The sequence below is a fragment of the Tamandua tetradactyla genome, chromosome 5, assembly GCF_023851605.1.
Source record: "Tamandua tetradactyla isolate mTamTet1 chromosome 5, mTamTet1.pri, whole genome shotgun sequence".
NCBI classification, from domain to species: domain Eukaryota; kingdom Metazoa; phylum Chordata; class Mammalia; order Pilosa; family Myrmecophagidae; genus Tamandua; species Tamandua tetradactyla.
Window position 1 is genome coordinate 84,195,379 of NC_135331.1, and position 144,179 is coordinate 84,339,557.

A 144,179-nucleotide genomic window follows, 5' to 3' on the forward strand; every position below is an offset into this window, starting at 1 on the left:
TGTTCTTTTGTTTTTTATTTTTCTTGGTTTCAATAAACACTGTTCTATGAATATGACACTCTCCTTCCTCTTAGCACGGCTCTTGGTTCAATCAGCTTGACTGTTCCTCAGACTGTCCCTCTCACACTCTCTAATAAAACTTGCCATGATCCGTTGAAAAAAATTGTTATTTTGCTTTATTTTCAAGAAATTTAACTTCTCTCCTTACTGAGGGTAAATTCCCCATGTGCAGGACATTTTATTGTGTTCTTTGTAACTCCACCAACATACTTAACAGAAAGTAGTAGCTAAGTAAAATAATAGGAAACACTATTTGTGGAACACAAGCATATCACATTCATTCATCATTCCACAAATGCATTCAGGGCCTGCTATGTACCAGGGAATGTACTAAGCACTGCAGATACAGTAGTGAACAAAGCAAGGGACAAACTCTTATCCTCAATTAGCTTAAATTTTTGTGGGGGAGACAAAGCGAACAAGTAAACAAGTGAAATATTTGGTCTGTTAGATAACGGTGAGCACTAAGAAGAAAGTAATGAGCAAGGAAGGGGATAAGAATGCTAGGGGAAGAGATTTAAGTTTTAGATGGGGGGGGCTGACATTTAAATAAATTTTCTGAAGGAAATGAGAGCAGTAGCCAAGCAGTTATGTGAGAGAAGTTCATTCCACGCAGAATGCACAGCAAGAACAAAGGCCCTGAGGTAGGCATGGAACTGACATGGTCATAGAAACTGCAAGAAGGACACGTGTGGCTGGTGTGGAGTGATTGAGCAGGAGGGGGAGAAAAGGACGCCAGAAGGGAACAAGGAACCAGATCAGGTAGGACAGTGGTTTCAACAGCATTGGCTTTGCACTCAAGGAAGAATTTAGAAATGTCCTGAGATGTTTTTGATTGTCACAACTGGGGAGGGGTTCTACCGGCATCTAACAAATAGAAGCCATGGGGGCTGCTACACCTTATGATATATTAGTCAACTATGACAAAGAATTTTATCTGGCAAAATTTGTCAAAAGAGTTGAAACTCAGAAACCCTGATATAGAGCTCTTTAGGTCTGAGATAGGGATTGATTTTTATTCTGAGGTGGGAAAGTTTTGAAAAATTTTCAGCAGAGAAGTGGCATGATCTGAATCTTGTTGGGTTTTAAATGGGTTACTCTGGTTTCTGTGTTGAGAATACACTATGAATAAGAACAGAATCAGGAGACTATTTCAATAATTCAGCTGAGAGATGATGATGATTTGGACCAACTAGTTTGGGAGCTGGGAAGACGATGAGAGTTTTTCAGGACATGTTTGTGAAGCTAAAGTCAACAAAATTTGCTGATAGGTTATTTTTGAGTGAGACAAAGAAGATTCAGTACTTCAATATTTTAATCTGAGCAACTGGGAAAATAAATTACCTCAAACAGAGAGGAAAAAGGCTACAGAAAGAGCACATTTGGAGGAAATGTCAGGAGCTTATTTTGTGCCATTTGAAGCTTGAGATGTCTATTAGATACCAAAATGGTAATGTTGCATCTACAATTGGACAGCAGGGGAACGCACCAAGCTACAAATATAAACATGGACTCACTGGCATCTAAATGGTGTTTAACCCCATGAGTTGAGTGGGATCTGCTAAGAAGTACCTGTAGAAAAGAGAAGAGACCCAAGGAATGAACCTTTGCTACTGGCAAGAAGATGAGGAAACCAACAGAGGAGACTAAGAAGGAGCAGCCAGGAGGTTGCGGTGCTCTGGAAGCCAAGTACAATGATGATTCCAAAAAGAGAGAAAAAATCTACTGTATCACATGCTCTTATTTGGTTGAGAAGTAGGAGGACTGAAAATTAACCTCTGGACATGGTAATATAGCAACGTGGAAGTCACTTGTGACCTCTGATAAAAGTTTCAGTTGCAAAGCCTTACTGAAGCCAATTCAAGGTAGCAGGATGGAAGAATAAAGACAATGAGTACAGGCAATAATTTAAAAGAGTTGTGCTATAAAAGGTAGGTTATACATGGGATGATAGTTGGGGGGAAGAGGTCAAGAGAAGATTATTTTGCATGAGAAATAAACATTTGTTTATGTGTAATGGGGATGATCTGGAAGAGGGAGTAAATAATGATACAGGAGGAGGGGGGAGGACTGATTATATACTTGGATAGATGCATAGGGATGGAAACCACTGGACAAATGGAGTAACTAGCATTAGACAGAAACACAAATAATTTACTCCTAGAAATATCAGAAAAAGCCCAGATGCACGTTGGAGAGCAGATGTGCTGCTGAGAGCTCGTGGGAGTTCTTGTTTGATTTCCTTAATTTCAGTGAAATATGAAGTGACTTTATTGTCTGAGAGGTTATTACCTGAGAGAGAAGGAGTATTGGGGATTTGAAGAGAAATGAGGAAGCATGTGTGCTGGTATGAATCTCTTGTGGACACCAGAAAAGCCATGTCCTTTAATCCTCATTCAATATTGCTGGGTAGGAGCTTTTTGAATATCCGTGGAGATATGACCCACCCAATTGTGGGTGGTAAATTTGATGGTTTCCATTGAAATGTGTCTCCACTCATTCAAGGTGGAGTTTCTTACTGGAGCCTTTTAAGAGGGAACCATTTTAGAAACAGCTTTAGATCCACGAGAGCTCATATAGCCAGAAACTTTTGGAGATGATGAATGAAAAGCACGGCAATGTGCTTTTCACCAGCCACAGTCAGCTGAAAAAATAGAGGGAGAGAGTAAGATTAGCATTGGATTTAAGTGGGATATTGATTTATCCAAGAGGGTATACCAAGAGAAAAAAGTCAGGGGCATTTGAAAGCATGGGTGCAGGGGAGTAATTATAACTATAGACCAGGGAATCCAAGCTGGAGAGAGAGAAGCAAAGATATGAGGGAGGGGAGGGACAGTGATAAATTCCCAGACCTATAACTGAGGAAGAAACTGACAGGAGAGCGTGTGGGTAATATAATCTATATGGATACTGTAGAAAGTGAGCGTGAACCAAGAGCAAAAGTCACCAAGGAATAAAGGGTGCTCAAGGGCTGAGGAGGGGGTGATGGCCACAAATAGGGGTAGCGGGCAGAGGTCAATGATGTGAGCATCAAAGATGCATCCCAAATGGAGGATTGCCTCATAATATCTAAACTCTAACAACTAAGGATTTGTTTTGTTTTGTTTCGTATTTTACTGAGAATCATGGAGGCTAAGCAGCTTGCTCAAGGTCACTCAACCAGAGATTGAAATTCTAAACCAGCTAAAACTTAGGATATAGAAGTGCCAGTGAAAAGGAATTATGCTGCCTCTGGCCTCCACACACTGGCAGAGATGCACAATTCTAAAATGACTTTCTCTCTTCCCCCAGGGGGACTCCTCTCTGGACATCTCCATGCAAAACTTTAATTATGGGAGTGGGAGATAGATTCCCCAGAGCTCTGTCCTCTCTAATTAATAGCAGGGGAACTGATTCTTCTGTTTACACTCATTACTTACCAACCCCTTTGCTCCTTGTCTCCAACAAGGAGACAGAATATTTTTGCTACCACCACTGGCTAATGCTGAGTCTATGTATTCTGTAGTTCTGACCTTCTTGGTACCCTACTATGGGCATTCCAGGAACAGATATCAGCACTTCTGTTGAATCTTGATCCTTCAAAGCCCTTTGAAGGTGCCTGCTTCTGCTCTAAGGTACCCCTTCCAGCAATCAACATAGTCATGTAACTGGATCTTTCATTAATCCTTTCCACCACCATTTTGAACTCAGAAAAACCTGAACAGGATCAGGAGACCAACTTACCATCTGGAAGCTGAAGATCTAAATATCAGTGCCAGAGAGTAAGACATGAAGGTTAGTTTGTCATTACATTGCCACAGGGAAAAATGGTCTTGTGGTGAGGAGGACATTCTAGAATCCCAAATGACATTCTGAGACACATTGTAGAAAATTTTGTATGGCTGATTTACCTTCTGTACCAGGGTGAATGATGGGGTATATATATATATGTGTGTATGCATGTATCTCAGCTATGTATTTGATGATTTGTTCATACAAGTAATAGGAGCAATTTCTGGGCAGTTTTATTAATGTGTGCCTGTTTTCGTCTTAGAAAGCGTCTGATGTGTTTGGAGGGAAATGGTTTAGGGATTACAGGTCTGGTCTGGTATGTGATAGGCGATCACAGCATTAGAGAATTTTACTTTTCTGAATTCAACACTCCAGCCACCATTGGATAATAGGACTGATTGATACCTCTTGTACTTTATCTTTCTCAAATATGACCACAGACTGTCAAATTTTCTAGAAATAAAGGTCAAGCTTTGCAGGTTCTATTATCCTCCATGGTCCCAAACATAACAGACACGGATGTGTTAAAAAAAAAAAATGCAAGGAACTCAGAGTCAAACAGATTTGGGTTCAAATCCTGTAAGTATATACAAGCCAGATGACCTTGGGCAACTTTGTTAACCTGGGTAAAAATCAGGGTTAATAAATACAAGGAATATACATTTTCATACCAGCTCTGTCATTAATAGCGCAGGATCCTTCTAAAATCCTGTTTCCTCATTTGTAAAATAGGGATGGTAATAGTTAGCATTTTAATAGAGTACCTACTATGTGTTCTCAAGCACTGTTCTAGGAACTTTTTACCTGTTTAACCCACTTAGTTCACTTCATTTGACAAATGAGAAAATTGAGGCACAGAGAGGTTAAGTAACATGTCTATGGTTGCCTCAGCTAGGACATGGCATCTATGTGACTCTAACTCAGATAGTCCAGCTCCAGAAACTTGTTCTTAATCATATTAATACATGTGCACATGAAAAAAATGGAGTCAGAGGACAATGAAGTAACTTTGCCATATCAAATAAGTGCCAAATAGCAGTTATGCTACCTAGAACTCAGGTCTCATGACTTCCTCTAACAGCTGACTATGGATTTAAGGCTGAAATGCATGTGCTGATCTGTGCTCATCAAAATCACCACTCAAGACTTAGGGCAGGAGGGACATGGTCATGGAAGCAGTCTCTATACATTACAGATTAAGCATCAGTAGGCAGAAGTGTGATGGGTTGCATTAATAAAGGCAGAGCATCGGAAATATGGAAGGTGATAGTTCTCATCTACCCAGTGTTGGTTTGACCAACCCTGTGGTATTATACTTATTTTTAGGCACCACACATTTTCAAAGAAGGGATAGAGGGTCTCAGTTGCCAGGATTTCCCTAGGGAACAGGGGAGAAGAAGGGGCGCTACAAAGGATTAAGAAAGGACAGACACAAGAAGTTAGTTAAGTGGGGTCAGGGGACTCAAGCTCATCAGGAGTAACATTACCAAATAAACTGACATTCATCTATTTATTGTGCTCTTCCATGGGAACTGCTTTAGGGAGTATAACAGAGCAAGATTATTTTTAATATCTGTCATGCCTGCAAAGTTACAAAGTTTGGTTCACAATTCCTGTCCCAGGAACCATTTATTACTCATAGGAATGTTTTCTATACACCTCTCTTTGGGCTCCAGAGTCATTGTCCTTGAGAGCAGAGTGAGCATTGACTAACCTGCCTGAAACTGCAGAGGCAGAACTTTCTCACAGTAAGGCTGGATTAGTTAAGGTGCATACAGGCTGGACCTCATTTCACAGGGCACCAAGCCGTGTCTCCAAGGTTATTCTGATATGGCTTTGCCAACAGTCAGAGGGCTACTTCTGGGCCCCAACACAGAGTGACATCTGCTTTCAACAACATGAAGAGTTGTCATGCGGGAGGGATTTCTTCCTTGGCCCCTGGGAATACAACCAGATTTGGAAAGCAGGCAGGCCTGAGTATGTCCCACGGATCCACAGGCTAGTTACTGTCTTAAGACAACTTCCCGTTATGGGCCTCAGTTTACCCCTCTGTAAAACAGAGGTTCTGTCTTCCACATAGGATCTTGTAAATACATAAAGGAACGTATACCAAATACTTGGCTTCCTTCCAAAACTAAGAATTCAGGTCTGTAAATGAGATTACAAAAACATGGTATATGAATCAGTCCCTTTCCCTGCCCCACACCTACATCACGGGTTCTCATTTGCCTGGAGAGATAGTATCACCCTTTTAGATCTGGTCCTTTCAAACATTCTGGGAGTTTTCCTCCTTTAGGCCAACCTGAGCACAGAGCAGCGCTTCCTCCTGCTGGGTTTCTCCGACTGGCCCTCCCTGCAGCCAGGCCTCTTCGCCCTTGTCCTCTGCTACCTGATGACCCTGGCGGGGAACTCGGCGGTGCGCGACCCGCGGCTGCACACGCCCATGTACTACTTCCTGTGCCACCTGGCCCTGGTGGACGCCGGCTTCACCGCAAGCGTGGTGCCGCCGTTGTTGGCTAACTTGCAGGGCTGGGCGCGCCGGCTGACTCCCGCAAGCTGCATGACCCAGCTGTGTGCGTCGCTGGCGCTGGGCTCATCTGAGAGCGTCCTCCTGGCTGTAATGGCGCTGGACCGCGCGGCCGCTGTGTGCCGCCCGCTGGGCTACGCCGGGCTCGCCTCGCCCGGCCTCTGCCACGCGCTAGCCGGCATCTCCTGGCTGGGTGGCATAGCCAACTCCGCAGCCCAAACAGCGTCCCTGGCTACGCGGCCGCTGTGCGGGCCCCTCCAGCTGGACCACTTCTGTGAGCTGCCCGCGCTGCCCAAGCTGGCCTGCGGCGGCGACGAAAAATCCACTGAGCGCCAGATCTTCGTCGCCCGCGTGGTCATTCTACTGCTGCCGTCCGCGGTCATCCTGGCCTCCTACGGCGCCGTGGCCCGCGCTGTGTGGGGCATGAGGAGCCGCGGAGGCCGGAGGAAAGCAATGGGCACGTGTGGGGCCCACCTGACCGCCGTCTGCCTGTTCTGTGGCTCGGCCATCTACACCTACCTGCAACCCACGCACAGCTACAATCAAGGGCAAGGCAAGTTCGTCTCGCTCTTCTACACCATGGTCACGCCCGCCCTCAACCCGCTCATCTACACTCTAAGGAATAAGGAGGTGAAGGGGGCAGCAAGGAGGTTCCTGGGGAGCCTGGAGAAAAGGCAGGCTGGACAGTGAATGGGGAAGGGAAGGAGGAAACTGTCAGCCCAGGACCCAGGAATAGAAATGCTGTTGGAGAGTCAGTCAGTTTCGCTTCAAGCTGTTCATTTCTGATAGAAAATCTGCAAGATTTGTCCTCAGGGAACCCAACGTTAATGGGGGAGATTAACCCTTCCCATTTTCAGGTAGTGTTCAGATTCATGAGGGAAAATCTAAATATCTTCTCTACATAGAAGTTTGGGGAGGAGGAAATGGCCTTCGAACTTTTCTCCCAAGCTGATAAGGGAGGAGATATGATTTCGGGAGATCTCCTTATCCTCAGGAGACAAGTAACAATCCCTGCAGACTCCATGTGTGCATGAGATGATGTGTGACTTGAAGCTTACCGTTATTAGCTTTCTCCCAGTTTCTGCTATCAGGGGTTCTCAGTTTGATAAGGAACTCATAAACCTTACCCTGCATGAAACTCCATCCAGAAAAAAGGAGCCATGGTGCCTCTTCTTGGGGAAACCATCCAAACGGGGACATAATACCCACCTGGCCAGGTGACCAGTGCCCACGACAGGGCACCTGACCCAGAAGAGTAATGAGGAACACTCCTAAGTGTGATGAGTTCTCCTGGGTGTGGTTAAGTTGGGAAACCCACCTATAGGAAGTGGTTCTGAGCAATTTTTAAAGAACAGAAGGGACTAGAACTCATGAAGAATAAGGTAGGCATGTCTCAGGTTGTGAGAAAAGATGAAAGTGACAATCAGCAAGACCTGAGAGTCAGGCTGTGAGGCAGAAGAGTAAATGGAGGGAGTAAGATGGAGGACGTAACTCAAGTTTCCAAGAGAGGAGCAGGACCTGGTGGTGAAGGAAGTAGAAAGGAAAAGGCCCCTTCAGCAGAACTTGGCAGAGTTCTGGGGCCAGGCCAGAGGTCAACCCTTTACCCCCTCATCCAGACTGATACCTGACCTAAAGAAGACCTGCCACACCGTAAGACAAACAGGACAGAGACTGTCCACATTCCTCCACCTTTCAGAAAGTCCATTCCCTCCTGAAACACATCTGACCCCAAGAAGTCCCCACAAGAGGCACAGACTCTCTAGCTCCCCATGGAAATGAGCTGCCATGCCCACTGTCATCTACAGAAATAAGAACAATTCTAACTGTTATGGGACATGCAGGGTAGGCAAGGCATTTCTGTGCCAGGTTTCACTTTATATCAAACAGCCTTAAATAGAGAGAAAGAAAGTTTAATTTAACTTCTAATTTATCTATGAATTAGATTGTGATCTAGTCAGAGTTCAGTTAATAATTCATTTCACTGTTCTCCATGGAAATTCAGTTTAGTTCAGCAACTATTGAGTGATATTTTACATGAAGCACTGAGTCAAACATAAATGGAAAACATAGAAATTAGAAAAGCAGGGATCCCAATTTAAAACTTAATGTCTTGTCAGATAAGAAAGGAAATAGGAGTTTCTCTATGAATCAAAGGGAACCATGAAATAACTAAATTACAAACTGGATTTGAATGTTGTCTCTCATGAGCCTCGGCAGTTCATTTCTATCTTCATTAACACCTTATACACTATCCTGCCTTATAATTATGTTAAAATCAAAGAATAATAAAGGTGAAAAGGTATTCTGCAGTCTTCCTTCCCACCCCACCCAAATCTTAAATTCTATATTTATCTATTTATTCCTCTTGGCAAACTAATAAAGGACATGATTGGTGAGTAAAAGCTAAAAGGAAATAGTCACTTTTTTTCCTGAGATCACTCCAATACAAGGGCAATCATCCCTTAATTGAAGGAAATGCCAGGAAGAGTAAATTCCCCTTTCTAACGTCATAATCTGCCATGGTCTTCCTATCTTCTGGTCTCTTTCCATTGCAAGTCACAGTCTGGGTCTCGGGCCTGACATGGTCTATGTCAATCATCTCTTTCACCTGAGCCACTGAACTGGACCTCCACACCTGGAGAAGTTGCCTCTGCCCCTCATCACCTGACTCCACCAGAAATATGGGAACTTCCTCATCACTGGACTTCACTACCTTCAGGGAGAGGTGGATGGTCTTCTCCTTGTCGATTCCATAAGATGAAAGCCTTCTTGGGGGCTTTAGGGTCTTCGGACCCAAAAACAGGACGTGGTCCTGCACAGGAACCTTGGTCCTAGAACTGATATGTTCACTGATTATCTTCACTGAGTCATTTATGTTGGCAGTGAAGGTCATTAATTCCCATTCCATGGAATGAATGTTCACCTTGGCAATGAGAACCTAGAGGTGGCTTCCTAGATTATCTGCCACACGTTCAACCCTACCTTCATTGCACCTCCCCTTCTACTGCCTGCTAAGCACTCCTGCTCTTTCCCACCAATCAGTGACCCTTCTTTTCTTGGCACTTCTCTTTTGGTACTGCCTCCAGACCCAGGTATAAGCCAAACAAGAGAAGGCTCATTTCTTCATAACCACACCCTATATTTATCCCAAAATATCATTAATGATTTCCCACTTTATTTTCCTGACTCCTATTGAGGTAAAATGTGGCAAATGTCAAAAAATAAATCCAACTAGAAAGCTTAAAAAAAAATGCACACCAGACTCTAAAAACAACTCCCAAAAAGTTTTCAAGATTTGACAGCCTCCTTGGATACTCATGGAGATGTTCTGCAACTACTTTGGAAGGAAACTGGTTAGGACACAATCGCTTTGCTGTTACTATCTGATTTAACATTTAATTACTTTATAATGATGTCACATATTTCTGTGACATTATATTCAATGTTACATGCCAGTTTTTTTTTTCTTGTTTTTGTATCTACCTATCATAGAACGTGATCTATATAATCAGACCAGAGCCTCACGGAAGATGGAGACTATATCCGAGTATTACTTCAATAACTGGAAAATTCTGAAAGATGGGCAGCTCATTCCTGTTTTATCGCCCAAAAGCCTGGGAGGAGCTCCTTCATAGCCCATTCAAAAAAATTTCCCCAGCTTACACGACACAGACTGTGTTAGTATTCCTCCACTGGAGTGTCTCTACTCTGTGTTGAGTGATGCCCACATTCCAGGTTGTCTTCATAATGCATATGTTCTTATTGAAGGTAATATATTGGGTCATTAAAAACATGAGAAAAATGAAGATTTCCTTTGGGAGGAGAGGGAAGCTTAAACTTAAGAACCCTGAATACTTAATCAGGATAGGAGAAAAGGACATAAGAAAAAAATTCCATAATTTGCCAGCCCTGTTGAACACAAAGTCTAGTCCACTTCCTACCATTTATCCCTAACAGTTCAAGATCTGACACAAAACAGAAATCAGGAGCCAAATGTATGACTTCTCTCCACAACAACCTTCTGCCCACTCTGAAAATAATTCCTTTCTGCTCACCTTCAAGCTGCCTTCTGGGCTATCCTACTCCCTGAGCACCATCCCTATTCAGTTCCTTAAATCTGTGCCCCCCTGAGCAATTAAAGGTGCTTTTCCTTTCCCCACCCTTCTCAGGTCCCAACTTACACAGACGCAGGGAGCATTGGGAGCCATCTCTGCAGTCAAGGCAGTAGAAATACGAAGATGAGAAAAAGACAGCTATATACAGGTAATCGAGGTGGAAATCCCCTGCCTGGACTGTTGTGTTTATCTTTAGGCAGCTTTACTGTACCCTTTGTTTTTGATACAGTCTCAGAAATTTTCTCTCACTTTTGCTGGGGTGGGGTCAATAAAACAGAATACTTTCTTGATCAGACATTTTTCCCCTCACCAATCCATTTACACACTTCATTCGAAGCACAGTATGGTCCTCCTTTGTTCAGAGTTTCCTTCTGTTAACACCCCACCTCCACCCTCCTAGTCCTGATTTATGATTGTGTAACTCTCAGCTCTGAGCTTCACTGGCATGAAGACCTAATCTGCTAGGTGACCCTCCTCTGCTGCTTTTATGAATCCTCCATCAGTCAGGGGCTGTCCTGAGAGCTAGGGCACCTAAAAGAGGACAGTCAGGGATGGTGTTTTGAGTGGCCTGTTCACAGCGGCAGAATGTGTGGAACTTGTCTTGAGAGGACATATAATAAATAACCCTAGACTGAGAAGAGACATGAGTTTGAGTCCCAGATGTGTCACTTGCTATATTACCTTGAGCAGGTCTGTTTACCTCCTTGGATGTTGGTTTCCTTGTCTAAAAAGGAAATGAGAGAATTAGAGAGGATTCCTAAGTGTCTTCCAGGCTTAGGAAAATATTTATAAAATGTCTTCACAGAGAATTTTACATTTCTGAGTTTTGAACTCACAAGCACACTACCTACCCTGTTCCAGAGCCTGCAACCCAAATCTATTACTTCATAACAACCCAAGACCAACAATGGAATGCTGACTCCCATCTCCCGCACACCAACACATTCACACAGCCACTCTCATACCATGGTGCATCCAATGCTCTCCCTTTCCCTAGGACTCTCCCTACTACCGTGATCTCAGAAAACACCTAAAGATGCTGTTCACTCCCTTGCTCTTGAGAATTAAACTGAGACAAAAAGGGAGTGCTTGAGCTGTGTACCCACAAGGGATTTGTTGGATCACTCTAACCCTCTTAACATTTCAAATTAACCACTGGCGTCTTCCAAACCATCCCTCCATTGCAGTTTTTTTTAAATAAATATATAATTTATTAAAAGTGCTTTGATATTTTTTTCTCAGGGTAAAATGCCTATAAGAATGTCAAGTTGGGGGGCCAAGATGGCAGCTTAGCAATGTGCACATTTTAGTTCATTCTCCAGAACAACTACTAAATAACCAGAAACAGTACATAACAGCTCCCGGAGCCACGATAGTAGCTGGACACACAGCGTACCCCAGTCTAGACCAGCTGGACCGGCTGCGAGTCTCTGGAACCGTGAGTTCCCCAAGCCGTGGCAGCCGGCGTGTGGCACCCCTCCCCCACAGGTGGCTTCCCAGAGGGAAAGGAAAGACATTTTAACAGTAGCAGGGACTGAGTCCAACCAAACACCAATTGTGGCATTAATAAACAAATTCTGACTACGTAAAATAGGCCCCTAGCTCAGGCGAAACTGGTCAAGGCAGAGGTTGCTTATTGGGCTAACCAAAAAAGAGGAAAGGGGGTGAAATGGAGGCTTTTGTGGCTGTTTCTATGGAGGCTTGGCTGCCTCTGGATTCAGCGGCAGGACTACACAGGTTACAACTGCCCCAGGCATATGCAGAAATGGATGGCTTCAGGGCTATCTCCAGGCTGAGCCTTCCCCAGGGGAGGGGTGAAGCCCAACTCAGGTGGAATCCCTCTCTCAAGGAATTCAGAACCCAGGGCTTGGCAATTTGAAGCCATTAAAACCAGCCTAAAACCTCTTCTCTGTCTCCACCACGCCCCCAGCAGGGAGAGCCTTCCAAAGTTAAAGGAGCCACAATATCTTTTGTGGTGGGACCTGCAGATAGACAACCACCACATACTGGGCAGGATAAGAAAAACAGAGCCCAGAGACTTCACAGGAAAGTCTTTCAACCTGCTGGGACTCACCCTCAGGGTAAGCTTATGCAGGTGACTCCCTCCCCCTGATAGGAGGCCAGTTTAGTCGGGGAAAACCTGGCTGGAGTTTGTAATACCTATGTAGACCCTCCTAAGGGTGGGGAGGGAAAAGGCACCTTACAAGCAGGACAAGAAACAAGAAAACAAGAACTGAAAAATTACCCTCTGTTAAACAAAACTTAAGCTACAGGCCCAGAAAAAGCTGAACTGAAGGTCAAATAACAGGTAGACAACAAACTCATCTAGCAAGAAAACCCTAGGTAAGATAAGTGAAAGCAATCACCAGAATAAACTAATTAAGGTAATTAAATGTCTAGACACCAGCAAAAAATAACAAATCACACAAGGAAAATTGAAGATAAGGCCCAGTCAAAGGAACAAACCATTAGTTCAAATGAGATACAGGAGCTGAAACAGCTAATTCAGAATATACGAACACAAATGGAAAACCTCATCAAAAACCAAATCAGGGCGGGCCGCGGTGGCTCAGCGGGCAAGAGTGCTTGCCTGCCGTGCCGGAGGACCCCGGTTCGATTCCCGGCCCCAGCCCATGTAAAAAACAAACAAACAAACAAAATATAATAAAACAAGAAAATGTTTAAAATGTTTCCCTTTCTTCCTCCCTTCCTTCCTTCTCTGTCTTTCCTTCCTTTCCTCCCTCTCTCTAAAAAAAAAAAAAAAAAAAAAAAAAAAAAAAAAAAAAAAAACCAAATCAATGAATTGAGGAAGGACATGAAGAAGGCAAGGAAGGAACAAAAAGAAGAATGGAAAGCCTGAAAAAACAAATCACAGAACTTATGGGAATGAAGGATACAGTAGAAGAGATGAAAAAAACAATGGAAACCTACAATGGTAGATTTCAAGAGACAGAGGTTAGGATTAGTGACCTGGAGGACAGAACATCTGAAATCCAAAAAGAAACAGTAACTACAGGGAAAAGAATGGAAAAACATGAGCAGGTACTTAAGGAATTGAATGATAATATGAAGCGCACAAATATACGTGTTGTGAGTGTCCCAGAAGGAGAAGAGAATGGAAAAGGAGTAGAAAAACTAATGGAAGAAATTATCACTGAAAATTTCCCAATTCTTATGAAAGACCTAAAATTACAGATCCAAGAAGTGCAACACACCCCAAAGAGAATAGATCCAAATAGATGTTCTCCAAGACACTTACTAGTCAGAATGTCAGAGGTCAAAGAGAAAGAGAGGATCTTGAAAGTAGCAAGAGAAAAGCCATCCATCACATACAAGGGAAACCCAATAAGACTGTGTAGATTTCTCAGCAGAAACCATGGAGGCGAGAAGACAGTGGGATGATATATTTAAACTACTAAAAGAGAAAAACTGCCAACCAAGAATTCTATACCCAGCAAAATTGTCCTTCAAAAATGAGGGAGAAATTAAAACATTTTCAGACAAAAAGTCACTGAGAGAATTTGTGACCAAGAGACCAACTCTGCAAGAAATACTGAAGGGAGCACTAGAGACAGATAAGAAAAGACAGAAGAGAGAGGTGTGCAGAAGAGTGTAGAAAGAAGGGAAATTTAGATATGACATGTAAAATACAAAAGGGAAAAAGGTAGAGGAAAGTACCACCCAAACACTAATAGCACTAGATGTTAATGGACTGAACTCCCCAATCAAAAGAAATAGACTGGCAGAATGGATTAAAAAACAGGATCCTCCTATATGCTGTCTACAGGAAACGCATCTTAGACCCAAAGATAAACATAGGTTGAAAGTGAAAGGTTGGGAAAAGATATTTCATGCAAATATCAACCAGAAAAGAGCAAGAGTAGCTATACTAATATCCAACAAATTAGACTTCAAATGTAAAACACTTAGAAGAGACAAAGAAGGATACTATCTACTAATAAAAGGAACAATTCAACAAGAAGACATAACAATCATAAATATCTATGCACCAAAGCAGAATGCCCCAAAATACATGAGGCAAACACTGCAAATACTGAAAAGGAAAATAGACACATCTACCATAATAGTTGGAGACTTCAATTCCCCACTCTCATCAATGGACAGAACATCTAGAGAGAGGATCAATAAAGAAACAGAGAATTTGAATATTACAATAAATGAGCTAGACCTAACAGACATTTATAGGACATTACACCCCACAACAGCAGGATACACCTGTTTCTCAAGTGCTCATGGATCATTCTCAAAGATAGACCATATGTTGGGTCACAAAGCAAGTCTCAACAAATTTAAAAAGATTGAAATCATACACAACACTTTCTCAGATCATAAAGGAATGAAGTTGGAAATCAATAATAGGCAGAGTGCCAGAAAATTCACAAATACATGGAGGCTCAAAAACACACTCTTAAACAACTGGTGGGTCAAGGAAGAAATTACAAGAGAAATTAGTAAATATCTCGAGGCGAAGGAAAATGAAAACACAACATATGAAAACCTATGGGACGCAGCAAAGGCAGTGCTGAGACGGAAATTTATTGCCCTAAATGCCTATATCAGAAAAGAAGAAAAGGCAAAAATTCGGGAATTAACTGTCCACTTGGAAGAACTGGAGAAAGAACAACAAACTAACCCCAAAGCAAGCAAAAGGAAAGAAATAACAAAGATTAGAGCAGAAATAAATGAAATTGAAAACATGAAAACAATAGAGAAAATCAATAAGACCAGAAGTTGGTTCTATGAGAAAATCAAAAAGATTGATGGGCCTTTAGCAAGATTGACAAAAAGAAGAAGAGTGAGGACACAAATAAATAAGATCAGAAATGGAAGAGGAGACATAACCACTGAACTCACAGAAATAAAGGAGGTAATAACAGGATACTATGAACAACTTTATGCTAATAAATACAACAATGTAGATGAAATGGACAACTTCCTAGAAAGGCATGAACAACCAACTTTGACTCAAGAAGAAATAGATGACCTCAACAAAACAATCACAAGTAAAGAAATTGAATCAGTCATTAAAAAGCTTCCCAAAAAGAAATGTCCAGGACTAGATGGCTTTACATGTGAATTCTACCAAACATTCCAGAAAGAATTAGTACCAGTCCTGCTCAAACGCTTCAAAGAAATTGAAGTGGAGGGAAAGCTACCTAATTAATTCTATGAAGCCAACATCACCCTCATACCAAAACCAGGCAAAGATATTACAAAAAAAGAAAACTAGAGACCAATCTCTCTAATGAATATAGATGCAAAAATCCTCAATAAAATTCTAGCAAATCGAATCCAACAACACATTAAAAGAATTATACATCATGACCAAGTAGGATTCATCCCAGGTATGCAAGGATGGTTCAACATAAGAAAATTAATTAATGTAATACACCATATCAACAGATCAAAGCAGAAAAATCACATGATCATCTCAATTGATGCAGAGAAGGCATTTGACAAGATTCAACATCCTTTCCTGTTGAAAACATTTCAAAGGATAGGAATACAAGGGAACTTCCTTAAAATCATAAAGGGAGTATATGAAAAACCCACAGCTAATATCATCCTCAATGGGGGAAAATTGAAAACTTTCCCCCTAAGATCAGGAACAAGACAAGGATGTTCACTATCACCACTGCTATTCAACATCGTGTTGGAAGTTCTAGCCAGAGCAATTAGTCAAGAAAAAGAAATACAAGGCATCAAAATTGGAAAGGAAGAAGTAAAACTATCACTGTTTGCAGACGATATGATACTACACGTCGAAAACCCGGAAAAATCCACAGCAAAACTACTAGAGCTAATAAACGAGTACAGCAAAGTAGCAGGTTACAAGATCAACATTCAAAAATCTGTAGTGTTTCTATACACTAGTAATGAACAAGCGGAGGGGGAAATCAAGAAACGAATTTCATTTACAATTGCAACTAAAAGAATAAAATACTTAGGAATAAATTTAACTAAAGAGACAAAAGACCTATACAAAGAAAACTACAAGAAACTGTCAAAAGAAATCACAGAAGACCTAAATAGATGGAAGGGCATACCATGTTCATGGATTGGAAGACTAAATATAGTTAAGATGTCAATCCTACCTAAATTGATTTACAGATTCAATGCAATACCAATCAAAATCCCAATAACTTATTTTTCAGAAGTAGAAAAACCAATAAGCAAATTTATCTGGAAGGGCAAGGTGCTCCGAATTGCTAAAAGTATCTTGAGGAAAAAAAACAAAGCTGGAGGTCTCATGCTGCCTGACTGTAAGGCATATTATGAAGCCACAGTGGTCAAAGCAGCATGGTACTGGCATAAAGATAGATATATTGACCAATGGAATCTAATAGAGTGCTCAGATATAGACCCTCTCATCAATGGACATTTGATCTTTGATAAGGCAGTCAAGCCAACTCACCTGGGACAGAACAGTCTCTTCAATAAATGGTGCTTAGAGAACTGGATATCTATATGCAAAAGAATGAATGAGGACCCGTATCTCACACCCTATACAAAAGTTAACTCAAAAAATGGATCAAAGATCTGAACATTAGGTCTAAGACCATAAAACAGTTAGAGGAAAATGTAGGGAGATATCTTATGGATCTTACAACTGGAGGCGGTTTTATGGACCTTACACCTAAAGCAAGAGCACTGAAGAAAGAAAGAAAGAAATGGGAGCTCCTCAAAATTAAACACTTTTGTGCATCAAAGAAATTCATCAAGAAAGTAAAAAGACAGCCTACACAATGGGAGACAATATTTGGAAACGACATATCAGATAAAGGTCTAGTATCCAGAATTTATAAAGAGATTGTTCAACTCAACAACAAAAAGACAGCCAATCCAATTACAAAATGGGAAAAAGACTTGAACAGACACTTCTCAGAAGAGGAAATACAAATGGCCAAAAGGCACATGAAGAGATGCTCAATGTCCCTGGCCGTTAGAGAAATGCAAATCAAAACCACAATGAGATATCATCTCACACCCACCAGAATGGCCATTATCAACAAAACAGAAAATGACAAGTGCTGGAGAGGATGTGAAGAAAGAGGCACACTTATTCACTGTTGGTGGGAATGTCAAATGGTGCAACCACTATGGAAGGCAGTTTAGCGGTTCCTCAAAAATCTGAATATAGAATTGCCATATGACCCAGCAATACCAAAGCTATGTATCTACTCAGAGGACTTAAGGGCAAAGACACAAACTGACATTTGCACACCAATGTTTATAGCAGCATTATTTACAATTGCAAGGAGATGGAAACAGCCAAAGTGTCCATCAACAGACAAGTGGCTAAACAAACTGTGGTATATACATACCATGGAATATTATGCAGCTGTAAGACAGAATAAACTTACGAAGTATGTAACAACATGGATGGACCTTGAGAACATTATGCTGAGTGAGAATAATCAAAAACTAAAGGACAAATACTGTATGGTCTCACTGATATGAACTGACATTAGTGAATAAACTTGGAATATGTCGTTGGTAACAGAGATCATCAGGAGATAGAAATAGGGTAAGACGGTGGGTAATTGGAGCTGAAGGGATACAGACTGTGCAACAGGACTGGATACAAAAACTCAGAAATGGACAGCACAATACTACCTAACTGTAATGTAATTATGTTAAAACACTGAATAAAGCTGCATGTGAGAATGATAGAGGGAGGAGGGTTGAGAATATCTGGCTGGGGTCTATAATATCTAAGTAGACCCTCCTAAGTGTGTGTGTTGGAGGGGGGGGAGGCACCCCACAAGCAGGGCAAGAAACAAGAAATTAAGAACTGAAAAATTCTTCTCTGTTAAACAAAACTTAAGCTAAAGGTCCAGATAAAGCTGAACGGAATGTCAAAGAACAGATAGACAACAAATTCATCCAGCAAGAAAACCCTAGATAAAAGAAATGAAAGCAATCTCCAGAATAAACTAATTAAGATACTTAAATGTCTAGATGCCAGTAAAAAATAACAAATCACACTAGGAAAATTGAAGCTATGACCCAGTCAAAGGAACAAACCAACAATTCAAATGACATACAGGAATTGAAACAATTAATTCAGAATGTACGAACAGACATGAAAAACCTCATCAAAAACCAAATCAATGAATTGAGGGAGGATATAAAGAAGGCAAGGAAAGAACAAAAAGAAGAAACTGAAAGTCTGAAAAAACAAATCACAGAACTTATGGGAATGAAAGACACAGTAGAAGAGATGAAAAAAACAATGGAAACCTACGATGGTAGATTTTGAGAGACAGAACATAGGATTTCAAAACTGGAGGACGGAACATCTGAAATCCGACAAGAAACAGAAACTATAGGGAAAAAATGGAAAAATATGAGCAGGGACTCAGGGAATTGAAAGACAATATGAAGCACACGAATATACGTGTTGTGGGTGTCCCAGAAGGAGAAGAGAAGGGAAAAGGAGGAGAAAAACTAATGGAGGAAATTATCACTGAAAATTTCCCAACTCTTATGAAAGACTTAAAATTACAGATCCAAGAAGTGCAGCATACCCCAAAGAGAATAGATCCAAATAGACATACTCCAAGACATTTAATAATCAGAATGTCAGAGGTCAAAGAGAAAGAGAAGATCTTGAAAGCAGCAAGAGAAAAGCAATCCATCACATACAAGGGAAGCCCAATAGGACTATGCACAGATCTCTCAGCAGAAACCATGGAGGCAAGAAGACAGTGGGATGATATATTTAAATTATTAAAAGAGAAAAACTGCCAACCAAGAATTCTATATCCAGCAAAATTGTCCTTCAAACATGAGGGAGAAATTAAAACATTTTCAGACAAAAAATCACTGAGAGAATTTGTGACCCAAGAGACCAGCTCTGCAGGAAATACTAAAGGGAGCACTAGAGAGAGATACAAAGACGGAAGAGAGAGGTGTGGAGAAGAGTGTAGAAAGGAAGACTATGAGTAAAGGTAAAAAGAAGGAAAACTAGAAATGACATATAAAATCCAGAAGGCAAAATAGTAGAAGAAAGTACTGCCCATGCAGTAATAACATTGAATGTTAATGGATTAAACTCTCCAATCAAAAGACATAGTCTGGCAGAATGGATTAAAAAGCAGGACCCATCTATATGCTGTCTCTACTCAAAGGATACAAGGCCAAGGACACAAATGGACATACACACCAATGTTTCTAGAAGCATTATTAACAATTACCAAGAGATGGAAACAGCCAAAATGTCCATCAACAAATAGTCGGCTAAACAAACTGTGACATTTACATAAGATGGAATATTATGCAGCTGTAAGAGAGAATAAAGTTATGAAGTATATAACAACATGAATGGACCTTAAGGACATTATGCTGAGAGTGATTAGCCAGAAACAAAAGGACAAATACTGTATGATCTCACTGATATTAACTGACATTAGTGAATAAACTTGGAATATTTCCTTGGTAACAGAGACCATCAGGAGATAGAAAAAGGGTGAGATATTGGGTAATTGGAGCTGAAGGGATACAGATTGTGCAATAGGACTGAATATAAAAACTCAGAAATTGGCAGCACAGTACTACCTAACTGTAATGTAATTATGTTAAAACACTGAATGAAGCTACATGTGAGAATGATAGAGGGAGGAGGGCTGGGGACATAAATGAAATCAGAAAAAAAGATAGATCATAAAGATCGAGATGGTATAATCTAGGAATCCCTAGGTTGTATGATAATAGTGAAATATACAATGTACAAATATTTAAAATATTTTTGCATGAGGAAGAACAAAGGAATGTCATTACTGCAGGGTGCTGAAAATAGATGATAATTAATACTTTAAAATGTCACCTTATCTGTGAGTCTAAAGCAAAAAATGTTTATTTGTTACAAAATTTATATTTTGACTAGAGCATTTCCTAATATAAATCAAGTAGATAGTTTGATTGAATGTCATAAGTACTGGGAAATTCGGGTAGCACATGAGATTTTGTTGGTTTGTCCAGAGTGATCCCCCGATGAATCCCAGAATGATTTGATCAGTGACTAGAAAAATATTTGCAAGCCCCCTTCGAGGAATGGTGAGAGTGGGGAGAAATTCAACTTCCCCAAGTTGAATTCTTGATATTCTCACAAGCAGTGTGGACAACCAAAGCTATAGGCTGAGCCCCCAGTCTTGGGGTTTGTTCACATGAAACTCGACCCCACAAAGGATAGATCAAGTCTACTTAAAATTTAGGCCTAAGAGTCACCCCCAAGAGAGCCTCTTTTGTTCTCAGATGTGGCCCCTCTCTCCAGCCAACATGATGAGCGGTCTCACCACCTTCCCCCTCTCTGTGTGAGGCATGACTCCCAGGGGTGTGCACCTTGTTGGCAACGTGGGACAGAGATCCTGGAGTGAGCTGAGACTCAGCATCAAGGGACTGAGAAAAACCCAAGAATGAGCTGAGAATTAACATCAAGGGATTGAGAGAAACTTCTCGACCAAAAGGGGGAAGAGTAAAATGAGACAAAGTGTCAATGGCTGAGCGATTCCAAACAGAGTCGAGAGGTTATCCTGGAGGTTATTCTTTTTTTTTTTAAATTAACTAGCACAACATTTAGAAATCATTCCATTCTACATATGCAATCAGTAATTCTTAATATCATCACATAGATGTATGATCATCATTTCTTAGTACATTTGCATCAATTTAGAAAAAGAAATAGCAAGACAACAGAAAAAGAAATAAAATGATAATATAGAGAAAAAAATAAAAATACAAAATACAAAAAATATATACAAAAAATATCAGAACAAACAAACAAACAAAAATAACCTGGAGGTTATTCTTATGCATTAAGTAGATATCACCTTGTTGTTCAAGATGTAGTGGAGAGGCTGGAGGGAATTGCCTGAAAATGTAGTGCTGTGTTCCAGTAGCCATGTTTCTTGATGATGATTGAACAATGATCTTTCACAATGAGACTCTGCGAATGTCAAAACCTTATGTCTGATGCTCCTTTTAGCTACTGTATCAAGAGAAGAGTAGAACATATGGAATAAAAATAAATAGTAGGGGGAACAAATGTTAAAATAAATTCAGTTTGAACTGCTAGTGGTAAATGAAAGCGAGGGATAAGGGGTATGGTACGTATAGTCTTTTTTTTCTCTATTATCAATTTATTTCTTTTTCTGTTGTCTTTTTATTTCTTTTTTAAATCGATGCAAGTGTACTAAGAAATAATGAATATGCAACTATGTGATGATATTAAGAATTACTGATTGTATATGTAGAATGGAATGATATCTAAATGTTTTATTTGTTAATTTTTTTAATTAATAAAAAAAGTTTAAAAAAAAAAACCACAAGCTGTCACAAAGTAAGTTAGAGCCATTTCTCCTTTCTCTTTTGCTAGCAGGTTTTGCTGGCTCCCACCTGCCTGCTTTACCTTTGCTCTCTGTCTGTTTCTTTCTAGCAATAAACTCCTTAAGCTTTAAAAAAAAATTAAAAATGGGATGGTGACATATGGATTGATAATGATGTTGGGGGTGAGGTTGAAACTCTACTTCATGCTGAGTCTTCTCTAGATAACCCTGCTATAGTCTGCCCTGAGGACATAGTCACCCCACCTCCAGCCTGCCTTGAGGAGTTGGCCACCCAACCTCCTCCTGAAGGGATTAGCCCTAGAGTGATTAATCCTGTTTCACCAGATGAAACTGCAAATGAATGCCCTGAAGCAAATGGCTTGGAAGATATTTCTAATTCTTTTCATGACCCACCCACACCACCCCTCATATCGTTTAGACCTAAAATCCCAACAGGCCCATAAAGGTAAGGTACAAAGTATCACACATGAAGAGGTACATCATACTCCAAAAAACTTGTGTGAGTTTTCCAAATTATATACACAGAAATAAGGGTAATATGTGTGGCAATGGATTTTAAGGGTGTGGGATAATGGTGGGAGGAATATAGGGCTGGATCAGGCTGAATTTATTGATATGGACCCACTAAGCAGAGATTCTAAATTCAATGTTATAGCTTGAGGGGTTAGAAAAGGTATTAACAGTTTGTTTGGATGGTTGTTTGAAACATGGATCAAAAGGTGGCTGATATTACCTGAGGTTGAAATGCCAGAGCTGCCCTGGTATATTGTAGATGAGGGGGTCCAGAGGCTTAGAGAGATTGGAATGTTAGAGTGGATTTATGATGCAAAGCCTGCTCTTACACCCAGAAATGTCCAGAGTATGCACCTTTTACCAGAACAGTGAGAAATAAATTTGTGAGACTAGCACCATCATCACTGGAGAGTTCTGTAGTTGCACTCCTCTGTAGGTCAGATATTACTATAGGAACTGCTCTCACTGAGCTGGAATCCTAAAACACAGTGGGGATTATTGAATCCTAAATTGGCAGAAGCCAGGTGGCAGCACTTAATCGCCAAAGACAGGGTACACATGACTATTATAACAGACAACAAACTCAAAGCAGGAGTCAAAATTATATGACTCGCAGAGATTTGTGGCATTGGCTAGTAAATCATGGGGTACCTAGAAATACAATAGAAGGGCAGTCTACTAAATCCTCATTCGAGCTGCATAAACAAAAGTGTTCTAAGTCAAGTGAACAGAAGTCTAACCTGAATTACAAAAACACAGAGCCATGGTCCCTTAATCAATTTCCAGACTTGAGACAGTTTACAGACCCAGAGCCCCTTGAATGAAGGGTCATTTAAGCCAGGTCCCTTTGGGGAAGGACGCTTTTTACACTGCAACAAGTCTATACTCTTAATCTTCCTCCAAACCTTCGCCAAGGAGACCAACGGCCTTTTACCAGGGTAACTGTGCATTGGGGAAAAGGAAATGAGCAGATATTTCAGGGATTATTAGGCACTGGTTCAGAAGTGACATTAGTTTAGGAGACCCAAAATGTTACTCTGTTCCACCAGTCAGAGTGGGGGCTTATGGAGGCCATGTGATCAACAGAATTTTAGCTCAGATCCATTTCACAGTGGGTCCAGGGGCCCCCAGACCCATTCTGTAGTAATTTTACCAGTTCCAGAATGTATAATTGGAAAAGACATACTGAGCAACTGGCAGAAACCCCACATTGGCTCTCTAACTCATGCAGTGAGGGCTATTATAGTGGGAAAGGTCAAGTGGAAGCAACTAGAACTACCCCTAACAAGCAAAATAGTAAATAAGAAGCAATACCAGATTCCTGGAGAGATTGCAGAGATAGCTGCCACTCTTAAGGACTTGAAGGATGCAGGGGTGGTGATTCCCACCACATCCCTATTCAACTCTCCTATTTGGCCTGTACAGAAAACAGATGGGTCTTGAGGATGTTGGTAGATTATCATAAGCTCAACCAGGTGGGTAACTCCAATTGCAGCTGCTGTTCCAGATGTGGTATCATTGCTTGAGGAAATCAATACATCTCCTGGTACCTGGTGTGCAGCTATTGATCTGGAAAATGCTTTATTCTCAATAACAGTTAGTAAGAACCACAAGAAACAGCTTGCTTTCAGCTGGCAAAGTCAGCCATATACTTTCACCGTCCTACCTCAGGGGTATATCAACTCTCCAGCTCTATGTCATAATCTTTTCTGCAGGGAACTTGATCATTTCTCCCTCCCACAATACATCACACTGGTCCATTATATTGATGATATCATGTTGACTGGACCTAGTGAGCAAGAAGTAGTAACTACTCTGGACTTGGTAAGGCATTTGTGTGTCAGAGGATGGGAGATAAATACAACAAAAATGCAGGGGCCTTCCACCTCAGTGACATTTCTAGGTGTCTAGTGGTGTGGGGCATGTTGAGACATCCCTTCTAAGGAGAAGGATAAGTTGCTGTATCTGGCCCCTCCTATCACCAAAAAGAGGCACAACGCTTACTTGTTCTCTTTGGATTTTGGTGACAACATATTCCTCATATGGGTGTGCTACTCTGGCCCATTCATCGAGTGACCAGAAAACTACTAATTTTGAGTAGAGAACTGAACAGGAGGAGGCTCTGCAACAGGTCCATGCTGCTGTACAAGCTGGTCTGCCACTTGGGCCGTCTGATCCAACAGATCCAATGGCTCTGGAAATGTCAGTGGCAAATACAGATGCTGTCTGGAGCCTTTGGCAGGCCCCTATAGGAGAATCACAATGAGGACCCTTAGGATTTTGGAGCAAAGCCTTACCATCTGCTGCAGATAACTACTCTCCTTTTGAGAAACAGCTTTTGGCCTGCTACTGGGCCTTAGTAGAGACCGAATGCTTAACCATGGGCCACTAAGTTACCATAAGACCTGAGTCGCCTATCATGAACTGGGTGTTGTCTGACCCACCAAGCCATAAAGTCGGGTGGGTGCAGCAGCACTCTATTGTAAAATGGAAATGGTATATACAAGATAGGGCCAGAGCAGGTCCTGAAGGCACAAGAAAGTTGTGGAAGTGCCCCAAATGTCCACGGTCTCCACTCCTGCCACATTACCTTCTCATTCCCAGACAAGAACTATGTCCTCTTGGGGAGCTCCTTACAGTGAATAGACTGATGAAGAGAAAACTCAGGCCTGGTTTACAGATGGTTCAGCACAATACGCAGGTACCACCTGAAAGTGGACAGCTGCAGCACTACAACCCCTCTATGGGGTGTCCTTGAAGGTCAGTGGTAAGGGGAAATCCTCCCAGTGGGCAGAACTTCGAGCAGTGCACGTGGTTGTTCATTTTACTTGGAAGGAGAACTGGCCAGAGGTGCACTTGTATATAGACCCATGGGCTGTTACAAATGGTTTGGCTGGATGCTCAGGGACTTGGAAAGTCCATAATTGGAAAATTGGTGACAAAGAGGTCTGGGGAAGAAGTATGTGGATAGACCTTTCTGAGTGGGCTAAAAACATGAAGATATTTGTGTCCCATGTGGATACACACCAGAGGGTGACTTCAGCAGGGGAAGGTTTTAATAATCAAGTAGGTAGATGACCCGTTATGTGGATACCAGTCAGCCTCTTTCCATAGCAACTCCTATCATTGCCCAATGGGCTCACGAACAAAGTGGTCATGGTGGTAGGGATGGAGGTCATGCATGGGCTCAGCAACATGGACTTCCACTCACCAAGGCTGACTTGGCTACAGCCACTGCTGAGTGCCCAATCTGCCAGCAGCAGAGACCCACGCTCAGCCCCCATTATGGCACCATTCCCCGAGGTGAACAGCCAGCTACATAGTGGCAGGTTGATTACGTTGGACCACTCCATTCATGGAAAGGGCAGTGATTTGTTCTAACTGGAATAGACACATACTCTGAATATGGATTTGCTTTCTCTGCATGCAATGCTTCTGCCAAAACTACAATCCATGGTTTTACAGAATGCCTTATTCATCATCATGGTATTCTGCACAGCATTGCTTCTGATCAGGGAAAACACTTCTCAGCAAATGAAATGCAGGAATGGGCACATGCTCGTGGAATTCTCTGATCTTACCATGTTCCCCATCATCCAGAAGCAGCTGGATTGATAGAACGGTGGAATGGCCTTTTGAAAACTCAATTATGGTGCCAACTAGGTGGCAATACCTTGAAGGGTTAGGGTTATGTTCTTCAGGAAGCTATGCATGCTTTGAATCAGCATCCACCGTATTATGTTTCTCCCATAACCAGGATCCATGGGTCCAGGAACCAAGGGGTGGAAATGAATGTGGCACCACTCATTATTACCCCTAGTGATCCACTAGGAAAATTTTTGCTTCCTGTCCCTGCAACACTAAGCTCTGCTGTTCTACAGGTTTTAGTTCCAAAAGGGGGAGTGCTTCCACCAGGGGAAACAACAATGATTCCATTGAACTGGAATCTAAGACTGCCACCTGGTTACTTTGGCTACTCATACCCCTGAATTAACAAGCAAGAAGGGGATTACATTACTGGCTGGGTGATTGACCCTGACTATCATGGGGAAATAGGACTGCAACTACACAATGGAGGTAAAGAAGAGTTTTCCTGAAATATAGGGGTCCCCTAGGGCTTCTTTTAGTACTACCATACCCTGTGATTAAAATCAATGGAAAACTGCAACAACCCAATCCAGGCAGGACTATCAATGACTCTGAAACTTCAGGAATGAAGGTTTCAGTCACCCCACCAGGCAAAGAACCAGGGCCAGCTGAAGTGCTAGCTGAGGGCAAAGGGAACACGGAATGGGTAGTGGAAGAAGGTAGTGATAAATATGAACTGTGACCACGTGATCAGTTTCAGAAATGAGAGCTGTAATGCTGTTTTGTTCATGTTATACTATTTAAGTTGTAAGATATCAAGTTTAAGAATGAATATTACCCAAGGACTTGCACCCTATTCTGGAGATATTTAATGTGTTTCCAGTTATATGCAGGACAGTTGAGTATTGACTGGGACAGAAAAAAATGTGTTTTATTGTTTTTTATTTAGAAATTAGGTATGGCTTAAGGTGATATGTATAGCTGCCAAGTTGACAAGGGGTGGCCAGTCATGGTCAGCTTCATGTGTCAACTTGGCCAAGTCGTGGTACCTGTTTGTCTGGTTGGGCAAGTGCTGGCCTGTCTGTTGAGATGAGGCCATTTCATAGAATTAAATCATGATCATGTCAGCTGCATCCACAGCTGATTCCATTTGTAATCAACCAAAGGGAGTGTCTTCTTTAATGAGAGATGTTTAATCTAACCATAGAAGCCGTTTAAGGAGGATTCAGAAGTGACAGGTTCCCTTCCTGCTTCGGCCGGCAAGCCTCTCCTGTGGAGTTCATCCAGACCCTCCATTGGAATCGTTCACACTCTGCCCTGCAGATTTTAGACTCTACATTCCCACAGTTACCTGAGACCATTTTATAAAATTTATATTTGCAGATATCTCCTGCTGATTCTCTTTCTCTAGAGATTCATGCAGGAGAAGGGGGAGATGTTGAACTTCCCCATTTAGAGAATTTCTGATATTATCGCAAGCAGTAGGGACAACCAAATCTATAAGCCAAGCCCTCAATATTGGGATTTGTTCATATGAAATTTATTCCCACGAAGGATAGGCTAAGCCTACTTAAAATTAGGCCTAAGTGTCACCCCCAGAAAACCTATTTTTTTTGCTCACATGTGGCCTATCTCTCTCTCAGCAAACACGGCAAACAAACTCACTGCCCTCCCCCTCTCTATGTGGGACAAGATTCCCAGGGGTGTAAACCTCCCTGGCAATTGGAACAGAAATCCTAGAATGAGCTGGGAATCAACATCAAGGGATTGAGAAAACCTACTTGACCGAAAGGGGGAAAGAGAAATGAAGTATCAGTGGCTGAGCAATTTCAGAGTTGAAAGGTTATCCTGGAGGTTATTCTGACACAATATATAGACATTCCCTTTTTAGTTTAAGATGTATTAGAGAGGCTAGAGGAAAGTGCCTGAAACTTTAGAGCTGTGTTCCAGTAGCCATGTTTCTTGAAGATGATTGTATAATGATATAGCTTTCACAATGTGACTGTGTGATTGTGAAAACCTTGTGTCTGATGCTCCTTTCATCTATGGTATGGACAGATGAGTAAAACACATGGAATAAAAATAAATAAATAATAGGGGGAAAGAGGAATGAAAAGAAGTATGTGAGAAGGATTATGTATGAGATGCAACTATAAGGACACAGGGAACAAGAAGAGACATGGGAAGGCTTCATATAAGGACACAGGAAGCAAAAAGAGACATGGGAGGGCTTCCTGGAAGAAACAGCACTTATGCTGAGCTTTCAACATTGGTAGGTCTCAAGTCAAGTGAGAAGACAAGGAGGGCATTTCTTTCAAGCAAAATGAAATGCAAGTGCAAAGATGTGGAGGTAGGAACACTCAAGGAGTCACCCAATCTAACCAACACAGAAGTTTCTGTGAGGACAATGTATATTGAAACTTGCTGCCAGATTGTTGGAATCTCTTAATATCATGTCTCTGGCCTTTGAGTTTTACCTGAAAAAAGAAATGCAGAAGATGGTCACCTCCTTCTGATCTCATCCATCACACTTACTGAGGCAAGATGGATTTGATTTAATTTCAATGAAAAACAAGGACTTTTAAAGATCCTGAGACAGGTGGAAAGGAAACAGAGGGGGCCATGAAGAAAGGATTTATGTGTTATCATATTATGCAAAGCCTTTTCCAGCTTTTTTTATTATGCCGCCAAACACAAATAAGAATGGATCAAATTTCAGCCCATTTGCCATAGAAGCCATATTCACCATGCACATTCCCACACCTGCAATTTTGTCATCAATGGCTCTCCTGGACTTCAGCAATAGCCCTCATGGTCAGATGATGACCCTGTTCTTCCTCTGAAGAATCTTCACTGCTTTCCTCCCCCTAACATGCCCTCCACTCTCCATTCTCAAGGAACTCACAGCCATTCTTTGGATGTCCATTGCCTTGTGCCATTAGTGCTTTAAAAATTGTTACTTTGCTTTGTTTTTAAGGACTTTAACTTGTCTCCTTAGAGTATAAATTCCCCATGTGCAGGACATTTTATTGTGTTCTTTGTAACTCCAGCACCATACTTAACAGAAAGTAAAATAATAAGAACTACTACTTGTGGAGTGCTTGCCATCACTGAGCACATCACATTCATTCATTCATTCCACAAATCCATTCACAGCCTGCTATGGACCAGTGAAATATTTGGTCTGTTAGATAATGGTGAGTGCTAAGGAGAAAGTAATAAGCATGGAAAGAAAAAGGAATGCTTGGGGAAGTGATTTAAATTTTAAACAGAGTTACCAAAGGAACCCTCCCTGAGAAGCTGACATTCAAATAAATTTTCTGAAGGTAATGAGAGAAGTATCAAGCAGTTTTCCGAGAGAAGCTCATTTCATGCAGAATGCACAGCAAAACCAAAGGCCCTGAGGAAGGCACATACCTAGCATGGTCTAGAAACAGCAAGGAGGCCACATGTGGCTAAGGCAGACTGAATGAGCAGGAGGAGGAAGAAAGGAGGCCAGAAAGGAACAAGGGGCCAGATCAGGTAGGGCAGCGATCCTCAACTCTGCCCTCAAGGAGGAATTTGGTACTGTCTGGAGATGTTTTTGATTGTCACAATTGGAAAGGAATTCTACTGGCATCTAATGCATAGAAGCCATGGATGCTGCTACACAACCTCAATCTATTAGACAACTCCATACAACAAAGAATTGTCCAGCCCAAAATGTCAAGAGTTGAAATTGAGAAACTCTTATGTAGAACCTTTTAGGTGTACTTAGGGGTTGATTTTTATTCTGAGGTGGCAAAGTGATGAGAGATTTATAGCATAGAAGTGGCATGATATGAATTGTATTGGGTTTTAAATGGTTACTGTGGTTTCTGTGCTGAAAATACAGTGAAGAATAAGGGCAGCGGTTTCTGGTATATTGCATTCTGGCAGCTTACTAACTAAAACAGCATGTATGAATGAATGACCTAAAAGAACAGTCCAAACAGTAGAGTAGGGAACATACTCTGATTGCTAGATGACACCTTCCCCACCCCCTATAGTTAGTGATCAGGGATATAGAGCGAAACCTCTCAGCATGGCAGTGTGCCTTTCCCCAGCCACAGTCAGCTCAACAAATGGAGGGAGAGAGTGAGATTAGAGTTGGATTTAAGTAGGATAGTGATTCAGCCAAAAGAGTATACCAAAGTGAAAAGAGGCATGAGAATTGAAAGTGTGGGAGCAGGGGAGTAATTGCAACCAGCTCCATGGACCAAGCTGGAGAGAGAGAAGCAAAGATGGAGGGAGGGGAGGGACAGTGATAAATTCCCAGATACCCTAACTGAAGAAGGAACTGAGAGCAGAGGGTACAGGAAGTATAATCTATATGGATACTGGAGAGAGTGAGCATGAGCCAGGAGCAAAAGTCTCCAAGGAATGAGGGGTGCTCAAGGGCTGAGGATGGAGTGATGGTCACAAAGAGGGGTAGTGGGCAAAAGTCAATGACTTGAGCATCAGAGATGCATCCCCATTGGAGGATTACTTCATAATATCTACATCTCTGACAGATAAGGATTTATTTTGTTTTGTTTTGTTTTACGTTTTACAAATAATAACACTGAGAATCACTGAAGCTAAGTAACTTGCTCAAGGTGACTCAACCAGATAATGAAATTCCAAACCAGTTAAAGCTTAGGATTTAGAAATTTCAGTGAAAAGAATTATGCTACCTCTGGTCTCCACACACTGACAGAGATGAACTGTCGTAAAATGATTTGCCCTCCTCCACCCAGAGACTCCTCTCTGGACAACTTTATGCAAAGCACTAATTAAGGGAGTGGGACACAGATTCCCCAGAGCTCTGTCCTCTCTTCTATATCGTCAGGGGAGTTGATTCCCCTGTGTACACTATTACTTACCAACACCTTTCCTCCTTGTGACCAACTGCTATGCCCTTTAGAATCAAAGGGAGTATTTGTGCTGCCACCTCTGATTGGTGCTGATTCTGTGTGTTCTGTAGTTCTCACCTTCTTGGTTCCCTATGACAGGCACTCCAAGAACACACATCAGCACCTCTGTCTAAATTTGATGCTTTACAAGGCTTCTTCTCCAAAGACATTCTATCCATTCTTCTGCTGACAAGCAAGATGGCACTCAACCCACATATTCTTCCCGAGGTGCCTGGTTCTGCTCTCAGTCACTCCTTCCAGCAATCAACACAGTCACACAACTGTATCTTTTTTTAATCCTTCCCACCACCATTTCGAACTCCAGAACACAAGAGTAAGAGCAAAGACCAACCTACCACAGGAAACTGAAGGTCTAAACATCAGTGCCAGAGAGCAAGACATGAAGGTTAGTTTGTGATTACATTGCCATAGGGTAAAATGGTCTTATGAATGAGGATACCATTCTAGAATCTCAAATTAAGTTTGGAGTCACATTGTAGAATATTTTGTACAGCTGATTTGCCTTCTGTATGCTTGAGGGGAATGATGGGGTATATGTTTATGCATATGCATATATCTGAGCTATATATTTGATAATTTGTTCATACAGGTAATAGGAGCAATTTCTGTGCAATTTTATTGGTGTGTGCCTGTTTTCATGTGAGAAGAGTTTTATGTGCTTGGAGGGCAATGGTTTAGGACTTGCAGGTGTGAGCTTGTGTATGTCTGGATGATCACAGCATTAGAGAATTTTACTTTTCTGAACACAACATTCCAGTCACCACTGGATGATAAGCATGATTGCTAACCTCTTGCACTTTATTCTTCTCCAATATGACCCCAAGATGTTACTATTTTTAGAAATAAAGTTCAGGCTTTGCAGGTTCTTTAATCCTCCATGGTCCCAAACATAATAGCCTCAAATTAGTTAGAAAAAAAAAAAAAAAAAAGGTAAGGACCTCAGAGTCAGAGTTGGGTACAAACCCTCTAAGTACATATATAAGCTAGATAACCTTGGGCAAGTTTGTTAAGCTTATTAGTCTCCTACATTCATCTATTAAAAAGGACTATTATCTAATTTGCTCTTTCCTCATTTCTGAGATAGGGACGGTAATAGGTAACATTAACAGAATATGTGCTATGTGTTCTCAAGCACTGTTCTAGGAGTTTTTACCTATTTAACCCACTTAGATGCTTCATTTGACAGATAAGGAAACTGAGGCACAGAGAGGTTAAGTAACATGTCTGTGGTTGCCCAGCTAGGAAATGGCATCTGCATGACTCTAACTCAGACAGTCCAGCTCTAGAAACTTGTTCTTACTCACATTAATGCTTGCCTCAGTATAACGGTGGTAAATGAGAGAACAATATAAACATGATATTTTGTTAGGAGAAGAAGGGGTGTATCCTGCTGAAAATAAAAGGTGAACAGATTATGATATTTATATTAAGAATACTGAATGTGATGTCTAAACTGTTATTCGTATATTGATGACACCCATCATAAAACATGCAGTAGAAATATCTGATTAACTTTTATCTACCACATCAACTATTAGGTCATCAGATTCAGCATCATTCTCAAAGATTAAATGGCCCTGTGCCCCTCTTATCTTATTTTATTATTTTTTGAGGAATATTTATTGATTTTACAGCCAGGGGAATAGGACAGGAAACTTAGAATTCATCAAATTCAAATTCTTCATTGTGCATGTGAAAACATTGAGGCAGAAGGCAATGAAGTGACTTTCCCATATCAAATAACTGCCGAATGGCAGTTAAACTACACAGAACTTAGGTTTCCTGATTTTTGTCTAGTGTTTTTTCCTCTAACAGCTGACTCTTGATGTAAAGGTTAGAATGCATGTGCTGATCAAGATCATCACTCAAGACTTAGGACAGGAGGTACATTGTCATGGAAGCTGTCTCTATACATTACAGATTAGGCAGCAGTAGGCAGCAGGATGATCGGGTGCATTAATAGAAGCAGAGCATCTGAAACAAGGAAGGTGATAGTTCTGATCTACCAAGTGTTGGTTTGACCAAGCCTGGGTTATTATACTTATTTTTAAGCACCACAGATTTTCAAGGAAGGGAGAGGGAGGCTTAGAGTGAAATTTGTAGTCACATACCTGAAGGGTTGTCATGTGGGAGGGAGGCTGGATTCTTCTTTGGTTCAGCCCCTAGGTATACAACCAGATTTGGAAACCAGGCAAGCCTAGTACAAGTCCCACACATCCACTGACTAGCAACGATCTTAAGACAACTTACTTAGCTTTTCTGGGCCTCAACTTATTCCTCCATAAAATGGAGATTCTATCTACCGCATAGGAACTTGTAAATATGTAAATCAAAGTATAGTAAATTTGTGGCTCTCTCCTTAATAAGCATTCAGATCTGTAAATGAGATTACAATCGTACAGAAATATGATATATAAGTCAATCTCTTTCCCCACCCCACCCCCACAGCACGGATTTTTATTTGCTTGGAGAGACAGTATCACCGTTTTAGATTTGTTCCTTCCAAACATTCTGGGAGTTTTCCTCCTTTAGGCCAACCAGAGCACAGAGGAGTACTTCCTCCTGCTGGGATTCTCTAACTGGCCCTCCCTGCAGCCAGTCCTCTTCGCCCTTGTCCTCCTCTGCTACCTGCTGACCCTGGCAGGGAATTCGGGGCTGGTGCTGCTGGTGGTGCACGACCCGCGTCTACACACGCCCATGTACTACTTCCTCTGCCACCTGGCCCTGGTGGACGCGGGCTTCACCGCGAGCGTGGTGCCGCCGCTGCTGGCCAACCTGCTGGGCCGGGCGCGCGAGCTGACTCTAGCAGGCTGCATGACCCAGCTGTGCGTGGCGCTGGCGCTGGGCGGGGCCGAGTGCGTCCTCCTGGCGGTGATGGCGCTGGACCGCGCGGCAGCCGCGTGCCGCCCGCTGCGCTACGCCGGGCTCGCCTCGCCCCGCCTCTGCCGCGTGCTGGCCGGCGCCTCCTGGCTGGGCGGCCTCGCCAACTCCGCGGCGCAAACGGCGCTCCTGGCCACGCGGCCGCTGTGCGTGCCCCTCCAGGTCGACCACTTCTTTTGCGAGCTGCCCGCGCTGCTCAAACTGGCCTGCGGCGGCGGCGGCCAAGACTCCACTGAGAGCCAGATGTTCGTCGCCCGCGTGGTAATCCTGCTGCTGCCGTCCGCCGTCATCCTGGCCTCCTACGGCGCCGTGGCCCGCGTGGTGTGGGGCATGAGAAGCCGCGGAGGCCGGAGAAAAGCGGTGAGCACGTGTGGGGCCCACCTGACTGCCGTTTGCCTGTTCTATGGCTCAGCCATCTACACCTACCTGCAACCCACGCACAGCTTCAAACAAGGGCGGGGCAAGTTCATCTCGCTCTTCTACACCGTGGTTACACCCGCCCTCAACCCGCTTATCTACACCCTGAGGAATAAGGAGGTGAAAGAGGCAGCGAGGACGTTCCTGGGGAGCCTGAGGAGAACGCAGGCAGGACAGTGAGTGGGGAAGGGAAGAAAGAACCTGTCAGTCCAGGACCCAAGAATGGAAATGCTGTTGGAGAGTCAGTCAGTTTCGCTTCAAGCTGTTCATTTCTGATAGAAAATCTACAAGATTTGTCCTTGGGGAGCCCAAGGTTAATGGGGGAGATTAACCCTGCATCTCTTCAGAAGTGTTCAGCTTCGTGAAGGAAAAATCTGTATATCCTCTCAAATAAATAGCGTACATGTTTAGGGATATGGAAATGGCCCTCGGGCTTTTCTCCCAATTTGATGAAAGGAGGAGGCATGATTTGGGGGAGGGGGCAACGCCCCATCCTTAGGAGACACAGTAACCAATCCTCAAACCCCATATGCAGGTGAGATGATGAGTGACATGATGCTTACCTTCATAAGCTTTCTTCCAGTTTCTGCTGTCAGGGGTCTCAGTTTGACAAGGAAATCATACACCTTAACCAGCATGAGAGTCCATCCAGAAAAAAGGAGCCATGGTGTCTCTTCTTAGGAAAACAGTCCAAAGGAGATATAATTCCCACCTGGTCTGGTGACCAGTGCCCACGGCAGGGCACCTGACCCAGAAGAGTGATGAGGAACACTCCTAAGTGTGATGAGTTGTGCTAAGTGGGGTTAAGTTGGGAACCTCACCTGTAGGAAGTATTTCTTGAGCCAATTTCAAACAAGGAAAGGGACTAGAACTGGTGAGGAAGAAGGCAAGCATATCTCAGGTTATGGGAAAATATTCAAGTGATGAGCAGGAAGATCTGAGAGAGGGGCCCTGAGGCAGAGGAGTAAATGTAGGGAGTAAGATCAAGCTTCCAAGAGAGAGGAGCAGGATCTGGTGGTGAAGGAAGTAAAAAGGAAAAGTCTCCTGCAGCAGAACTTGGGCAGAGTGCTGGGGCCAGGCCAGAGGTCAAAATTTACCCCTCAACAAGACTGATTCTGTGACCAAAAGAAGACCTGCCACACACCCTAAGCCAAGCTGGACAGAGACTGGCCCACAGTCCCTCAACTCTTAGAAAGTCCATTCCCTCCTGAGAAGCATCTGTCCTGAAGAATTCCCCACAAGTAGCACAGAATCTAGATCCCCATGGAAAACAGCTGCCAGTCCACCACCATCTCCAGAAATAAGAACAATTTTAACTAGTTCTGGTCATACAGAGTAGGGAGGGGCATAGGGCCGGATTTTATTTCATATATCAAACAGTCTTAAATAAGGAGAAAGTTTAATTTAATATCTAATTTATTTATGAATTAAATTGTGATCAAGTCAGAGTAATTTACTTCACAATAATTCACTTCACTGTTCTCTTTAGAAATTCAGTTCAGATCAACCATTATTGACTGATATTTTACATGAAGCATAAATGGAAAACATAAAAATTAGAAAAGCAGGGATCCCAACCTAAAATTACTGTCTTGTCAGATAGGGAAGGAAGTTCTATGAATCACAGGGAACACAGAAGGAATTGAATACTAAGCTGGCTTTGAATGCTGTCTCTCATGAGCCTTGGTAATTCATTGTTTATTTTCCTTAACATCTTATACACTATTCTGCCCTTTAATTATGTTAAAATCAAAGAATCATACAGTTGAAAAGGTATTCCATCCCCCACACCCAGATCTTACTTTTTATATTTAACTCTTTATTCATTTTTATTCATCCTTTATTCAAAGGATATAATTGGTGAGTAAGAGCTGAAAGGAAATAAGCACTTTTTCTACTGAGATCACTCCAATGCAACGGCAATCACCCTCCAATGCAGGGGAAAGCCAGGACGAGTAAACTCCCCCTTCTTTTTTTTTTTTTTATTTTTTTTTTTTAAAGGAAAGACAGAGAGAAGGAAGGAAGGATAGAAGGAAGGAAGGAAGGAAGAAAGGGAAACATTTTTAAACATTTTCTTGTTTTATTGTATTCTGTTTCTCCGTTTTTGTTACATGGGCTGGGGCCGGGAATCGAACCGAGGTCCTCCGGCATAGCAGGCAAGCACTTTGCCCGCTGAGCCACCGCGGCCCCCCTAAACTCCCCCTTCTGATGTCATAATCTGCTCACCCTTGTGTTATCACCTGAAAGCCTGGGAGGAGCTCCCTCATAGCCCATTCAAAAATATCTTCCCAACCTGCACATCACAGATCCTGTCTGGTATTCCTCCACTGGAGTGTCTCTCCTCTGTGTTGTGTTCCCACATTCCAGGTTCTCTTCATAATATATATATATATTCTTATTTAAGGTAAGATATTGGGTCATTAGCAAGTTGAGATAAATTAGTTTTGTGAAGCTTTTATTTGGGAGGAGAGGGAATCTTGAATTTAAGAACTCTGCACTTATAGTTTATGGTATATTGGAGTGGCTAAAGGGAAGCACCTGAAACTGTTGCACTGTATTCTAGTTGCCTAGATTCTTGAAGAGGATAGTATAAAAATATGTCATTTACAATGTGATTGTGTGATTGTTAGAACCTTGTGTCTGATGCTCCTTATATCCAGGGTATGGACAGATAAGTAAAAAAATATATGGATAAAAATAAGTCAATAAATAATAGGGGTAAAAGGATAAAATAAATTGGGTAGATAGAAACACTAGTGGTCAATGAGAGGGAGGGGTAAGGTATATGGTATGTATGAGTTTTTTCTGTTTTTGTTTCATTTTTCTGGAGTGATATAAATATTCTAAAAACTGATCATGGTAATAAATACACAGCTATGTGATGATATTGTGAGGCATTGATTGGAGATCATGTATAAAAAGTAGGTGTGTGAAGATTTTTTAAATAAAAAAATTAAGAAAAAATAACCCTGGGCTCCAAACTAAGATAGGGAGAAAGGACATGAGAAAGTATTTCCATATTTTCAAAATTTGCCAGCCCTGTTGAACTCAAAGCTCAGTCCTCTTCCTACCGTTTATTCCTAATAGTTCAAGGTTTGACACAAAACATAAATCAGCAGCCAGATGTCCAGTTTCTCTCCACAAGACCTTTCTTTCCATTTTCCAGATAACTCCTGTCTGCTCTCCTTCAAGATGCCTTCCTGGGTATCCTGCTCCCGGAGCACCATCCCCATTCCAGTTCCCAAATTCACACCCACCCACCCACCCAGCTCTTAAAGGCGCTTTTCTTTTTCCCACCTCTTTGTCAGATCTCAACTTACACATATGCAGGGTGCATTTGGAGCCATCTCTACAGTCAAGAAAGTAGAAATATAAGGCTGAGAAAAGGACATCGAGCTTATATGCAGACAATTGAGTTGGAAACACCCTGCCTGGACTGTGATGTTTATCTTTAGGCTGCTTTGCTGTACCCTTTGTTTTTAGCACAGTCTCAGAAATTTTCTTTCACTTTTTCTGGGGTACAGTCAATAAAAAAGAATACTTTCTTGATCAGGCATTTCTCGTATCACCAATCCATTTACACACCTCATTCGAAACACAACATGGTCCTCCTTTGTTGAAAGCTTCCCCCTGAGTAATACCCCACTTTCCCCTGAGTAATACCCCACTGCCCCACTCTCAGTCCTGATTTATGACTTTCCAACTTTCAGTTCTGGGGTTTCATGTTGAAAAGAAAGCCATACAGGAAAGAAAATAAACACTCACCCAATTGTGGAGAAGAGAAGAATTTATTCATGATCCTGCAAGAATGGGCACACAACCGGAATATGGCTGACATGCCAAGAAATAGAATACCACAGGTTTTATACCCTAAGATTAGCACGCAGGTCCCTCCCCTGTTTCTCCACTGACGATACTACAGAGGTGAAAGCCTATCTGCATAGGTTAACTAATTCAAATTTTCCACCAGAGTTTCCCACTTTTGATTATACTTTAATTTCAGTGACTCTGGCCGTTACTTATTTAAGCTTGTTTTTACCTCTATAAGGATGTGACACCAACTCTAGGCTTGCATCAGAGGCCCTCCCTTTTCCCCAGTCTGAGCTGTTTTGCAGCCCTTTGTTTAGATAGTTCCATTTCTTTCCTCCTGTGCCATCTTGTGTGAAAGCTAAACTTAATTTTATCATTAGAAATTCACCCTTTCTTTTTGAACTCTTTTAGATTTCACATTCAGATTTTTTCCAAATTTGATAAGAGCAATTTCACACTCCTCATCATAGGGATCTTCCTCTTCAAGTGGGTATGATTGTTTTGCCTGTGCTGAACAGGCATTTGCTTGATTAGGGCACCTTCAATGAGTATCTGAGCTAGCCCTTGGACACATGGGATAATGTAACACCCAAATGCTTTGAGTACCTCAGCTACGATAATTAAAGAATTTAGCGTGGACAGTGCCATCCCTTTCCATTTCCCAAACCAGGTTTCAAACCACCCCACGAGGTGGTTATTAATGCCTGAATTTTCTGCCAATTCTTTAGAAAAGACTGCTAGGCCTTGTAAATCTTTGGAGATAGTTCCATCTGGGGCTGTATTATTTGGAGATAAATGTATAACGACTGCCCCCAACCATAACACAAATGCCTCCCTTTTAAGTTAGCATCATGTCTAGGGCCATCCTATTCTCCCATGTCATTTGGCTAGTAGCCTCCCACTGTTCTACAAGTCCCTTAACTGCATCTTTGGTGCAATTGATGAATCTTTACTGATTACAATATATATAATTAATCCAATCCGCATTTTTGTGGGTGGTGACCCACCAGAATAAGGATGACTCAAATTCTGCAGCTACTTGATTCCTGGCCTTAAACTTCAACAGGATTGTCCATGGTACCCCCCATACTGTCTAAATAAACTTGATCATCAAAGGAACTAAGTAAAGTTCTTTTCTTTCTTCTTCCTTGGATTAGAACTTCCTCCTCCTTTTCAAATGCCAAGGTGAATGGGATCACCAGTTGGACCAGAGCACAGGTCTCCTTCCAATTCTTAGGTAATACTAGTCGGAGGATGCCCTTTTCACAATATCACCAAAGGTCTGATCGGGGTATGGTTAGCACTGGAGAAATTGCTGGTACTATCCTCAGCCACATCCCACTTGTGTAACTTGGGTACATGAGACCATCGTCCCAAGGCCCTGGAGCCCTTCTCTCCATCTAGAGAGACAGGCAGCATGGTTTCCTGGACTGAGGCATGAAGCAAGTATGGCCTTTACTTTTCTGCCCCTGACTGTAGGGAAAGAGAGGATGATGTACTACAGTTTTCACCAGGAGTAGTATTCTGAAAGAAGTACCATGCATTTAAATTCCTTTTTGTGTTTCTCCATGTCTATTGGAATGGGCATGAGAAAGGCAGTGGGTCAACCTGTTATGCAAGCATAACAGTTGCTCATGTTTAGACTGTGGACTGGATGTTAAATCCATTCCACCTGGGCATTTGTATCTCCATACCCTGTCCCTATTCTATGGTTTGCTTCAATTTTCTGTCTTGACCCCCTGACAACTTTGGTATCATTCTGCATTAGGGAACTAACCTCCAGCTGGGTCACCTTTGGTGCTATTGAAAAGCTAATGGGAGAGGGCGTTGTTGGTGTCTGGGAGAGGACTTATATTCTGAACCTTCCAGGAGGATCTTTCCAATGAGGTCTGCACCCATCCCATATATTCTATCAACTACTACTGCATCTCTGCTGCTGCCGCCTGCTGCATGTTGCTTTCTAAATAGTTTTCAACACTGGGTTGCAATGACAAATTTTGCAATTTGGTGGGTAATTTCCTTTAGAAAAGTTTAATTTTATCTTTTAATGGCCTCTAGGTTTGTGAAATTAATCCCATGTACATGGTCCACTCTTGAAACTGGGTAGTCCATTATACATCATCCCAAGAGGAGCAAGGAGAGGTTCAACTGTAACACCCCCGTAATAGTTGTGGACACAGGTATTTGTTTGCCCCATTCAATTGCCATTGACTTGTTAAGTTTCCAGTCTATTACTTGGCAAGCATCAAACCGTACAGTTTGGGACTCTAAAATTTCAGTTACATTCACCACCAATCTAATAGGGCTCAAATTTGGAAGATAGCTAGTATAATTATTTCCATTTTTAAATTGAGCTCTAATCTATCTTCTTGGTAAGACTTTGTAACCAGTGTCACTATTAACTATATTAGATTAACATGCAGAATCCAAACCCCAAATCCAAAAACCCCTTCTTCCCTCCCAACTATTGTCTGTTTAATGTAATTTTGAGAGGGTCCAGAGTTGGAGTTATTTCCCAGGAATCAGACTGCATTGTTGGTTACTTATCATCCAGCTCAGTTACTGGTCCTTTCTCTTGGGTTTAGTGAGTCGTCTTTCTTTGCCTTCCGGGCGGCCATCTCAGTTGTCAACAGAGCTTGATAGGGTCTTCCCCAGGCCAGTGAGAGTTTGATTATTTCCATGATTTGATGAGGACACAACTGCTGGGTTGGTGTTGATGGAAAGCAAATTCAAGATGTGGGGTCTGGGACAGCAAGCATGGTGCCTGAGGGATGACAGAGTAGAGGACAAAGCCAGTACATAATTCTTAAGGAAGAGGTTCTTTGAGTCTAAGTAAGGGAGCTCTCTAGTTTTTCCAGGAAAAGCAAGCCAGAGAGCATTTCATAAGGGGAAATCCCTAATTCTTTCCTGGGGCAGTTCTAATTCTTAGCAGAGCTATGGGTAGACACTTGGTAACCCAAGATAGCTTGGCTCCTAAGACCAACTTAGAATGATATTTTTTTAAAGTTTTGATTCATTCTTTCTGCCATTCTTGAGGATGGCAGATGCCAGGGTGTATGGAAATCCTATGCAATACTTAAGCTTCACACAACACTTTGTAGTATATGAGAGGTAAAATGACTACGCTTGTCAGAATTGATATTTTCTACCTACCCATAGCAGAGAATAATTTGTTCAAGGATAATTTTGGAAGTTCCTGATGCTTTAGCCAAGGCTAGAGGATATTATGCCTCCACCTACCCTGTAAGATGGTCTACAAAAGCCAGAATATATTTTAGTCATCCTACTGGAAGCATCTTAGTGTGATTAACTTGAATGCTCTGAAATTCTGAAATGGCCTGAGGCCTGGTTTCCTTCCTTTTTCATTTTAATTTTGATAGAGGGAACCTGCGATACCCTCACCCACTCCCCCTCCCCCATACTCCTTCTTGGATGTCCTTCTTATCATTTTCAGTAATCCAGGCTAAACCACTCCTATTTGGTCATCCCTTACCTCCAGGTCCATGAGTGCTATCAGGTCCCTTTCCAACAAGTTACTACCAGTTTCTGGAATGTACAGCAGGGGGCTTATAATTTGGTTATCATCCCAACAGATATTAGTAGGTATGAAAATGGGAACTTTAACTCCTTCCTCTTTTACCCCTGAAACTTTATGGTAACTACCAGATAAACTGATCCCCTTAGGAATGTGGTTCACAGAAGATCGAGCTGCCCCAGTGTTCTAGTTTGCTAGCTGCCAGAATGCAATATACCAGAAATGGAATGACTTTTAAAAGGGAAATTTAATAAGTTGCTAGTTTACAGTTCTAAGGCTGAGAAAATGTCCCAATTAAACAAGTCTATAGAAATGTCCAATCTAAGGCATCCAGGGAAAGATATCTTGGTTCAAGAAGGCCGATGAAGTTCAGGGTTTCTCTCTCAAGTGGAAGGGCACATGGCGAACACAGTCACAGTTTCTCTCTCATCTTGAAAGGCACATGATGAACACAATCAGGGTTCCTCTCTCACCTAGAAGGGCACATGGTGAGCATGGCATCATCTACTAGCTTCTTTTCCTGGCTTCCTTTTTCATGAAGCACCCCGGGAGACTTTTTGCTTCTTCATCTTGAAAGCTCACTGGCTTGTGGGCTCTCGTTGCTATGTTGTTCTTCTCTGGCTCTCTCTGAATCAATCTCATTCTCCAAAATATTTCCTCTTTTATAGGACTCCAGAAACTTCTCAAGACCCACCCAAATGGGTGGAGACATGTCATCATCTAATCCAGCTTAACAACCACTCTTGATTAAACCACATCTCCAGAGAAATGATCTGAATACAGTTTCAAACATGCAGTATTGAATAGGGATTATTCTGCCCTTATGAAATGGGATTTAGATTCAAACATGGCTTTTCTTGGGGACATACATTATTTCAAACTAGCACACCCAGTGTCTCCCAAAAATGTAATTTCTTCCTGATATGGGCTCACTTTCAGATTTACCAAAGTCTTCTGGTGGGCTCTTGAGACAAGGAGCCTCTGAACTGCTAATCCTCAAAATTCATCAGGGATATCATCTGACCTTCTTTCTGTAAACTCGAGCTCTCCCTTTTTAAATGACCAGGTTTCACACAATTATAACACCCTGCTGACTCCTGTGCCCTCCTTGCTCCTTTATCCCTTTTGGCCCAGACTATTTTTCTATCTCACCTCTGCCTGTCTGTGCCCTGCTTTATCTCTCATCTCTTCTTGACCATGTGGTCAACCATGCTCAACATAACTTTAGTTTGTTGCTTCTGTTTTTCCTCTTCCTTTCTCACAAATACTTTCTGAGACTCTCTCAATAACTCTTCTAGGTGTTTATCCATCCACCCATCTATTTCTGTGTATCTTATTTTTTTAATGACAAGCCAAGACCCCATTACATAATTGACTTTCAGCTTTCCTTGGGTGACAGAATTATCAGGGTCCATCTATGAATATTTCCTCACCTGGTCCCTCACCTTTTGCAGGTAAGCAGAGGGAATCTTACTTTTTCTTAAGCCACTACAAGCCTTAGATTTGGGTACAGCCAATTTTATCCCTTGTATAATGAGGTCGCTAAGATCCCTTACTTGTACCCTATCTTCCTGATCATTATTATTCCAATTGGGTCTACATTGGGGAATTTCTGCTTTCCTGCCATTACCCCTTGTCTGCATGGGTGCTGCCTCCCCCACTCTTTCATAGCTGCCCTCCTCACTAATCCCCTTTCTTCTCCCATAATGAGGATATTCAAGATGGACATAAGTTCCGACCAGGTATATAAGCTAGGCTCTAAAAAATGATCCAGTTGTTCAGCTAGCCCTGCTGGGTCATCCATTAATGATTTCCTCTCTTTCTTAAAGTTCCTTACTTCTGTACGCATCAATGGAGTGTTTATGTAACCGATTTCCCCTGATCCAACAGGTACTTCTCTCAGAGGGTATAAGGACTCAACAGGTCTATGATTTTTCACCCTTTTTTTTTTTAATCAGGAGCCCCTGGAAAATGGAAAATTGTATATATCTTTCTTTTTTTTTTTTTAATTTTTTTATTAATCAAAAAAAAGAAAAGAAATTAACACAACATTTAGAAATCATTCCATTCTACACATGCACTCAGTAATTCTTAGCATCATCACATAGATGTATGATCATCATTCTTAGTACATTTGCATCGATTTAGGAAAAGAACTAGCAAAACAGCAGAAAAAGATATAGAATGTTAATATAGAGAAGAGAATTAAAATAATAATACTAATAATATATATATATAAAAAGGAAAAAGAAAAAAACAAAAGATACAAACACACAAACAAACAAACAAAACATATTTCAGGTGCAGCTTCATTCAGTGTTCCAACCTAGTTACATTACACTTAGGTATTATTGTGCTGTCCATTTTTGAGTTTTTGTATCTAGTCCTGTTGCACAGTCTGTATCCCTTCAGCTCCAATTACCCATTATCTTACCCTGTTTCTAACTCCTGCTGGTCTCTGTTACCAATGATATAGTCCAAGCTGATTCTCGAATGTCGGTTCACATCAGTGGGACCATACAGTATTTGTCCTTTAGTTTTTGGCTAGACTCACTCAGCATAATGTTCTCTAGGTCCATCTATGTTATTACATGCTTCATAAGTTTAGTCTGTCTTAAAGCTGCATAATATTTCATCGTAGGTATACGCCACAGTTTGTTTAGCCACTCGTCTGTTGATGGGCATTTTGGCTATTTCCATCTCTTTGAAGTTGTAGATAATGCTGCTATAAACACTGGTGTGCAAATGTCCGTCTGTGTCTTTGCCCTTAAGTCCTTTGAGTAGATACCTAGCAGTGGTATTGCTGGGTCGTAATCCATTCTGCCATTCTATGTCTCTTGATTGGGAAATTCAGTCCATTAACTTTTAGTGTTATTACTGTTTGGATAATATTTTCCTCTACCATTTTGGCTTTTGTATTATATATATCATATCTGATTTTCCTTCTTTCTACACTTTACTCCATACCTCTCTCTTCTGTCTTTTCGTATCTGACTCTAGTGCTCCCTTTAGTATTTCTTGCAGAGCTGGTCTCTTGGTCACAAATTCTCTCAGTGACTTTTTGTCTATAAATGTTTTAATTTCTCCTTCATTTTTGAAGGACAATTTTGCTGGATATAGGAGTCTTGGTTGGCAGTTTTTCTCTTTTAGTGATTTAAATATATCATCCCACTGTCTTCTAGCTTCCATGGTTTCTGCTGAGAAATCTACACATAGTCTTATTGGGTTTCCCTTGTATGTGACAGATTGTTTTTCTCTTGCTGCTTTCAAGATCCTCTCTTTCTCTTTGACCTCTGACATTCTAACTAGTAAATGTCTTGGAGAACGCCTATTTGGGTCTATTCTCTTTGGGGTGCGCTGCACTTCTTGGATCTGTATATTTAGGTCTTTCATAAGAGTTGGGAAATTTTCAGTGATAATTTCTTCCATTAGTTTTTCTCCTCCTTTTCCCTTCTCTTCTCCTTCTGGGACACCCACAACACGTATATTTGTGCGCTTCATATTGTCATTCAGTTCCCTGATTCCCTGCTCAAGTTTTTCCATTCTTTTCCCTATAGTTTCTGTTTCTTTTTGGAATTCAGTTGTTCCATCCTCCAGTTCACTAATTGTAGCTTCTGTCTCTTTAGATCTACCATTTTAGGTATCCATTGTTTTTTCCATTTTTTCTTCTTTGTCCTTCACTCCCACAAGTTCTGTGATTTGTTTTTTCAGATTTTCTATTTCTTCTTTTTGTTCAGCCCATATCTTCTTCATGTCCTCCCTCAATTTATTGATTTGGTTTTTGAAGAGTTTTTCCATTTCTGTTCATATATTCAGCATTAGTTGTCTCAGCTCCTGTATCTCATTTGAACTATTGGTTTGTTCCTTTGATTGGGCCATATCTTCAATTTTCCGAGCGTCATCCATTATTTTCTGCTGGTGTCTGGGCATTTGATCAGATCTCCCTGGGTGTGGGACCCAGCTGGTTGAAAGGTTTTTCTGTGGAATCTCTGGGCTCTGTTTTTCTTTTCCTGCCCAGTAGGTGGCGCTCGTGGCGGTCGTTTGTCTGCGGGGCAGTCGGCCCGGGAAACCGCGCATGGAGGCGGGGGTCGCTGGCCGTGGCTTGGGGGAGTGCTGGTCCAAATTGCCCAGCTGGCCCGAGACGCCAAGCGTGACGGGAGGGCCCCGCTATCCAATGTTCCCAGTCAGACCGGGGAGCCACGTGCGTGGAGGGGACCCCAGACGCCAGCCGCCCCAGCCGGGAAAACGTGCACCCCTCGGGTATCTCACAGCAGTGGATTCTCCCTACCCGTTCAGCCGTTCCAGAATGGGGTACGCTGTCTTTTTTGGTCTCTGTCGTGACTCCGGGAGCTGTTTCGTATTGTTTCTGTTTCTTTAGTTGCTTTTCTGGAGGAGGATCTAAGACCCGCGCGTCTTACTAAGCCGCCATCTTCTCCGGAAGCTCGTATATATCTTTCTTACACTGTTCCAACTCCTTCATCAATTGTTAGTGGGTTGTTGGCCCTGATTGTCCTTCTGACTCCCCAAAGGACAGGGTTGAGGGAATGTGTGTTAGTTCCATTGGATCTTTAGGGTCCAACAGTCTGTGCCCCAGGGGAAGGGAGGGGAGCATAGGGCAGAGGAAGATGCAACAAAGGATTCCAGGCATTAGAGTAACTTTCCAGAAACCTACCACCTCCACATGGGTCCCTGGTCCAGATAAGTCCTTACACCTAGCCCAGCCTCTCCAGAACATCATATAGTTCCATCTCCCTACCCCATATCAGTGACAGACCCTTCCACTATGAAAAATTTAGAATGGCCATAGCCCAAACACACCTAAAGAGAGGCATGGAAAGATCAAAGGTGATGGTGGAGTTATACAGAGAAGACAGAATTTAACAAATGAATATGAATGCTGAATCATTAAATTGATATCTCTTTTAGTCTCTGGTATTTTAGAGGAGCTAGAAATAAAAACCTAACATTGTGGAATGGTAACCCATGTCAAAGTCTAAAATATGTTCTACATCTAATTATGGTTCTGTGTTTGGAAATTTATAGCTTTTTTGTATATATGTTATTGTTCACAAAAAAGAAGGGAAAAAAGTCAATTGCAATGATAAAGAATATAGATATAGATATAGATATAGATATAGATGATATAGATATAGATATAGATATAGATATAGATATAGATATAGATATAGATATAGATATAGATATATACCCTCCTATATTCTGGAGCAGCTAGAAGGAAAAATCTGAGAGGATTGTATGGGAGCCCATGACAAACTCTGGGATCTATCCTGTGACTAGTTGAAGAATGTTTTGAAAACTATTGCTTTTATATTTCTTTGCTTTGTATATATGTTATACTATACAATAAAAAAAAATTTTTTTTAAATGCACATGGCAAATGTCTGTTCACATCACTGCCCTCAACCCTTCTGGGTATATACCAAGTATTGGTATTGCTGGGCAACTCAATATTTGGTTTTCTGGGTAATTGCTAAACTGACTTCCACAGTGACTGAACCATTTTACATTCCCACCAACAATGAATATGTCTTCCAATTTCTCCACATCCTCTCCAACATCTGTAGTTTCCTGTTTGTTTAATAGTAGCCATTCTTGTAGGTGTGAGATGATATCTAATGGTCATCTTAATTTGCACCTCCTTTATAGCCAATGAAGATGAGCAGTTCTGCGTGTCCTTTTTAGCCATCAGTATTTGCTCTTCAGAGATGTGTCTGTTCATAACCTCTGCCCATTTTATAAATGGGGTCTTTGTTCTTTTATTATTGAGTTGTATTATTTCTTTATGTACAGAGGATATCAAGCCTTTATCTGATATGTGATTTCCAAATATTTTCCCCCACTCACGTGGCTCCCTCTACACCTTTTTAACAAAGTCCTTAGAGGCGCAGGAACTCTTTTCTTAAGGAGCTTCCATTTGTTTATTTTTTTTCTTTTGCTGCTTGTGGTTTAGGTATAAAGTTTAAGAAGCTACCTCCTATTGGTAGATCCTGAAGATGTTTCCCTACATTTTCTTCTAGGAGTATTATGGTATTGGCTCTTACATTTAGGTCTTTAAACCATTTTGAATTAAATTTTCTATAGGATGCAAGATAGGAGTCTTCTTTCTTGGTTATTGAAGACCATTTTTCCCATGCCCTATTTTTTGAAAGATTATTCTGTCCCAGTTCAGTGTTTTGGGGGGCCCTATTGAAGATCAAATGTCCGTAAATTTTGGTGGTCAATCTCTGCACTCTCAGTTCTGTTCCATTCCCCAATCTTTCTATCTTTGTACCTGTGCCATGATGTTTTCCCCAATGTTGATAGCAACACTATTCACAATTGCTAAGAGATGGAAACAACCAAGGTACCTATCAACAGATGAGTAGACAAACAAAATGTGGTATAGACATATGATGGAATATTATTCAGCAGTTAGACAAAGTGATGTCCCAAAACATATGACAGCATGGATAGAACTTGAGAACATAATGCTAAATGAAACAAATCAGAAACACAAAAGGACAGATACTGTATGATTCCAGCTTATTATGATTCTGATAAAGCCTCCAGTGGTTTGAAGCAGTGAGAAGGAAAAATCTGAAAGGAAGGGATGGTGCCCCATGACAAACTCTGGGCCCTGTTCTGTAGCTGTTTATTGAAGTGTGCTTTGAAAATCACTGCTTTTTTTTCTTTCTTTGCTTTGGAAATATATGTCATATTTTACAACAAGAAATGGGAATATATATATATATATATACTTAGATACTATATATATATAGGCAAGTATAGGAATATTAGATAAAATAAATTGCTGTAATCAAAATTGAAAAAGTGAAATGTATAGATTTAAAAATGTTTAATAACATAGGTCACTATGATAGCAAAGTGTATTAACATTCTACTTGATATTTTGAAAATGTACACAGCTTTAACAATTAATCAATTGGCATTTAAGATAATGTTTAAGATTTAGAATTTAGACAGGTTCCAAGATGGTGGCTTAGTGAGGTGTGGAACTTAGTTTGTCCTCCGCAACAGCTAGTAAATAGCCAAGAACAGTACAGAACAACTGCTAGGGTCACATAAGTGGCTGGACACATAGCATACTCCAGTCTGGACAAGCTGGACCAGCTGCGATCTCCCCTAGAACTGTGAGTCCCCCAAGCCATGGCAGCTGCTGCCCCTCCCCCACAGGCTGGCTCCCAGAGGGGAAAGGAAAAAGACTTTACTAGCAACAAGGGGCTGAGCTCAACCAAGCTCCAATTGTGGAATTAATTAACAAATACTGACTATAAAAAATAGGCCCCCAGCTCAGCTAAGCCTCAAATAAAAGCTAAAATACTAGTTTTTGCCCCTGCACAGAGAGAGCAGGGCTGATGGGGGAAAAAAATAGTGGGAATTGGCTGAGACAGCACAAAATACCTGAAAAGTCCTGGACCTTAAAAAAAAAAAAAAAGAGGGGCACATAGGACTGGGAGATACATAGAGCAACAAGCCAACTTAAGCTCTTGATTAACAAATCTGAGGAATGGGGGTCCTGCTCTGAAAGGGATTTTTTTTTTTGGCTGGGTTTTTACTCCTTAGCTGTTCTTTGGATACAACTACAAGGTTTTTCAGGCTCCAACCACCCCATGCAAAGGCAGAATTAAGCTTTTCTGAGAGACAAAGAGGCTGGTCAGGTGAAAGGAGGTAATTCCTGAAGGATGCACCTTCCCCAGCAGAGGATGGGGCCCAGCCCAGGTGGAATTCCTCACTCAAGGAATTCAGACACCAGGGACTGGAAAACTAAAGCAGTTAAAGCCAGCAAACAACCTCTCCTCTGACTCAACCATGCCTCCAGCAGGAAGAGTTTGCTGAAATTAAAGGTACCACATCACTTTATGCTGGTGGGGCCCACAGGCAGACAAGCACCACATACTGGGAAGGATAGGAAAACTGAAGAGTCTAGAGGCTTCATAGGAAAGTCTTTCAACCTGCTGAGCCTCACCATCAGGGAAAACTGATGCAGGTGACTCTTTCCTCCTGAGAGGTGGCCAGTCTGGTCTAGGAAAACCTGACTGGGATCTATAATACCTAAGTACACCCTCCTAAGGAAACAAAGGCACCATGTAGGCAGGGCAAGAAACAAAAAAACAAGAACTAAAAAATTCTGACCCATTAAACAAAACCTACGCTAGGGTTCTAGAATAAGCTGAACTGAATGTCAAAGATCAGGTAGAAAACAAAGCCATATAGTAAGAAAATCCTAAGTAAAAGTGTGAAAACAATCTCCAGAATAAACTAAGGAAATTAAAGGCTTAGACACCCGCAAAAAATAACAAATCATACTTTGGAAAATTGAAGATATGGCCCAGTGAAAGAAACAAAACCAACAATTCAAATGAGATACGGGAGTTGACACAATTAATTCAAGATGTTCACACAAACATGGAAAATCTCAACAAAAATCAAATCAACAAATTCAAGGATGAGAAAAAGAAGCAATGGGCAAACAAAAAGAAGAAATTGAAAGTCTGAAAAAATAAATCACAAAACTTATGGGAATCAAAAGCACAATAGAAGAGATGGAAAAAATATGGAAATCTACAATGTTAGATTCAAGAGGTAGAAAATAGGATTACTGAACTGGAGGATGGCACATCTGAAATTCAAAAATCAAAAGAAAGTATAGAAAAATGAATGGAAACATGTGAGCAGGGACTCAGGGAATTGAATGACAACATGAAGTGCACTTACTAATCAGAGTGTCAGATGCCAAAGAGAAAGAGAGAATTTTGGAAGCAGCAAGAGAAAAGCAATACATCACATACAAGGGGAGCCCAATAATACTTTGTGTAGATTTCTCAGCACAAGCCATGGAGGTGAGAAGACAGTGGTATGATATATTTAAGATTCTAAAAGAGGAAAACTGCCAACCAACAACTCTATATCCAGCAAAATTGATCTTGAAAGTGAGGGAGAAATTAAAACATTTTCAGACAAAAAAACCACAGAGAGAATTTGTGACCAAGAGACCAGCTTTCCAAGGAACACTAAAGGGAGCACTAAGATAGATAGAAAAAGGCAGGAGAGAGAGGTGTGGAGAAGAGTGTAGAAGTGAAGACTATCAGTAAAGGTAAAAACAGGAAACATGAGATATGACATATAAAATCCAAAAGGCAAAATAGTAAAAGAAAGTACTTCCCTTACAGTAATAATACTAAAGGTTAATGGATAAAACTCTCCAATCAAAAGACATAGACTGGCAGAATGGATTTAAAAGACAGGACCCAGCTATATGCTGTCTACAGGAGATGCATTTTAGACTCAAGGACAAACATAGGTTGAAAGTGAAAGGTTGGGGAAAGATATTTCATGCAAACAACAATCAGAAAACAGCAGGAGTAGCTATACTAATATCCAACAAATTAGACTTCAAATGTAAGCCAATTTAAAGAGGCAAAGAAGAACACTATATAAAAGGAAAAATTCAACAAGAAGACATGACAATACATGTCCAAAATACATGAGGCTAACACTGAAAAGAGAAATAGACATATATACCATAATAATTGGAGACTTCAAGTCCATGCTCTCATCTATGGACAGAACATCTAGACAGAGGATCGATTTGAATAATACAATGAACAAACTAGACTTAACAGACATTTATAGAACATTACACTCCAAAACAACAGGATACACCTTTTTTTCAAGTGCTTATGGATCATTCTCAAAGATAGACTATCTGCTGGGTCACAAAGCCAGTCTCAATAAATTTTAAAAGATTGAAATCATACAAAACACTTCTTCAGATTATAAAGGAATGAAGTTGAAAATTAATAACAGGCAGAGGGCCAGAAAAATGCACAAATATATGGAAGCTCAACAACACACTCTTAAACAACCAGTGGGTCAAGGAAAAAATTACTAGAGAAACTAGTAAATGACTCAAAGCAAATGAAAATAAAAACACAACGTATCAAAATTTATGGGATGCTGCAAAGCCAGGGCTAAGAGGGAAATTTGTTGCCATAAAGGCATTTATCAAAAAAAGAAGAAAGAGTAAAAATCAAGGAATTAACTTTCCACTTGGAAGAACCAGAGAAAGAACAGCAAACTAACCCCAAAGCAAGCAAAAGGAAAGAAATAATGAAGATTAGAGCAGAAAGTAGAGCATTAAGAACATGAAAACAATCAAGAAAATCAACAAAACCAGAAGTTGGTTCTATGAGAAAATCAATAAAATTCATGAAGCCTTAGCAAGGCTGATGAAAAGAAGAACAGAGAGGATGCAAATAAATAAAATCAGAATTGGAAGACAAGACATAACCACTGACACAGCAGAAATAAATGAGGTAATGAGAGGATACTATAAACAATTTTACGTTAATAAACTAGACTATGTAGATGAAATGGACAACTTCCTAGAAAGCCATGAACAATCATCACTGACTCAAGAAGAAATTGACAACCTCAACAAATTAATCAAAAGTAAAGAAATTGAATCAATCATTAAGAAGCTCCCCCCCCCAAAAAAAAACCCAGGACCAGATGGCTTGACATGTGAATTCTACCAAACATTCAAGAAAGAATTGGTACCAATCCTGCTCAAACTCTTCAAAAAAATTGAAGAGGAGGGAAGGCTACCTAACTCATTCTATAAAGCCAACATCACCTTCATACCAAAGCCAGACAACGATACTACAAGAAAAGAAAATTACAGGCCAACATCTCTAACGAACATAGATGCAAAAATCCTCAACAAAATTCTTGCAAATCAAATATAGCAGCATATTAAAAGAATTATACACCATGACCAAGTAGGATTCAACACAGGTATGCAAGAATGGATCAATATAAGAAAATCAATTAATGTAATACACCATATCAACAAATCAAAGCAGAAAAAAACACATGATCATCTCAACTGATGCAGAAAAGGCATTTAGCAAAATTCAAGATCCTTTCTTGTTGAATACACTTTAAAGGACAGGAATAGAAGGGAACTTCCTCACCATGATAAAGGTAATATCTACATAATCCACAGCTAACATCATCCTCAATGGGGAAAAACTGAAAGCTTTCTTCCTAAGATGAGTAACAAGACAAGGATGTCCACTGTCACCATTGTTATTCAACATTGTGTTGGAAGTTCTAGCCAGAGCAATTAGACAAGAAAAAGAAATACAAGCCATCAAAATTGGAAACAAAGAAGAAAACTCTCACTGTTTGCAGATGATATGATACTATATGTTGAAAACCCTGAAAAATCCACAACAAAACTACTAGAGCTAATAAATGAGTACAGCAAACTGGTAATTTACAAGATCAGTACTCAAAAAGCTGCAGTGTTTCTATACACTAGTAATGAGCAATCTGAAAGAGAAATCAAGAAAATAATTCAATTTACAATTACAACCAAAAGAAAAATATTTAAGAATTAGTTTAAGGATAAAAAAGACCTATACAAAGAAAATACAAGAAATTGCTAAAAGAAATTACTAAATAAATGGAAGGGCATACCAGGTTCATGGATTGGAAAACTAAATATAGGTAAGATGTCAATTCTACCTGAATTGATTTACAGATTCAATGCAATACCAATTAAAATCCCAAAAACTTAGTTGGCAGAAATAGAAAATCCAATAACTAAATTTATCTGGAAGGGTAGAGTGCCCCGAATAGCTAAAAATATCCTGAGAAAGAAAAATAAAGTCAGAGGTCTCAAACTACCTGACTTTAAGGCATATTATGAAGCTACAGTGGTCAAAGCAGCATTGTAATGGCATAAAGATAAATATGCTGACCAATGGAATTTAATGGAGTATTCAGACAATTGATATTTGATAAGGCAGTAAAGCCAACTCACCTGGGACAGAACAATCTCTTCAATAAATGGTGCTTGGAGAACTGAATACCCAAATGCAAAAGAATGAAAGAGAATTCATATCTCACACCTTATACAAAAATTAACTCAAAATGAATCAAAGACCTAAGTATTAGACCTAAGACCATAAAACTTAAGAAGAAAATGTAAGGAAATATCTTTTAAAACTTGTAATAAGAGATGGTTTCCTAGATCTTAAACCCAAAGCAGGAGCATTGAAGAAGGAATAGATAAAAGGGAACTCCTCAAAGTCAAACATTTTTGTGCATCAAAGAACTTGTCAAGAAAGTAAAAAGACAGCTTACACAAAGGGAGACAATATTTGGAAATGACAAATCAGGTAAGGGTCTTGTATCCAGAATATATAAAGAGATTATTCAACTCAACAACAAAAAGACAAACAGCCCAATTGCAAAATGGGCAAAAGACAAGAACAGACACTTCTCAGAAGAGGAAATACAAATAGCCAAAAGGCACATGAAATATTAGGGAAATGCAAATCAAAACCACAAAGAGATATCATTTCACACCCACCAGAATGGCCATTATCAATAAAACAGAAAATGACAAGTGCTGGAGAGGATGTGGAGAAAGAGGCACACTTATCCACTGTTGGTGGGAATATCAAATGGTACAACCACTGTGGAAGGTAGTTTGGTGGTTCCTCAGGAAGCTGAGTATAGAATTGCCATATGATTTGACAATACCATGGCTAGGGATCTATTGAGAGGACATGAAGGCAAGGATACAAACAGACATTTGCACACCAGTGTTTGTAGCAGCATTATTTACAATTGCCAAGTGATGGAAACAACCCAAATGTCCATCAGAAGATGAGTGGCTAAACAAGCTGTGGTATATACATGTGATGGAATATTACACAGCTGAAAGACAGAATAAAGTCATGATACATGTAACAATGTGGGTGGACATTGAGGACATTATTGTGAGTGAGATTAGGCAGAAACAAAAGGACAAATAAAGTTTGGTCTCACTGATATGAACTACCATTAGTGAATGAACTTGGAGAACTTCAGTTGAGAACAGAGGTCATTAGGAGATAAACACAGGGTAGATACTGGGTAATTGGTGCTGAAGGGATACAGGTTGTGCAACAGGATTGATTGTAAAATTCATAAATGGATAACACAATACTATCTGATTGTAGCACAATAATGTAAGTACACTGAATGAAGCTGAATGTGAGAAGGATAGAGGGAGGAGGGTTGGGGGCTCATATGAAACCAGAAAGAAAGATAGAAGACAAAGACTGAGATGGTATAATCTAGGAATGTACTATAATCTAGTACATTGTAGAGTGTACAATGATAGTGACTAAATGTAAAATTAAAAAATATTTCTGAATGAGGAAGAAAAAAGAAATGTCAGTATTGCAGAGTGTTGAAAATAGATGATCATTCATATTTTAAAACTTCAACTTCTGTGTGAGACTAAAGCAAAAAATATTTCTTTGATAAAAAAATTTTATTTTGACTAGTGCATTTCCTAATATAACTTATACGGACAGGATAATTGAACAACATAAGTACATGGAACCTTAAATAGTGCATGAGCCTCTGTCAGTTTGTCCAGATTAGTATAATGCCCCAATAAATCCCAGAGTGATTTGAACAGTGAATAAAGAACCATGTGCAAAGTCCCCTTGGGGGAATGGTGAGAAAGGGGGAAAATTCAACTTCCCCATTTGGAGAATTCCTGATATTCTTGCAAGCAGTGGGGACAACCAAAACAGTAAGTTGAGCCCTCAGTCTTGGGGTTTGTTCCTATGAAACTTATCCCCACAAAGGATAGGCTAAGACTACTTAAAATTAGGCCTAAGAGTCACCCCCAGGGAACATCTTTTGTTGCTCAGATGTGACCTATCATTCTCTTAGCCAATGTGCAAGCAAACTCACTGTTCTCTCCCTATCTACATGAGACATGACTCCCAGGAGTGTAAACATCCCTGGCAATGTGGGAAAGAAATCCTAGAATGAGCTAGGACTCAGCATCAAGGGATTGAGAAAACCTTCTCAATCAAAATGGGGGTAGACCCCAAGAGAACCTCTTTTGTTGCTCAGATGTGGCCTCTCTCTCCAGCCAACACAACAAGCAAACTCACCACCCTCCCCCTGTCTATGTGGGACATGACTCCGAGGGGTGTGGACCTTCCTGGCAACGCGGGACAGAAATCCGAGAATGAACTCAGACTCAGCATCAAGGGATTGAGAAAAACCCTAGCATGAGCTGAGACCCAGCATCAAGGGATTGAGAAAATCCTCTCAACCAAAAGGGGGAAGAATGAAATCAGACAAAGTGTCAATGGCTAAGAGATTTCAAACAGAGTTGAGAGGTTGTCCTGAAGGTTATTCTTATGCATTAAGTAGATATCACCTGGTTATCTAAGAGGAAATGGAGAGACTGGAGGGAACTGCCTGAAAATGTAGAGCTGTGTTGCAGTAGCCATGTTTCTTAATGATGATTGTATAATGGTGTAGCTTTCACAGTGTGACTGTGATTGTGAAAACCTTGTGTCTTATGCTCCTTTTATCTACCTTGTCAACAGATGAGTAGAACATATGGAATAAAAATAAATAATGGGGGAACAAATGTTAAAGTAAATTTAGTTTGAAATGCTAGTGATCAATGAAAGGGAGGAGTAAGGCGTATGGTGTGTATGGGTTTTTTTTCTGTTTTTATTTTATTTTTCTTTTGTCTTGTTTCTTTTCCTGAATTGATGCAAATGTTCTAAGAAATGATCATGATGATGAATCTGCAGTCATGTGATGATATTGTGAATTACTGATTATATATGTAAAATGGAATGATCACATATTGGGAATGTTTGTGTTTCTTTCCTGTAATTTTTTTTATTAATAAAAAAAATTTTTTTAATGGGGGTAGAGACAAATGAGACAAAATAAAGTGTCCATGACTGAGAGATTTCAAACAGAGTCAAGAGGTTATCCTGGAGGTTATTCATATGCATTATATAGATATCACCTTTTTAGTTTAAGATGTATTAGAGAGGCTAGAGGGAAATGCCTGAAACTGTAGATCATGTTCCAGTAGCAATGTTTCTTGTAGATGATTGTATAATGATATAGCTTTTGCAGTGTGACTGTGTGATTGTGAAAACCTTGTGTCTGAGGCTCCTTTTATCTACAGTATGGACAGGGGAGTAAAAAATATGGATTTTATTTTTAATAAATAATAGAGGGAAATGTTTAAATAAATTGAGTAAATTGAAATATTAGTGATCAATGAAAGGGAGTGGTAAGGGGTATAGAAAAATAGGGGGATAAAAGGTTAAAATTTATTCAGTAGATGGAAATATTACTGGTCAATGAGAGGGAAGGGTAAGGTGTATGGTATGTGTTCTAGTTTGCTAGCTTCCAGAATGCAATATACCAGAAACAGAATGGCTTTTTTAAAGGGGAATTTAATAAGTTGCTAATTTACGGTTCTAAGGATGAGAAAATGTGTGAATTAAAACAAGTCTATAGAAATATCCAATCTAAGACATTCAGGGGAAGATTCCTTGGTTCAAAAAGGCTGATGAAGTTCAGGGTTTCTCTCTCAAGTGACAAGGCACATGGCAAACACAGTCAGGGCTTCTCTCTCAGCTGGAAGGGCACATGATGAACACAGCATCATCTGCTAGCTTTGTCTCCTGGCTTCTGGTTTCATGAAGCTCCCCAGGAGGCATTTTCCTTCTTCATTTCCAAAGGTTGCTGGTTCATGGACACTCTGCTTTGTGGTGCTACAGCATTCTCTGCTGTCTCTGAATCTCTTTCATTCTCTAAAATGTTTCCTCTTTTATAGGACTCCAGAAACTATTAAGACTCACCCACATGGGTGGAGACATGCCTCTACTTAATCCTGTTTAACAACCACTCTTGATTAAATCACATCTCCGGGGAGATGATCTAATCACAGTTTTAAACATACAATGCTGAATAGGGATTAGAAGAAGCAGTTGCCTTTACAAAATGGGATTAGGATTAAAACATGGCTTTTCTAGGGTACCTACATCATTTCAAAACAGCACAGTATGTATGAGGTTTTTTCTTTTTATTTCTTTTTCTAGAGTGATGCAAATTTTCTAAGAAATGATCATGATGATGTATATATAACTATGTGGTGATATTGTGAGCCATTGATTGTACACCAAGTATGGAGTGTTCATATGTTAAGAATGTTCTTTTGGTTTGTCAATAAAAATACTTTTTAAATGTCAAAAAAAGATTTATAATTTAAGATTTTTCCTTCCTTGCTTTACCTTTGCATTGGTTTATGGAACATATTGTACAAACAGGCTTTACAATAATTATCTAGATATTTTATTTAAATATGCCTGTGGATAAACTAACTAAGATATCCATTTTAAGTGGTTAAATTTACATATGTTAATTGCAAAAACATTTGTGTCTTTATATTTTCCTGAAATCAGTGAAATGTTCAGTAACATAGGTCATTAATTTAGTAACATTTTTAAAAAATGCATGCAACAAACCCAAACAATACAAGTGTCTTTCAGTAATAGAGAAATAGATAGCTGAGTTTTAGAATGTCATCATCAGTGAAGTGGATAGATTATACCTGTAATTAATGATATGAATGTTTGTGCTACAAAACTATAGAGTGAAAAGAATAAGACCAAGAAGATGACATAAATACAGTACCCCTTTTATAAATTACAAAAACAAGCAAAACTATGTATAAAGAGATAAACTACTTTGAAATTCATGATGTATTCACTTTTTTAATAGAAATGAATGTCAAACAGGTCAGAGATAACCCCAATCTATATGTTGAGATGAGCTGCTTGAAACATTTTTAATGGAAATAGAGTCCCTGGGATCCTGCTGATATTATCTTAACATATTTGGATTCTAAAGTTTAACTAGAATAAGTTACTATTTGGTAAAACAATTTTTTTGAATGGAACTAATGAATGTTACCTTGATACTTAATTTGAGAATGCAATGTATTTTATTAAAGGTAAAATGGGGAGCTCCTCAAAATTAAACACTTTTGTGCATCAAAGAACTTCATCAAGAAAATAGAAAGACAGCCTACACAATGGGACACAATATTTGGAAATGACATATTAGATAAAGGTCTAGTATCCAGAATTTATAAAGAGATTGTTAAACTCAACAACAAAAAGACAGCCAACCCAATTACAAAATGGGAAAAAGAATTGAACAGACACCTCTCAGAAGAGGAAATACAAATGGCCAAAAGGCATATGAAGAGATGCTCAATGTCCATGGCCATTAGAGAAATGCAAATCAAAACCACAATGAGATATCATCTCACACCCACCAGAATGGCCATTATCAACAAAACAAAAAATGACAAGTGCTGGAGAGGATGCAGAGAAAGAGGTACACTTATCCACTGTTGGTGGGAATGTCAAATGGTGCAACCACTGTGGAAGGCAGTTTGGTGGTTCCTCAAAAAACTGAATATAGAATTGCCATATGACCCAGCAATACCATTGCTAGGTATCTACTCAGAGGACTTAAGGGCAAAGACACAAACTGACATTTGCACACCAATGTTTATAGCAGCATTATTTACAATTGCAAAGAGATGCAAACAGCCAAAATGTCCATCAACAGATGAGTGGCTAAACAAACTGTGGTATATACATACGATGGAATATTATGCAGCTGTAAGACAGAATAAACTTATGAAACATGTAATAACATGGATGGACCTAGAGAACATTATGCTGAGTGAGACTAGCCAAAAACGAAAAGGACAAATACTGTATGGTCCCACTGATGTGAACCGACATTAGAGAATAAACTTGGAATATGTCATTGGTAACAGAGACCAGCAGGAGTTAGAAACAGGGTAAGATAATGGGTAATTGGAGCTGAAGGGATACAGACTGTGCAACAGGACTAGATACAAAAACTCAAAAATGGATAGCACAATACTACCTAATTATAATGTAATTATGTTAAAACACTGAATGAAGCTGCATCTGAGCTATAGTGTTTTTTGTTTGTTTCTTTGTTTTGTTTTTTATATATATTTTTTGTATTTTTTATTTTTATTTTTTCCCTATATTATCATTTTATTTCTTTTTCTGTTGTCTTGCTATTTCTTTTTCTAAATCGATTCAAATGTACCAAGAAATGATGATCATACATCTATGTGATGATATTAAGAATTACTGATTGTATATGTAGAATGGAATGATTTCTAAATGTTGTGTTAGTTAATTTTTTTTAATTAATAAAAAAAGGTAAAATGATGCTTATTGTCTAAAACATAAATCTTCTAAGTGATCACTCAGGAAGATGTAAGTAAGATATGATGTTCTATTCTTCAAATTCATAGTGTGTCCGTAAGTGTTTATTTTGTTATTGTGCCTTATACTTCATATGTGTTACATATATTCATATGTGATGTCAAATTTTATGATAAAGATATAATAAAGAAAATATTTCATGCACAACCTACCAATTCTATTTCTGGGAATTTCTTCTGTTAAAATATCCCATGTATGAAATAATGTATGTAAAATGGTATTCTTTGTGGCCTTGTCTTTAAGCTTAAGAGGAAAATAATATTTATCAATAGGGAACTAAGAAAATAAAGGTGTATAAAGTGGACTTGACTGAAAAAAATTAAGATGCAAAACAACTGTTTAACACTCTGGCATTTAGAAAAGAAGAAATTATGCATATATGCAGAAATATGTACACAGTATCTTGAGGAGGAGATATCACCTCTGGGAAAGGAAACTGGGTTAACTAAGGAACAGGAGTGGGGGGGAGACTCACTGATTGTATACTTTGTCCCATCTTATTGGGTTGCTTTTTTAATTTTTAGTTTTGGGTCTTGCCTATTCAAATAGCTCGGTGATAATGATTAGATAGATAGAGTGGGATGGGTTATGTATCTTTTGTTTATCCTGCAGTTGGAATAGTGCAGAACAGTCTACAAGTTTATGTACCAACAAGAATGAGTTTGAATGCTCATCACTGATTGTCAGCCAGTGGCCATGAAAAGTTGATGATTAAAAAATTAAAATCAATTAGCTATCACCATCCTGCACTATCCCCACTCCCAAAATGCACCATCCACTAATATTTTACATACCAAAAAACTGGAACAGATTAATAAAATATCCTATAATATAATTTGAAAGCAAGAAGATCCAAAAACAGCTAAAGTCAGAGGCCAACCCAGCAAAACAAAATGTAATTCAGGACAGTCACTGAATTAGGTGCTTGGGTCTAATGGTACCTTGTGAAAAATGTCTAGCAAATAAAGTAATCAAAATAGCTAATGCAATCATAGGCTGCAGGATAGTACTTGGGCCAGTAACCAATACCCACTTTGCAGAAATCAGGCCTTTCTGAGATTAAGACTAGTCCTTGCATCCTACTTTCTTACAAATTACTTAACCATCCTGAAGCTTAGCACTTTCTTCTGTAAGTGGTGATTTCAGTAAAGATTAGACTCTGCTACCAATTACAAAAACATTAAAATAATGTAGCTGTGTAGTGCAAGGGCAGCTCAGTAGTAGAATTCTCACCTGACATGCAGGAGTCCTGGGTTTGATTCCTGGAGCCCATACATGCCAAAAACATAAACAAACAAAAACCCTTACTTTCTCCCCAACAGCAGAGGTAAATAATGAGGGAGGGACAAGGGTTAAGAGGGGTTTTAGATTTCCTATTTGGTGAAGGTGTATTTATTGGTCTTCTTTCTCTTGGGAACAATGAAATTATCTAAAATTGAAAATGTTGATGGACTGTGGACTTTGGGCAACTATACCTAATGCCTGATGAAGACAGGTGTCTGAAGGATGCACTGACTGAGAAGTAGATTGGCGAATGATGATGTATGTTTATGTTTATGCTTCCACAAAAAGGAACAAAGTCATGAGGCATACAATGATGTAAATGATCATGTGGAACATTCGGTGAGGCAAAATAAGCCAGAAACAAAAAACAATGGTACAGTCTTCTTTAGAAGATGCTCATAAGAAAACAGGGGCCTTGATTGTAAGCTTTTATAGAAGATGCATTAAGTCCAGAGTGGTGATTATTATTTCTGGATTTCTAGAGTCTCAATATCAGGTTTTATATATATATATATATATATAACCTGATATTGAGAGATAAGAATGAAGCTGATCAGGTTGGGGATAAAGTAACTCAGACAATAGGAGTAAGGGAGAAAGCGTCTATATTTTAGAAACACACACAATCTTTGAGACCAAAGGAAGAAAGATTTATTTGGTCTGGAACTGAAATTTTCTATAGCACATAATCTAACTCAACCCACCTGTATAGCTCATTTGAACAATTGAAACACAAGGAGCCCAGAATAAGAATGAGGGCCTTTAATCCTGTTTAGATTATTTTAATGCCTGAACACATCCTAGAGTATACTAAGCAGATAATCAAAAAGTATAGGCAAAGTCCCTTGAGGAATGGGAGAAAAAATATTGAACTATTAAACCTTACCACCAGGGAATCCCCTGATACTGTGTCAAACTTTAGGCACAACCAAATCAATAGGCCATGCCCTCGATCCTGAGTCTTACTCTTGTGAAGCTTATGTAGGTAGTGGAGAAGATTAGACTACCTATAGGTGTGCCTAAGAGTTACTTCTGGAGGTGCTCTTTTGTTGCTCAGATGTGGCCTCAGTCTCTCTAAGCCCAACTCTGCAAGTGAAATCATTGCACTTCCCCCTATGTAGGACATGACATACAGGGGTGAAGGCCTCCCTGGCAATGTGAGAGATGACTCCCAGGGATGAATCTGGTCCTGGCACCATGGAGTCAACAATTCCACCCTAACCAAAAGGGAGAAAAGAACTGTAACTAAAAAAAAGTATCAGTGGCAGGGAGAGTTCAAATGGAGTCTAGAGGCTACTCTGTAGGTTGCTCTTATGCAAGCTTCAGTTAAACCTTGCTACCTATCATAACCTGCCAAACCCCTACCAGGACAATCCAACCCAATCCTAAAGAACACCTAGGACAATATATAAGATTCTACAAGGGTTCCATGAACTAGAGTAACTTTCCAGAAACTTATAACCTCCAGATGAGTCCGTGGTCCAGATAAGTCCTGAAATCTAAAGGGCCCAGACTCTCCAGAACATCAGATATTTCCATGTCTCTACCCCATATTAGTGACAGACCCTCCCAATATGAAAAAGTTAGAATGGCCATAGCCCAAACTCCCTTAAAGAAAGGGATGGAAAGATCAAAGGTGACAATAGAGTTGTATATTGAAGATAGGACTTAACAAATGAATATGAATGTTGAATCATTAAATTGATATCTCTTTTAGCCTCTGGTATCTTAGAGTAGCTAGAAGCAAAAACCTAAAGTTGTGGAATTGTAACCCATGTTAAATACTGAAATATGTTCTACAACTAATTGTGGTGCTGTGCTTTGAAATTTATTGCTTTTTTGTATATGTTATTTTTCACACAAAAAAAGAAGGAATAAAATCTACTGTGATGATAAAAAAATATTTAAGCTTTCTAGTCTCCTATATTCTGGAGCAGCTAGAAGAAAAATTCATAGAGTATTGTATGGTAGTCCGTGACAAACTCTGCGATCTGTCCTGTAACTACTTGTTGCAGAGTACTCTGAAACCTATTGCTTTTTTATTTCCTTTCTTTGTATATATGTTATATTATACAATAAAAAAGTTAAAAAAAATAATAAAAATAATGTGGCTGGCCAATATGAAGCTATTATGTACTCAATAGAAAAGCCCTGCCCCTTAAATCCTCATTCAATATTACCAGGTGGGATCATTTTATAGTTTTCATGGAGATGTAACCCACCCAACTGTGGGTAGTAAATTTTGATTAGGTTGTTTCCATGTAGATACTTCTCCAGCCCTCAAGGGACTTTGCTAATACTTTTGATTATCTGCATAATATACTTTAGTATGTATACAGGCATTACATTAAGCTATACTGGATTAAAGGCTTTCATTCTTATTCTGGGCTCCTTGTGTGTGGATAGTTTAAATGATCTATACATACAAGTTGAGTTAGATTATGTGCTACAGAAAACCTAGGTTCTAGACATGATAAAATTTCTTCCTTTGGTCTCAAAGAGTAGATGAAGTTCAAAAACGCATGCAATGCCTTCTTTACCTTTGTATTCTGAATTACCTTAACCCCAAACCAATTGGCTTCATTCACTTTATAAGTTTTTTAATTGATAAAACAACATACAAACACAAATATTCTTAACATACAAGCATTCCATACATGATGTACAATCAACAGTTCACAGTATCATCATATAGTAGTATATTCATCACTATGATCATTGTTCTAGTTTGCTAGCTGCCAGAATGCAATATACCAGAAATGGAATGGCTTTTAAAAAGGGGAATTTTATAAGTTGCTTGTGTACAGTTCTAGGGCTGAGAAAAGGTCCCAATTAAACAAGTCTATAGAATTGTCCAATCACAAGCATCCAGGAAAAGATACCTTGATTCAAGAAGGCTAATGAAGCTCAGGGTTCCTCTCTCAAGTGAGAAGGCACACGGCAAACATGGTCAGGGTTTCTCTCTCAACTGGAAGGGCACATTGTAAACATAGTGTCACCTGATAGCTTTCTCTCCTGCCTTCCTGTTCGTGAAGCTCCCCAGGAGGCATTTTCCTTCTTCATCTCCAAATGTTGCTGGCAGGTGGACTCTGCCTCATGGTGCTACAGCATTCTCTGCTGTCTCTGAATCTCTCATTCTCCAAAATGCTTCCTCTTTTATAGGACTTCAGAAAACCAATCAAGACCCACCCAAATGGGTGGAAATACATCTCCCCTAATCCAGCTTAACAACCACTCTTGATTGGGTTACATCTCCGGGGAGATGATCTAATTACATCCAGTATTGAATAGGGGTTATTCTGCCCTTATGAAATGGGATTTAGATTTAAACATGGCTTTTCTAGGGGGCATACATCCTTTCAAACCAGCATAATCATTTTTAGAGCATTTGCCTCACTTCAGAAAAAGAACTCATATATACCATACCCCTTACCTCTCCCTCTCATTAACCACTAGTATTTCCATCTACCCAATATATTTCAACCTTTGTTCCCCCTGTTATTTGTTTAGTTTTTATTCATTTTTTTACTCATCTGTCCATACCCTAGATAAAGGGAACATCAGACACAAGGTCTTCACAATCATACAGTCACATTCTAATCATTATATCTTTATGCAACCATCTTCCAGAAACAAGGCTACTGGAGAACAGCTCTACACTTTCAGGTACTTCCCTTTAGCTATTAAAATACACCATAAACTGAAAAAAGGGATATCTGTATAATGAGTAAAAATAACCTCCAGGATAACCTCTTGACTCTGTTTGAAATCTCTCAGCCACTGACACCTTATTTTGCCTCATTTCTCTCTTCCCCCTTTTGGTCAGGATGGTTTCCTCAATCCCTTGATGCTGAGTCCCAGCTCATTCTAGGATTTCTGTCTCAATTTCCAGGAAGGCTTACACCCCTGAGTCCATGTCTCATGAAGAGAAGGAGGGGGCGATGAGTTTGCTGGCCATGTTGGTTGAGAGAGAGAGAGAGAGAGGCCACATTTGAGCAACAAAAGAGTTTTTATGGGGATGACTCTTAGGTCAAATTTTAAGTAGGCTTAGCCTATCCTTTGTGGGGATAAGATTCATAGGAACAAACCCCAAGATCAAGGGCCCAGTCTATTGATTTGGCTGTCCCCATTGCTTGCAAGGATATCAGGAATTCTCCAAATGGGAAAGTTGCATTTTCCCCCTTTCTCCCCATCTCCCCAAGGGGACTTTCCAATTGGCTTCGTTCTTATCTCATAATACCAGCTTATACATGTATAAACAGTCCCTCAAAACCCAGAAATAACTATTGCCACTCTGGACTAAATGTGACTGCTATAAGATCTTACAATATAGACCCCAGTTTTCTTATAAGTATTTTCTAAATGAGATCATGCAATATTTGCTCTTTTGTTTCTGGCTTATTTTGCCTCACCAAATGCCCCACAGGTTCATTCACATCACTGCATGCCTCACAACTTTTTTCTTTTTGTAGCTGCACAATGTTCAATCATATGTATACACTATCATTTGCCAATCTACTTCTTAGTTGGTATGTCTTTCAGCCACCTCCATTTTCTGGGACTCATGCATAATGTACAAAGCCAACAGTTCATCAATTTTAGATAATTTCATTCTTCCCAAGAAAAAGACAATAAACACACACTCACCAAAGAGAAAATCCAAACTTCCTCAATTATTTACCCCTGGTGTTGCTGTGGGACTGTTGATGTTTTCCTGTTAAACATAGCCAATAGCATGCAATAGCATTTCCCCCCATACTCTGAAATATACTTTTGTACAAGATTCATATCTTTACAATAGCTCATGCAAAAACTTCTTTACATTTGTAGTGTTAATCAGTGGGGCACATGAGTCTATACAGCCCCTTTCAATTATGTCCACCTTTAATATGATAATATTACATATAGGCCCACTAGTGAACTGCCTTCACATCTACCTATTTGCTTATTGCTCATTAGCTAACCTGTCTCAAGCTTCTATGTATCTCTAGGTCCCCTATATTCTGTACTATAAGCCTCTGATTTTACTTTACCATGATCATAAAAGTGAAATCTACAGCATCTATTCTTTTGTGTCTGCTTGATTTTACTCAGCATTATGTCCTCAAGGCTCAACCATCTTGTCATGTAGTTCAGGATGTCATTTCATCTTACTACTGCATGATATTCCATCATATGTGTGCTGATTAGAATCTCTTGTGTACCACAGAAAATCCAAGTTCTTTAAATTTCATGCAATATTGCTGGGTGGGAGCTTTTTTATTGTTTCCATGGAGATATGACCCACCCAATTGTGGGTTGTAACTTTTGATTAGACAGTTTCCATGGATATGTGTCTCCACCCATTCAAGGTGGGGTCATTTGCTGGAGCCCATTAAGAGGGAACCATTTAGGAAAAAGCTTTACAGCCACAAGAGCAACAAAAGCCCATGCAGCAAGAGACCTTTGGAGATGCACAAAGAAAACATCCCTGGGCAAACTTCAGGAAACAAGAAACCTGGAGAGAAAGCTAACAGACATCATAATGATTGCTATGTGCCTTTCCAGTTGAGAGAAATCCTGAACATCATCAGCCTTCTTGAACCAAGGTACCTTGTCCTGGATGCTTAGATCAGACATTTCTATAGCATCGCTTTAGTTTGGACATTTTCATGGCCTTAGAACATGTAAACTTTCAACTTAATCAATTCCCCTTTTTAAAAGCTATCCCAATATTGTAAATTACTAATTATATATGTAGAATGGAATGATCATATGTTAAGAATGTTTGTGTTTGTTCATTATTATATTTTTAAAAACTTAAAAAATTAATAAATAAAAAGAGAATGAAAATATAAAAAATGTCATTCCATTTCTGGTATGTTACATTTCAGCAGCTTTCAAGCTAGAATAGAATGTATATACTACATTTTGTTAATCCACTCATTTATTGATGGGCACTTGGATTGTTTCCATCTTTTGGCAATTGTGAATAGTGCTGCTGTGAACATTGGTGTGCAAATCTCTATTTGTGTCATTGCTTTCAGCTCTTCTGGGTATATGCCATGGAAGGCTATTGCTGGATCATAGAGCAACTCAGTACTTAGCTTTCTGAGTAACCACCAGTCTGTCTTCCGTAGAGGCTGTACCATTATACATTCCCACCAACAGAGCATAGGAGACTCAATTTCTCCACAGCCTCTCCAACATTTTTAGTTTCCTGTTTTTTTTAATAGCAGCTATTCTAATAGATTTGAGGTGACATCTCATTGTACTCTTGATCTGAATTTCCCTTATAGCTAATGAAAATGACAATTTCTTCATGTGCATTTTAGCCACCAGTATTTGTTCTTCAGAAACAAATGTCTATTCATATCTTTAGCCTACTTTAAAATTGGGTTGCTTGTTCTTTCATTTTAGAGTTGTATGATTTCTTTATGTATATGGTATATCAAATATTTAGCTAATGTGTGATTTCAAAATATTTTATCCTATTGAGTTGGCTGCCTCTTTACCTTCTTGACAAAGTCTTTTGAGGCACAAAAGCATTTGATTTTCAGGAGTTCCCATTTATTTATTTTTTCTTTTGGTGCTTGTGCTTTGGTTGTAGAGTTTAGGAAGCTAACTCTGATTACTGGATCTTGAAGACATTTCCCTACATTTTCTTCTAGGAGCTTTATGATACTCATTCTTATGTTTAAGTGTTTGATCCACTTTGAGTTAATTTTTGTATAGGGTGTAAGGTAAGAGTTCTCCTTCATACTTGTGGCTATTGATATCCAATTCTTCCATGACCGTTTAATGAAAAGACTATTTTGTCCCTGTTCAGTGGATTTGTGGGCCTTGTAAAAGATCAGTTGACCATAGATTGGGTGGCCTATTTCCGCACTCTCTATTTAATTCTGTTGGTCAATACTTCTGTCTTTGTGCCAGTACCAGTGTTTTAACCACTGTGGCTATATAATAAGTTTTAAAGTCAGGAAGAGTTAATCCTCCCACTTCATTCTTCTTTTTTAGTATGCTTTGAGCTATTCAAGATCTCTTTCCCTTCCAAACAAATTTGGTAACTAGTTTTTACAAGTCTTCAAAGTAGACTATTGGAATATTTATTTGTACTGCATTGAATCTGTAGATCAATTTGAGTAGACTTGACATCATAACTGTATTTAACCTTAACCTTCCTTTCAATTAGCAGGGAATGTCTCTCTAGCTGCTTAGATCTTCTTTGATTTCATTTAGCAATGTTATGTAGTTTTCTGTGTACAAGTCCTTTATATATCTAGTTAAGTTCATTCCTAAGTACTTGATTCTTTTAGTTGCTATTTTAAGTGGAATTTTTTCCTTAGTTTAATCCTCAGGTCATTGCTTGTGTATAGAAACATGACTGATTTTTACACATTAATTTTACATCCCAACACCTTGCTGAATTTGTTGATTTGCTCAAGTAACTACATTATAGTTACCTCATGATTTTCCAATTATAGTATCATGTCAACTGCAAATAGTGAAAGTATTATCTATTCCTTTCCAATTTGGATGCCTTTTATTTGCTTTTCCTGTCTGATTGCTCTAGCTAGAACTTCTAGTATACTGTTGAATAATAGTGGACAGAGGGCATCCTTGTCTTGTTCCTGTTCTTATGGGGAAAGTTTTTAGTCACTCTACATTGAGTACAATGCTGGCTGTTTTTCAAATATGCCCTTTATCATATTGAGGAAATTACCTTTGATTTCTACCTTTTGAAGTGTTTTTATGAGTAAAGGATGTTGAATTTTGTGGAAAATTCTTTTAGCATCAATCAAGATGATCATGTGATTTTACTTTTCATTTTGTTGATGTGCTGTATTACATTGATTGATTTGTTTGTGTTGAACCATCCTTGCTTTCCTGGTATAAACCCCACATGATCATCATGTATAATCCTTTAATGTGTTGTTGGATTAGACTTGCTAGTATTTTTGTTGAGAATTTTGGCATCTATGTTCACTAGGGAGATTGGCCTATAGTTTTCATTTCTTGTAGCATTTTACCCAGCTTAGGTATTTTTTAATATTTCTATTGATAAAACAACATACAATCTTAACATAGATTGTTTCCATAGAAATGTGTCTCTACCCATTCAAGGTGGGGTTGCTTGCTGGAGATCTTTAAGAGTGTACCATTTTGGAAAATCTTGATGCCGATAGAGCCCACATAACCAGAGAACTTTGGAGATGCATAAACAAAATGCCCCCAGGGAAGACTTATGAAATGAGGAGAAAAAGCTAGCAGACTTCATCATGTGCCTTTCCAGCTGACAGAGCAACTCTGAATGTCACCTGCCTTCTTGAACCAAGTTAACTTTCCCTGAATAGACATTTTTAGAGCTTTGCCTAAATTTGGACATTTTCACAGCCTTAGAACTGTAAACTTTCAACTTAATAAATTCCTCTTTATAAAAGCCATTCCATTTCTGATATATTGCTTTCCAGCAGATTTCATAAACTAGGATGGAGCCCTAACCCTGATCCACATCACGGGATTTTAGATCTATTTGGTGAGGAAAGTTCTATGTAGAGTGCAGTTTAAAAATAGTAATAAAAATAAAATGGAATTAATGTTTCACTTATCAGATAGGCAAATATTTTATTTGAATAAGAATACCTAGTGATGACTAGAAAGTGGAAGACAAAGTGATACACAGATGGTGGAAGTGTAAATATGCACAACTTTTTAAAAAGCGATAGTATACTTATCTCCTATTATGGTCAGAGGTTTTTGTGTATGTCATCTGTAATTCTCACAGCAACCTGTCATTGAGGTAGGTTATTATACTCAAATCTGCCTAAGAATTCAGATGAGAACACTGATAACCACAGATGTCAAATGAGTTGTTCAGGTCGAAGCATCTTAACCAACATTCAAGTCAGATTCCCTGTCTGCAAAGTATATACTCTTTCCACCTTGCCACAAGGAAGAGGGAGATGGAAAGGGAGAGAGAGCAAGAGAGACATCATCAACTTCACAAATCTAAGACATATTTCAAGCATTTAACATCCACCACTGTTTCCTAAACAAAAAGATAAAAATACAGATTAATCATTCTGCATAAAGATATTTCTTACAGAGCTACTTTTAATACTTTTTGAGAAAATCAAAATAACCTAAGCAAAGAGAAGCCACAGGTAGTAGCCAGAAGTTGCCAATCAATGGGGTCTGGAAGAGAAAGCAGAAGACACCAACATGTGCATTGCCATGTGACAGAAAAGCCAAGGACCAAGGACCACTTTCAGCCAGGCCCAGAATTCCACAGTCTGCAGGGGAAGGCATCACCTTGCTGATGCTTTGATTTGGGACTACTGCTAGCCTCAAAACCCTTACAACAGATTTTCTGAAAGAGGAGTCCACACACCACCTTTTCAGTTTTGAATCTCTTGCAGCATGTCTCCATACTGTACTCACTTGCTGAAGCCTGTTTTGGGAAAACCTCCAGTGTCATGGTCAGGGACATGTGTCAACTTGGCCAAGTTGTGGTACCTGTTTGTCTGGTTGGGCAAGTGCTGGCCTGTCTGCTGTAATGAGGACATTTCATAGAATTAGATCATGATCATGTCAGCTGCATCCACAGCTGGTTCCATTTGTAATCAGCCAAAAGGGAGTGTCTTCTGCAATGAGTGATGCTTAATCTTATCACAGGAAGCTTTTTAAGGAGGATTCAGAAGAAACAGATTTCATTCCTGCTTCAGCTGGTGAGCCTCTCCTGTGGAGTTCATCCAGACCCTCCATCAGAGTCATCGGCTTCACAGCCTGCCCTTTGGATTTTGGACTCTGCAATCCCGCGGTCACATGAGACACTTTTATAAATTTTATATTTTTGAGTGTTCCCTGTTGATTCTGTTTCTCTAGAAAATGCTAACTAATACATCCAGTAACCTTCAAATCTGCAGCAACCTGACTTCCAGTAAGTTCACAGAATAGAAGAGGCTGAGTTCACCCCAGCTTCATGCAACAATGAGATATATGATAGAAAAATGAGTGGGACAGATGTTTCAGGGTGCAAGTGATCATGAAGCTTCTTCTGCCTGGAACAGGAAGGCCCTGGGCCAAAACCCAGAGAAACTAACAAAGAAAACAGACTGAATGTGCTCAGCCAAAACTCCACCTACCTCCCTAGCAGGCTTGAGAAGATTTTCCCTTCTGCTTAGTCTCTGGGAGTTCCCATGGTGAACTTGGAAGATAACAGGCATTCTTTTCCTCCACATATAGTCCACTTAGTCCAGGTAAAGTGCCACCTACTCCCTGCCCTTGGACACACTGTTGTGGGCACCTGAGTTTTGCTTGGTTTCATTTTGAAATGAAAATGAAATGAAAAGGGGCCCTTTCCCAGGGACCAGGGGGAGACATGCAGAGTGCCAGTCCAACATCCAGCCAGTGATAGAGACCTTTTTGGGTCCTGGTGCTTCTCCCTTTCCCCAACAGAGGTCTAAAGAACTCAGGTCTGGGCGGGAAGAGAAATGAAGCCAAGGAAACTAGCCAAGCTGAATGTTGTGACTGGCCTCCTGACGTTTCCAGATTGACTGTGAGTGGATGAAGCTGACACCCAGCCGTGCACCCTGAGGCGATCCTGGGGGGAATTCGGGGCACACTGGATCCATCCGCCACACAGGAGAAGTCTATGGTGGGGTACCTGCCGCTCATCCCAATCTCTAGTGTTGACAGATTTTGGCGTGTGCCAAGGTCAGCGGCCCTGGCTGGAGGTCGGTTGAGTTTCCACTCAGTTCAGCACACCTGCACTAGGTAACAGATGGGCCTAATAGTTCGAGAGGGATCAAGGCCGCCATCTGCTGGGTAAAAGAGGGAACTCAAGTCTGAGTAATTGGTTACCTGCCCGGCTCTCACAAACAAAGCCCTAACTATTATTATAAACCCCATCCCCCACCCCTGCTTTCAGTTTAGGGACTTGGTTCCACGGGGAAGGATTGACATACCAAATCCAAAAGGGGGTCTTCAAAGCTAATACATGTAGATACAAAATCTTAGGTGAGAGAATGAAATTAAATCTGCAAAGCAATCTTATTAAGACATTAAAATGCCGTGTCTCGGGCGGGCAACGGTGGATCACTGGCAGAGTTCTTGCCTGCCATGCCAGAGACTCAGGTTCGATCCCCGGAGGCTGCCCATGCCTAAAATAAATAAATAAATAAATAAATAAATACATACATACATACATACATACATACATACATACATACATACCATGCCTTCAGTAGAAGATCAGAAAGTATGTGAAGACACGGGTAGATACAGCTCAGCCAAATTACCAAATTAAACTACCTGAGGTGACACAGAATTAGAAACAACTATTTAAAGTTGTTCATAATTATATGAAAGATATCAAGAAGACACCAGAGGAGCATAAAGATTTGAAAGAATAAGTAGAAAAATACCAGATATCACAGAGGTGAAAGATAGTATAGACCAAATTAAAAATATATTACAGACTTGCAATGGTAGACTTCAAGAAATAGAAACAAGAATAAGTAAATTAGAAGACAGAACAATTGAACTTGGATGTTCAAGAGAATAAATGACAAGAATGACGGAAATAATGTAACTCGATTTCAGAGAACTGATAGACAACGTGAAGTGTATGAGAATCATTGGTGTCCCAGAGGGAAAAGAGAACAATAAAGGGATAAGAGGGTAGTTAAAGATATAATGGAGAACACTTTGAAACCCTTATAAATGACATAAATATCCAAATTGAACAAGCCCAAGGAATCCCAAATAGGATAAATACAAATAGGCTTACTCCAAGACATATGCTTATCAAAATGTCAGATCTTGAAAAGAAGCAAAAAGTCTTTTTTTTTTTTTTGAAGGGAAATTATCGAAGTGAGCTTAGACTACTCAACAGGCACTATGGAGGTGGGGTGGCACTGGTATGATATATTTAAGATTCTCAATGAGAAGGATTCCAGCCAAGCCAAATTCCTTACCCTGCCAAAATTGAGGGAGAGATCTTCACAGATAAACAATGGCTATGAGAAATTTCCAAGAGACCTTCCCTACAAGAAATATTAAAGGGAGCTCTGTTGACTGAAAAATAAACCAGACAGGAAGGTCTGGAGAAGGGTACAGAATTGAAGAGTATTAGCAAAGGTAACTGAAAGGCTAAAAATAGAGAGAGAGAAAAGAATATATAGATCTGACAAAAACTATATATTCAGGTGGAAGACTCAAGAACTGCTTTTACAGTAATAATTTTCAATGTTGATGGACTAAACTCACCAATTAAAAGACATAGATTGATAGAATGCATTAAAAATAAGATTTATCTATGTACTGCTCATTAGAGACTTACCTTAGAACCAAGGATACAGATAGATCGAAAGTGAAAGGATGGAAATGGATGTTCTATTCAAGTTGTAACCAAAGGAAAGCACAAGTAGCTATAATAATATTAGGTAAAATATATTTTAAATGTCATGAAACAGGAGTTTCATATCTTAATTCTAAAAACATATATTTTTATATTTTCCTGAAATCAAAAACTTGAAGGTGTTTAGTAAAATAAGTTATTACTATAGCAAAGTTGATCATTGTAATAATTTTCTACTTGATACTTTGAAGATGCTCACAGTTTTGAAAGCGAATCAAATGGCATTTCAGGTAGCATTTAATATTTTGATTTTAAGAAACTAATATCTGTATTTGTAAATTTTGTCTTTGGTTGTTTTAATTTTAAATTGGTTTAGGAAACATTGTACAAACACAGGATTTACAATGATTATCGGATACTTTATTTAAATATGCTTATGGATAAGCTAACTATGATCCATTTTTGGTAGTTCCAAGAAAACTATAGGAAAAGATGGTAGACTCAATAACTATCTTTACAGTAATAATTTTGAATGTTAGTCAACTAACCTCACCAATTAAAAGACACAGATTGGCAGAATGGATTTAAAAATATGACTTATTTATATGTTGCTTACAAGATACTTATGTTAGATACAAGGATATAAATAAATTTAAACTAAAAGGGTAGAAGTAGATGATTTCTGCAACCTGTAACCAAAAGACAGCACAATAAAATCATCAATAATAATTAATCAATTTATCAAAAAATAGATTTTAAATGTTATGATGTCATGAAAGACAAGATTATTAAATGCTAATTATTTAGTATGCTATTTATATATTATATTTATTAAATGCTAGTTATTAAAACATTTGTATTTTACATTTTTCTGAAATCATAAACTTGAAAATGTTCAGTAACGTATGTCATTCTTATAGCAAAGTTGATATTTGTAATAATATTCAACTTGATATTTTGAGAACATTCACAATTTTTTTTGTTTTTGTTTGTTTTTGTTTTTGTTTTTGTTTTTGTTTTTGTTTTTGCATGAGCAGGCACCAGGAATCGAACCTGGGTCTCCAGCATAGCAGGCAAGAATTCTGCCATTGAGTCACCATTGCACCACCCTATTCACAATTTTGACAATGAGTCAAATGGTACTTAAGTTACTGTTTAATATTTAGAATTTGCAAAACTTTGAAATCTGTAGATTTTTTTATTTCCTTTAATTTTAAATCAGTTTATGAAACTTACTGTACAAACACAGGCTTTATAATGATTATTTATATACTATATTAAATATGCCAATGGGTAAGCTAACTAAGATATCCATTTTTGGTGGCTCTAAGTGTATTGTTTGTTTTTAAATAAAATATTTCCAATTAAATAAAACCTAAATATCAAAGAAGACATCAATAATTAAGTAAGTTACGATAAATTGACACAATTTGGTGACCTTGTATCTTGTGACTTCTACAGTGCTAGATCACTAACATATGATCAATAAATAGAAATTATCTTTCATTGTAAGAAATCAGTAAGAACATATAAATTCTTACATTACAATATTAGTTGGCAAAAAATACAGTGAAAAATAAGTTTGCCAGGTTCCATAATGAATTCAGCTATGTTAAAAATTTGAAAGAAAGAAGGATAAGAAAGAAAATGCACTAAAACAGTGAAGTTCACTGTTTACAGCTTTGATTGTATAGATTATAGCTAGGCTTTTTTCCTTTTCCCTACTTCTCCATATTTCCCAGTTGTCCACAATGAAGATGTATCAGAAAATAATTTTTTTAACTAAGAATGAAAGCAGTGTGTGAAAAGGGTCATGTATGAGCTGCAACTATAAGGACACGGGGAAGTAAGAAGAGATGTGGGAAGGCTTCCTAGAAGCGGCACTTCCACTGAGCCTCCAGGGTTGGTAGAGCTCGAGTGAGAAGATAAGGAGGGCAAAGTGAAATGCAAGTGCAACGATGTGGAGGTAGGAACACCCAAGAAGCCGCCCAATTTAACCAACACAGAACATTCTGAGGAGAAGGTATGTTGGAACTGGAAACTTGCTACCAGATTATTGAAATCCTTGAATGTGGTGACTTTGGCCTTTGAGTTTTATCTAGAGAAAGGAAATGAAGAAGATAGTCACATCCTTCTAATCCCATCCATCACACTTATTGAGGCAAGAGACATTTAATTTAAATTCAAGGAAAACAAGGACTTAAAAGATCCTGAGAGAAGTGGAAAAGAAATGGAGGGGGACATGGAGAAGGTATCTGTGTGCTATTGTATTATGCAAAGCTTTGCCAGTTCTCTTTATCATGTCCCCGAACACAGTTAAGAATGGATCAAATTCTAGCCCATTTGTCATAGAAGCCATATTCACCATGCACATTCCAACCTCAGCATCTTTGTCCACAATGGCTCTCCTGGACTTCAGCAGTAACCCTCATGGTCAGATGATGACCCTGTCTTCCTCTGAAGAACCTTCTTTGCTTCCTCCTCCTAACGTGCCATCCACTCTCCATCCTCAAGGAACTCACAGCCGTTCTTTGGATATTCATTGTTTTGTGCCCTTAGTGCTTTAAAAATTGTTACCTTGCTTTGTTTTTAAGGAATTTAACTTGTCTCTTTAAATAGAGTGTAAATTCCCCATATGTAGGACATTTTATTGTGTTCTTTATAACTCCAGCACCATACTTAACAGAAAGTGGTGATGAAGTAAAATAATGAAACCACTACTTTGGGAGTGCTTGCATTCATGCAAGAAAGTAATAAGCAGGGAAGGTTATACGAATGTTTGGGGAATTTATTTAAATTTTAGATAGGGTAGCCAAAGGAACCCTGCCTGAGATGTTGACATTCAAATAAATTTTCTGAAGGTAATGAGAGAAGTAGCCAAGCAGTCGTCCAAGAGAATCTCATCCCATGCATAATGCAAAGCAAGAACAAAGGGCCTGAGGTAGGTGTAGATCTGGCATGGTCTAGAAACAGCAAGAAGGCCATGTGTGGCTGGAGTAGAGTGAATGAGCAGGAGGGGGAGGAAAGAAGGCCAGAGGGGAACAAGGAGTCAGATCAGGTAGGGCTGTAATCCTCAACAGGGTTGACTCTGCCCTCAAGGAGGAATTAGGTGCTGTCTGGAGATGTTTTTGATTGTCACAATTGGAGAGGGATTTTACTGACATCTAACGGGTAGAAGCCATGGATGCTGCTACACAACCTACAGTACATTAGTCAACTCCTTAAAACAAGGAATTATCCAGCTCAAAATGTCAAGAGCTGAAACTGAGAAACTCTGATGTAGAATCTTTTAGGTTTAGTTAGGGGTTGATTTTTATTCTGAGGTGGCAAAGTATAGAGAGATTTTGAGCAGAGAAGTGGCATGATCTGAATCGTGCTGGGTTTTAAATGGTTACTCTGGTTTCTGTGTTGAAAATACAGTGAAGAATAAGGGCAGTGGTTTCTGGCATATTGCATTCCAGCAGCTTACTACCTAAAACAGCATTTATGAATGAATGACCTAAAAGAACAGGCTAGATAGTGGAGTAGGGAATATTCTCTGACTAGTGGATGGCACCTTCCCCACCCGCTACAGTTAGTGGTCATAGATGTAGAGTGAAACCTTTCAACATGGCAATGTGGTCTTTCCCAGCCACAGTTAGCTCAACAAATAGAGGGAGAGATTGAGATTAGAGTTGGATTTAAATCGGATAGTGATTCAGCCAAGAGAGTATACCAAGGTGACAAAAGGCAGGAACATTGAGTGTGAGTGCAGGGGAGTAATTACAATCATGGACCAGGGGAATCCAACCTGGAGAGAGAAGCAAGAACATGAGGGAGGGTAGGGACAGTGATAAATTCCCAAACCCCTAAGTGAGGAAGGAACTGAGAGGAAATGGTATAGGAGTATAATCTATATGGATACTGGAGAGAGTGAGCATGAGCCAGGAGCAAAAGTCTCCAAGGAATGAGGGGTGCTCAAGGTCTGAGGAAGGGGTGACGGCCACAAGGAGGGGTAGTGGGCAAAGGTCAATGATGTGAGCACCAAAGATGCATTCCAAACAGAGGATTACTTCATAATATCTACATCTCTAACAGATTAGGATTTGTTTTTTGTTTGATTTGGTTTGGTTTTACGTTTTACAAACGAATGCACTGAGAGTCACTGAAACTATGCAGCTTGCTTAAGGTCTGGTTTGAAATTCCAAACCAGTTAAAACTTAGGATTTGAAATGATAGTGAAATGGAATGTTGCGGCCTCTGACCTCCACACACTAGCAGAGATGCACTATCCCAAAATGATTTTCCCACCTTCCTCTGGGAGACTCCTCTCTGGACAACTCTATGCAAAGCACTAATTAAGAAAATGGGGCATAGATTCCCAAGAGCTCTGACCTCTCTTCTATATAGTAGGAGGAGTTGATTTCCCTGTTTACACTATTACTTTCCAACACCTTTCCTCCTTGTGTCCAATTGCTATGCCCTTTAGAATCAGAGAGTATACTTGTGCTACCACCACTGGCTGGTGTTGACTCTGTGTGTTCTGTAGTTCTCACCTTTTTGGTTCCCTATTATAGGCACTCCAAGAACACATATCAGCACCTCTGCCTGAAACTGATGCTTCACATGGCTGCTCCTCCAAAGACTTTCTACCCGTTCTTCTGCTGACAAGCAGGATGGCACCCCACATCTTCTCCCTGAGGTGCCTGGTTCTGCTCTCAGGCATCCCTTTCAGCAAGCAACACATTCATGCAATTGGATCTTTCTTTAATCCTTCCCACCACCATTTGAAACTCAAAGACGCCAGAGCAGGAGCAAGAGACGAACTTACCATCTGGAAACTGAAGGTCTGAACATCAGTACCAGAGAGTAAGGCATGAAGGTTAGTTTGTCATTACATTGCCAAAGGGTAAAATGGTCTTATAAGGAGCCCATTCTAGAATCCCAAATTAAGTTTGGAGACACATTGTAGGATATTTTGTTCAGTTGATTTGCCTTCTGTATGCTTGAGGGGAATGATGGGGTATATGTTTATGTGTATGTATGTATCTGAGCTATATATTTGATGATTTGTTCATACACATAATATGAGCAATTTCTGTGCAATTTTATTAATGTGGGCCTCTTTTCATGTGAGAAGAGTTTAATGTGCTTGAAGGGGATAACTTTAGGGCTTGCAGGTTTGAGTTCGTGTATGTCTAGGCGATCACGGCATTAGAGAATTTTACTTTTCTGAACTCAACGCTCCAGTCACCATTGGACAATAGGCATGACTGTTACCTCTTGTACTTTATTCTTTTCCAATATGACCCCAAGATGTTAATTTTTTTAGAAATAAAGTTCAGGCTTTGCAGGTTCTTTAATCCTCCATGGTGGATTAAATATAATAGTGTCAGATTGGTTTTAAAAAAAAAAGCAAGGATCTCAGAGTCAATAGGAGTTGGGTACAAATCCTCTAAGTATGTACAAACTAGATGACATTGGGCAAGTTTGTTAACATACTAACAAAAGTTAACACAAATTAGCCTCCTACACTCATCTATTTAAAAGAACTATTATTCAATTTGCTGTTTCCTCATTTTTTAAATAGGGATGATCATAGTTAACATTAATAGAATACGTACTGTGTGTTCTCAAGTGCTGTTCTAGGAGTTTCTACCTGTTTAACCCACTTAGATGCTTCATTTGACAGATGAGGAAACTGGGGAACAGAGAGGTTAAGTAACATGCCTATGGCTGCTCAACTAGGAAGTGGTATCTGCATGACTTTAACTCAGACAGTTTGCTCCAGAAACTTGTTCTTAACCACATGAATACTTGCCTCAGTTTAGTGATGGTAAATGAGAGAACAATATAAATATATTTTGTTAGGAGAAGAAGGGGTTTATCCCCCTGAAAATAAAAGGTTAAGAGATTATTATACTTAAGAATAATGAAAGTGATATCTGAACTATTATCCATATATTGATGACACCCATCATAAAACATGCAGTAGAAATATTTTATTAACTTTTATCCACCACATCAACTATTATGGTTTCTGTATTGTTAGGATTTGTGATTCAGCATCATTCTCGAGGATTAAAAGGCTCTGTGACACCCCCTTTTTTTTTTCTTTTGAGGAATATTTATTGACTTTACAGCCAGGGGGATAGGGCAGGAAACTTTGAAGACATCTAGTTTTTTGTGCACACGAAAACACTGAGACAGAAGGCAATGAAGTGACTTCCGCATATCAGATAAATGGGAAATGGCAGTTATGCTACCCAGAACTCAGGTCTCATGACTTCTAGTCTAGTTTCTTTTCCTCTAACAGCTAAGCTTGATTTAAAGGCCGAAATGCACGTGCTAATCTATTTTAATCAAGAGCATTAATCAAGATTTAGGGCAGGAGGGACATGGGCATGGAAGCTGTCTCTATTCATTACAGATTAGCCATCAGTAGGCAGAAGTGTGATGGGGTGCATTAATAGAAGTAGAGCATCTGAAATAAGACAGGTGAACGTTCTGATCTACCAAGTGTTGGTTTGTCCAAGCCTGGGGCATTATATTTATTTTTAAGCACCACACATTTTCAAGGAAGGGAGAGGGAGGCTCACAGTGAAATCTGTCGACAAATACCTGAACAATGGTCATGTGGGTAGACTGGATTTCTTCTCTGGCCCCTTGGAATACAACCAGAATTTGGAAACCAGGCAGACCCGAGTACAAGTCCCAAGCATTCACTGACTAGCTACGATCTTAAGACAATTTACTTAGCTTTTCTGGGCCTCAATTTATTCCTCCATAAAATAAAGGTTCTATCTTCTGCATAGTATCTTATAAATATATAAATCAAAGTATAGAAAATATGTGAAATATGTGACTCTCTCCCTAATAAGTGTTCAGGTCTGTAAATGAGATTACATATACAGACATATATGAGCCAATCCCTTTCCCCATCCCACCCCCACAGCACGGATTTTCATTTGTTTGTCAGAGTAACATCCTTTCAGATTTAGTCTTTCCAAACATTCTGGGAGTTTTCCTCCTTTAGGCCAACCAGAGCACAGAGGAGTACTTCTTCCTGCTGGGATTCTCTAACTGGCCCTCCCTGCAGCCAGTCCTCTTCGCCCTTGTCCTCCTCTGCTACCTGCTAACCCTGGCGGGGAACTCGGCGCTGGTGCTGCTGGCGGTGCGCGACCCGCGCCTGCACACGCCCATGTACTACTTCCTCTGCCACCTGGCCCTGGTGGACGCCGGCTTCACCGCGAGTGTGGTGCCGCCGTTGTTGGCTAACTTGCTGGGCCGGGCGCGCCGGCTGACTCGGGCAGGCTGCATGGCGCAGCTGTGCGTGTCGCTGGCGCTGGGCTCATCCGAGAGTGTCCTCCTGGCCGTGATGGCGCTGGACCGCGCCGCTGCGGTGTGCCGCCCGCTGCGCTACGCCGGGCTCGCCTCGCCCCGCCTCTGCCGCGTGCTGGCCGGCGTCTCTTGGTTGGGCGGCATCGCCAACTCTGCGGTGCAAACGTCGCTCTTGGCCGCGCGGCCTCTGTGCGCGCCCTACCAACTGGACCACTTCTTCTGCGAGCTGCCCGCGCTGCTCAAGCTGGTCTGCGGCGGCAGCGGCCAAGACTCCACTGAACACCAGATGTTTGCCGCACGCGTGGTCATCCTACTGCTGCCGTCGGCTGTCATCCTGGCCTCCTACGGCGCCGTGGCCCGCGCTGTGTGTGGTATGAAGGGCCGTGGAGGCCGGAGGAAAGTAATGGGCACGTGTGGGTCCCACCTGACCGCCGTCTGCCTATTCTGTGGCTCGGCCATCTACACCTACCTGCAACCCACGCACAGCTACAATCAAAGGCGGGGCAAGTTCCTCTCGCTCTTCTACACCGTGGTCACACCCGCCCTCAACCCACTTATCTATACCCTGAGGAATAAGGAGGTGAAGGGGGCAGCGAGGAGATTCCTGGGGAACCTGGGGAGAAGGCAGGCAGGACGGTGAGTGGGGAGGTGAAGGAGGAAACTGTCAGCCCAGGACCCACGAATGAAAATGCTGTTGGAGAGTCAGTCAGTTTCCCTTCATGCTGCTCATTTCTGAATGAAAATCTGCAAGATTTGTCCCCAGGGAGCCCAAGGTTAAAGGGGGTAATTAACCCTTCCCATCTTCAGTAAGTGTTCAGATTCGTGAGGGAAAATCTGTATATCCTCTCTACATACAGGTTTAGGGAGGGAAAATGGCCCTCGGGCTTTTCTCCCAAGCTGTGATTTGAGGGAGATCTCCGCATCCTCAGGAGACACAGTGACCAACCGTCAAGACTCCGTATGTAGGTGAGATGATGTGTGACATGATGTTAACCTTTATTAGCGCTCTCCCAGATTCTGCTCTCAGGGGTCTCTCAGCTTGACAGTGAAATCGTAGACCTTACCCTGCATGATACTTCATCCAGAAAAAAGGAGCTGTGGTGTCTCTTCTTGGATAAACACTCCAAACGGAAACATAACACGCTCCTGGCCAGGTGACCAGTGCCCACCACAGGACATCTAACCCAGGAGAGTGGCGAGGAACATGCCTAAGTGTGATGAGTTGTGCTGAGTGGGGTTACATTGGGAAACTCACCTGTAGGAAGTGGTTCTTGAGCAAGTTTTAAAAAAGAGAAGTAACTAGAGCTGGTGAGGAAGAAGCATGCCTCATGTTGTTAGAGAGGATGCAAGTGATGAGCAGCAAGACCAGAGAGAGGGGGCCCTGAGGCAGAGGAGTAAATAGATGGAGTAAGATGGAGGAGGTGATTCAAGTTTCCAAGAGGAGAAGAAAGTAGAAAGAAAACGTGTCCTTCAGCAGAACTTGGGCAGAGTGCTGGGGCCAGGCCAAATGTCAACCCTTTACCCCTTCACCCAGACTGATAGCTCACCTAGGGAAGACCTGCCACACCCTAAGGCAAGCAAGACAGAGACTGGCCCACAGTCCCGACCTTTCAGAAAGTCCATTTCCTCCTGAAACATATCTGATCCCGAAGACTTCCCATGAGAGGCACAGACTCTCTAGATTCCCATGGAAAAGAGCTGCCATGTCTACTGCCATCTCCAGTAATAAAAACAATTTTAACTATTGTTGGACATACAGAGTAGGCAGGGGTGTGGTGCCAGATTTCACTTAATATTAAACAGTCTTAAATAAGAAGACAGTTTAATTTAATTCTGAATTTTTTTATGAATTAGATTGTAATCAAGTCAGAGTAATTTACTTCATAATAATTGATTTCTCTGTTCTCTGCAGAAATTCAATTCAATTCAATAATTACTGAGTGATATACATGAAGCATCAAGTCAAATGTAAGTGGAAAACATAGAAATTAGAAAAGCAGGGACCCCATCCTAAAACTGACAGATAGAAAAGGGAATAATGAATCAGAGGGAACCCAGAGAAAACTAAACTGTAAGCTGGCTTTGAATGCTGTCTCTCATCAGCCTCATTAATTCATTTTCTATTTTTGTTAGCATCTTATACACTATCCTGCCTCTCAATTACGTTAAAATCTGAGAATAATAAAGTTGGAATGGTATTCTTCTGTCTTCCTTTACATCCCACCCAAATCTTACTTTTATATTTATCTCCTTATTCATTTTGGCAAACCAATAAAGGACATGATTGTGAGTGAGAGCTAAAAGGAAATGAGCACTTTTTCTCCTGAAATCGCTCCATCCCCAGCGTGAACACCCTCCAATGCAGAGGAAAGCCAGAAAGAGTTAACTCCCCCTTCTGATGTCAAAATCTGCCATGGTCTTCCCATCTTCCAGGCTTTTTCCATTTCAAGTAACAGTCTGGTCTCAGCGCTGACAGTGGTCTTGGTCTCGATCATCTCTTTCACCTGGGCCACTGAGCTGGACCTTTGTACCTGGAGAAGGTGCCTCTGCCCCTCATCACCTGACTAGAAACTCGGGCCCCTCCTCGTCCCTGGGCTTCACTACCTTCAGGGGGAGGTGGATGGTCTTCTCCTTGTTGATTCCATAAGATGAGAACCTTCTTGGGGGTTTTAAGACCTTGGCACCCAGAAGCAGGACCTGGTCCTGCACAGGAACCTTGATCCTGGTCTTGATGTGTTCACTGCTTTTCTTCACCTTGTCATTTTTGTTGGCAGTGAAGGTCATTAACTCCCATTCCATGGAATGAAAATTCACCTGGGCAGTGAGAACCAAGAGAGAGATTTCTAGATTATCCACCACACTTTCAATCCCACCTTCACTGTATATGCCCTTCCACTGCCTCCTGGGCACGCCTGTTCCTTTCCACCAATCTGTAAACTTTTTTTCTTTGCTCTTCCCTTTTGGTATTGCCTTTAGACCCAGGTATAAGCCAAATAAAAGAAGTCTTATTTCTTTATAACCACACTGTATATTCATCCCAAAATATCCTGAATGGTTTCCCGCTTTATTTACCGCCACCTGTTGAGATAAAATGTGGCAAATGTCAAAAAGGAACTACAACTGCAAAGCTTAAAAAAATGTACACCAGACTTTAAAAACAACTCCCAAAGTGTTTCCAAAACTGAACAACCTCCTTGGTACTCATGTGGATGGTCTACAATTACTTTGGAAGGATACCCTGGTTAGGATGCAATCGCTCTGCTGTTACATTCTGATTTAATATTTAATTATTTTATAATGATGTCACATATTTCAGTGACACTGTGTTCAATATTACATGCCAGTCATTTTCCTGTGTTCTAGTATCTAGCTATCATAGAATGTGATCTCCTGTAATTATATCAGAGCCTCACAGAAGGTGGAGACTATATCCCAGTATTGCTTCAATAACTGGAAAATTCCAAAAGATGGGCAGCTCACCCCTGTGTTATCTCCCAAAGGCCTGGGAGGCACTCCTTCATAGCCCATTCAAAATTATCTTTCCAATCTACACATCACAGGCCCTGTCTGGTACTCCTCCACTGGGCTGTCCCTCTATGTTAAGTGGTGACCACATTCCAGCTTTTCTTCATAATGCATATATTCCTATTGAAGGTAATGTATTGGATCATTAACAATTTGAGATAAATGGGTTTTGTGAAGCTCTCATTTGGGAGGAGAGGGAAGCTTAAATTTAAGAACCCTGGACCCTTAAACAGTATAGGGGGAAAGGACATGAGAAAATATTTCCAAAATTTCAAAATTTGCCAGCCCTCTGCCAATGAAGATGAGCAAGGATTCCTGTGCTTTTTAGTCACCTGTATTTGCTCTTCAGAGAAGTGTCTATTCATTTCTTCTGCCCATTTTATAATTGTTTTGCTTTTTCTTTTGTTGTTGAGCTGTATAATTTCTGTATCTACACAGAATAACAAACCTTTATCTGATATGTGATTTCCAAATATTTTCTCCCTTGAGTTGGCTGCCTCTTCACCTTTTTAACAAAGCCCTTTGAGACACAGAAACTCTTAATTTTAAGAAGTTCCAATTTGTCTACTTTTTCTGCTTGTGCTTTAGGTGTAAAGTTTAAGAATCTACCTCTTATTACTAGATCTTGAAGATGTGTCCCTACATTTTCTTCTAGAAGTTTTTATGGTACGAGCTCTTACATTTAGGTCTTTAATCCATTTTGAATTAATTTTTGTATAGGGTGTAAGATAGGAGTCCTCTTTCATTCTTTTGGCTATTGAACTCCCGTTCTCCTATGCCTATTTATTGAAAAGACTATTCTGTCCCAGTCTTTTGGATTTGGGGGCCTTATTGAAGATCAAATGTCCATAAATTTGATGGTCAATCTTTGCACTCTTGATTCTATTCCACTGGTCAATCTTTCTATCTTTGTGCCAGTACAATGCTGTTTTCACCAACGTTCATAGAAGCACTATTTACAATTGCTAATAGATGGAAACAGAGCCTCAACAGATGAGTGAATAAACAAAATGTGGTGTATACATATGATGGAATATTATTAAGCAGTTAGACAAAATGAGTTCCCAAACATGACAACGTGGATGAAACTTAAGTTTACTCAGTGCTGAGTGAAATAAGTCTAGCACAAAAAGACAGTACTGTATGATATCATTATTATGACTCTGATAAAGCCTCCAATGTTTTGGAGCAGAGAGAAGGAAAAATCTGAGATGAGGGAATGGTAACCCATGACAAACTCTGGCACCCATTCCGTAGCTGCTTGTTGAACTGTGCTTTGAAAATTATTGCTTTTTTTCTTTCTTTGCTTTCTATGTGTATGTTATATTTTACAACCAAAAAAAAAACCTGTAAGCAACTATAGTAATGTTGGATAAAATAAATTCCTGAAATCAGAAGTTTGAAAATGTTTAGTAACATAGGTCACTACTATAGCAAAGTTGATATTTGTATTAACTTTCTACTTGGTGTTTTGAGAACGTACATAGCTCTGATAGTTAATCATATGGTATTTAAGACAGTGTTTAAGATTTAGAATTTAAGGACCTCTGATATCTGTATCTGCAGATTTTTCCTTCCATGCTTTAATTTTCAATTGGTTTATGAAACATAAGGTACAAACAGGCTTTACAATGATTATCCAGATATTTTATTTAAATATGCCTGTGAATAAATTAACTAAGATATCCATTTTGGGTTGTTGAGATTTTCATATGTTAATTATAAGAACATATGTATCTTTATATTTTCCTGAAATCAGAAAAGGTTTAGTAACATAGGTCATTACTTTAGCAATGTAAAAAAAAAAAATGCATGCAACATATCCAAACAATCCAAGTGCTTTCAGTAATAGAAAATACATAACTGAGTTGTAGGATATCACAGCAGTAAAATGGAATATTGTACTTGCAAACAATGATATGAATGAATGTGCTACAAAACTATAGAGTGTAAAGAATAAGACCAAGAAGACTACATAAAGTATGATATTCCTTTCATAAATCTCAAAAACAAGCAAAACTATATATAAAGAGATAAGCTACTTTGAAACTCATGATATATTCAGTTTTTAACAGAAATGAAGCTACATACAGATCAGAAGTAAGCCCAATCTAGAGCTGAGATGAGTTGCTTGAAGGATATTTTTAACAGGGAATAGAGCCCCTGGGATCCTGCTGATATTATCTGATCACATTCAGATTCTAAAGTTTAACTGTGATAAGTTAATGTTTGGTAAAAACAATTAATTAAATGGCACTAATGTGTGTTACCTTATTACTTAATTTTAAAATGTAATTTGCTTTATTAAAGGTAAATAAACTGTTGTTATTGTCTAAAACATAAATGTTCTAAATGGAAGTAAGCAAAACAGTTTACTGTTTAGGACCACACATGAATATAATAAAACTGTCATAAGAGTGCAAATATAGGTGGATGATAAGCATAAGATTCAAGAAAGTGATTTCTTCTAAAAAAGAGACTAGGAGATGGGATGGGAGATGATCACCTAGGAAGATGTGAGAGGTGATGTTCTAATTCTTTGATTTCATATTGGGTTTGTGGTGGTTTGAAAGGATTTATGTACCCTAGAAAAGTCATGTTTTAATCCTAATCAATCATGTGGGAGAAACCATTTCTTCTAATCCCTATTCAGTACTAAAAATTGGAAACTTGATTAAGTTATCTCCAAGGAGATGTGACTCAATTATGGGTACTAAGCTTGATTAGATGAACACGTGTCTCCACCCATTCTAAGTGGATCTTGATTAGTTTACTGGAATCCTATAAAAGAGGAGACATTTTGGAGAAAGTTTTTTTTTTTAACTTTTTTGTTGTATAGCATAACATATAAACAAAGCAATAGTTTATTTTATTTCCTGTAACTACTCTTCAACAAGTAGTTACAGGACAGATCCCAGAGTTTGTCTTGGGCTACCACACGATCCTCTCAGATTTTTCCTTCTAGTTGCTCCAGAATATAGGTGGCTAGAAGGCTTAAATACTTTTTATCACCACAATTGACTTTTTTTCTTTCTTTTTGTGAAAAATAACATATATACAAAAAAGCAATAAATTTCAAAGCACAGAACCATAATTAGTTGTAGAACATATTTCAGAGTTTGACATGGGTTACGATTCCATAATTTTAGGTTTTTACTTCTAGCTGCTCTAAGATACTGGAGACCAAAAGAGATATCAATTTAATGATTCAGCCATCATATTCATTTATTAAATCCTATCTTCTCTGTATAACTCCACTATCACCTTTGATCTTTCTATCCCTCTCTTTAGGGGTGTGGAGAGAGGTGTTTTTTTTTTTTTTTTTTTGAGAATGAGGAAAGAGCTCAGAACCATGACAGAATGACAGGAGAACAACAGGGCAGAGTCATGATGAAGCAGAGAGCCCACGCTGACAGAGACCTTTGGAGGTGAAGAATGAAAATACCTCCCAGGGAGCTTCATGAAGCAAGAAGCCTGGAGAGAAAACTAGCAGATGTTTTCACGTTCGCCATGTGCATTCCCAGTTGAGAGAGAAACTCTGAATGTCATCGGTCTTCTGGAACCAAGGTTTCTTTCCCTGAATGCCTTAGATTGGGCATTTCTATAGCTTTGCTTTAATTTGGATGTTTTCACAGTCCCAGAACTGTAAATAGCAATTTATTAAACTCCCCTTTTTAAAAGCCATTCTGTTTATAGTATGTGTTGGTTTGAAAGGATGTATCGATCCTAGAAAAGCCATGTTTTAATCAAAATTCAATTTCATAATAGGGATAATAGAATAATCCCTATTCAATACTGTATATTTGAATCTGTAATTAGATAATCTCCCTGGAGATGTGATTTAATCAAGAGTGGTTGCTAAACTGGATTAGGTGATGACAATCTCCACCCATTTGGGTGGGTCTTGATAAATTTCTGGGGTCCTATAAAGGAGGAAACATTTTGGACAATGAAGGAAATTCGGAGAGAGCAGAGAATGCTGCAACGCCATGGAGCAGAGAATCCACGAGCTAGCAACCTTTGGAGATGAAGAAGGAAAACGCCTCCCGGAGAGCTTCATGACACCGGAAGCCAGGAGAGAAAACTAGCAGATGATGCTGTGTTCACCATGTGCCCTTCCAGCTGAAAGAGAAGCCCTGACTGTGTTCACCATGTGCCTTCTCACTTGAGAGAGAAACCCTAAACTTTATCAGCCTTCTTGAACCAAGGTATCTTTCCCTGGATGGATGCCTTTGATTGGACATGTCTATAGACTTGTTTTAATTGGCATATTTTCTCAGCCTTAGAACTGTAAACTAGCAACTTATTAAATTCCCCTTTTTAAATGTCATTCCATTTCGGATGTATTGCATTCCAGCAGCTAGAAATTAGAACAGATTTTGGTACTGGAGAGTGGGGTGCTGCTGTGGTTTGCAAATACCAAACATGTTGGAATGGATTTTTGAATGAATAAGGGGAAGATTTTGGAGGAGTTTTGAGAAACCTGATAGAGAAGGTCTAGAACGTATTGAAGAGACTGTTGGTAGAAACAATGACTCCAAAGATGCTTCTGACCAGGTTTTAGACAGAAATGAGGGATGTGCTATTGCAGACTGGAAGGAAGGTGATACTTGTTTTAAAATAGCAAATAATCTGGCAAAATTGACTAGTGGCTTTGGCTGGAAGGCAGATTTTAAAAGCCATGACCTTGGATATTTAGCAGAAGATCTCCAAATTAAATGTGGAAAGTTCGACCTGGTTTCTCCTCACAGCTTATAGTGAAATGTGACAGGAGAGAGATAAGCTGAAAACTGAACTCTTGAGTACAAGAAATCAGAAACTGATGTCCTGGAAAATTCTGGGCCTCCAGAAAGGGAGACCACAGAGAACAGTGACCTCTTTGAGGATTTACCCAAATGTGGAACCAGTCAGCCATTTCAGAGAAAGCCAGGATCAGACATGGAGTTATCCAGGAAGGATTTGTGGAAATGTAGAGGGCCAGGAGCAATCAATCAGACCCAAGCAGGGAAAGTCCCCACAACATTGCGGTGGAATGTCCCCAAGAGTTAAATAATAACCAATGTTAAGAAATTGAGAGAATGGGATGTGTTTTGGCAACAGCTACCAGCATTTTTCTGCTTCTATGATACACTTGCTTGCTAGCAACTGCAAAACCACAACATAATTTTAACCTTTATAAGCACACCTTGAAAACTTCTAGGTGCTGCTCTCTGAATCTTCCTTCTTGGAAGTTTCTGGGGCAGTTGCCGGCTGGCTAATAAAGACTCCAAATTGGCTTGCAGTTTTGAATTATTTGCACCCCGCAACAGAAAATCCTTATGTCTGATGGGCATGATCCAAGGCTACTACATAGAAAGCCGACAAGAGTGCTGTGGGACCTGTATAAACAGAGCTGCTGCCAGTCTGGCCTGGGGGGTTCAGAGAAGGGACACATTGGAGCAAAAATAATTTCAGAGGCAAAACCATGGAGGCTGGGATCTGAAGTCTGGAAGCCTTGGTTCAAGACAGTAGACCACCCAGCCTGCGGAGAGGGTGAATTTACCCCAAAGGCAGGGGATGGGCCTTCCACCTCATTGCAGTGGAAGAGCCATGCCGCCTTAGCCTTAGAGAGGATGAAGCACATTCCTTGGGGTTTGGGGAGAGACTGGCGGCCACCACATGGAGGGGTTGAGCATGTGCCCCAGAGATGGCAGAGAGTCCAGGTGTGGCCCCAATGCTTGGAGAGGGTGGAGCTGAGAAAAAGGTTGTCTCCCCAATATCCCCTAAGGTTGCATTTGGAGAGAGGCAGGCCTGTGTGTAGGCCCTTGGACAGTGGTATTGCCACTGTCAAAAGTCCCGAAGACAAATTATTATCAGACTTTGAAATCTAATGGACTTTGCCCTGTGGGGTTTTTGAAACTCTATGTGTCCAGTGCCCCCTGTGTTCTTTCTCCCTATGGAAATGCATATTTGTAACCCATGACTGTTCCTTCTCTGTATGTTGGCAACAAATAACTTGTTATAAGTTTTCAAAGGTCCAGAGCAAATGGAGAAAATTTTGCCTTAGGACTATCCATGCCTTTAACTAACTTTGATGAGACTTTGGACTGATTTTAATCTTGTATTAATCTTGTATTTGAAATGTTACTGGAATGGTTTAAGGTTCTCTGATATTGTTATGGGATGAATGTATTTTATATACGGGGAAAACACATCTTTTTTAGGGTTCGGAGTGTGGAATGTGCTGGTTTGAAAGGATGTATGGACCCTAGAAAAGCCATGTTTTAATCAAAATTCCATTTCATAATGGCAGAATAATCCCTATTCAATACTGTATGTTTGAATCTGTAATCAGATCATCTCCCTGAGGATGTGATTTAATCAAGAGTGGTTGCTAAACTGGATTAGGTGATGACATGTCTCCACCCATTTGGGTGGGTCTTGATAAGTTTCTGGAGTCCTATAAAAGAGGAAACATTTTGGAGAATGAAGGAAATTCAGAGAGAGCAGAAAATGCTGCAGCACCATGAAACAGAGAATCCATGAGCCAGCAACCTTTGGAGATGAAGAAGGAAAATGCCTCCCAGGGAGCTTCATAACACTGGAAGCCAGGAGAGAAAGCTAGCAGATGATGCTGTGTTCACCATGTGCCCTTCCAGCTGAGAGAAAAGCCCTGATTGTGTTCGCCATGTGCCTTCTCACTTGAGAGAGAAACCCTGAACTTCATTGTCCTTCTTGAACCAAGGTATCTTCCCCTGGATGGATTCCTTTGACTGGACGTTTCTATAGACTTGTTTTAATTGGGACATTTTCTCAACTTTAGAACTGTAAACTAGCAACTTATTAAATTCTCCTTTTTAAAAGCCATTCCATTTCTTGTAAATTGCATTCCAGCCGCTAGAAAACTAGAACATGGTATATTGCATTCCAGCAGCCAGCAAACTAGAACAGGATCCATCAGTGTTCATTTTGTTATTGTCCTCTATAGTTCACAAGTGTTACCTATGTTTACATGAGATTTCAAGGTTTATGATAAAAATATAATAAAGAAAATGTTTCATGCACAAATCCTATAACCTAGCAATTCTACTTTTAGAATCATGTGTATGAAGTCATTCATGCATACAATGGTATTCACTGTGGCCTTGTCTTTAAGCTTAAGAGGGAAACAGTATTTATCCATAGGGAGACTAAAGAAATGAAAGTGTATAAAATGAACTTAACTAAAAAAAAAAAACAAGTTGCAAAGTAACAGTTTAACACTCTGGCATTTAGAAAATAGGAAAACGTGCATACATACTGAAATATGTATACAATATCTTGAGGAGGAGATATCACCTTTGGGAAAGGAAACTGGGCTGTCTAAGGAAGGGAAAGGGAGGGAGACTCACTTTCTATTATATGCTTTGTCCCATCTGTTGGATTGCTTTCTTAATTTTCAGTTTTCTGCCTTGTGCATGTCTTGCCTATTCAGATAGCTAAGTGACAATGCTTAGATACATAGATAGAGTGGGAAGGGTTATGTATATTTTTTATGCTGCAGTTGGGTCAGTACAGAACTCGCTAACCAACAAGAATGAGTTTGAATGCTCATCAATGACTGCCCGACAAAGTAGCTATAAAAAGTTGAAGATTAAAAACCTTAAAATTGGCTAACTATCAGCATCCTGCACCATCTCCACTCCCAAAACGTACCCTCCACTAATATTTTACATACCACAAGACTCAGAAAGATTGATAATATATCTTATACTATAATTTAAAAACAAGAAAATCCAAAAGCAGCTAAAACTAGAAGCCAATCTAGCAAAACAAAATGTAATTCAGGACATTCACTGACCGTGGGACTTGGATCTAATGGCAATTTGTGAAAATCGCCTAACCAACAAAGTAACCAAAATAACTAATGCAGACATAGGCTCCATTATAGTGTGTGGACTGGTGGCCAACATCCACCTTGCAGAAATCAGGTCATTCTATAGTTAAAGCCAGGCTTTGCTTTCTACTTTCTTGCAAACTATTTAACTATCTGAAGCTTAGCACTTTCTTCTGTGAGTGGGGTTTTCAGTCAAGATTACACTCTGCTACCATTAACAGAGCCCTTCAAATAATGTGACTTTAGAAAAATAGAGTTATATTTATACCTCCATAAAATCCAGAAGAGCTAGTTCTGCTCCGCAAAGAACTCGGGAACCCATGATCCTCTGAAATCACTGCACTGTCATTCTTGGGGTATGACACACTTTTGTGTTGCCCAGAATGGGAGCTACTTGTCCAGCTATTATATCTGCATTCCAGGAAGGAGGATGTCAGAAAAAATGAAAGGAAATGACTGAAGAGAGATCATCAGTGGGAGAGAATTTATTGACAGAAGATATGCACTACAAAAAAATGCTTAAGACTACAAAGAAATGATAACAGATGGACTCTCAAATCTAGAGGAAGGAATGAAGAACATGAAAATGGTAAATATATGAGTATATATAAAAATGATTATTATTTTTTTGTAAATGTGGTTGTTAGATTCAGTTGTCAACTTGGCCAGGTGGAGCCACCTAGTTCTGTTGCTGTGGGCATGAGCCAATGGTACATGAACCTCATCTGTTGCTGATTTACATCTGCAGTCAACTAGGAGGTGTGCCTGCTGCAATGAATGATGTTTGACTTAATTGGATGGTGCTTAACTGAAAGAGCTCAATGTAGCTCTTTCCCAAGCAGCTTGGCATACCTCATCTCAGCACTTGCAGTTCAGCCCAGGCCTTTGGAGATACAGAAAGGGATCACCCCGGGGAAAGTTGTTGGAACCCAGAAGCCTGGAGAGAAGGCCAACAGAGATGACCCTGAGTCTTTCCATGTAAGAACCTCAGATGAAAGTTATCTACCTTTCCTCTGAAGAACTAACAAAATAAACTCCTTTTTATTAAAAGCCAATCTGTCTCTGGTGTGTTGCATTCTGGCAGCTAGCAAACTAGAACAGTAAATTGGTTAAAAGTCTAAAAATAATGACAGAGGTTTTTAGCTCCTGTCCAAAAATCCATATGTCATTTTTCAGGCCTAACCAGCAATTACAAAGCCTTTATCAGAAGGGTCTCACAGGGGAAAGCTGCCCTCCCCACACCAATCATGATACACTGCCAGTCCATGAGAGTCTCTGAAGGGAGCTGTAGTCAAGGATTCAGGCTCTCCTGGCCAGTCATCTCTTGTGCATATCTGCACTTCTGACCCAGATACCTCCATTTGGAGGCCTCCCTATTAGGGGTTCAAAATTGAAGTCTTCCTCAGTGCCTTTGCTGGGATCTCCTTATTGGGGTGGCAAGGGACACCCCCTGAAGACACATTGCTCCACTCAGACTCAGTACTCAGTACTCAGTACTTTCTCTTCCAAGTCCCCCTCCTCCTCCTCCCTCATTTCCATAAAACTGCAGAAACCTTTTGTGTTGAGCTCCCCCATCACTGAGAGGTTCCCCCATGTCTTTGCTGGCCCACATGACCTTGTCCAGTGGTATTGTTCCATAGGGGAAAATGAAATGAGAGAGCAGGCACTTTTTGAGTTAGCCTCTTGTTTATACCATTGCAGTAAGTGATTAAAACCTTCACATTATTTTCATTTTGGCTCATTGTCTTACTTGATCACTTTTAACACAAGGCAAATTAGCTCCACTCTCTCTCAGCTTAGCTCTTGAAAAGCAGAGTACAGGGTTTACAACGTAAGTAGAAATAAATCATGGCAATAGTTGCACAAAAGATTGGAGGAATTATAAGTGGAATCATACTGCTCTAAGGTTTTTACATTTTTTGTTAAAGGTTGTTATATTAATTCTAAGTAGATTATTACATGTAAAGGATGCATATTGTAACACCTAGAATAATAACTTGCACTTTAAACATAGAGATGCACTTTAAATACAAAGACACCAGTAAATTAAAATTAAAGCAATGGAGGAAGACATCCACATATGGTGAATAGGATAGAAATTCTCTCCTGGAAAAAAGTATAAAACTGGACAAAATCATCAATGACACCCATTTCAGTGCTTTGGTGTGGTAGGGCACAGTCATAGCATAGCCTACCTCTTTTTCTATGACCCATAAATACATCCTGGTCTCAGGACTAAATATGTCAGCTTGGTGGGATAAAACACAAAATAAGGGAGCTTCCAGTATATGCCTTACCCTATTACTTGAGCGTATGTAAATATTTACAGGACACAGTCTGATTCTGACATCTAGTTCACGTTCTAGTGGTATATCTGGCCCTGTCTGGGATAAAAGGTTTCCTCCACTGTGGCAGGGCACAAACACAAAAGAGGGGTTCTCTGCATGGAACAGCTCCTTGCATAGGCCATGAACTGAGACCTGCTGGCTATGAGGAAACAATGTCTCCCAGAGAAGCTCTGTCTCTTCTTTGATAATGTCATTCCATCAGAGCCTGTGTGAGTTGTACTTTTGCTAATACCTAACATCTGTATTTGAGCAGGTTGACATCTCTTTTTGTCTCTCAATCAAAGGCAAACAATAAATTTGGAAGCATTTATTTGTGAAAATCTGCAAGAGCCTTGGATAAGAGTCACGGGAAACTAGTGGTCTTGCCAAGGGCTGTTCCCTTACCAACTCCAACTCAGTTGATGGTGGTTAACCATACAAGTTGGCCATGAAAATCAGGAGTTTCAATGTCAGAAAACACTGTCTTGATTTAGAACAAGAATAAAAAACTCATGCCCAGGGTTTATGCCATACAAGTAACAAACTCAGTAGATTTTAGAGCTCTCATAGCTAAGGTTATGTCACCAAATAAGGTGAGCAATGAACCTGTCAAGAAAGTAGTGATGAGTTGCTGGGAATAAAATAACTATAAAAGGGCAAGGTAAGGTCTCTACACATTCTTGATTGACCAGGAAATAACTGACATGTTCAAAGGGGACCTGAAGGGACCCAGCACATAGTAAAAGCCAAGACAGACCTGAAAACTGTCTGAATTTTTAATCTGCTCCCAACAGGCTTGCATGTCCATCGGGGGAGGATAGTAGCCTTACGGCTCAAAATCTTTGAGTAAGGATGAGCCACGGTGGCTCAGAAGACATAATTTTCACCTGCCATGCCAGAGACCTGGGTTCAATTCCCGGTGTGCTCCCCACCATGCAAAAAAAAAAAAAAAAAAAACCAGAAAAAAGATCTTTAAGCATAAACATCACCCAACCAGTTCCTTAGGAAACTAAGTACAGAGTTAACTTATGATCCAGCAATCCCATTACTCAGTGTGCCAGTTTGAAAGGATTTGTGTGCCCTAAAAAAAACATGTTTTAATCCTAAGCAATCTCATGGGAGCAACCATTTCTTCTAATCCTTATTCAGAACCATAGGTTAGAAACTTGATTAGATTATCTCCATGAATATGTGACTCAATCAATTGTGGGTATTAAACTTGATTAAGTGAAGACGTGTCTCCATGCATTTTACATGGATCTTGATTAGTTTACTGGAATCCTATAAAAGAGGAGACATTTCAGAGAGAGTTCATTTTTGAGAATGAGAAGAGAGCTGCAGAACCATGGCAGAAGGATGAGAGAACCACAGAGTCCACCAGCCAGCAACCTTTGGAGATGAAGAAAAACACCTCCTGGGGAGCTTCATGAAGCAAGAGGCCTGGAGAGAAAACTAGCAGATGCTTCCATGTTTGCCACGTGCCCTTCCAGCTGAGATAGAAATGCTGAACATCATCAGCCTTCTTGAACAAAGGAATCTTTCCCTGGGTGCCTTAGATTGGACATTTCTATAGACTTGTTTTAATTTGGACAATTTCACAGCTTTAGAACTGTAAACTAGCAACTTATTAAATTCCCTTTTTAAAAGCCATTCCACTTCTGGTATATTGCATTCTGGCAGCTAGCAAACTAGAACACTCAGGACATATCCAGAAAACTTTAAAGCAGGGATGCAAGTAGACATTTGCACATCAATGTTCATAACGGCATTATTCACAATTGCCAAAAGATGGAAACAACCAAAGTGTCCATCAACATATGAATGGGTAAACAAAATGTGCTATATATACATACACAATGTAATATTACTCAGAAGTAAGAAGGAATTAAGTCCTGAAGCACATGACAACATAGATGGACCCTGAGGACATTCTGTTAAGTGAAATAAGTCAGAGACAAAAGAACAAATATTGTATATTACTGACAATGAGCTAATTATAATATGTAAATTCATAGACATAAAATATAGAATATAAGTTACCAGGATAGAGAATGAGGCTAAAGAATGAGGAGTGGTTGCTTAATATGGGAAGAATATTTACCTAGGTTGAACATAGGCATTTGGAAATGGATAGATGTGATGGTAGCAGGTTATTGTGAGGATAATTAATAGTACTGAATGGTGTGTTAAAAAAAGTGTAAAGGACAATTTTAGAGTCGTGAATGTCACCAGAAGAAAAGTTGGAGGTTAAAACATAGGAATGTAGTGGCTAGAGAGAATTACCTAAGCTGTTGAGATGTGTTCTAATAGCCTAGATTCTTGAAGCAATTGTATGAAGATATAATGTTTACAATGTAACTGTGTGATTGTGAGAACCTTGTGTCTGATGCTCCTTATATCCAGGGTAAGGACGGATGAGTAAAAAAACATGGATGAATAAATAACACGGGGTAAAAAGGGTAAAATAAATTGGATAGATGGAAACACTAGTAGTTGATGAGAGGGAGGGGTAAAGTGTATAGCATATATGAATTTTTCCTTTTCTGGAGTGATGCAAATATTCTAAAAAATGATCATGGTGATGAATACACAACTATGTGATGATATTGTGCACCATGTATAGAAAGTATGTGTGTGAAGATTTTTCTCAATAAAAAAATTTTTAAAAACATGGGAATATATAACACAATGAATCTTGTGGGGGACTATGAATGTGATTAACTGAATAAATATTAAAAAGTTCTTTCATGAACTAGAATGAATGTATGATACTATTACAAGGAGTTGTATTATATATATATATATATATGGGGTATATGGGGGAAATGTACCTATTACAATCTATGAGCTAGAGTTAACAGTAATACTTTAATATTCTGACATCAACTGTAACAAATATACCACATCAGTACTATTGGTCAATAATAGAGGGGAATAAGGGGCATGGATGTTTTGGGTTTTCTTTTTTATTCTTATTTCTTTTCTGGGGTAATTAAAATATTCTAAAATTGACCAAGGTGATATATGTACAACTATGTGATGATATTGTGGGCCATTGATTGTATACTTTGAATGATTTCTATCATTTGTGAATATATCTCAATAAAATTGCAATAGAAAAATTTTTTAAGAACAAATTCTGCTGAACAATTGCCTGACCACAAAGCTATGCTCTATAATGAGAACCTCTGAGATGCCAGATTTAAAAATAAGATTTTTTTAGAAAACTGAGCAAAAACAATAGAAGCTGTAAATAGTGGGAAAAATGGATTTCACTAATTAGGTTCAAGCAAGTTAATAAAACAAGAACTCCAAAATTGCTATGAAATATCTAAAATTTCCATTTTCAACAAAATATTGTGAGATATACAAAGAAACAAGAAAGTATGATCCATTTTTCAGAAAAAAAAGGAGTAGATAGAAACTGACTCCGACTGGGATCAGATATTGAATTTAGCAGACAAAGATTTCAAAGCAACTATTAGAATTGTTAAAGGAAACCATTTTCAAAGAAATAAATCAAATATAACAATAACAAAACAAACAGAATATCAACAAAAATATGAAATGTAAAAATAGCAAGCTGAAAATTCTAAAGTTCATAAGTACAAAAAGCAAAATAAAACTTCAAAAGATGGACTCAAGAACAGATTTGAGATGGCAGAGAAAGAATACGTATACTTGAAGATAGATTGATAGAAAGTATCCAATTTGAAGAGCAAAAAGGGGGAAAATTAATGGAGGAAAATGAACAGAGACACAGAGATGTATGGAACAACATCAAATACATGAATATAGTCTTAATAAGAGTTGGGGAAAAAAGAACAAAAGAGGCAGAGAAAATTTTGGAGAAATAATGACCAAAATTTTCTGAAATTTGATGAAAACCATTAATGTATATATATTACAAGTTCAATGACCTCAAGTAGAATAAAGTTAAATAAATGAACCTCTAAATATATTATAACAGCTGGAAACTGTCAATAAAGAGAAGATCTTGACAGCAGGAAGAAAAAAATTCAAACAAATGCAAGTATAAGGGGCCAACAATATGATCAATATCTGGAGTTGACCTTTTCTCCAGAAAGCACTGGAATGACACATTCAAAGTGTGAAAGAAAAAACTGTTGGCCAAGGATTCCATATGCAGCAAAACTCTCCTTCAAAAATGAAGTCAAAATAAAAATATTATTAAACACACAAAAACTGAGAAATTCATTGCTAGCAGAAATGCCTTACAAGAAACGCTAAAAGAAGTACTATGTGATGAAAGGGGAAAAAATTCCTATGGTAATTCAAATTCACAGGAAGTAGTGAAGAGCACCAGAATAGTTTAATATGTGAATAAATGTAAGGGGTGATGTAATAGTTAATTTTATGTGTCAGTTTGGCTAGGCAATAGTACCCAGCTTTGTAATCAAACACTAATCTAGGTGGCACTGTGAAAGTCTTACTTCAATGATATCAGTGGGGAGAGAGTCAAAGATGGTGGCTTAGTGAGGTGTGGAATTTAGTTCATCCTCCAGAGCAGCTAGTAGATAGCCAGGAACAGTACAGAACAATTACTGGGGCCACATCAGTGACAGGACACAGAGTACACCAGTCTAGACAAGCTGGATGAGCTATGAACCCAAGCAGAACCGTGAGTCCCCCAAGCCAAGGAGGCTGGTGCCCCTCCCACAGAGGATGGTTCCATAGGGGAAAGGAAAGAGACTTTACTAACAGTGATGGGCTGAGCTCAAACAAGCTCCAATTGTGGAATTAATTAGTAAATTCCGACCACTAACAATAGGCCCACAACTCAGCTAAACCTTGAATAAAAGCTAAAGTTACTAGTTTTTGCAATGATGCAGAGGGGGCAGGGCTGATGGGGAAAAAAACAGAGGGTTTTTTTTTTTTGGATCAGGCAGTGCAAAACACTTGAAAAGGTCTGGACCTTAAAAAACAGAAGGGGCACATGGGGCCTAGAGATAACTAGAGCAATGTACCAACTTAAGCTCTTGATTAACAAACCCAAGGGATGGGGGTCCTGCTCTGAAAATGATTTTTTCAACAAATGAAGGCTTCTCAGGCTCCAATTGCCCCAAGCAAGGGTGAAATTAAGCTTTTCTGAGAGACTAAGGGGCTGGTCAGGTGAAAGGAGGTAATTCTCTGGAGGCTATGCCTTCCTCAGGAGAGGGGTGGGGCCCAGCTCAAGTGGAACCTCTTCCTCATGGAATTCAGATCCCAGGGACAGGAAAACTGAAGTGATTAAAGCCAGCATACAACCTCTCCTCTGTTGTAGCCATGCCCCAGCAGGAAGTTTGCTGAAGTTAAATGTACCATATCACATTATGTTGGTGGGACCCACAGGAAGACAAGCACCACATATTAGGCAAGATAGGAAAAGCACAGAGTCTAGAGGCATCATAGGAAAGTCTGTCAACCTACTGCACCTCACCCTCAGGGAAAACTGATGCAGGTGACTCTTTTCCCCTGACAGGAGGCCAGTCTGGTCTGGAAAAATATGATTAGCATCGATAATACCTAAGTAGATCCTCCTAAGGAAAAAAAAACAAAGCACCCTCCACCATAAAGGGTGGGCAAGAAAGAAGAAAACAAGATCTGAAAAATTCTGATTCATTATACAAAACCTATGCTAGAAGTCTAGGATAATCTGAACTGAATGTCAAAGAACAAATAGAGAACAAAGCCATCCAGCAAGAAAACCCTAAGTAAAAGAATCTCCAGAATAAATTAATTAAAGAAATTAAGTGCCAGCAAAATAAACAACAAATCATACAAGGAAAATTGAAAATATGGCCCAAAGGAACAAACCAACAATTCAAATGAGATACAGGAGTGGAAACAAATAATTCAGGATATTCAAACAGACATGGAAAATCTCAGCAAAAATCAAATCAATGAATTGAGGGAGGATATAAAGAAGGCAAGCAATGAACAAAAAGAAGAAATCAAAAATCGGAAAAACAAATCACAGAACTTAAGGGAGTCAAAGGCACAATAGAAGAAATTAAAAAAAAAAAGGCAACCCACAATGTTAGATTTCAAGAGGCAGAAGATAGGATTAGTGAACTGAGGAATTAACTGTCCACTGGAAGAACTAGAGAAAGAACAGCAAACTAACCCAAAAGCAAGCAAAAGGAAAGAAATAATAAGGATTATAGTAGAAATAAATGAAATTGAGAGCATGAAAACAATTGAGAAAGTCAACAAAACCAGAAGTTGGTTCTATGAGAAAATCAATAAGATTGATGAACCCTTAGCAAGGTTGACAAAAACAAGAGAGAGGATTCAAATAAATAAAATTAGAAATGGAATAGGAGACATAACTACTGGCCCTGCAGAAATAAAGGAGGCAATGGGAGGATACTGTGAACAACTGTATGCTAATAAACTAGACTATGTACATGGAATGGACAACTTCCTAGAAATGCATGAGCAACCAACACTGACTCGAGAAGAAATAGACAACCTCAGCAAACCAATCATAGGTAAAGAAATTGAATTAATCATTAAGAAGCTCCCAAAAAAGAGAAGTCCAGGACCAGATGGCTTCATATGTGAATTCTACCAAACGTTTAAGAAAGAATTAATATCAATCCTGCTCAAACTCTTCAAAAAAATTGAAGAAGAGGGAAGTCTACCTAATTCATTCTATGAAGCCAACATCACCCTCATACCAAAGTCAGACAAAGATACCACAAGAAAAGAAAATTACAGACCAATATCTCTAATGAATATAGATACAAAAATCCTCAATAAAATTATTGCAAATTGAATCCAACAGCACATTGGAATTATACACCATGACCAAGTAGGATTCATCCCAGGTATGCAAGGATGGTTTAACATAAGAAAATCAATTAATGTAATGCACCAAATTAACAAATCAAAGCAGAAAACCACATAATCATCTCAATTGATGCAAAAAGGCATTTGACAAAATTCAACATCCTTTCTTGTTGAAAACACTTCAAAGGATAGGAATAAAAGGGAATTTCGTCAATATGATAAATGGAATAAATGAAAAACCCAGAGCTAACATTATCCTCAATGGGGAGAAACTGAAAGTTGTCCCCTTTAAGATCAGAAAAAAAGACAAAGATGTCCACTGTCACCATTATTATTCAACATTGTGTTGGAAGTTCAAGGCAGAGCAATCAGACAAGGAAAGGAAACACAAGGCATCAAAATTGGAAAAGAAGAAGTAAAACTCTCACTGTTTGCAAGAAATATGATGCTATATATCAAAAACCCTGAAAAATTGACAGCAAAACTACTAGATGCTGAATGAGTACAGCAAAGTGTCAGGCTACAAGAGCAACACTCAAAAATATGGAGTGTTTCTATAAACTGGTAATGACCAATATGAGGGGGAAATCAAGAAAAAAACTTACATTTACAATTGCAACCAAAAGAATAAAATATTTAGGAATAAAATTAACTAAAGATACAAAAAACCGATATGAAGAAAACTACAAGAAATTGCCAAAAGAAATCACAAAAGACCTAAATAAATGAAAAGCCATACTGTGTTCATGGATTGGAAGACTAAATATAATTCAGGTGTCAATTCTACCTAAATTATTTATAAATTCAATGCAATACCAATTAAAATCCCAAAAACTTACTTTGCAGAAATAGAGAAACCAAAACCAATTTCATCTGCAAGGGCAGGGTGCTCCGAATAGCTAAAAATATCTTGAGAAAGAAAAATGAAGTCGGAGGTTTCACACTACCTGACTTTAAGGCATATTATGAAGCTACAGTGGTCAAAGCAGCATTGTAATGGCATAAAGATAAATATACTGACCAATGGAATTGAATAGAGTATTCAGACAATTGATATTTGATAAGGCAGTAAAGCCAACTCACCTGGGACAGAACAATCTCTTCAATAAATGGTGCTTGAAGAACTGGATATCCAAATGCAAAAGAATGAAAGAGGATCCATATCTCATACCTTATACAAAAATCAACTTAAAATGGATCAAAGACCTAATTATTAGATCTAAGACCATAAAACTTTAGATGAAAATATAGGGAAATATCTTTTAAAACTTGTAATAAAAGGTGGTTTCCTAGACCTTACACCCAAAGCAGGAGCATTGAAGAAGGAATAGATAAAAGGGAACTCCTCAAAATTAAACACTGTGCATCAAAGAACTTTGTCAAGAAAGTAAAAAGGCAGCCTACACAATAGAAGACAATGTTTGGAAATAACGTATCAGATAATGGTCTGGTATCCAGAATATGTAAGAAGATTGTTCAACTCAACAACAAAAAAGATGAACAGCCCAATTACAAAATGGGTAAAAGACAAGAACAGACATCTCTCAGAAGAGGAAAGACAAATGGCTAAAAGGCACATTAAAAGATGCTCAATTTCCCTGACTATTATGGAAATTCAAATCAAAACCACAATAAGATATCATCTCACATCCACCAGAATGGTCATTATCAATAAAACAGAAAACACCAAGTGGTGGAGAGAATGTGGAGAAAGAGGCACACTTATCCACTGTTGGTAGGAATGTCCAAAGGTACAACTGCTGTGAAAGGCAGTCTGGCAGTTCCTCAGGAAGCTAAGTATAGAATTACCATATGATCAAGTATACCATTGCTAGGACATGAGGGCAAGGACATGAATGGATATTTGCACACCAATGTTTATAGCAGCATTATTTACAATTACCAAGAGATGGAAACAGCCCAAATGTCCATCAACAGATGAATGGCTAAACAAGCTGTGGTGTGTACATATTATGGAATATTAGCAGCTGTAAGACAGAATAAAGTCATGAAGCATGTAAGAATGTAGGTGGACCTTAAGGACATTAGGCTGTGTGAGATTAGCCAGAAATAAAAGGAAAAATACTGAATGGTCTCACTAATATGAACTAATATTAATGAATGAACTTGGAGAATTTCTATTAAGAACAGAGTTCATCAGGAGATATAAATAGGGTAGATACCATGTAATTGGAGCTGAAGGGATGTATGTTGTGCAACAGGACTGATTGTAAAAATTCAGAAATCAATAGCACAATATTACCTGATTGTAGCACAATAATGTAAGCACACTGAATGAAGTTGAATGTAAGAAGGATAGAGGGAGGATGGCTGGGGGCACATATGAAATGAACTGGAAAAATAGATTATAAAGACTGAGATGGTATAGTCTAGGAATGCTTAGAGTGTACAATGACAGTGAATAAATGTACAAATTAAAAAATGTTTTTGCATGAAGAATAAAGGAATGTCAATACTGCAAGGTGTTGAAAATAGATGGTCATTCATATTTTAAAACTTCAACTTCTATGTGAGACTAAAACAAAAGATGCTTATTTGTTACAAAATTTATATTTTGACTAGTGCATTTCCCAATATAACTTATATGGGCATGTTAATTGAACTCCAAAGTACATGGAACCATGAATAGGGCATGAGATTTTTTAGGTTTGTCCAATGTAATGCCCTGATAAATCCCAGAGTGATTTGAACAGTGAATAAAGAAATATTTGCAAAGTCTCCTTGGGGGAATGGTGAGAAAGTGGAAAATCAACTTCCCCATTTGGGGAATTCCTGATATTCTTGCAAGCAGTGGAGACAACCAAATTAATAAGCCAAGCCCTCAATCTTGGAGTTTGCTCATAGGAAACTTATCCTCACAAAGGATAGGTTAAGCCTACTTAAAATTAGGCCTAAGAGTCACCCCCAGAAAACCTCTTTTGTTGCTCAGATGTTGCCTCTCTCTGTCAGCCAACATGGCAAGCAAACTTACTGTCCTTCCTCTCTCTAAATGAGATGTGACCCCCAGAGGTGTAAACCTCCCTGGCAACGTGGGGCAGAAATCCTAGAATGAGCTGAGACTCAGCATCAAGGGATTTAGAAAATCTCTTGACTGAAAGGGGGAAGGAGAAATGAGACAAAATAAACAGTCAGTGGCTAAGAGATTTCAAACAGAGCTGAGAGGTTATCCTGGAGGTTATTCTTATGCATTATACAGATTTCCCATTTTTAGTTTAAGGTGTATTAGAGAGGCTAGAGGGAAGTGCCTGAAACTGTAGAGCTGTGTTCCAGTAGCCATGTTTGTTGAAGATAATTGTATAATAATATAGCTCTCATAATGTGACTGTGTGATTGTGAAAATCTTGTGTCTGATACTCCATTTATCTATGATATGGATATATAAGCAAAACATATGGATAAAAAATAAATAAGTAATGGGGGAACAAATGTTAAAATCAAAAAATATATATATTGGGTAGAAGGAAATACTAGTAGTCAATAGAGAGGGAGGGGTAAGGGGTATTGTATGTATGAGCTTTTTCTTTTTTTCTTTTACTTCTTTTTTTCTGGAGTGATGCAAATGTTCTAAAAAATAATCATAGTTATGAATATACAACTATGTGATGACATTGTGAGCCATTGATTGTATACCATGTATGGAATGTTTGTATGTTAAGAATGTATGTGCTTGTACATTATTTTATCAATAAAAATTTAAAAATAAACATAAAATAAATAAATAAATAAGAAAGTACAGTAGTGAAAAAAAATTAGGCCTGAGAGTCACCCCCAGAGAATCTCTTTTGTTGCTCAGATGTGGCCTATCTCTCTCTCAGCCAATATGGCAAGCAAACTCATCACCCTCCCCCTATCTATCTGAGACATGACTCCCAAGTGTGTAAACCTCCCTGGCAATGTGGGACAGAAATCCTAGAATGAGCTTGGAGTCAGCATCAAGGGATTGAGAAAACCTTCTTGAGAAAAAGGGGGAAGATAGAAATGAGACAAAATAAAATGTCAGTGGCTGAGAGATTTCAGAGTTGAGAGTTTATCCTGGAGGTTATTTTTACACATTATATAGATATCCCCTTATTAGTTTAAGGTGTATTAGGGAGACTAGAGGGATGTGCCCAGACTGGGACAGCTGTGTTCCAGTAGCCATGTTTCTTGAAGATGGTTGTCTAATGATATAGCTTTCACAGTGTGTGTGATTGTGAAAACTTTGTGTTTGATGCTCCTTTTATCTATGGTGTAGACAGATGAGTAAAACACATGGATTAAAAATAAATGAATAATAGGGGGGAGTTCAAGTCTGATGAATGCTGAATCATTATATTGGTATTTCTTTTAATCTCCAGAATCTTAGAGCAGCTATAGGTAAAATCTAAAATTGTGGAATTGTGACCCATAACAAACTCTGAAATCTGCTGTGGCATAATTTTATTCTTGGCCTGGTGGCTTAGTCTCTTTCTCTCCCTCTCTCGCTATTTTGGCACGTCCGGTTCTTCTAAGCCTCTGAATTACAAGCCTCACCAGCGACTAGTGATGATGCAGCCTTGTCTCTCTAACCCTATTGGCCTTCTCCTTAGTCCTCCACCTACCCAACATCCTCTGCTATGGGTACACTCAGGAACAGTATCTCTATGGTCACAGTCACTCATCTGTCCTCCCTGTGTGATTGGCTACCCTCCCCTGGAGGCCATGCCCTAACTCCGCCTCTCTTCAAACTGTATATAATCCAGGGCTCGTCAAGCCTCGTGGTCTTTAGCTACTGGCGGCCCTGGCATAAGCGTCTACCAACAATAAAGCTACCTCGCTTCATGCCTTAATTGACTCGGCCTCCAGTCCTTTAGACCCGCAGCGAGGTCTCCTGCGCACGCCCCTTGGACCCAGACCCCCGGCTCGAGCCCCTTTTCTGCGTGCGGCAGTGTCGTCTAGCAAGCAGTGAGAAGCTGAGGAGTAGAGGGTCCCCGATAGTTTAGCGGTTGGGCCAAACCGCAAGTGGCGCCCAAACAGGGACACCTCTCTCCTCACCCGGCGAACTCCCACGGCACCCTAGGACCTCGTCCAAGGTAAGCGCCCTCGGCACTAGCCACCCAAATAAACTCCCAAGGAAGTCCTAGGCCCTAACCGGAGTGGCTAGTTGTCTCCCTAAATTTTGGTTAACATGGGTAGCAGAATTACTCGGCAGCAGGCACCACAGGTCCGTGCCCTAGCGGCACTTTTAGACACTTATAAGTGTAAAGTCTCTGTTGAGCAGCTGCAGGTTTATTGGGATCTCCTGCTTCCTTTTAACCCGTGGCTAGTGACTTGCCACCTGTGGAGTATAGACACTTACGATCAGCTAATTGCGAGAGTAATGGACAAAATGGAGCACGAGGGTAAGCGTTTCCCTCCGGGGTTGCTCCCCACTCTCCTTGCCATTCGCTCCTGCCTTCAGGGCTCCTTGCCGCCGATAGACGGCCGCCCGGCCCGAGCGAGGGCCGCGGAGGCTGACGGCTCCGATTCTGAGTCAGACTCGGTCGCCGAGTCGCTGCTCGATCAGCTTAATAATCGGCTAGAGGTAGATCCCCCGAGGGATACAAATGGCGGCCTTCCGGCTTCTTCCTCAAGTAAAGAGCAAAGCCACAGGAAGAACCTCTACCCCACCCTCCCGAAAGGGAGTGGCCAGGAGCCATCTCGTAACTCCCTCCCTCCCAACCCACTTCCGCCTCCTCCGGAGTTAAAAAAGCGGAACGACACTCCCTCGACCCCTCCTCTCACAGGGGAGGAGCCTGGTCCGCCATCTTATGCCCCTCCTCCGCCTTTTTGTGAGACCCGTCCATCATTTTGTGACCCCGGGGCCACGGCCGCCGGCCCAGTCTGGCCTGGTAGCCCACCTGTTCAGTCCGCTGCAGCAGCATGGCCTACTGAGCCCCAGCGGCCCCTCCCACCGCCCATGGTTGGATGCTTCCCTATGAATCTCCAGCCGACACAGCAGCGTCCACTTGCTTGGTATCCTCACAGTGCAGAGGCAATCAAGCAACTGCGAAAAGCAGTCAAGGAAGACGGGTTTGCGAGTCCATACGCGACCCACCTGCTAGAGGAAATGTCCACGCAGCTTAATACACCTCACGATTGGACAACTCTAGCCAGAGCTATTCTCACCCCAGGCCAGTATGTTGATTGGAAGGCGCACTTCAACTCAGAGGCCGAGCGGGCTGCTCGACAGATAGATTACCCAGGAGGGCCCCCGGGCCTCGGCATCCCTCTCGAGTCTTTCCTCGGGAGCGGTCGGTACTTCGACCCAGCGGTCTATACCGCTGCCCCGTATGGGTTTTGGGTTCAGTTACGAGAAGTAGCCATGCGGGCCTTCCGTAATTGTTCAGCCTCCAGACCAGAACAAATTACCAAGTTAATTCAGAAAACAGACGAGGATTTCGCCTCCTTTGTCTCTAGGGTACAAGCGGCTTGCAAAAACAAAATACACGATTATCAGGGGCAAAATGCGCTGGCTAAGGAACTTATATTTGAGGGAGCCCGTCCCATCTTCAGACAAGCGCTGGCAGGCGTTAGAGAGAAGTCCATCTCTGATTGGGTACTTGCTTGTTCCAACATTAACCCTTCCTCAAGAGATCTTGCTGACTCCCTAACACTCGCACTTAGAGCTACTAATGAATGTTACCGGTGCGGTGAGTCTGGACATTTTGCTCGGGAGTGTCCTAAGCAACCTGACCCGAGAGACACGGGGGCCAAGCCACCGGAAGGAAAACGCTGGCAAGAGCGAAAGCCCAAAACCCCTTGCCCAAAGTGTAACAATGGCTATCACTGGGCACGCAATTGCCACGCACCTAACCCACCTTTAAACTTCCAAAGGGGCAGGTCTCAGCCCCGTCCCCAAGAGACCCGGGGTGTCAGCAGGAACACCCCCAAACCATAATGTGGACCATTCCTATAACCCCGAACAAACCCACCCGTAAACTAAAAATTGGAGCCGATTGGCTTCTAGGTACGGTGGACTCGGGAGCAGAAATTTCATGCCTTCCTGCAAAATGGAAGAATCTGTGCCCAACTACCGCAGGGCCCGCAGTAATCGGTGCCATGGGCTCTGCCCCGTCGGCGAGAGCCGCCATTCCCCTTACATGGGAGGATGAAGAAGGCCACCGAGGTGTCTTCAGGCCATTGTTTCTAAACACCATTGACCAGATCTTATGGGGGCGAGACATTCTAGCAGCCTCAGGGGCATATATTACCACGCAGCCCCCTCAAGAATGTTTCTCAACCACCATCGGCCAGACCCTCTGGGGGCGAGCCATCCCCGCAGATGTAGGGACCGATACTACCTCGCAGCCCCCCCAATAGTTTGCGCCACTGCTCGCGTTACACCTCCAGCACCCACTCCTCTTCAATGGGACACAGAGGAGCCTATCTGGGTGGAGCAGTGGCCGCTTCCATCCCACAAGTTAACAATATTAGAGCGACTAGTGCAAGAGCAATTAGTCGCAGAACACATAGAGCCATCACGTAGTCCTTACAATTCTCCAGTTTTTATCATCAGTAAAAAGGGAGGTACCAAATTTAGACTTCTTCATGACCTCAGGGAAATTAACAAGCATATCCGACCTATGGGGTCCCCTCAGCCTGGCATGCCTCACCCTGCAGCTCTTGCTATGTCACTTAATTGCAGGGGCGGATGACTTTGACATTCCCTCTGTTGATCCAAACAAACCTGGGAAAAGTGTCTGCACGAGCAATACATGCGAGTGTACCCGATTCCCTGTTGGATCGGGTAGGGGCACTTGCATTGGCACGCCACCGGCAGGCTTCCAGGGACTTTGTAGTAAACACTTACCTAATTACTTAAAACACCCTGTGTCAGTACTAGTATTTTCAACAACTCAGTTTTGCATCCTAGCACAGGTTTTGCCGAGAGTTATCTACCAGTCAGCCGAAAAGGAGAGCGCGTTTGAGCCCCCCCGTGATTGCATAAAATAAGTTCTCCTTTTAAGTCTTGTTTCTAGGAATCCAGTAACAACTTGCTCAGCGCGACACGTAGCCCATCGCCGCCGGCAGCTGGTACTGTTGCCGCCGTGACCTTCACTCAAGCCTCTGTCACTGCGGAGACTCTCCTCAACGTGACCCAAACAACCTCTCAAGCTTTGGAGACGCAAGAAAATATCAACCATCTGATGCATAGCGCTGTGTTCAATTTACAACAGCAAAGAGACTTAATTGTTCTAAATGTAAAAGCTGCTTGTAAACTTGCCTCCTCTGTTTGCAATGGATGGTACCCCTTCCCTAAAATCTGTGTTACTCCTATCCCGGCTAACCATTCTATGCCCCGTCTCACCTTGCGAGACTAAATCTTCACTGCATACCTAAAAACTTCTTGCTCTAGCAACTCTAAACCCTTTCTCTTATGCAGACAACCGGCAGCAAGCGCAGATATAGTTAGCTAGCGTTGCTCGCCCTCGCAACTTATAGCACTACTCCTCAACATTTCTCGTTTCTAGGCTGCTCATTCTCTGTCGCCGGTCTCGAGCTGAGGCCCAGTTTTGGCTGTTGTTATGCTCAGCCTTCTCGCCCGGACTGTTCTATGGAGGAACGCAGACAAGCCCAGGTTTGACTCGCAGGCTTAGCCTCACCTGAGGACTGATCACCCTCGGGCCGGGGACAGTGGAGGACTAGTCTCTCCTGCTTCCCCTAGGCTGTAACAGTCATCGCCTGCCCACATTCCTCACACTCCCCCACGGGGGCTGCATGTTACCAGAGTACGTGCATCTGGGTCCACCAGATGGGCACCGCTGGGTGCGCACAAGGATCGCAGAAGAGGGTCACTCTAATAGACCTCCTCTGGCTCTTCTGGGGCACATGAGATTTGCATAAGGGTCGGCTCAGCACATACCCTTCCCCTGAAACCCTGAGCCTTGCACACAAGGGGAATCTTATCACTGCCCCTCCCAGCAAAGGTTCATGCCCGCCACTTGTCACACAAGTGTGTTCTTTAAAAAAGAAAAAGAGAGGAATTGTGGCATAATTTTATTCTTGGCCTGGTGGCTTAGTCTCTTTCTCTCCCTCCCTCGCCATTTTGGCACGTCCGGTTCTTCTAAGCCTCTGAATTACAAGCCTCACCAGCGACTAGTGATGATGCAGCCTTGTCTCTCTAACCCTATTGGCCTTCTCCTTAGTCCTCCACCTACCCAACATCCTCTGCTATGGGTACACTCAGGAACAGCATCTCTATGGTCACAGTCACTCATCTGTCCTCCCTGTGTGATTGGCTACCCTCCCCTGGAGGCCATGCCCTAACTCCGCCTCTCTTCAAACTGTATATAATCCAGGGCTCGTCAAGCCTCGTGGTCTTTAGCTTCTGGCGGCCCTGGCATAAGCGTCTACCAACAATAAAGCTACCTTGCTTCATGCCTTAATTGGCTCGGCCTCCAGTCCTTTAGACCCGCAGCGAGGTCTCCTGCGCGCGCCCCTTGGACCCAGACCCCCGGCTCGATCCCCTTTTCTGCGTGCGGCAGTGTCGTCTAGCAAGCAGTGAGAAGCTGAGGAGTAGAGGGTCCCCGATAGCTTAGCGGTTGGGCCAAACCGCATCTGCTCTACAACTAATTGTTGGATGTGCTTTGAAATTTATTCCTTTTTTATATACACATTATTTTCAACAAAAAAAGAAAAAACTTTTATTGTAATGGTAAAAAAATATTTTTATCTCCTAGCCGCCAATGTTCTGGTACAGCTAGAAAGAAAAATCGGAGATGATTGTATGGTGGTCCATTACAAACTCTGGGATCTGTCCTATAACTCTTTGTTGAAGAGTGCTTTGAAAATATTGCTTTTTTTTTTTTTTTTGCTTTGCTTTGTATATATGTTATATTATGCAATACAAAAGTTAAAAAAATAAATAAATAATGTGAGTGGGTCTCATCCAATCAGTTGAATGCTTTAAGAGCAAACACTTTAGTTTCCCAGAGAAGAAATTCTGTCTCAAAATTGCGGTATAAAATCTTACCTGACTCTTTAGCCTTTTGTATGAATTTCAGACTCAAAACTACAGTGTAAATGCCTATAAAATTTCCAGTCTGCTGGCCTGCCCTAGAAACTTCAAACTTACTGGCTCCAATAACCATATGAACTAATTCCTTTAAATATATTTCATTAGAGTGATATATGTAGGTTAGATTACAGAGACACACACATAACGACTGATGATAGACAGACAGACAGACAGACAGACAGACAGACAGACAGACAGACAGACAGATAGATAGATAGATAGATAGATAGATAGATAGATAGATAGATAGATAATTGGTTCTACTATTCTGAAGAACCCAGACTGATACAGTTGGTAGAAGTGTGGGGTTTTTTATATCTTCTTTAATTTTTTTCTAACTTTTTTTATTAATTAAAAAAAATTAACAAACAAAACATTTAGATATCATTCCATTCTACATATACAATCAGTAATTCTTAATATCATCACATAGTTACATATTCATCATTTCTTAGTACATTTGCATCGATTTAGAAAAAGCAATAAAAAGACAACAGAAAAAGAAATAAAATGATAATAGAGAAAAAAAGACTATACATACCATACCCCTTACCCCTCGCTTTCATTTACCACTATTTCTAACTGAATTTATTTTAACATTTGTTCTCCCTATTATTTATTTTTATTCCATATCTTCTACTCTTCTGTTGATATAGTAGCTAAAAGGAGCATCAGACATAAGGTTTTCACATTCACAGAGTCTCATTGTGAAAGCTATATCACTGTTCAATCATCATCAAGAAACATGGCTACTGGAACATAGCACTACATTTTCAGGCAATTCCCTCCAGCCTCTCCACTACATCTTGAGCAACAAGGGGATATCTACTTAATGCGTAAGAACAACCTCCAGGATAACCTCTCGACTCTGTTTGAAATCTCTCAGCCATTGACTCTTTGTCTCATTTTACTCTTCCCCCTTTTGGTCGAGAAGTTTCTCTCAATCCCTTGATGTTAATTCTCAGCTCATTCTAGGACTTTTCTCAGTCCCTTGATGCTGATTCTCAGCTCATTCCAGGATCTCTGTCCCACGTTGCCAGGAAGGTCCACACCCCTGGGAGTCATGTCCCATGCAGAGAGGGGAAGGGTGATGAGACTGCTTGTCATGTTGGCTGGAGAGAGGGGCCACATCTGGGCAACAAAAGAGGCTCTCTTGGGGGTGACTCTTAGGCCTAAATTTGAAGTAGACTTGACCTATCCTTTGCGGGGTTAGGTTTCATGTGAACAAACCCCAAGAATGGAGGCTCAGCCTATAGCTTTGGCTGTCCACACTGCTTGTGAGAATATCAAGAATTCAACTTGGGGAAGTTGAATTTCTCCCCACTCTCACCATTCCCCGAAGGGGGCTTGCAAATACTTTTCCAGTCACTGATCAAATCATTCCGGGATTCATCGGGGCATCACTCTGGACAAACCAACAAAATCTCATGTGCTACCTGAGGTTCCAGGTACTTATGACGTTCAATCAAACTATCTACATGAGTTATATTAGGAAATGCTCTAGTCAAAATATAAATTTTGTAACAAATAAACATTTTTTGCTTTAGTCTCACACATAAGGTGACATTTTAAAGTATTAATTATCATCTATTTTCAGCACCCTGCAATAATGACATACCTTGTTCTTCCTCATGCAAAAACATTTTTAAAATTTGTACATTGTACATTTCACTATTATTATACACTCTAGGCATTCCTAGATTATACCATCTCGAACTTTAACATCTATCTTTCTTTCTGATTTCATTTATGTCCCCAGCCCTCCTCCCTCTATCATTCTCACATGCAGTTTCATTCAGTGTTTAATGTAATTACATTACATTTAGGTAGTATTGTGCTGTCCATTTCTGAGTTTTTGTATCCAGTCCTATTGCACAGTCTGTATCCCTTCAGCTCCAATTACCCACTATCTTACCCTATTTCTATGTCCTGATGGTCTCTGTTACCAATGACATATTCCAAGTTTAGTCACTAATGTCAGTTCATATCAGTGAGACCATACAGTATTTGTCCTTTAGTTTTTGACTAGTCTCACTCAGCATAATGTTTTCAAGGTCCATCCATGTTGTTACATACTTCCTAAGTTTCTTCTGTCTTAGAGCTGCATAATATTCCATCGTATGTATATACCACAGTTTGTTCAGCCACTTGTCTGTTGATGGACATTTTGGCTGTTTCCATCTCCTTGCAATTGTAAATAATGCTGCTATAAACATTGGTGTGCAAATGTCCGTTTGTGTCTTTGCCCTTAACTCCTCTGAGTAGATACCTAGCAATGGTATTTCTGGGCCATATGGCAATTCTATATTCATCTTTTTGAGGAACCGCCAAACTGCCTTCCACAGTGGTTGCACCATTTGACATTCCCACCAACAGTGAATAAGTGTGCCTCTTTCTCCACATCCTCTCCAGCACTTGTCATTTTCTGCTTTGTTGATAATGGCCATTCTGGTGGGTGTGAGATTATATCTCATTGGGGTTTTGATTTGCATTTCTCTAATGGCCAGGGACATTGAGCATCTCTTCATGTGCCTTTTGGCATTTGTATTTCCTCTTCTGAGAAGTGTCTGTTCAAGTCTTTTTCCCATTTTGTAATTGGATTGGTTGTCTCTTTGCTGTTGGGTTGAACAATCTCTTTATAAATTCTGGATACTGGAGCTTTATCTGATATGTCATTTCCAAATATTGTCTCCCATTTGTGTAGGCTGTCATTTTACTTTCTTGATGAAGTTCTTTGATGCACAAAAGTGTTTAATTTTGAGGAGCTCCCATTTATTTATTTCTTTCTTCAGTGCTATTCCTTTAGGTGTAAGGTCCATAAAACCACCTCCAATTATAAGATTCATAAGATATCTCCCTACATTTTCCTCTAACTGTTTTATGGTCTTAGACCTAATGTTTAAATCTTTGATCCATTTTGAGTTAACTTTTTATAGGGTGTGAGATACGGGTCCTCTTTCATTCTTTTGTGTATGGATATCCACTTCTCTAAGCACCATTTATTGAAGAGACTGTTCTGTCCCAAGTGAGCTGGCTTGACTACCTTATCAAAGATCAAATGTCCATAGATGACATTTGCATCGATTTAGGAAAAGAACTAGCAAAACAACAGAAAAAGAGATAGAATGTTAATATAGATAAAAAAATAAAAATAATAATAATAGTAAAAAAAAGACACAAACAAACAGACAAACAAAAAAGCAAAAAAAAAAAAAACGTCCATAGATAAGAGGATCTATATCTGAGCACTCTATTCAATTCCATTGGTCAATATATCTATCTTTATGCCAGTACTGTTTTGACCACTGTGGCTCCATAATATGCCTTAAAGTCAGGCAGTGTGAGACCTCCAGCTTCGTTTTTTTTCCTCAAGAAACTTTTAGCAATTCGGGGCACCCTGCCCTTCCAGATAAATTTGCTTATTGGTTTTTCTGTTTCTGAAAAGTAAGTTGTTGGGATTTTGATTGGTATTGCATTGAATCTGTAAATCGATTTAGGTAGAATTGACATCTTAACTATATTTAGTCTTCCAATCCATGAACATGGTATGCCCTTCCATCTATTTAGGTCTTCTGTGATTTCTTTTAACAGTTTCTTGTAGTTTTCTTTGTACAGGTCTTTTGTCTCTTTAGTTAAATTTATTCCTAAGTATTTTATTCTTTTAGTTGTAATTGTAAATGGAATTCGTTTCTTGATTTCCCCCTCAGCTTGTTCATTACTAATGTATAGAAGCACTACAGATTTTTGAATGCTGATCTTGTAACCTGCCACTTTGCTGTACTCGTTTATTAGCTCTAGTAGTTTTGCTGTGGATTTTTCAGGGTTTTCGATGTATAGTATCATATCATCTGCAAACAGTGATAGTTTTACTTCTTCCTTTCCAATTTTAATGCCTTGTATTTCTTTTTCTTGTCTAATTGCTCTGGCTAGAACTTCCAACACGATGTTGAATAACAGTGGTGATAGTAGACATCCTTGTCTTGTTCTTGATCTTAGGGGGAAAGTTTTCTATTTTTCCCCATTGAGGATATTAGCTGTGGGTTTTTCATATAATCCCTTTATCATTTTAAGGAAGTTCCCTTGTATTCCCATCCTTTGACGTGTTTTCAACAAGAAAGGATGTTGAATCTTGTCAAATGCCTTCTCTGCATCAATTGAGATGATCATGTGATTTTTCTGCTTTGATCTGTTGATAAGGTGTATTACATTAATTGATTTTCTTATGTTGAACCATCCTTGCATACCTGGGATGAATCCTACTTGGTCATGATGTATAATTCTTTTAATGTGTTGCTGGATTCTATTTGGTAGAATTTTGTTGAGGATTTTTGCATCTATATTCATTAGAGAGATCGGTCTGTAGTTTTCTTTATTGTAATATCTTTGCCTGGTTTTGGTATGAGGGTGATGTTGGCTTCATAGAATGAATTACGTAGCTTTCCCTCCACTTCAATTTCTTTGAAGAGTTTGAGCAGGACTGGTACTAATTCTTTCTGGAATGTTTGGTAGAATTCACATGTGAAGACATCTAGTCCTGGACATTTCTTTTTGGGAAGCTTTTTAATGACTGATTCAATTTCTTTGCTTGTGATTTGTTTGCTGAGGTCATCTATTTCTTCTTAAGTCAAAGTTGGTTGTTCATGCCTTTCTAGGAAGTTGTCCATTTCATCTACATTGTTGTATTTATTAGCATAAAGTTGTTCATAGTATCCTGTTATTACCTCCTTTATTTCTGTGAGTTCAGTGGTTATGTCTCCTCTTTCATTTCCGATCTTATTTATTTGCATCCTCTCTCTTCTTCTTTTTGTCAATCTTGCTAAAGGCCCATCAATCTTTTTGTTTTTCTCATAGAACCAACTTCTGGTCTTATTGATTTTCTCTATTGTTTTCTCAATTTCATTTATTTCTGCTCTAACCTTTGTTATTTCTTTCCTTTTGCTTACTTTGGGGTTAGTTTGCTGTTCTTTCTCCAGTTCTTCCAAGTGGACAGTTAAGTCCCGAATTTTTGCCCTTTCTTCTTTTTTGATGTAGACATTTAGGGCAATAAATTGCCCTCTTAGCACTGCCTTTGCTGCGTCCCATAGGTTTTGATATGTTGTGTTTTCATTTTCATTCACCTCCAGATATTTACTGATTTCTCTTGTAATTTCTTCCTTGACCCACTGGTTGTTTAAGAATGTGTTGTCGCATGAAGAACAAGGAATGTCATTATTGCAGGGTGCTGAAAATAGATGATAATTAATACTTTAAAATGTCACCTTATGTGTGAGACTAAAGCAAAAAATGTTTATTTGTTACAAAATTTATATTTTGACTAGAGCATTTCCTAATATAACTCATGTAGATAGTTTGATTGAACGTCATAAGTACCTGGAACCTCAGGTAGCACATGAGATTTTGTTGGTTTGTCCAGAGTGATGCCCCGATGAATCCCGGAATGATTTGATCAGTGACTGGAAAAGTATTTGCAAGCCCCCTTCGGGGAATGGTGAGAGTGGGGAGAAATTCAACTTCCCCAAGTTGAATTCTTGATATTCTCACAAGCAGTGTGGACAGCCAAAGCTATAGGCTGAGCCTCCATTCTTGGGGTTTGTTCACATGAAACCTAACCCCGCAAAGGATAGGTCAAGTCTACTTCAAATTTAGGCCTAAGAGTCACCCCCAAGAGAGCCTCTTTTGTTGCCCAGATGTGGCCCCTCTCTCCAGCCAACATGACAAGCAGTCTCATCACCCTTCCCCTCTCTGCATGGGACATGACTCCCAGGGGTGTGGACCTTCCTGGCAACGTGGGACAGAGATCCTGGAATGAGCTGAGAATCAGCATCAAGGGACTGAGAAAAGTCCTAGAATGAGCTGAGAATTAACATCAAGGGATTGAGAGAAACTTCTCGACCAAAAGGGGGAAGAGTAAAATGAGACAAAGAGTCAATGGCTGAGAGATTTCAAACAGAGTCGAGAGGTTATCCTGGAGGTTGTTCTTACGCATTAAGTAGATATCCCCTTGTTGCTCAAGATGTAGTGGAGAGGCTGGAGGGAATTGCCTGAAAATGTAGTGCTATGTTCCAGTAGCCATGTTTCTTGATGATGATTGAACAGTGATATAGCTTTCACAATGAGACTCTGTGAATGTGAAAACCTTATGTCTGATGCTCCTTTTAGCTACTATATCAACAGAAGAGTAGAAGATATGGAATAAAAATAAATAATAGGGAGAACAAATGTTAAAATAAATTCAGTTAGAAATAGTGGTAAATGAAAGCGAGGGGTAAGGGGTATGGTATGTATAGTCTTTTTTTCTCTATTATCATTTTATTTCTTTTTCTGTTGTCTTTTTATTGCTTTTTCTAAATCGATGCAAATGTACTAAGAAATGATGAATATGTAACTATGTGATGATATTAAGAATTACTGACTGTATATGTAGAATGGAACGGTATCTAAATATTTTGTTTCTTAATTTTTTTAATTAATAAAAAAAGTTTTTAAAAAAAAGTGTGCTGTTGAGCCTCCACGTATTTGTGAATTTTCTGGTGCTCTGCTTATTATTGATTTCCAACTTCATTCCTTTATGATCTGAGAAAGTGTTGTGTATGATTTCAATCTTTTTAAATTTTTTGAGTCTTGCTTTGTAACCCAGCATATGGTCTATCTTTGAGAATGATCCATGAGCACTTGAGAAAAAGGTGTATCCTGCAGTTGTGGGGTGTAATGTCCTATAAATGTCTGTTAAGTCTAGCTCATTTATTGTAATATTCAAATTCTCTGTTTCTTTATTGATCCTCTCTCTAGATGTTCTGTCCATTGATGAGAGTGGAGAATTGAAGTCTCCAAATATTATGGTAGATGTGTCTATTTCCCTTTTCAGAATTTGCAGTGTTTGCCTCACGTATTTTGGGGCATTCTGCTTTGGTGCATAAATATTTATGATTGTTATGTCTTCTTGTTGAATTGTTCCTTTTATTAGTAGATAGTATCCTTCTTTGTCTCTTTTAAGTGTTTTACATTTGAAGTCTAATTTGTTGGATATTAGTATAGCTACTCCTGCTCTTTTCTGGTTGTTATTTGCATGAAATATCTTTTCCCAACCTTTCACTTTCAACCTATGTTTATCTTTGAGTCTAAGATGTGTTTCCTGTAGACAGCATATAGAAGGATCCTGTTTTTTAATCCATTCTGCCAGTCTATGTCTTTTGTTTGGGGAGTTCAGTCCATTAACATCTAGTGTTATTACTGTTTGGGTAGTACTTTCCTCTATCATTTTGCCTTTTGTATTTTATATGTCATATCTAATTTTCCTTCTTTCTGCCCTCTTCTCCACACCTCTCTCTTCTGTCTTTTCATATCTGTCTCTAGTGCTCCCTTTAGTATTTCTTGCAGAGCTGGTCTCTTGGTCACAAATTCTCTCAGTGACTTTTTGTCTGAAAATGTGTTAATTTCTCCCTCGTTTTTGAAGGACAATTTTGCTGGGTATAGAATTCTTGGTTGGCAGTTTTTCTCTTTCAGTAATTTAAATTTATCATCCTACTGTCTTTTCGCCTCCATGGTTTCTGCTGAGAAATCTACACCTAGTCTTATTGGGTTTCCCTTCTATGTGATGGATGGCTTTTCTCTTGCTGCTTTCAAGATCCATTCTTTCTCTTTGACCTCTGACATTCTGACTAGTAAGTGTCTTGGAGAACGTCTATTTGGATCTATTCTCTTTGGGGTACACTGCACTTCTTTGATCTGTAATTTTAGGTCTTTCATAAGAGTTGGGAAATTTTCAGTGATAATTTCCTCCATTAGTTTTTCTCCTCCTTTTCCCTTCTCTTCTCCTTCCAGGACACCCACAGCACATATATTTGTGTACTTTATATTATCATTCAATTCCCTGAGTCCCTGCTCATATTTTTCCATTCTTTTCCCTATAGTTTCTGCTTCTTTTTGGATTTCAGATGTTCCATCCTCCAGCTCACTAATCCTAACCTCTGTCTCTTGAAATCTACCATTGTTGGTTTCCATTGTTTTTTTCATCTCTTCTACTGTATCTTTCATTCCCATAAGTTCTGTGATTTGTTTTTTCAGACTTTCCATTTCTTCTTTTTGTTCATTCCTTGTGTTCTTCATGTCCTCCCTCAGTTCATTGATTTGGTTTTTGATGAGGTTTTCCATTTCTGTTCATATATTCTGAATTAGCTGTTTCAGCTCCTGTATCTCATTTGAACTATTGGTTTGTTCCTTTGACTGGGCCATATCTTCAATTTTCCTGGTGTGATTTGTTATTTTTTGCTGGCGTCTAGAGATTTAATTACCTTAATTGGTTTATTCTGGAGATTGCTTTCACTTATCTTACCCAGGGTTTTCTGGCTAGATGAGTTTGTTGTCTATCTGTTCTTTGACCTTCAGTTCAGCTTTTTCTGGGCCTCTAGCTTAAGTTTTGTTTAACAGAGGGTAATTTTTCAGTTCTTGTTTTCTTGTTTCTTGTCTTGCTTGTAAGGTGCCTTTTCCCTCCCCACCCTTAGGAGGGTCTACATAGGTATTACAGACTCCAGCCGGGTTTTCCCGGACTAAACTGGCCTCCTATCAGGGGGAAGGAGTCACCTTCATCAGTTTTCCCTGAGGGTGAGTGAGACCCAGCAGGTTGAAAGACTTTCCTGTGAAGTCTCTGGGCTCTGTTTTTCTTATCCTGCCCACTATGTGGTGCTTGTCTGTCTGCGGGTCCCACCAGAAAAGATGCTGTGGCTCCTTTAACTTTGGAAGGCTCTCCCTGCTGGGGGTGTGTCGGAGACAGAAGAGAGGTTGTAAGCTGGTTTTAATGGCTTCAAATTGCCAAGCCCTGGGTTCTGAATTCCTTGAGAGAGGTATTCCGCCTGAGTTGGGCTTCACCCCTCCCCTGGGAAAGGCTCAGGCTGGAGACAGCCCTGAAAGCAGTCTGTTTCTGCGTATGCCTGGGGCAGTTGCAGCCTGTGTAGTCCTGCCACCGAATCCAGAGGCAGCCAAGCCTCCATAGAAACAGCCACAAAAACCTCCATTTCATCCCCTTTCCTCTTTTCAGTTAGCCCAATAAGCGACCTCCGCCTTGACCAGTTTCGCCTGAGCTGGGGGCCTATTTTTAGTAGTCAGAATTTGTTTATTAATGCCACAATTGGTGTTTGGTTGGACTCAGTTCCTGCTACTGTCAAAGTATCTTTCCTTTCCCTCCGGGAAGCCACCTGTGGGGGAGGGGCGCCACGCACCGGCTGCTGAGGCTTGGGAAACTCATGGTTCCAGAGACTCGCAGCTGGTCCAGCTGGTCCAGCTGGTCCAGACTGGGGTACACTGTGTGTCTGATCACTATCGTGGCTTCAGGAGCTGTTCTGTACTGTTTCTTGTTATTCAGTAATTGTTCTGAAGGACAAACTAAAATGCACACATTGCTAAGCCGCCATCTTGGCTCTCTTTTTTTTTTTTTTTTTAATTGCCTCAGATCCTTCTTCTGTACTTTGACCATGGTCACTATAATTATGTTAAGTTAAAATACAGGCTCCAAAACTTCCAAATAAAAAAATAAAAAAAACCTTTATCCCCCAACTATTGTCTCTTTAACATGATTTTAAAGGACCCAAAGTTGGAGTTATTTCCCAAGAATCAGACTTATCATCCAACTCAGGTACTGGTCCTTTCATTTGGGCATAGTGGGTCAGCATTTCCCTGCCATCCGAATGGCTGTCTTGTCAATAGAACTTGATAGGGCCCTTCCCAGGATGGTTGGAGTTTGGACTCTTTCCACAGTTTTATGAGGACCCAACTGCCAGGTTGGTGTTGATGGGCAGCAAATTCAAGAGATGGGGTTTGGGCCAGCAAGCCAAAGTGCCTGAGGGACAACAGAGTAGAGGACAAAGCCTGTATATAATTTTTAAGGAAGAGATCCTTTTCAAAGTCAGCTACTGGCATAGTTTGTCCTGAGGCAAAATTTTCCTCTGGCTCTGGACCTATAAAACTCAGAATAAGTTATTTGCTGCTAACATTCAAAGGATGGACAGTCATAGGCTATATATTACCATTTACATAAGGAGAAATTGGAAGGAACATAGGTGTCACCACACCTAAGCAGTTTTGAAAACCTGCAGGGCAAACTCCATTATATTTCCAAGTCTAACAGTTATTTACCTTCAGGATTTTAGAAAGTGGTACTTCCACCCTTTCCAATGGCCTATACAGCAACCTGCCTCTCTCTGAATGTAACCCTGGGGAACAATGGAGAAACCACACCTCTCTTGGTTCCACCCTCTCCAAGCATTGGGGCCACACCTGGGCTCTCTGCCATTTCCAGGGCACATGCTCAACCCCTCCATGTGGTGACAGCCAGGTTCTCCCCAATTCCCAGGGAATGTGCTCAACCCTCTCTCCAAGGCCTGGGGTGGCACCATTCCTCCATTGCAAGGTGGAAGGCTCATCCTACGCCCTCAGGGAAAACCCAGCCTCTCCAAGTTCCCAGATGGGTCCACTTCCCCAGCCCAAGGCCTTCCAACTTCAGACCCCAGCCTCCACAGTTTTCTCTCCAAGATCATTTTCTTCCACTGTATCCTTTCCCTGCCTCTCCCAGTCCTAACTGGAAGGATATTTTTATATATATACAGATGCTGCAACACTCTTGCTGCCCTTCTATGTAGTAGTTTCAGGTCATGCCCATTAGCCAGTCCCATGGGTATTATTAGATCCATTCCCAACAAGCTACTTCCAGCTTCTGGAACGTATAGCAGGGGACTTATAATTTGGTTATCTTCCCAATAGATAGCAGTAGATTTAAAAATGGGGACTTTAAGTCTTTTCCCTTTTACCCCTGAAACTGTGAGGGAGCTACCAAGAATTTGATTCCCTTTATGATGTGGATCACAGAAAATCAAGCTGCTCTAGTGTCCACCAAAAATGCAATTTCTCCTTGATATGAACCCACCTTCAGATTTATCAAAGTCTCCCAGTGGGCTCTTGAGAATAGCATAATTTTTTTGATTTATTAGGAGTATCCTGTAACTTTTTTTCTTTAAATTCAGGCCTTCCCTTTTGAAATGACCAGGTTTCCCACAGTGATAACACCCTGCTGAGACTTGTGTGCCCCTCATTCCTTTATCCCCTTTGGCTCAGACTGTTTATCTCACCTCTGCTTGTCTCCTCCTTGCTTTATCTCTAATCCTTTCTTGACCATGTGGTCGACTGTGCACAACAAGACTTTAACTTGTTTCTGCTTTCCTCTTCCCTTCTCACAATTCATTATTGTGGTAGTTAGGTTCAGATGTCAACTTGGCCAGGTGAAGGTACCTAGTTCTGTTGCTGTGAACATGAGCCAATGGTATGTGAACCTCATCTATTGCTTATTACATCTTAAGTTGGCTAGGAAGCATGCCTGCTGCAATGAACAATGCTTGATTTAATTGGCTGGTGCTTAAATGAGAGAGTTCAACATAGCAAAGCCCAAGCAGCTTGGCATACCTCATCTCAGCACTCGCAGCTCAGCCCAGGCCTTTGGAGATGCGGAAAGAAATCACCCTGGGGAAAGTTGTTGGAACCCAGAGGCCTGGAGAGAAGGCCAGCAGAGATCACCCTGTGGCTTCCCGCGTAAGAAAGAACATCAGTTGAAAGCTAGCTGTCATTCCTCTGAAGAACTAATAAAATAAATCCCCTTTTGTTAAAAGCCAATCCATCTCTGGTGTGTTGCATTCCAGCAGCTAGCAAACTAGAACAATTATTAACAATGACATGGCAGGGGAAGTTGTTTAGTTAAGTGAATTGGTTTTTGGCACTTGGCAACCAGCCTGGGGAACATCCAGCCAGTGTTTGCACTGGCCCCTTGGCCAAGCTCATTCCTGGCCCACCCCTCTGGGCACTGGTCCACACCCCCAGAAGGGTCAGTGGCTGTGTAGTCTTGGTAGCCTGGGGATGGGCCAAGCATGGTGGATGGGTTTAGGGTTTAGAGGAGGGACCTGGGCAGGTGCCTAGCCATGTTTTCAGGGATGACTGACTCATATTCAACTGCTGTTCACAGGGAACCCTTCTCCACTTCGGCCTTCAAAGTTCTCATTTAAATATATGCTATTATTACTAAGATCTGCACCCTCAGCAGCTCCACCCAGGCCTGCACCCTAGGCTTCAAGGCTCACTGCAATGGGCCTCCTACTCGTCACAGCAAAGCATTCACGGGGTTGGAGGATCCAGGTGGTGGTACAAGGCGATGGCCCATCCTGCTCACATCCTCTCATGGCGACAGCCATGTATGGGCCCAATGCTCCAGTGCCATCCATTTTCACAGCCCTGACACTGAGCTTTTTGAATACCCCCTCTCATCTGCTTCCCACCTCCCTCATATAAAGTAGGGAAACAACAGACAAAAGCCCATACCTGCACCAAAGAAGGAACAGGTAATTCTGCATCTACAATAAAATGAGGAAGCAAAGAAAACCACCCAATTGGGTCTTACAGGCTGCCATCATCAGTAAAGTTGAATACAGCAAAATATCACAACTAAAATACACTCTGCAATTTTCTTAATAACCCTCCTAGTGGTTTATCCTTCCACTTATCTATTTTATGGATCTTTTTTCTTTTGAATGTTAGCCCAAGTCTCCTTTACATTTTGGGGTCACAGGACTATCAGGGTCTGTCCCTGAATATTTCCTTACTTGGCCCCTCAATTTTTCGCAGTTAAGCAGAGGGAGTTTTGTTTAAGTTGATTCCTTAAAAACACATAACACCCAGCAAGATTTTGCTGGGAAAGATACATCTTTAATTTAACTAAGAATCCCGTGTGTCTCTTTAGTCATCCAATGTATCCTTGGCTCAGCTACTTGCCTAAATAAATTAGAAAGCAGGCATCTTTTCTGCCACCTCAAATAATGCTGACGTTATTGCTCAGAAGTATTTGGCAGGTTCTGTTAGGAGACACCATAACCCTCCTAGGAGTCTGTATTAGTTAGGGTTCTCTAGATAAACAGAATCAACAGGGAACACTTGCAAATATAAAATTTATAAAAGTGTCTCATGTGACCACAGGAATGCAGAGTCCAAAATCCACAGGGCAGGCTGCAAAGCTGACAATTCCAATGGATGGCCTGGAAGAACTCCACAAGAGAGGCTCACCAGCCAAAGCAGGAATGGGACCTGTCTCCTCTGACTCCTCCTTAAAAGGCTTCCCATGATTAGATTTAGCATCACTAATTGCAGAAGACACCCCCCTTTGGCTGATTACAAATGGAATCAGCTGTGGATGCAGCTGACATGATCATGACCTAATCCTATGAAATGTCCTCATTGCAACAGACAGGTCAGTGCTTGCCCAATCAGATAAACAGATACCACAACTTGGCCAAGTTGACACGTGTCCCTAACCATGATAGTCCACCCCTTGTCAACTTGGAACCTATATATATATATCGCCTTAAACCATACTTAATTTCCAAATGAAAACAAATAAGCACACATTTTTTCTTTTACCTGACAATACTCAACTGTCCTGCATATAACTGGAAATACATTACATCTCTCCAGAATAGGGTGCAAATCCTTGGGCAACATTCATTCTTAAACTTGATATCTTACAACTTAAATAGTATAACACAAACAAAACAGCATTACAGTCCTCGTTTCTATAACTGATCACATGGTTGAAGTTCATATTTATCACTTCCTTCTTCCACTACCCATTCCATGTTTCCTTTACCCTCAGCAAGCACTTCAGCTGGCTGTGGTTCTTTGCCTGGTGGGGTGACACAAACTTTCATTCCTGAAGTTTCACAGCCATTAGTAGTCCTGCCTGGATTGTGTTGTTGCGGTTTTCCATTGATTTTAATCACAGGGCATGGTAGTACTAATAAACGCCCTAGGGGATCTCCTATATTCCAAGAAAACTCTTCTTTACCTCCATTATGTAGCTGCAGTCCTACTTCCTTCTGATAGTCAGGGTAAATTACCCCAGACAATAATGTAATCCCCTTCTTGGCTTGTTGATCCAGAGGCATAAGTAGCCCAAAGTGACCAGGTGGCAATCTAACTTCCAGTTCAGTGGTATCACTGTTGTTTCTCCTGGAGGGAGCACACCCCGTTTTGGAACTAAAACCTGTAGACCAGCAGAACTCAGGGTAGCAGGGACAGGAAGCAAAAATTTTCCTAGTGGATCACTAGGGGTAATAGTGAGTGGTACTAAGCCCATTTCCACCCCTTGGTTCCTGGACCCATGGATCCTGGCTATGGGAGAAACAGCACCATACAGCGGATGCTGATTCAGAGCATACACAGCTTCCTGGAGAACATTACCCCAGCCTTTCAAGTTTTTGCCACCTAGTTGGCACCGTAATTGAGTTTTCAAAAGGCCATTCCACCGTTCTATCAGTCCAGCTGCTTTTGGATAATGGGGAACATGGTAAGACCAGAGAATTCCATGAGCATGTGCCCATTTCCGCACTTCATTTGCTGTGAAGTGTGTTCCTTGATCTGAAGCAATGCTATGTGGAATACCATGATGACGGATAAGGCATTCTGTAAGTCCATGGATGATAGTTTTGGCATAAGCATTGCATGTAGGGAAAGCAAACCCATATCCAGAGTATGTGTCTATTCCAGTTAGAACAAATCGCTGCCCCTTCCATGAAGGAAGTGGTCCAATGTAATCAACCTGCCACCATGTAGCTGACCGGTCACCTTGGGGAATGGTGTCATATCGGGGGCTGAGTGTGGGTCTCTGCTGCTGGCAGATTGAGCACTCAGCAGTGGCTGTAGCCAGGTCAGCCTTGGTGAATGGAAGTCCATGTTGCTGAGCCCATGCATAACCTCCATCCCTACCACCATGACCACTTTGTTCATGAGCCCATTGGGCAATGACAGGAGTTGCTGGGGAAAGAGGCTGACTTGTATTCACAGAACGGGTCATCTTATCCACTTAATTATTAAAATCTTCCTCTGCTGAAGTCACCCTCTGGTGTGCATTCACATGGGACACAAATATCTTCATGTGTTTAGCCCACTCAGAAAGGTCTATCCACATACTTCTTCCCCAGACCTCTTTGTCACCAATTTTCCAATTATAATCTTTCCAAGTCCCTGACCATCCAGCCAAACCATTAGCAACAGCCCATGAGACAGTATACAAATGCACCTCTGGCCAGTTTTCCTTCCAAGCAAAATGAACAACCAGGTGCACTGCTTGAAGTTCTGCCCACTGGGAGGATTTCCCCTCACTACTGTCCTTCAAGGACACCCCAGAAAGGGGTTGTAATGCTGCAGCTGTCCACTTTCGGGTGGTACCTGCATATCGTGCTGAACCATCTGTAAACCAGGCCCGAGTTTTCTCTTCCTCAGTCAATTCACTGTAAGGAATTGTATGTACAATTCACTGTATGGAGAGGCCATAGCTCTAGTCTGGGAAAGAGAAGGCATGTGGCAGCAGGAGTGGAAACCATGGGCATTTGTGCCACTTCTTCATGTAACTTACTTGTGCCTTCAGAACGTACTCTGGCTCTATCTCGTATATACCATTTCCATTTTACAATAGAGTGCTGCTGTGCACGCCCAACTTTATGGCTGGTGGGTCAGACAACACCCAACTCATGATAGGCAACTCAGATCTCATGGTAACTTGGTGGCCCATGGTTAAGCGTTCAGTCTCTACTAAGGCCCAGTAGCAGGCCAAAATCTGTTTCTCAAAAGGAGAGTAGTTATCTGCAGCAGATGGTAAGGCTTTGCTCCAAAATCCTAAGGGTCTGCATTGTGATTCTCCTATAGGGGCCTGCCAAAGGCTCCTGACAGCATCTCTATTTGCCACTGACACTTCCAGCACCATTGGATCTGCTGGATCATACGGCCCAAGTGGCAGAGCAGCTTGCACAGCAGCCTGGACCTGTCGCAGAGCCTCCTCTTGTTCAGGTCCCCACTAAAAATTAGCAGATTTTCTGGTCACTCGATAAACAGCCCAGAGTAGCACACCCAAATGAGGAATATGTTGTCGCCAAAATCCAAAAAGATCAACTAGCCATTGTGCCTCTTTTTTGGTTGTGGGAAGGGCCAGATGTAGCAACTTATCCTTCACCTTAGAAGGGATATCTCAACATGCCCTACACCACTGGACACCTAGAAATTTTACTGAGGTGGAAGGCCCCTGTATTTTTGTTGGATTTATCTCCCATCCTCTGACACGCAAATGCCTTACCAGTAAATCTAGAGTAGTTGCTACTTTTTTCTCACTAGGTCCAATCAACGTGATATCATCAATATAATGGACCAGTGTGATGTCTTGTGGGAGGCAGAAACGATCAAGTTCTCTGCGAACAAGATTATGACGTAGGGCTGGAGAGTTGATATACCCCTGAGGTAGGACAGTGAAAGTATATTGCTGACCTTGCCAGCTGAAAGCAAACTGTTTCTGGTGGTCCTTACTAATAGCTATTGAGAAAAAAGCATTTGCCAGATCAATAGCTACATACCAGGTACCAGGGGATGTATTGATTTGCTCAAGCAATGATACTACATCTGGAACAGCAGCTGCAATTGGAGTTACCACCTGGTTGAGTTTACGATAATCCACTGTCATTCTCCGAGACCCATCTGTTTTCTGCACAGGCCAAATAGGAGAGTTGAAAAGGGATGTGGTGGGAATCACCACCCCTGCATCTTTCAAGTCCTTAAGACTGGCAGTAATCTCTGCAATCCCTCCAGGAATATGGTACTGCTTCTGATTTACTATTTTGCTTGGTAGGGGCAGTTCTAGTGGCTTCCACTTGGCCTTTACCACAATAATAGCCCTTACTGCACGAGTTAGAGAACAAACATGGGGATTCTACCAGGTGCTCAGTATGTCTATGCCAATTATACATTCCGGAACTGGGGAAATAACTACAGGATGGGTCTGGGGCCCACTGGATCCACTGTGAGATGGACCTGAGCTAAAGCTCCATTGATCACCTGGCCTCCATAAGCCACCACTCTGACTGGTGGTTCAGAGTGATGTTTGGGGTCCCCTGAAATTAATGTCACTTCTGAACCAGTGTCTAACAATCCCCGAAATATCTGATCATTTCCTTTTCCCCAATGCACAGTTACCCTGGTAAAAGTCTTCTCCTTGGGGAAGACTTAGAGGAAGATTAACAGTATAAATTTGTGGCAATGTAACAGGGTTCTCCCCCATAGGGACCTGGCCTCCCCTTCATTCAAGGGGCTCTGGGTCTGTAAACCCTTTCAGATCTGGAAATTGATTAAGGGGCCATGACTCTGTGTTTTTGTAATTCAGGTTAGACTTCTGTTCCCTTGACCTAGAACTCTTTTGTTTATACAGCTCCAACAAGAATTTAGTAGACTGCCCTTCTATTGTATTTCTAGGTACCCCATGATTTACTAGCCAATGCCACAAATCTCTGGGTTTCATATAATTCTGATGCCTCCTTTGAATTTGCTGTCTATTGTAATAGCCGCGCCTACCCTGTCTTTGGTGATTAAGTGCTGCCACCTGGCTTCTGCCAACTCGGGATCCTGTCATCCCCATTGTGTTTAAGGATTCCAGCTCAGTGACAGCAGTTCCTACAGTAATATCTGACCTACAGAGAAGTGCAACCACAGAGCTCTTTAGGGATGGTGGTGCTAGTCTCACAAATTTATTTCTCACTGTTCTGGTAAAAGGTGCATCCTCTGGACATTCCTGGGGTGTAAGAGCAGGCTTTGCATGATAAATCCACTCTAACATTCCAGTCTCTCTAAGCCTCTGGATCCCCTCATCTACATTATACCAGGGCAGTTCTGGCATTTCAACCTCAGGTAATGTTGGCCACCTTTTGATCCATGTTTCAACCAACCACCCAAACAAGCTGTTAACACCTTTTCTAACCATTCAAGCTATAACATTGAATGCAGAATCTCTGCTTAGTGGGCCCATATCAATAAATTCAGCCTGCTCCAGCCTTATATTCCTCCCACCATTATCCCACACTCTTAAAATCCATTGCCACACATATTCCCCTGATTTCTGTCTATATAAATTGGAAAACTCAAACAGTTCTTTTGGAGTATAACGTACCTCCTCATGTGTGATACTTTGTACCTCACCTTTAGGGGCCTGTTGGGACTTTAGTCTAGTTATAGGTCTAGAAGAAACGAGGGGTGGTGGGGATGGGTTATGAAAAGAATTAGAAATATCTTCCAAGCCATTCGCTTCAGGGCCTTCATTTGCAGTTTCATCTGGTGAAACAGGAATAATCACTCTAGGGCTAATCCCTTCAGGAGAAGGCTGGGTGGCCAGTTCCTCAAGGCAGGCTGGAGGTGGGGCAGCTATGTTCTCAGGGCAGACTATTACAGGGTTATCTAGAGAAGACTCAGCATGGCCTAGGGTTTCAACCTCGCCCCCAACATCAATATCAATCCATATGTCACCATCCCATTTTTCAGGGACCCACTCCTTTTCCAATCAATGCCCTCACTTTAACGGCAGACACCATTCAAGACTGAGATTTCAGTTTATGTTGTAAAGTTGCTACTCTAACAATAAGATTCTGTGTCTGATTTTCAGAGATCTCAAGTCTATGGCTACAGGAAATAAGATTTTCCTTCAGGATACTCATAGAAATGTCTATATCTTTCAGATGGTGCTTAAACTTCTCATTTGAAGCCTTAAGCCCATCCCTTTCACCCCTTAATGTAGACAGTGTATCTAATAACAACCAACCAACATCTCTTTAACTGTTATTTCTGCAAAACTCTGTAAAGGTGTCAAAAACATTATCCCCCAGAGTCTGGCTTCATACAAGCGACGCATTAGGAGAATCGAATGATGATATTTTTACTATCTCCTTTGCCAACTCACTCCATGGATTGGGAGTGTCATTCTGATTATGGGAATCAGAGTCCTTAGTGTCTCTGAGTCCAGTCAGAGTAGAAAACCATTCATAAAAACCCATTTTTAAGATTCTGTTTCTTAAGAACCACTCCTGGTACCAAGATGTATTTGTTAGGGTTCTCTAGAGAAACAGAATCAACAGGGAACACTTGCAAATATAAAATTTATAAAAGTGTCTCATGTGACCGCTGGAATGCAGAGTCCAAAATCCACAGGACAGGCTGCAAAGCCGACGATTCCGATGGATGGCCTGGATGAACTCCGCAGGAGAGGCTCACCAGCCAAAGCAGGAATGGGACCTGTCTCTTCTGAGTCCTCCTTAAAAGGCTTCCCATTATTAGATTTAGCATCACTAATTGCAGAAGACACTCTCCTTTGGCTGATTGCAAATGGAATCAGTTGTGGATGCAGCTGACACGATCATGACCTAATCCTATGAAATGTCCTCATTGCAACAGACAGGCCAGTGCTTGCCCAATCAGATAAACAGGTACCACAACTTGGCCAAGTTGACATGTGTCCCTAACCATGACAGTGTCCAATTCCTGCATTGACACTTTCATCAAAGCTGAACTCCTACAGGAAAGCACTCCCACATGCAGATAGTTTATTAAAACTTCATTCTTATTAGTGGTAAGTCTGCAATTCCTGCATTTGGCAAATGGATTTATTATAGAGAAACCTGACTCTGCATCAAGTGGTCACCTATCACTTTGAAATAGTCCTATTGAACCAAAGAGACAAAACTAAAAAACTACCAAAATATCAGTAACTCTGGATAGCTTCTTCAAGTTCCTTTTAAGTACTAAAAATTACTGGATAGTTTAAGCTGGTTTTTTTTTTTCCTTGAGACCCCTCAAAGGCTTTATTTAAGTTCTGAGATTTGGGTATAGTCAATTTTATCCCTTGTATAGTGAGGCTTTAAAGATCTCGCATAAAGCCAATCTTTATCTTCCCCATATTTTGGGCAGAATACATTAGGTGGCACAATGCTTTCTTTTGTCCAAATGTACATTTTTCTTTCCCTTGGTCTGCCAATGTTCCAACATTCTCCCTATGGACTATTCAAGGGAATGTCCCTCCCTTGAATAGACATCCTCTCTTTTTCCCCACCCAGCCAACTGCCTCTACCCATTCTGAGTCTTATCTAAGTTCCTTTCCCTCAGCACCATGTGATCTCATCTGTCTCCAGCCCCCTTTTCCTCATGGAGGTGGTTTGGGACTCAGCACTTGCTTTGTGCGTCTCAGACACATGCACTTCACCTCAGACTCATCAGGTTTCTTCCCAATCACCAAGGCAATATATAATAGCCTTTTTTTACCTTGGTCTGTGCACAGAGTTGTATGGTCACTATGAGGCAGATATCCCCCTTTCTTCTTCACAATTGGAAGATTTAAGCATCCAGTCTTGGGTCATTCTGCTGCTGGAGGTGGGCCCCCGTGGCAGAGTCTGAAACCACTTAATCAGTGGGGCACCCTTCCCTTTGTCCTCCCTGGGGGTCCTCCTCTAAAGCCTCATATCCTGGATGAGCCCCCACATTGTTGGAAACAACACCATACTTAAAAGAGAATAAGCACTCACCCAATTGTGGAGAAGAAAATAATTTATTCATGATCTTTACCCACCCAAAAACTGGTGGTCAGCACACTGAGCAACTAAAAGCAGTGAGTCCCTCCCATTTCTCTGCTGATTGAATACTCCAGAGGTTACAGCCTATCCAGTAATCTAAATAATTTGAAATTCCCACCAAAGGTTCTGCTTTGTTTTTGTTTTACATTTTTAATGACACTGGCCATTAAGGATCTGGTGCCAGTTTTAAGCTTGCATCAAAGGCCCTCCCTTTTCCCTGACTGATGTCATTGCTTTTTTTCTTTTTCTGGCATGGGCAGGCTCCAGGAATTGAAACTAGGTCTCTGGCAGGGCAGGTGAGAATTCTACCACTGTTGCACTGCCTTGATGTCATCTTTTATGAAAGCTAAACTGAGTTTGATTCTTACACTGAGACTGGGGAATCCACTTAGGAGATGTCTCAGCAACACAGTGTTTGTTGCTACCAGGGTAGCTTAGTCCCTTCCCATGTGTGCCTTCCCAACTGTTGTTTAAATGTCCTTATGACATAGTGGCTGACTTCTTCAGAGTGAACAATCCAAAAGAAAGCAAGGAGGAAATCATAACGCCATTTATGAACTGGTCTTGGATGACACAGTCCATCGTTTCTCCCATATTTTATTTATTAAAAATCAAGTCAAAGTACAAAGTTCATGCATAAGGGAAGGGGAAGTAGGCTTTACCTTGAGAAGGGAGGAGTATCAAAGAATTTGGGAACATAATTTAAAATCACGACAAACCCAAATGTCCATTAAAAGGTGAATAGATGAACAATTTCTGATATATTCTAATAGTGAAATATTACTCAACAATAAAAAGAAGCAACTGTTGTTTTGGTACTCAAAATAACGCAAATGAATTTCAAAAATGTTGTGTAGCATATAAGATGTCAAACACGAAGAACCTGTACTGGATGAATATATTTATATGAAGGTCTTGAACAGGCAAAACTGTTCTGATTTCTAAAATTATAGAAATCAGAACAGTAGTTGCCTGGAGCAGGAAATAGGAGAAATTGTTGTACATGAGCATGAAGACCTTGGTGGAGAATTGAATATATTCTGTATTTTTGGTACAATTGTGGTTGCCTGGGTGTGGTCATGTGTCAAAAATCAGTGAACTGGAAGTTCCAGTCATCAGTATGGCAAAGGGAGCCACGCCAGGATTCCATCTCCCCACAAAAGCTTTAAGCAACAATCAAGAGCTGGCAGAACCATCTTTCTCATAGTTCTCAGTACAATTAAAGGGTTGCAGAAAGAGAACCAGTGCTGAATCCTGGAAAAAGCAACTTAAAATTGGTAGGATCTCTTGACACACTTGCTGGCCTCTCCCACATGCCCTCACCAGCTCAGCGTGAAGCTAGCCAATGCTCCCAGTGTTAGTCACTGTTTCTAGTTCCAGAAGGAACAAAGAAACCCTCCTGCACACACTGGGAATAGGTAGGTCTATGTCAATCTTTCTGATGGCAGCCTGAAGGACTAAACAAGGACACTTGTCACAGGCTCACCATCTCAGAACTTGTCCTGCATGGAGAGGCAGCTCACAGAGTCTCTTCTACAGAGCACTGCAAGAAAAAAGTCTATTGTAGCTGTCTCAGGGAAAGGATGGCTGGCTGTGGGACATACAGTGCAATACCTGGAACCAAAAAGAATCACTTTTTCCTAGGGGGGAAAAAAGGACATTCTTATTCATGTAAATATGGGAATTGCTAAAGTCATGCATGTGTGCACAGGACATGATTTTGTGTCAAGAAAATACTTGGAGGACCCTACACTTTTGCCTTGAACTATTTTATACACTCATTGTAGGACAACTTAGCTCTGAACAAGAGCACTCACACAGGTCTAACTGCAAAGACTGAGGAAGGTGGCTTCTTTTTCTTCTGTTTTGTTTTGTTTGCTCCTGACTTGCAAGGAAATCCCTGACACAGCACTAGCTGCATACAAGCTTAAGGAACAGATGCCTTGGTGTCTAAATTTCAGAGATGACACATTAAATATAAAAAAATCCCAGATGCAACAAAAGGTTACAAAACGTACAAAGAAAGCGGAAATGATCATCCAAACAAACAGCATAAAGAATAAGAAACCATCAAAGAGAAATACTGGGGCTTGAGTATACTAAACAAAGACTTTTTAAAAACAATACTAAATATGTTCAATAGATGAACACAAAGAGAATGTCAATAAAGAGACAGAAATAATGAAAAAGAAGCAAACATAGCTGAAGACAACAGTAACAGAAGTTTAAAATTCCCTAGAGCAGTCGCATAGCAGATTAGAGCTGGCAGAAGAAATCATTAGTGCACCTAAGGATAAGAAAACTGAGATTATTCAGTCTAAATATCAGAAATAAAAAAGAATGGAGGGCAGGTAATGGTGGATCAACAGGCAGAGTTCTCACCTTCCATGCTGGAGACCTGAGCTCAATTCGGTGCCTGCCCATGCCAAAAAAAAAAAAAAAATGGAAAAGACTTCCAGGAAGATGGTGTAATAGATAGTCTGAGTTCACCCCTGCTCCATGTAACAATGAGAGAAATGACAGAAAAATGATCGAGACAGCAGTTCCAGGATGCAAGTAACATGAGAGGGTCTTCTACACTACATAGGGAGGTCCTGGATGAAACTGGGACACAAGGAATGTGGTGAGTGTGTTCAGTCATGACTCCACGAGGGACATGAGGCCACATCCAGGAAAGTGTCAGCTCCCACAGTTAACTTGCAAGATCAACTACCCTCAGCTCCACAGCCAGAAGCTCCCTTGGGCAACCCAGAAGCAGGCAAACTTGCCTTCTCAGCTCATAGAGACCCTCCAGCTAGTGCATAAAGTGTACTGCTCTGCTTTCCATACTGAGGCCTGGAGCCCTAGAAGTGCACAGATGGGGAGGCAGGGACGAGGAGGCAGGAAGCCATGCACCCATGCGAACCAGTGGCCCGTGCCCCTGCAACTCCGCAGTGTCCCAACCTATGTCCCTGTGCCAAGTCCCGCACACCATGCCCTGTGCCCCCACACCCCACATCCTGCCCCATGTCCCGTGCCTCGCACCCCATGACACACGTAGCTAGCAGGCATTTCCGGGTTGGCTGTGGACTGGGGCAACTGAAACACCTAGTCTGACAGTTCAAGGTCATTCCAAGTGGAAGCCTGGAGGCCAGAAGACCCATCGGACCTGCAAGAAGAATCTCCACTGAGATGCACACTGCCCACCACTCAGGTCCAGGGTTGGTGGCTTTCAGCACGCCCTGGAAACAGGGGACCTGGCTGGAATTCACCGTTTCCATCCAACTCAGCAGGCTGCTGGGCTCGCGGGAGAGGTGAGCCTGAGGGAAAGAGAAAGGCCTGAGGGAAAGAGGAGGCTGAAGAGTGCCATCTGCTGGGAAGAAATGGAAAGTACAGTCTGGCAAACAGCCAATCTGTCTGGCTTCACGGCCAGCATGAGGTCCACGCCTTAGTTTGGCAGAGAATTATGGAACAGCCAAGTGCAAACCCAAGCAAATACAAAGTGTTAAATGACTGAGGGAAATCAACTTTCAAGATAATCAACATGCCTTGAAGCCAACAGAGAACTAGAAAGCATATGAAGATGCAGGCAGAGTCCAGCAAATGACCATATTAAAACCTTGAGGTGACACAGACTTTGGAACAACCAAAGATTTACATACCAGTTTCCTAAATAAATTCAGTGGGATGGCTAATGATATAAAGGACTCTGAAGAAGACGCTAGAAGAGCATAAAGAAGAGTGTGAAAGAATAAATAGAAAAAGAACAGATATCACAGATGAAAGATACTGTAGACCAAATTAAAAATATACTAGAGACACACTACAGCAGATTTGAAGACACAGAAGAATAAATGAACAGGAGGGCAGGACAATTGTTTGTTTGTTGGTTTTCAAGAGAGGAATGTTCTCTTTATTTGGAAACATAGATGGCCTAGCAGCAAAAAATATGCTTCCACTAGAGATGGGAGTAGGTGGCCAATGTCCAGCCCTGGGATCTGTGGAAGCTCAGATGTTTAGGATGTGCTTCAGGAAGACCTCATAGTTGACCTCTAACCTATTTTCTGTCTCTGCTCTGCACACTTCGTGTAATTGCAATCATTCTAATGTGGCATTTGTCTCTTGCTTCTTTCATTTAACATAATACTGTCAAGGTTCATCCCTGTGGTAGCAGGCATCTCTACTTATTTACTTTTTATGACTGATAATGCTCCATTGTAAAAATGTATTGCATTAAAAAATCCATTCCTTAAACTTGGAATATTACATTGGTAACAGAGACCACCAGGAGACAGAAACAGGGTAAGATATTGGGTAATAGGAGCTGAAGGGATACAGATTGTGCAACAGGACTGAATATAAAAACTCAGAAATGGACAGCGCAATACTACCTAACTGTAATACAATTATGTTAAAACACTGAATGAAGCTGCATGTGAGAATGATAGAGGGAGGAGTGCTGGGGGCATAAATAAAATCAGAAAGAAAGATAGATGTTGAAGATTGAGATGGTATAATCTAGGAATGCCTAGAGTGTATAATAATAGTGACTAAATGTACAAATTTTAAAAATGTTTTCGCATGAGAAAGAACAAAGGAATGTCATTACTGCAGGGTGCTGAAAATAGATGGTAATTAATATTTTAAAATCTCATCTTATGTGTGAGACTAAAGCAAAAAATATGGTGAGAATGGGGAGAAATTCAACTTCCCCAAGTTCAATTCTAGATATTCTCACAAGCCATGTGGACAACCAAAGTTATAGGCTGAGCCCCCAGTCTTGGGGTTCGTTCATATAAAACTTAACCCCACAAAGAATAGGTCAAGTCTACTTAAAATTTAGGCCTAAGAGTCACCCCCAAGAGAGCCTCTTTTGTTGCTCAGATGTGGCCTCTCTCTCCAGCCAACATGAGAAGCAATCTCACCACCCTCTCCCTGTCTACATGGGACATGACTCCCAGGGGTGTGGACCTTCCTGGCAACACGGGAAAGAAATCCTAGAATGAGCTGAGACTCAGCATCAAGGGATTGAGAAAAGCTTCTCGACCAAAATGGGGAAGAGTGAAATGAGACAAAGCGTCAATGGCTGAGAGATTCCAAACAGAGTCGAGAGGTTATCCTGGAGGTTATTCTTATGCATTAAGTAGATATCACCTTGTTATTCAAGATGTAATGGAGAGGCTGGAGGGAACTGCCTGAACATGTGGAGCTGTGTTCCTGTAGCCATGTTTCTTGAAGATGATTGAATAATGATAAAGCTTTCACAATATGACTATGTGATTGTGAAAACCTTGTGTCTGATGCTCCTTTTATCTACCTTGTAAACAGATGAGTAGAACATATGGAATAAAAATAAATAATAGGGGAAACAAATGTTAAAATGAATTTAGTTTGAAATGCTAATGAAAGCGAGGGGTAACGGGTATAGTATGTATAATTTTTTTTCTGTTCTCATTTTATTTCTTTTTCTATTGTCTTTTTATTTATTTTTCTGAATTGATGCAAATGTTCTAAGAAGTGATGAATATGCAGCTAAGTGATGATATTGTGAATTACTGATTATATATGTTAATGTTTTAGTTCATTTGTTAAATTTTTTTGATTAATAAATAAATTTTTAAAAATATACATTCTTCAGTGATTGACATTTGGGTTGTCTGCCCATTTGGCTGTTATGAATAGTGCTAACATAAAGAATCTTGCAAAAGTTTTATGCAAAAGTTGAATTTATTTATCATATTATTCAGATGTTTACAAACTAAAATTCAGCAAAAAGTCATTATGTTTATGATGCTGAGAACATCATAAAAAGCAAGTAAGTTCACAAGTTAGAATTATTTCATTCAACAAATATTTGTTGATTATTTACTCTGTATCTAAGGATCTGAGATTTCAGCATCACATAATACACAAACAGGATTCCTGAGCTTTGAATGCAGAGAGTAAATAAGCAAAGGAACAGACACCTTTTCTACTTCTGTCTTCACCTTGCTCTGTGTTTATTTAGTTCTTTCTATTGTTTCTTAAGATGGGGATGTAATCGATTTTAAATCTCTCTTCCTCTCTAATCTATGCATTCAATGCCATAAACTTCCCTCTAAGCACTTCCCTTTCATAGAATCTGCAAATGATGATAGTTGTATATTTATCTTCAAAGTATTTTTTTATTTCTCTTAAGACTTCTTGTTTGACCCATGTGCTTTTTAGAAGTCTGTTATTTAATCTCTAGAGATGTTGGGATTTTCCAGCCATCATTCTGTTTTTCTTTTTGTTTAATTCCACTTCCATCTGAGGGCATACTGTATATGATTTCCATTCTTTAAAATGTGTTAAGGTTTGTTATATGGTCCAGATATGCTCTATCTTGGTGAATGTTCCATGTGAGATTGAGAAGAATGTTTATTCCACTGCTGATAAAGAAAATATTCAATCAATGTCTTGTGATTTTATGCCACTGGGTATGTCAATTTTATGCCTGCTAGAGAGAGGTGTACTGAAGTCTCCAACTCTAACAGTGGGTTTGGTTTTTGCTCCTTGCTGTGGTATCCTTTGTGGCCTCAAATTTATTGGTGCTTTCTTGTTATGTGCCTGCATATTAAACATTGTTATGTCTTCTTGGAGAATTGACCCCTTTGTCATTATGTAATATCTCTCTTTCTCCCTGATAATTTTCTTTTTTCAAAGTCCGCTTTTTTGGAAATTCATATAGCTACTCTTGATTTCTTTCTTTCTTTTTCTTTTTGAACAAGTAGGTGTGAAGTTTGTAGAATGGAGGCTAGAAGTCCCAACATTGGACCCATCTGCTTTTATTGCTTTGCTTCACTTATGTTCCTCCTCCGTCCATGTTCAAAGTTCTACCTCCTACCCTACCTTCTCTCCAGAGTGATGCCTGATAGTAGTGAATTTGAGTGGGATAGTTGGTTTCACCCTTCTCTGTAGATGACACACTCAATTAGGAGTCAATAGGCTTTAGATGGGTCAACTGCCAACTGGGGTGTTTCTCATAAATGGGTAGACTCTGGGCAGGGTGTCTGTGCCAGACATGGGCACTCCTCACCTTGATTAACCATTCTTCTTTAAGGGCTCATTTTTAGTTTTTTCTCTTTTTTCTTCTCTCTCTCCCTATTAAAGCCTGCCTCAAATTCATTCTCAGAGAGTTCTCTCTCTTTAATCTTAAGGGTTGCTGAGGAATAAGGGTCTGTTTTCTGTAGCTGCTTCCTGCTTATCAGATGCTATCACATTTAAGTTGAGAGATGAGGGGTCCAGAGGGATCGTTAGAATGGCTGAAAATCTTCACATCAGCATTGGTTTGATGTGATAAACTTCCAGTTTTCTCAAAATTTTCATAAATCTCAACATTCACCTAGGGTTTAAAATTTCTGCAACTTTCTATATTCATTCAGTTAGCAATGACTGCCACATCGAATGTCACCTAGGGCTTATTGAAATCGATGAATGCCTTCTTGACCAAAAAGGGGAAGAGAGGAGTGAGACAAAATAAAGTTTCAGTGGCAGAGGGATTTCAAACAGAGTCAACAGGTTATCCTAGAGGCTATTCTTATGCATTATATAGATATCCTTTTTTTAGTTTATGGTGTATTAGAGTGGTGTTTTAGTTTGCTAGCTGCCAGAATGCAACACACCAGAGATGAATTGGCTTTTAATAATAGGGGATTTATTTCATTAGTTCTTCAGAGGGAAGGCAGCTAACTTTCCACTGAGGTTCTTGATTACATGGGAAGGCACAGGGTGATCTCTGCTGGCCTTCTCTCCAGGCCTCTGGGTTCCAACAACTTTCCCCGGGGTGATTTTCTTTCTGTATCTCCAAAATCCTGGACTGAGCTGCGAGTGCTGAGATGAGGTATACTGAGCTGCTTGGGCTGTGCTATGTTTTGCTCTCTCATTTAAGCACCAGCCAACTAAATCAAACATCGTTCATTACAGCAGGCATGCCTCTTAGCCAAATGTAGATGTAATTAGCAACAGATGAGGTTCATGTACCATTGGCTCATGTCCACAGCAAAGAACTAGGTACCTTCATCTGGCCAAGTTGACAACTGAATCTAACTACCACAAGTGGCTAGAGGGAAGTGCCTGAAACTGTTAAGCTGTGTTCCAGTAGCCTTGGTTCTTGAAGATGATTGTATAATGATTTACAATATGACTGTGGGATTGTGAAAACATTGTATCTGATGCTCCTTATCTCCAGGGTATGGACAGATGGGTAAAAAGTATGGATTAAATAAATAAATAAATTATAGGGGGACAAAGGGTAAAATAAATTGGGTAGATGGAAACACTAGTGGCCAATGAGAAGGAGGGGTAAGAGGTATGGGGTGAATAGGTTTTTTCCTTTTTTCTTTTTGTTTATTTTTCTGGAGTGATGCAAATGTTCTAAAAAATGATCATGGTAATGAATACACAACTATGTGATTACATTGTGAGCCATTGATTGTATATCATGTATAGATGGTATGTGTGTGAAGATTTCTCAATTTAAAAAAATTTTAAAGATATAATGTTTACAATGTAACTGAGTAACTGTGAAAACCTTACATCTGATGTTCCTTTTATCTAGGGTATAGATAGATTAGTAAAAAATAAAGGATAAAAAATAAATAAAAGGAGAATAAATGGTAAAATAAATTGAATAGATGGAAATACTACTGGTCAATGAGAGGGAGGGGTAAGGTGTATGGGATATATGGGTTTTTCCTTTTTTCTTTTTATATCTTTTTTTCTGGAGTGATGCAAATGTTCTAAAAAATGATGGTGATGAATACACAACTATGCGATGATATTGTGAGCCATTGATTGTACATCATGTATGGACTGTATGTGCAGGAAGATTTGTCAATAAAAATATTTTAAATCAATTTATAAACTGTAAACTTTATATCAATGTTAATTTTTTAAACTTAATAAATCTATCTAAGGTGGTTAAAGATGTGGATATCCTCTTTATTAGGAAATACCTATGAAAGAATTAAGTGTTCAAGGATCATGATGTTTACAACCAACTCTGAAATATTTAGAAAATAACTAAATAGAGAGGAAGAGAGTTAGATCAATGAATAGATAAATAGAAGAATATGGCAAATGTGGCAAAACATTTAAAATTGGGGGATCTGAGGATCTGTTTGTTAGGGGAAGGTTATGCTGGCATTCTCTGTATGGGGAAGATGTTTTGTATTATTTGCACAAAAATTCTTTATATTATTTTGTAATTGTTCTGTAAATTTAGATGTTTAAAATTATTTCAAAATAAAAAGCTTTTTTAAAAACTCAGTGAATTGTGCCTTAAAATATGTGTGGGATGTAAATTGTACCTTAATTTTAAATGGGGAGGGTCATAAGCCAACATAAGGAGGTACTGAATGAACACATTAGAGGTCTGAAAGGAATGACTGGAAATATGGGACACTCAGAAGGTGGCGAGGAGAGAACAGTGCCTTTGTACTCCCAATGACAGGGGTGGGGTGACTTTTTTTGTTTTGTTTTTGTTATTTTGCTTTTCATAGTTTCTACTTTTTTCAATATTTTTATTGTAAACAACAAACAAACAAACATACAAACATTCTTAACATGGTTACAATCAAAGGCTCACAATATCATCACATAATTGTGTATTCATCACCATGATCATTTTTTTAACATTTGCAATTTCCTGAAAAATAAAGAAAAACTCATACATGCCATAGCCTTTACCCCTTCCTCTCAATGACCACTAGTATTTCAATCTACCCAATTTATTTTAACTTTTGTTTCCCCTATTATTTGTTTATTTCTTATAGTGGGTGACCATTTTATTTGCCACAGGGAGCACCATTGCTGGCACTTTCCTTTGGATCCTCCCCTCCTTTCTTAACCATCATTAGTGCTAGTGGCTAATTAATTGTTTTGGGCTGTGGGGCCCCAAGTCTTGGTAGAAATAATGAGCTCTTTCTCCCCATGGGAAGGGAGTCCTGGGATCCCTCCCTCCATCACCTCTCCATGCCTCCCTTTCTACCTTCAGTGACTTTAAGAGAGAGGTTAACTTCCTGGATTGAGGAGAAGAGGTCTTTAGCAAAGATTCCATAGCAAACCCTTGCCTCTGGCCTTCCTTGGCCTCACTGGCCTGGAAGAGTGATGGTGGTGGGATGGGTTAGTGCTAATGCCTCTGCAGCCAGCCCACCTGGGTTTAAATCTCAGCTCTGATGCTTACTAGCTGTATTTTCCAGAGCAAGCTATATATCCTCTCTGTGCTTTCATTTTTTTATCTTGAGAAAAAGGATAATCATAGTATCATGTATTCTGAAGGGCAATATACAGGAAGTGTTTTGAAAAGTGCTTGGGGAAGGAAGCACTAGCAATCATTATTGTTACTTGAAATCGAAGCTCTAATCAGCTTCAAGGATGTGCTATTACTCCATAGTTTGCTTTTAGTTCTCATTGTGAGGATCAATGAAGGTTTAAGTGAAGGCTCCAACCATCCCAGAAGCCCCCTGTCATGAAGAAGCCCTGGCAGCAAGACAATGATGAGATTCTGACTTGATTGTGGGTAAGTTACAAGTTTATTCTTCTCTTAAGGATCATCAATTTCCACGTGTCCACACAGTGGAGCTACAAGGAGCACCAGATTGAGAATCAAACAGGGTCTAGAATCCTGGTCCTCATACTTATTGACTGGGTAACTTGGGCAAGTTACTCACCCTCTCTGAGACTGTTCATTCTTTGGTAAAAGGGAAATATTATTAATTATCTTGCAGGGTTGTGGTGAGAATCAGGTATTCAGGAAATTGTTTATCACAGTGCCCAATACAAAGGAAATGCTCAGCAGGTTGTAACTGCTCAAGGCAATAGCATGGCTTTCAATATTAGGTTGTAAGACAGAATGTGTATCCCATTCCCTTGCAGCACCTAGTTTATGATTGGCTCATTGGAGATCAATAAAGAAATAAACCCATGCATGAATTTGAAATTACTGGGAAATGTGAAAAGTTATGCTTAGCTTTTGTTGGTCTCAAAGAAAAAAAGGACCAGAAGAAAAAGGGTGAAAAAAAGAGATGTTCTGAAAGACAGAAAACAGAAAGAGCATCAAAAGGAATGTAAAAACTGAAGAAATTCAGAACTAACGTACAGTGAGATGGCAAGTTTCCAAGAGAGTAAGAACATGAGAAGTGCAAGAATAGGTGGATAAATAAATCATGGCAGACTCTCATTGAGATATAAAGGATGTAATGCCATAAATTTTAAAAAGGAAGAACAAATAAAAACTAATCAGAATTGCTCTTACCTTTTTTGGGGAGAGAAAAGAGATGTGATCAGTATCTTGGACAGAGAAGGCGTCCAAGATACTGGTAACATTTGTTCTATTATTAAATTGAGGGGGATTGGGTACATCATCTGTTTATTACTATGCAAACTCCAAAGGCATATTTCATACACTCTTTTGTTTGAATAATTAGCAGTTTCTTAAAGGAAAAAATCTTATCCTCAAGGCTAAAAGTGATTATGGAGAAAAGAATATATAAGGAGGCAACAACAACAACAACAAAAAAAAACAAGAGGAAGTCCTGACAAAAGGGAGATGTAGCTTTTGATGACCTTGTGATGGGAGAGATTGGACCATCCTATAAACTCCAAGGGCACTTTTTGCCAATTAGTCCACTGATTTGTTTGTCCCTAAAGGCCTTCCTAAGGTTGTATGTGCAGAGTAGACCCTCAGTGCCTGCCTTTCAGCTGCCAGGGTGGCTGCTACCTCCCACCACCACCATCTCTGAGCTAGCTTCTCTGCTCCATTGCTGTCATCTCCAGCAAGCCACAGGTCGCTTTCTGCAGAGGCTGTCCTTGACTCACCCACTCTGGCTCCTCCTTTATGGCACAGACTTCCTTCTCTCACTCACCCACTTTCCCTGTCTTATCTGACTTTAGTTTCTTGTGTTGTTGAAATTTTTACAAACATTCCCCAGTGGTTTTCATGTACATGAGGCTATTTTCCCTCCAACCTCTCAGCTTTTCACTGCAGGGCCAAGACACATCAACCTATACTTAGATTAAAGGAATTTCAGTGACTAAGGAAAGATGGCTGAAGAAGCCAGAGTCAGGCAGACATAATTGGGACTGGATTTTTTTCAAGGAAAAAAAACTGCCATAAAGGACATTATTGGGACAATGGCAAAATTGGAGTATGGGGTATGGAGTAGATAATAATATTTTATAAATAAATATTTTCTTCTATTTAGTAGTTGTACTGTTTATATGAAACTTTTTCTTTTTGCTTAGAAACTATATGCTAAAATATGGACTGAAGATGGTTGATATATGCATCCATTTTCAAACAGCTCAAAACAAATATAATTGTGTATATAAAGAGAAAGATGGAAAGATTTTTCAATGTAAAAATAATATTAACAATTGGTTGATCTGGATAAAGGATATGTGAATTCTTTAAATTATTTTTGGAAATTTGAAATTTTGTATAAAATATTTTTAAATCTCATAAGAATTAAGGAAGCATTAGACAGACTATAAATTCTATTTAAATGTCTGAATCTCAAC

General features: G+C 40.2%; 3 protein-coding genes and 2 pseudogenes across 4 annotated transcripts; 3 read left to right on the forward strand and 2 right to left on the reverse strand.

The window, feature by feature from the left end:
* The first annotated feature begins 3,828 nt into the window (after positions 1-3,828).
* LOC143683183 (putative olfactory receptor 2I1) lies at positions 3,829-7,048 on the forward strand. The gene is made up of 3 exons (XM_077159398.1): positions 3,829-3,834; positions 4,094-4,147; positions 6,128-7,048. The coding sequence occupies exons 1-3, from the start codon at positions 3,829-3,831 to the stop codon at positions 7,046-7,048; spliced, it is 981 nt and encodes a 326-aa protein (XP_077015513.1).
* Positions 7,049-8,813: 1,765 nt separating this feature from the next.
* On the reverse strand, positions 8,814-10,566 carry LOC143682574 (ubiquitin D-like). Its single transcript, XM_077159189.1, has 2 exons — positions 10,540-10,566; positions 8,814-9,281 (listed from the first exon to the last, which is right to left on the reverse strand). The coding sequence occupies exons 1-2, from the start codon at positions 10,564-10,566 to the stop codon at positions 8,814-8,816; spliced, it is 495 nt and encodes a 164-aa protein (XP_077015304.1).
* An 18,124-nt stretch (positions 10,567-28,690) lies between these two features.
* LOC143683184 (putative olfactory receptor 2I1 pseudogene) lies at positions 28,691-78,627 on the forward strand (annotated as a pseudogene). Its single transcript, XR_013175416.1, has 3 exons — positions 28,691-28,757; positions 33,326-34,350; positions 77,900-78,627. The product of XR_013175416.1 is annotated as a putative olfactory receptor 2I1 pseudogene (transcript).
* Positions 78,093-82,344, forward strand: OR2I1 (olfactory receptor family 2 subfamily I member 1). The gene is made up of 2 exons (XM_077161166.1): positions 78,093-78,204; positions 80,359-82,344. The coding sequence occupies exons 1-2, from the start codon at positions 78,199-78,201 to the stop codon at positions 81,301-81,303; spliced, it is 951 nt and encodes a 316-aa protein (XP_077017281.1). The 5' UTR covers positions 78,093-78,198; the 3' UTR covers positions 81,304-82,344.
* Positions 82,345-82,823: 479 nt separating this feature from the next.
* Positions 82,824-83,699, reverse strand: LOC143683185 (ubiquitin D pseudogene; annotated as a pseudogene).
* Between the last annotated feature and the right edge of the window lie 60,480 nt (positions 83,700-144,179).

What these genes read in the sequence shown, in the direction of transcription:
- LOC143683183 (XM_077159398.1), top strand. An exon ending in GGGATTACAGGTCTGGTCTG is followed by an intron (nt 4,148 to 6,127) that starts GTATGTGATAGG and finishes TTCCTCCTTTAG; the next exon opens with GCCAACCTGAGCACAGAGCA.
- LOC143682574 (XM_077159189.1), bottom strand. Translation starts at nt 10,566, where the DNA reads ATGGCTCCCAATGCTCCCTGCGTCTGT. An exon ending in CCAATGCTCCCTGCGTCTGT is followed by an intron (nt 9,282 to 10,539) that starts GTAAGTTGGGAC and finishes CTCATTGCCAAG; the next exon opens with GTGAACATTCATTCCATGGA.